Source organism: Thermobia domestica, chromosome 1, assembly GCF_964235325.1.
Source record: "Thermobia domestica chromosome 1, izTheDome1.hap1.1, whole genome shotgun sequence".
NCBI classification, from domain to species: Eukaryota; Metazoa; Arthropoda; class Insecta; order Zygentoma; family Lepismatidae; genus Thermobia; species Thermobia domestica.
The window spans coordinates 196,698,867-196,800,699 of NC_137454.1; the positions used below are offsets into that span (position 1 = coordinate 196,698,867).

The 101,833-nt window shown below is 35.6% G+C and overlaps 1 protein-coding gene across 8 annotated transcripts; it reads left to right on the top strand.

The window, feature by feature from the left end:
• Window positions 1–32,391: 32,391 nt before the first annotated feature.
• LOC145692608 (uncharacterized) lies at window positions 32,392–71,633 on the top strand. 8 transcript variants are annotated; one of them, XM_081767962.1, is made up of 3 exons: window positions 32,392–32,415; window positions 44,785–45,264; window positions 69,821–71,633. In XM_081767962.1, exons 2-3 carry the CDS (start codon window positions 44,927–44,929, stop codon window positions 71,223–71,225), a joined length of 1,743 nt encoding a protein of 580 aa, XP_081624088.1. In that variant the 5' UTR covers window positions 32,392–32,415; window positions 44,785–44,926; the 3' UTR covers window positions 71,226–71,633. The 8 variants fall into 8 exon arrangements, with proteins under 8 accessions (XP_081624088.1, XP_081624070.1, XP_081624062.1 ...); XM_081767944.1 differs by lacking the exon at window positions 32,392–32,415 and adding an exon at window positions 33,723–34,279; XM_081767936.1 differs by lacking the exon at window positions 32,392–32,415 and adding an exon at window positions 34,876–35,017.
• Window positions 71,634–101,833: the final 30,200 nt, after the last annotated feature.

Genomic DNA, 101,833 nt, shown 5'->3' on the forward strand with positions numbered 1-101,833 from the left:
CTTCAAGTCGGGGGAAGTTTCTTGAAATAATAGTAATATATTTTTAACTTGCTCCTTATTTTAGCTTACGTAGTAATTTAAGACACAAAGATGTATCGCAATTTGCAATACATTTTTCAATTTGCAGTGCAAACATGTAAATGCAATGTTGCATTTCCATGTTTGCACTGCATTGCATTCCCATTTGCACTGCAAACTGCGATGCGATACTCCATTTAAAAAATGCAAGGAGATTCCTGACCAGTTGTTCTTTCAGAAAAAAATGTTCAGGGTGGGGGAAGGGGCACTGCTGGTACTATTCTATTTATTATTGTATTATAGACGTAATATTTTGGTCTCCTCCCGGGGGCACTCTCAGACCTCCGGGAGGGGGGCAGGGACCCAAAAACATATCTGGAAGAAATACTGTTCCTGACACCAAGATAAGACAAAAGGTAATAACAAACCTGGGCGCACAAATGCTTAATTTCGGAGTTATAGGCTGCCAAAAATATGAAGAAATGAACTTTAAAGGTCCATAGCTCCAAAACTAGGCGACCTACCGTAGTAGGGTCAAGACCTTATTTAGGAACTAGTACGTGAGCTATCCAAATATCCATGTTTCAGAATTCTGCCATACTTCTGCAACAATTTTTATACAGGTATTTGGTGAGTACTTCAAATTATATGCACATAGCCAAAGTTCCTCTCTAAAAATTGTCGCATGTGTACTTTAGATTCTGAAACATTGTATATTTGGATAGCGCACATATTAGTTTCTAAGTGAAGTCTTAACCCGACTACGATAGGTAGGGATGCGCACGAGAGAAGATTTGAGGCTTTCTCGTCTCGAAAATGTGCTGTCTCGACTCGAAAAATGTATTCTTTTTTATTGCAAGAGCTGTGTCTCGACTCGAAATTTGTCAGGAAAATTCTGTCTCGACTCGTCTCGTGCGCATCCCTAACGATAGATCCCATAGTTTTACAGCTATGAACCCTTAAAGCCCCGGATCTAGGATATGATCAAGGGAGCGACTAAATCACAGTTTGCCGCTTTATTCAGTGCAAAGCAGGATTGAAGCTTATTTTATCCAGTGTATACCTGAGTGTCAAGAGGGCTGTAGCTCCCCTTGGATCCGCACCTGTATAATAATAATAATAATATACATATATATATATATATATATATATATATATATATATATATATATATATATATAACTGTTTCTGAGTAATTAGTTTCTTCAAAACTATTTTTAAAAATATGTGAACAGTTTTGAGACATTCGAGTCGAATCAAGATTTTTACGAGCAGTCTCGATTCGACTCGAATTTTACAAATTGTGTCTCGACTCGTGCGCATCCCTACTTCTCGGTTCGGTTCGATATTGAATAAGCTGTGAGCCAAGCCGCACAAGTCGTTGACAACCGTAGACCCAGGCAGAACAGTTTTAAACATATTTGCCTGGCATGCTATAACTTTTAACAAATTTTGGCCCAAGCACGAACACCTGCTCCTCTGGAACTCAAACCCAGAACCTCGTGAACGATGTCCTTGTTTCCTAGATTTCACGACTACCGAAATCCGCAGTCAACTAGTTTTTAGTATTCAGACGCAAACCGCCTATCTTTAAAGCTTAATTACATAATTTAATAATAATAATAATAATAATAATAATAATAATAATAATAATAATAATAATAATAATAATAATAATAATAATAATAAGTTGTAGTGGAAGTAGCAACATTGATAATAATTATATTGTTTAAGCAGAATAAGTGAAAAACGAACTTGAAACTACACACAAGATTTGGCTCGACTTGGCTCAACTCGACTCGAAACTCGATCCAAATTCGAGGCGAGTTGGAAGAAATTTTTCGAGTCGAGTTTTCGAGTCGAGCTAAAAGATGTCTGTTTCGAGTCGAATCAAGTTTAAAAAAAAACTCTCTCGAACTCGCTCGTGCCCATCCCTAACCAAGTGTGATTATAAACCAGCCGTTACCCGCGCTATCAAACGTCTTAAATCAGCCATTGTCGGGAGTTACCCCACTTACACTTGAAGTTTGAATTTTATTTACGGCCTTTAGCTATCTACGGCAACAGGCCCCATGTTTTCATTAAAAGCATTTGTTCTGTAGATTAAAACCAAGAATAACTTAATCTATACTCTTACTTACTGTTGTCAATATATATATATATATATATATATATATATATATATATATATATATATATATATATATATATATATACAGAGAGAGAGAGAGAGAGAGAGAGAATTGTAGGTATATAAAAATCGGATTAATGGGGGTTAAAAGAGTGATTTCGTAACTGCGAAATGGGTGATCGCATCACTACTGACATCTGGTAGCGGTGTTACGTAATACACCCATTAGAAATAACGCTTCGAAACGACAAATTGCATGTTGTGCCGTGGATAAGTCGGTAAGGGGTCTGCTTATTGAGTAGGCAACTCGAGTTCGAGTCTTGAGTACACCAATATTTTTTCCTTCAAAATACATTTCTATATTGTTTATATATGTTATTAATAATTGCTTTCCTGCATTTTTTGTAAATTATCTTAAATTAGTGAAGGTTCAGTAAAATCAAGAAGGTTAAAATACATATATATGATTGTTTTATCCGTATGTACAGTCCAGAGATGGAGCGAGTCGGGGGGCCGCGGGTCAACAGAACGTGACCCACTGCAGCCCCCCACTGTGACTTAACAATGTATTACGACCCACAGACTCATTCTGCTCAGTGCATTGTAGACAGCTTCTGAACACTGGTGAATTTATCTACTTTCAAGGCATCCTTTTTCTTTTCATTTGTTTCTATTGACAAAAGAACTTCAGGCAATTTTAGATATTGATATTTGCAACTGTAATAATAGCAATAGGACTTATTTGAGACGCAGCCTGTGATTTCTTAGAGGAGCTAACTACTGGGAAAAATGTTTCAATCATGTGTAATATATGAATTATTATATAAAAAATGGAATGTAACTATGTGTGCATGATCATCATATCCAAATTGCAAAGTCAAATGAAATTATTTTTGGTATATACTTAGGCCTCAATCTCAACTAGGAAGTTATCATAAATTCGATATCGATTTCATTATATTACATATTCTAAGAGGGTCCGAATTTTTGCGAAAAATTTAGTATCTCACAAGCCGTTCAAGTTGGAGAGCTGATATTCAGTATATTAATTCTTTATCTAATATAAATAAAATAAAGAGTTTGTTTGTGTGTTTGTCTGTCTGTCTGTCCGTGTGCGGCCTGGGAACCAGACGAGTGGACCGAGAGTTACCAAATTTTGGTCAGGGGTACCTAGCCCAGGCCCCAGATCAAGACGAAGTCGTTTTTTTAAATTTCGAACCAGGGGGTCTCAGGGGGCTTTTACCGGAACCGGCTTGGGAACCAGACAAATAGACCGAGAGTTACCAAATTTTAGTCACAAATACCTTGGTTCACGCTCCAGATCAGAGTTAAACGTTTTTCTCAAAATTCGAACCAGGGGGTCTCAGGGGGGCGTTTATCGGGACTGGTGTCTGGTGATTCACGTGTAGAGAATTCATTTATGTCTTTTAATACTAATTTAGATAAAGTAAGTGTAGACATTGCTTCAGACAGCTTTAGTAATTTATATAAACAAATCCCTATTTGTGATGGACTAGATGATTATGTATTATTTCAATTTCTATTGTCAGTTTATAAAATAGCTAGTTTAAAAACCTTCCCTGAAGAAAGCATTCTCACGGCACCTATAGGAAAAGTCATAGCCCATTCAGTCCTGACCCACACAATTGTGCACGTAGAATGAATGAACAATCTTTCCATCTTTCGTAATTATTAAAATAAAACAATACTGTTTTTGTGGAAAACTGAATTTGTGATTTGTAACGTAGCCTGAGTGGAAGATAAAATATTTCCACAAAAACTAACGCTATGGGACAAGTACTGGTAAAGTACATAAACAATTGGTTTTAAATAACTAAAGAAATATATATATATATATATATATATATATATATATATATATATATATATATATATATGTGTGTGTGTGTGTGTGTGTGTGTAATAAATAAGCTGAAACAGAAGCATTAATACTATCAACTGAGTAAATCGCTCAATAGGCTATTTCAATTATGCAATGAAATAATACATAAAGTTCGTCGGATATAATATGTAAATTTCATTAAGGAAACAGGACATAAAATTTGACTTAAATAATTTAATAAACAATTTGATCACTCCAAAATAGATCCTACAACAAATATAAAAAATTAATAATTGTGTATTCATTGATTATCAGCACAAATATATTCAATATTCTATTAAAGTTATTTTATTTGATAAACTTCAATAATCTTCAATCAACTTAATAGGATAACTTTGAGATAAAAGAGTATTCAATTAGGAAAGTTAACATTTACCAATATTTTTCGCATATCAATACAACATCTTTCATTGCGAATATTACACTTTATACAATAAATATATGGTTTTGTTCCAAAACAAGCTAATAAGGAACCTTCGAAACAACTTTAAACACAATTCATTTATACTCAATACTCACAAGAATTTGACTAATACATACACTATAGCCGTATTCACAAAATTCATGAAAAGCAGAATAGCATTTGCCACTAATAAACTTCAACATATTTTTGGATCAATCACAGAATATAGAATAAATCTTGAGATATTGGAAGAAATTGCTATATAACTCTACTATCCATATAGCAATAACTTGAGCGTTGTTATCACAAAATTTCATACAAAACTTAACTTCCCGTAATAACATACAGATTCTTGCCTTTCACGTTTCTCTTCCAGTTTCGGAATGAAATTTCTACAGAAAACATTTTGTCGATATTTGATAAATAATACTCATGTATACATTTCCATGTTTTCACTTCTGACTATGTATAACTTGTAGAAAACTAAAATGAAGACCCAGGGTCAGATACTGAACCTTGAGAATTTGACTGTCCACTTCTCTATCGTAGTCGTAATTATGAACATACGGATGGCTACGGACAAATCACAGCCTAACGCACGAGTTCCAATTCTATCCACTATCACATGAGTAGTGCTATTTATACTTTAAATTGACTGCCGATTTCCTCACCTTTTTAACTTCAATGAAATCGTTACACACATCCAGCAGTATATTTACAAACAAATGCAACGTATATTTTTTCCTAATTATGAATGTAAAAGTACAATAGTCATCTGTCAAAACAAAAATTAATAATTTAATTATCTATACCCAAGTAATGATAATATTCTAACTACAAAATAAAAATCCCGAAAACTAAAAATTCCCAAAATAAACTACCTAAATACAAACAAGAAGTCCCAAGTCTAAACGTCAAAATGTAATCTATAGTCTTAAAAGTCCAAGTACTAAATACATTCATAAACAAACATATAAATAACTAGAATCCTGAAATAACTATAGAAATCTAATTTTCCATAGATGTGTATAAATAAATGTACAAAAATTCACAAAAGTAAATCCCCACGTTAAGCGGGTTTTCATATCCAGGCTCCTAACTATGAAAACATTTACGATCACTCCAACCCCAATCATTTCACAGATTCAACCTGTTGTATATAAGTTATTAGGACGTAAAATTGAATGTTGTTTATACGAAAAAGATTTTTATGCATTGCAACACCTGTAACGCCCAAATATTCACCACAAACTTATAGTTGTATCGAAATAAACAAAAAAAAAATAAATAAATAAATAAAATAAATAAAAAATTAAAAAAATGTGGAGCAGGAAACTACTTTACACAAAAGTCTAAAGAAGCTCAGTGAAAACGTACGAACTGGTGGAGCGGTTTGGGTGAATAGTCTATCATTCATAAGTGTATGTGTTCAAACCCTGTAAGTATTATTCAATTTGTTTTTTTTCTTTCTTAAAAGTGTGTTCATATTTTCATCAGAGGACTGAGAACATCTCTTTGAATAAATCTTTGGCAACTACTTTTCTCTCAAATTCGATTAGAAAGGAACATTATATGAATTGCAGATCTAAAATCCAAAGCTGAAAACAAAATATTAAGTATGTTCAATATTTCATTATTATCCTTTGATTTGTAATAAAAAACTAATTATAAGCATTGATAATTTCAGAAGATTCTCCCCGAATAATGGTCAAGATATGAATGAGAGAAAACTGATAAAACATTAATAGTCCATTTTGAGCATGATCGAAAATATGGCCACGAAGGGGGAAATTTATGTCGACAAGGTCTCAAATTCTCGAACAGGTAATGCCCTGAAATCATCACTGTTTGAAAGGTTTCCTTAACAAATACCTAGGTAGAATCAGGGGCGGATCCAGGAGGGATCGGGGCGTTCGCCCCCCCCCCAGAAGAGAAAAATTTTTATATAAGGTTATATATAAAGGATAACTTTATAACTTTATATAAATACACAGGAAGCTACATAACTTTATAGTTACTTCTTGTTAGTTAGTACGAATAATTACGACTACGATTTTGTTAACATAGTCTGAGTGGGGGGAATAAAATATTCCAACAAAAACTAACGCTATGGGACATGTACTGGCAAAGTACATACATAATTGGTATTAAAGAACTAAAGAAGTATATATATATATATATACCAGCTGAATATACCCGTTCTTCGCATGGGGCCAGTACTTGGAAGTCAACGTTTGTGGAAGTATTACTATTCATTTCGGCGACCGCGAAAACTTTGGATGTGACACTAATATCGATCATTTTGGATTACTTTAAAATGTCTCGGTATCCCCCCTCCCCGCTGACTCCCGGCCGCATACAATTGTAGCTGAATTTGCAAGTCATCGCTAATGAAAGTCTCACCATTGATCTCACCGACTGCGAAAATTATGGAATTGACGCTAATATCGGTCATTCTGGATTATTTTTACATGCCTGAGTATTCCCCCTCTGACTTCCGGCCCGCATACATATATAGCTGAATTTGCAAATCATCGCTAATGGAAGTGTCACCATTGATCTCAGCAGCCGCGAAAACTATGGATTTGACTCTAATATCGGTCATTTTGGATTATTTTTACATGTCTCGGCATTTCGTGTCCCCTCCCTCCCCGCTGACTCCCGGCCCGCATACAATGGTAGTTGAATTTGCAAATCATCGCTAATGAAAGTGTCAGCATTGATCTCACCGACTGCGAAAATTATGAACCTGACGCTAAAATCGGTCATTTTGGATTATTTTTACATTTCTCAGTATTCCCTGCTGACTCCCGGCTTGCATACAATTGTAGCTGAATTTGCAAATCTTCGCTAATGGAAGTGTCACCATTGATCTCAATGACCGCGAAAACTATGGATAGGACACTAATATCGGTCATTTTAGATTACTTTTAAATTTTTCGGTATCCCCCCACCCCGCTGACTCCCGGCTCGAATAAGGTGAATTTGGAAGTTAATGTGATCAGAGTTTCACCATTGATTTCAGCGACCGCGAGAACTATTAATTCGACACTAATATCGGAAATTTTCTACTACTTTTACATGTCCCGATAAACGCCCCCCTGAGACCCCCTGGTTCGAATTTTGAGAAAAACGTTTAACTCTGATCTGGAGCGTGAACCAAGGTATTTGTGACTAAAATTTGGTAACTCTCGGTCTATTTGTCTGGTTCCCAAGCCGGTTCCGGTAAAAGCCCCCTGAGACCCCCTGGTTCGAAATTTAAAAAAACGACTTCGTCTTGATCTGGGGCCTGGGCTAGGTACCCCTGACCAAAATTTGGTAACTCTCGGTCCACTCGTCTGGTTCCCAGGCCGCACACGGACAGACAGACAGACAAACACACAAACAAACTCTTTATTTTATTTATATTAGATAAAGAATTAATATACTGAATATCAGCTCTCCAACTTGAACGGCTTGTGAGATACTAAATTTTTCGCAAAAATTCGGACCCTCTTAGAATATGTAATATAATGAAATCGATACCGAATTTATGATAACTTCCTAGTTGAGATTGAGGCCTAAGTATATACCAAAAATAATTTCATTTGACTTTGCAATTTGGATATGATGATCATGCACACATAGTTACATTCCATTTTTTATATAATAATTCATATATTACACATGATTGAAACATTTTTCCCAGTAGTTAGCTCCTCTAAGAAATCACAGGCTGCGTCTCAAATAAGTCCTATTGCTATTATTACAGTTGCAAATATCAATATCTAAAATTGCCTGAAGTTCTTTTGTCAATAGAAACAAATGAAAAGAAAAAGGATGCCTTGAAAGTAGATAAATTCACCAGTGTTCAGAAGCTGTCTACAATGCACTGAGCAGAATGAGTCTGTGGGTCGTAATACATTAAGTCACAGTGGGGGGCTGCAGTGGGTCACGTTCTGTTGACCCGCGGCCCCCCGACTCGCTCCATCTCTGGACTGTACATACGGATAAAACAATCATATATATGTATTTTAACCTTCTTGATTTTACTGAACCTTCACTAATTTAAGATAATTTACAAAAAATGCAGGAAAGCAATTATTAATAACATATATAAAAAATATAGAAATGTATTTTGAAGGAAAAAACATTGGTGTATTCAAGACTCGAACTCGAGTTGCCTACTCAATAAGCAGACCCCTTACCGACTTATCCACGGCACAACATGCAATTTGTCGTTTCGAAGCGTTATTTCTAATGGGTGTATTACGTAACACCGCTACCAGATGTCAGTAGTGATGCGATCACCCATTTCGCAGTTACGAAATCACTCTTTTAACCCCCATTAATCCGATTTTTATATACCTACAATTCTCTCTCTCTCTCTCTCTCTGTATATATATATATATATATATATATATATATACTGACAACAGTAAGTAAGAGTATAGATTAAGTTATTCTTGATTTTAATTTACAGAACAAATGCTTTTAATGAAAACATGGGGCCTGTTGCCGTAGATAGCTAAAGGCCGTAAATAAAATTCAAACTTCAAGTGTAAGTGGGGTAACTCCCGACAATGGCTGGTTTAAGACGTTTGATAGCGACGGTAATGGCTGGTTTATAAACACATTTGCTATAGCGTGTGTAGGTAAGTGGTTACAGGATCTGACTGTTATGCTAAGGGTCCGGGGTTCGAGTCTCGGCCTGGATGGATTTACTTTTTTTCAAAGATTTAAACACTATAAAATGTTCGCATTTGATGCTGAATGAGATTTATCCTATGAAGGGAGAAAAACCAGGACGGATACAGGGGGCAGGAGGAAAGACGGACACTGTTTATCCTTAAATGTTAAAATTTAATTTAGTCCCATGTCTTTTGCTCTTTCCTTTCCCTCTTTCCTTCTTTTCTCATTTTGTTTAGCTTTCCATACTTTTTCGGTCTCTGCATGATGCGTATTTTTCTTTTCGTTTCCTTTGCATTAATTCCTATCTCTTTGATCTTAAAGTGAATGGATTTTCTGCAGATTTATCTCGTGGTTGTTTCTCTAATTGATGCTCTGAGATAGTAATACTTTTTCCTCCAAATGGAGGAATATCCTGGCATGTTATGTTTTCGGGCACGTGTTTGCTGTCATGTTGGTTGTCCAACTATCAGACATCGAGTGAAACTATTCTGCTACTGGAAAAAGCTATCATTTCTTATGTATCCAACCTCCAGTTTCTACTGTCGCTGACTGTACCACGTGTTTGGTCTTTTGGCCCAATTTATCCTCTTGGATGAGGTGTTATTACCTTATATGGTTATATGGGCGTATACAGGGGTCCATTACCTTTCATAACATATGGGTATATTAATGCACTCCTTTAAAAATTAGGGAGGGGTACTTTGGCCCACCCCTTAAATTTTAGAAATTGCTCATTTTATATATTTGGTATTATAGTACTGGACCCTAACATGTATTATGATAAATTTGGGTGGTCCACCTCGTTCCCTTTTAGGGGTACAAAATTGCCAAAAATATAAATGTAAGCAATACGTTATACCACGTGTTTGGTCTTTTGGCCCAATTTATCCTCTTGGATGAGGTGTTATTACCTTATATGTTTACATGAGCGTATACAGGAGTCTATTACCTTTCATAGGACATGGGTATATTAATGCACCCCAGGAGGGGTACCTTGGCCCAACCCTTTAATTTTGGAAATTGCTTAATTTCAACATGTGGTGTCATAGTACTGGATCCTAATATGTATCATGATAAATTTGGGTGGTCCACCTCGTTCCCTTTTAGGGGTACAAAATTGCCAAAATATAAACGTAAGCAACACGTTATACCACGTGTTTGATTTTGACCTAATTTATCTCCTTGATCAGGTCCTATTACATCATATAGTTATATGGTCACGTATGGGGATTCATTTCCTATCATAAGACATAGGTACATTTCTGCACCCCTTTAATTTTGGAAATTGCTTAATTTCAACATGTGGTGTCATAGTGCTGGATCCTAATATGTATCATGATAAATTTTGGTGGTTCACCTCGTTTCCTTTCATGGGTACGAAATTGCCAAATTTTAGTACAACCACGTGTTTGGTTTTGGCTCAATTTATCCCCTTGGATGAGGTCCTATTACCTTATATGGTTATATGGTCATGTATATATTGGTCCATTTCTTATTATAAGACATGGGTACATTGATGCACCCTTTAAATTTTTGAAAGGGGTACCATGGCCAACCCCCTTAAATTTTGGAAATTCTCCAATTTGAGCATTTTGGTATCATAGTACATGCCTCAACATGTATCATGATAAATTTGGGTGGTCCATCTTGTTCCCTTTCATGGGTAAAAATTGCCAAAATATAAACATAAGCAATATGTTGTACCATGTGTTTGGTTTTTGGCCCAATTTCTTCCCTTTGATGAGGTTCTATTACCTTATGTGGTTATATGGTCATGTATAGGGGTTCATTTCCTATCATAAGACATGGGTACATTGACGCACCCTTTAAAAATTTGGGAGGGGTATCTTGGCTCATCCACTCGGTTTTAGAAATTGTTTAATATAAGCATTTGGTATTATAGTACAGGACTCCAATATGTACCACTATAAAATTGGATGGTCCACATCGTTACCTTTTCATAGGTAAAGAACTACCAAAAAATCAAATTTTGGAGGTTATTGACCCCTATTTAGCATATTATATGGGTATGTACAGAGGTTTATTACCTTTATATGTTTATGTTCCCTTTTAAATTTGGGAATTATCAAATAACAAAATTCGGTAAACGTTTTCTAGGACCCATTGGTGTTCCTCTTATGGCCAAATATTCAAAATTTAAAGGTTATTGACCGGCTTTATTATTGAATAACTACAGAATTTATTACTTTTTCATAAGACACATGCGTATTTGTGTACCAATCTTAAATTTGGGAGGGGTACATTTCTTATTGTCATATCAATAATTGGTAATTGGATAGTATCTCATTCATTGGGTAAATCATTATGATCACGTGATCAGTTATTAACCTATGATGGGATTAGGAGTCCAGGACATTGGTACATTGAAACTTTGTAGGATAATTTGAGAATGTGTCATTGGTTTTGATTATTCCCGCCAAATATAAACGTAAGCAAGACGTTGTACCACGTGATTGTCCTTGATGAGGTAGTGTACAGGGATTCATTTCCTTTGTTGTGGTACTTCTTAAGTTTGAGTACACACTTAAACAGTTGGTTCTACTCAGGTAAACAATTGACGGACATTATTGACCTTATTGAACATATAATGATATGATTAACTCTAAGACATAGGTATATCAAGAGAAGTATTCTTTAAATTTGGGAATGGTGATAAACAGAATTTTAACATAAGGTGCGAAATTTGAAACAATACATTGAACTTTAGTCACAGCTCATAGTCTAAGATCATTGGTGGTGATTGATTTGAAATCTGATAGCTAACCTTATGGAATCTTATGACTCATAGTCTTAAGGGAATACATGCTCCAACACTGGCAAAGTTATTGTTGATGCAATTTGATTGGATGATCACTATCTTTCCTGCAATCTGATTGGTTGATCTCTATTTTTCGTGCAATCTGATTGGTTGATGAGTTTTAAATCTTTGCTGTATTCAGTTTTTAAGTTTTGTTTTACATTTAAAAATCTTGTTTTCGTTCAACATTTTGCACTCACTGAAACCGTTTATTTGTTAATCGAATAGTTAAAAACCGGATAAAGTTTGACGGTTAACCGTGAAACGTAAATTTTTTTAGTTTGAAATTTTTTTTTGCTTGAAACATTTTGTTTGAAAATTCTTACTTCCAAATTTTTTGTTTGAATTTTTTGTTTGAGAATTTTGTTTGAAATTTTTTTTGACAACTTTTGTTTCAAAATTTTTTGTTTAAAATTTTTTTGTTTGAAATTTTTTCGTTTCAAAATTTTGTTTGATATTTTTTCGTTTGAAATTTTTGTTTGAAATTTTTTTCGTTTGAAATTTTTTGTTTGCAAATTTTTGTTCGAAAATTTTGTTTAAAATTTTTTGTTTAAAATTTTTCGTTTCCAAATTTTTTGTTTGAAATTTTTTGTTTCAAAATTTTGTTTGAAATTTTTTTCGCTTCAAAATTTTGTTTGAATTTTTTTTTGGTTTGAAATTTTTTTTGTTTGAATTTTTTTTTCGTTTCAAAATTTGTTTCAAAGATTTTTGTTTGAAATTTTTGTTTCAAAGTTTGAGTTGACATTTTTAAAAGTTTGTGCACTTATTAGTAAAGAACTGGAACTGTTTAGAACAAAAACCTTTGACAACATTGTGGTGCAATAGTACACGTCAGAACCTGGGGTTGTACTTGAAATGAAAAAACACAATTCATTGAAATGGATCATTTTATTACACTCCACATACATCCATACCAGATAGTGGTTCTGGATATTGTCGATACAATGTATTTTGAACTTCTTGCACTAGTTTGTCTTTAGCATATAATTTTAATTCCAATTGAAGTCTTTTAAGGTCTAATGCAATATCAATTGGTGGAAACTCAATGTCCATTTGATCACAAATAAACTGTTTATCAATACAGGTATGCACTAGCCGGAACTGTTTAGAACAAAAACCTCTGGCAACGTTGTGGTGCACGTCAGAACATGATAATGCAACGTCATCAGTTTTGCATCATCGTTGGAGTTAGTATTCATGATAACGTCATCATGGCTACTTGTCTGCAGTTTCTAAACACACGTGATGTGATGAAATCATTTACCAAGATTACTGATTTACAACAGAATGTACCTTATAGAATCTTAGCTAGCCAAATGATCCCTACAAAGTTTGGATTAAGAATCGTAGTGAAGCTTGAAAATGATAAGAATATAATTTTACCAGCAAGATATTTACCCATGGAAGCATCAAAACAAGAAGAACTGCTGCGTTTCTTAAATACTGGATCTGTATCTTTATGTTACAAAGGATTCTTGGGTCGAAGTCATCAATTTGAATTTAGTACACAGCCGGATTCGTCAGCAAAATCATGAATTCAAACGTCAGCACATCAGCCGTAGTTGTATGAATTTGGTTGGTCGGCAACTGTGATGAAATCATGAATTCAAATGTCAGCACATGACGTCAGCAATAACTATAAACCAGCAAATACCGTGAAACCATTTGAGCAAGTGCTTTTCAGGAGGAAAGATATGTACTTCTAACGATAAAGAATTCATCTTCGCAAGCTATTATCCAATAAACAAAACATGTGATGATTGGTATCAGTGCTAGAACATTTGAACCTGTGATTCGATTGGGCAAAGCAGAACAATTTGGTGTACAACTGACCTGTGAAGAATGGCACGAATCGACCAAATGAACGATGAGCTAAATGTGACCATAGTCAAATCATTAGGCTCAAATCATGAAGTGGTGCTGCGTACAGTCCTCGAAGAGAAGATGGTGCTGTTACGTAAAAAGAGTACATTTCATGTCCCTCGTAACATGGTGTATCTAACGGAAACAGAATGGAACAAATTCATCAGCGTATTCCAGTGTGTTAAACATGCAGTGGAAGTGTGTAACAAAACTAGTATATTCCTGAAAAAGTACTATTTTGAAAAATGTATTATGCATATTGTACAACATGTATCTAGATATTGTGATGGTTGTCAACATCGTTCGTGGGTGCATACCTGTATTGATAAACAGTTTATTTGTGATCAAATGGACATTGAGTTTCCACCAATTGATATCGCATTAGACCTTAAAAGACTTCAATTGGAATTAAAATTATATGCTAAAGACAAACTAGTACAAGAAGTTCAAAATACATTGTATCGACAATATCCAGAACCACTATCTGGTATGGATGTATGTGGAGTGTAATAAAATGATCCATTTCAATGAATTGTGTTTTTTCATTTCAAGTACAACCCCATGCTCTGACGTGTACTATTGCACCACAATGTTGCCAGAGGTTTTAGTTCTAAAAAGTTTCGGTTCTTTACCAATGAGTGCACAAACTTTTAAAAATGTCAAACCAAAATTTTGAAACAAACATTTCAAACAAAAATCTTTGAAACAAAATTTTGAAACGAAAAAAAATTCAAACAAAAAATTTCAAACGAAAAAAATTCAAACAAAATTTTGAAGCGAAAAAAATTTCAAACAAAATTTTGAAACGAAAAAAAATTTCAAACAAAAAAATTTGGAAACGAAAAATTTCAAACAAAAATTTTAAACAAAATTTTGAAACGAAAAATTTTTAAACAAAAAAAATTTTGAAACAAAAGTTGTCAAAAAAATTTCAAACAAAATTTCGAAACAAAAAGTTTCAAACAAAAAAATTTCAAACTAAAAAAATTTTACGTTTCACGGTTAACCGTCAAACTTTATCCGGTTTTTAACTATTCGATTAACAAATAAACGGTTTCAGTGAGTGCAAAATGTTGAACGAAACCAAGATTTTTAAATGTTAAACAAAACTTAAAACTGAATACAGCAAAGATTTGAAAATCATCAACCAATCAGATTGCACGAAAGATAGAGATCAACCAATCAGATTGCAGGAAAGATAGTGATCATCCAATCAAATTGCATTAACAATAACTTTGCTAGTGTCAGATTACATCACCTTATGATTAAATTTCAAACTGTTGTAGCATGTATTGCCTTTCGTCTATGAGTCATAAGATTCAATAAGGTTAGCTATCAGATTTCAAATCAATCACCACCAATGATCTTAGACTATGAGCTGTGACTAAAGTTCAATGTATTGTTTCAAATTTCGCACTTTATGTTAAAATTCTGTTTATCACCATTCCCAAATTTAAAGAATACTTCCCTTGATATACCTAAGTCTTAGAGTTAATCATATCATTATATGTTCAATAAGGTCAATAATGTCCGTCAATTGTTTACCTGAGTAGAACCAACTGTTTAAGTGTGTACTCAAACTTAAGAAGTACCACAACAAAGGAAATGAATCCCTGTACACTACCTCATCAAGGACAATCACGTGGTACAACGTCTTGCTTACGTTTATATTTGGCGGGAATAATCAAAACCAATGACACATTCTCAAATTATCCTACAAAGTTTCAATGTACCAATGTCCTGGACTCCTAATCCCATCATAGGTTAATAACTGATCACGTGATCATAATGATTTACCCAATGAATGAGACACTATCCAATTACCAATTATTGATATGACAATAAGAAATGTACCCCTCCCAAATTTAAGATTGGTACACAAATACGCATGTGTCTTATGAAAAAGTAATAAATTCTGTAGTTATTCAATAATAAAGCCGGTCAATAACCTTTAAATTTTGAATATTTGGCCATAAGAGGAACACCAATGGGTCCTAGAAAACGTTTACCGAATTTTGTTATTTGATAATTCCCAAATTTAAAAGGGAACATAAACATATAAAGGTAATAAACCTCTGTACATACCCATATAATATGCTAAATAGGGGTCAATAACCTCCAAAATTTGATTTTTTGGTAGTTCTTTACCTATGAAAAGGTAACGATGTGGACAATCCAATTTTATAGTGGTACATATTGGAGTCCTGTACTATAATACCAAATGCTTATATTAAACAATTTCTAAAACCGAGTGGATGAGCCAAGATACCCCTCCCAAATTTTTAAAGGGTGCGTCAATGTATCCATGTCTTATGATAGGAAATGAACCCCTATACATGACCATATAACCACATAAGGTAATAGAACCTCATCAAAGGGAAGAAATTGGGCCAAAAACCAAACACATGGTACAACATATTGCTTATGTTTATATTTTGGCAATTTTTACCATTAAAGGGAACAAGATGGACCACCCAAATTTATCATGATACATGTTGAGGCATGTACTATGATACCAAAATGCTCAAATTGGAGAATTTCCAAAATTTAAGGGGGTTGGCCATGGTACCCCTTTCAAAAATTTAAAGGGTGCATCAATGTACCCATGTCTTATAATAGGAAATGGACCAATATATACATGACCATATAACCATATAAGGTAATAGGACCTCATCCAAGGGGATAAATTGAGCCAAAACCAAACACGTGGTTGTACTAAAATTTGGCAATTTCGTACCCATGAAAGGAAACGAGGTGAACCACCAAAATTTATCATGATACATATTAGGATCCAGTACTATGACACCACATGTTGAAATTAAGCAATTTCCAAAATTAAAGGGGTGCACAAATGTACCTATGTCTTATGATAGGAAATGAATCCCCATACGTGACCATATAACTATATGATGTAATAGGACCTGATCAAGGAGATAAATTAGGTCAAAATCAAACACGTGGTATAACGTATTGCTTACGTTTATATTTTGGCAATTTTGTACCCCTAAAAGGGAACGAGGTGGACCACCCAAATTTATCATGATACATATTAGGATCCAGTACTATGACACCACATGTTGAAATTAAGCAATTTCCAAAATTAAAGGGTTGGGCCAAGGTACCCCTCCTGGGGTGCATCAATATACCCATGTCCTATGAAAGGTAATAGACTCCTGTATACGCTCATGTAAACATATAAGGTAATAACACCTCATCCAAGAGGATAAATTGGGCCAAAAGACCAAACACGTGGTATAACGTATTGCTTACATTTATATTTTTGGCAATTTTGTACCCCTAAAAGGGAACGAGGTGGACCACCCAAATTTATCATAATACATGTTAGGGTCCAGTACTATAATACCAAATATATAAAATGAGCAATTTCTAAAATTTAAGGGGTGGGCCAAAGTACCCCTCCCTAATTTTTAAAGGAGTGCATTAATATACCCATATGTTATGAAAGGTAATGGACCCCTGTATACGCCCATATAACCATATAAGGTAATAACACCTCATCCAAGAGGATAAATTGGGCCAAAGACCAAACACGTGGTACAACGTAATGCTTACGTTTATATTTTGGCAAATTTGTACCCCTAGAAGGGAACAAGGTGGACCACCCAAATTTATCATAATACATGTTAGGGTCCAGTACTATAATACCAAATGTTTAAATTGGGCAATTTCCAAAATTTCAGGGGTGGGCCAAAGTACCCCTCCCTGGGGTGCACAAATATACCCACATCTTATGAAAGGTAATGGACCCCTATACATGACCATATAACCATATAAGGTAATAACACGTCATCAAAGGGGATAAAATCGACCAAAAACCAAGCACGTGGTATAACGTATTGCTTACGTTTATATTTTTGGCAATTTTGTACCCCTAGAAGGAAACAAGGTGGACCACCCAAATTTATCATAATACATATTAGGGTCCTGTACTATAATACCCAATGTTGAAATTGGTCAATTTCCAAAATTGAAGGGGTGGGCCAAGGTACCCCTCCCAAATTTTTCAAGGGGTGCATTAATATACCCATATGTTATGAAAGGTAATGGACCCCTGTATACGCCCATATAACTATATAGGGTAATAATACCTCATCAAAGGGGATAAATTAGGTCAAAAACCCCCGAAATTTGAATTTTTGGCAATTTTTTACCGATGAAAGGGAACGACATAGACACCCAATACTGATAGAGGTACATACTATGGTCCTAGGCTACCACACCCAATTTTTAGATTTGGCAATTTCCAAAATTTAAGGGGGGTGGTCCTAGGTACCCCTGTCAAAATTTAGGGGGTGGGCCAAGGTACCCCTGTCAAAATTTAGAGGGGGTGGTCCTAGGTACCCCTAGGTCATTGACCCCTGGCCAAGGTCATTGACCTTTGACCTATGACGTCACAAAAATTTTTGCTGACTCGGCGCAATATACGTCGACCACTACTACTGTATAAAGACCGTAAGCGATTGCGGTAAAATTTTCAAGACTGTTGAAGTGTCTTACATGCATTTCAATCAAACCTATGATACCAGCAGTGCCGTGGCGTTGGGGGAAGGGACGAGCGGGGCGACGGCCCCGGGCGTCAAAGTATGGGGGCGCAAAATTCAGGAGGAAAAAATAAAAGATACATAAAAAATGGAAGGAAAAAAGTATTAAATAGTGCTCAAAATCAACGAAAAGCAGGGTTTATTTTTGAAAATTTTCTTAGGCATGGCGCCAACCATCGTGACGCTTTGCGGCTAGTCTGTCAACCTCACTCATATTTACGGGGGCGCCGTCGTATACTCTCGCCCCGGGCGCTGATTTTCCACGGCACGGGCACTGGATACAGCACCTATTTTATATACTGTTAGATAGTGTGTTGTACGAAGTTCCCTACAAGGTGCGAGTAGTAGTGGTCCCCGTATATCTAGTCGAGTCAGCAAAAATTTTTGTGACGTCATAGGTCAAAGGTCAATGACCTTGGCCCGGGGTCAATGACCTAGGGGTACCTAGGACCACCCCCTCTAAATTTTGGCAGGAGTACCATGGCCCACCCCCTAAATTTTGGCAGGGGTACATAGGACCACCCCCCTTAAATTTTGGAAATTGCCAAATTTAAAAATTTGGTATGGTAGCCTAGGACCATAGTATGTACCTCTATCAGTATTGGGGGTCTATGTCGTTCCCTTTCATGGGTAAAAAATTGCCAAAAAGTCAAATTTCGGGGGTTTTTGACCTAATTTATCCCCTTGGATGAGGTGTTATTACCCTATATGGTTATATGGGCGTATACAGGGGTCTATTACCTATCATAAGACATGGGTATATTAATGCACCCCTTGAAAAATTTGGGAGGGGTACCTTGGCCCACCCCTTAAATTTTGGAAATTGACCAATTTAAACATTGGGTATTATAGTACAGGACCCTAATATGTATTATGATAAATTTCGGTGGTCCACCTCGTTCCCTTTTAGGGGTACAAAATTGCCAAAAATATAAACGTAAGCAATACGTAGTACCACGTGTTTGGTTTTTGGTCGATTTTATCCCCTTTGATGAGGTGTTATTATCCTATATAGTTATATGGTCATGTATAGGGGTCCATTACCTTTCATAAGATATGGGTATGTTTGTGCACTCCTTTAAAAATTTGGGAGGGGTACCTTGGCCCACCCCTTAAATTTTGGAAATTGACCAATTTAAACATTTGGTATTATAGTACCGGACCCTAACATGTATTATGATAAATTTGGGTGGTCCACCTCGTTCCCTTCTAGGGGTACAAAATTGCCAAAATATAAACGTAAGCAATACGTTGTACCACGTGTTTGGTCTTTTGGCCCAATTTATCCTCTTGGATGAGGTCCTATTACCTTATATGGTTATATGGTTATGTATAGGGGTCTATTCCCTATCATAAGACATAGGTACATTTGTGCACTCCTTTAAAAATTTGGGAGGGATACTTTGGCCCACCCCTTAAATTTTAGAAATTGCTCATTTTATATATTTGGTATTATAGTACTGGACCCTAATATGTATTATGATAAATTTGGGTGGTCCACCTCGTTCCCTTCTAGGGGTACAAAATTGCCAAAATATAAACGTAAGCAATACGTAGTACCATGTGTTTGGTTTTTTTGTCGATTTTATTTCCTTTGATGAGGTGCTATTATCCTATATAGTTATATGGTCATATACAGGAGTCCATTACCTTTCATAAGATATGGGTATGTTTGTACACTCCTTTAAAAATTTGGGAGGGGTACTTTGGCCCACCCCTTAAATTTTGGAAATTGCCCAATTTAAACATTTGGTATTATAGTACTGGACCCTAACATGTATTATGATAAATTTGGGTGGTCCACCTCGTTCCCTTTTAGGGGTACAAAATTGTCAAAATATAAACGTAAGCAATACGTTATACCACGTGTTTGGTTTTTGGTCGATTTTATCCCCTTTGATGAGGTGTTATTATCCTATACAGTTATATGGTCATGTATAGGGGTCCATTACCTTTCATAAGATATGGATATATTTGTGCACTCCTTTAAAAATTTGGGAGGGGTACTTTGGCCCACCCCTTAAATTTTGGAAATTGCCCAATTTAAACATTTGGTATTATAGTACCGGATCCTAACATGTATTATGATAAATTTGGGTGGTCCACCTCGTTCCCTTCTAGGGGTACAAAATTGTCAAAATATAAACGTAAGCAATACGTTGTACCACGTGTTTGGTCTTTTGGCCCAATTTATCCTCTTGGATGAGGTCCTATTACCTTATATGGTTATATGGTTATGTATAGGGGTCTATTCCCTATCATAAGACATAGGTACATTTGTGCACTCCTTTAAAAATTTGGGAGGGATACTTTGGCCCACCCCTTAAATTTTAGAAATTGCTCATTTTATATATTTGGTATTATAGTACTGGACCCTAATATGTATTATGATAAATTTGGGTGGTCCACCTCGTTCCCTTCTAGGGGTACAAAATTGCCAAAATATAAACGTAAGCAATACGTAGTACCATGTGTTTGGTTTTTTTGTCGATTTTATTTCCTTTGATGAGGTGCTATTATCCTATATAGTTATATGGTCATATATAGGAGTCCATTACCTTTCATAAGATATGGGTATGTTTGTACACTCCATAAAAATTTGGGAGGGGTACTTTGGCCCACCCCTTAAATTTTGGAAATTGCCCAATTTAAACATTTGGTATTATAGTACTGGACCCTAACATGTATTATGATAAATTTGGGTGGTCCACCTCGTTCCCTTTTAGGGGTACAAAATTGCCAAAATATAAACGTAAGCAATACGTTGTACCACGTGTTTGGTTTTTGACCTAATTTATTCCTTTGGATGAGGTCCTATTACCTTATATGGTAATGTATAGGTGTTCATTCCCTATCATAAGACATAGGTACATTGATGCACCCCGGGAGGGGATTCGGTATCATAGTACATGACTCAACATGTATTATGATAAATTTGGGTGGTCCACATCGTTCTCTTTTAGGGGTACAAAATTGCTAAAATATAAACATAAGCAATATGTTGTACCATGTGTTTGGTTTTTGGCCCAATTTCTCCCCTTTGAGGAGGTTCTATTACCTTATATGGTTATATGGTCATGTATATAGGTTCATTTCCTATCATAAGATATGGGTACATTGATGCATCCTTTAAAAATTTAGGAGGGGTATCTTGGCTCATCCACTCGGTTTTAGAAATTGTTTAATATAAGCATTTGGTATCATAGTACAGGTCTCCAATATGTACCACTATAAATTTGGATGGTCCACATCGTTCCCTTTTCATAGGTAAAGAACTACCAAAAATCAAATTTTCGGAGGTTATTGACCTCTATTTAGCATGTTATATGGATATGTACAGAGGTTTATTACCTTTATATGTTTATGTTCCCTTTTAAATTTGGGAATTATCAAATAACAAAATTCGGTAAACGTTTTCTAAGCCCCATTGTAGATGTTGATGTTCCTCTTATGGCCAAATATTCAAAATTGAAATGTTATTGACCGGCTTTATTATTGAATAAGTACAGGATTTATTACTTTTTTCATAAGACACAGGTGTATTTGTGTACCAATCTTAAATTTTGGAAGGGGTACATTTCTTATTGTCGTATCAATAATTGGTAATTGGATAGTATCTCATTCATTGGGTAAATCATTATGATCACGTGATCGGTTATTGACCTATGATGGGATTAGGAGTCCAGGACATTGGTACATTGAAACTTTGTAGGATAATTTGATAATGCGTCATTGGTTTTGATTATTCCCGCCAAATATAAACGTAAGCAAGACGTTGTACCACGTGATTGTCCTTGATGAGGTAGTGTACAGGGATTCATTTCCTTTGTTGTGGTACTTCTTAAGTTTGAGTACACACACACACTTCTAGAAAACAGTTGGTTCTACTCAGGTAAACAATTGACGGACATTATTGACCTTATTGAACATATAATGATATGATTAACTCTAAGACTTAGGTATATCAAGAGAAGTATTCTTTAAATTTGGGAATGGTGATAAACAGAATTTTAACATAAGGTGTGAAATTTCAAACAATACATTGAACTTTAGTCACAGCTCATAGTCTAAGATCATTGGTGGTGATTGATTTGAAATCTGATAGCTAACCTTATTGAATCTTATGACTCATAAACGAAAGGCAATACATGCTACAACACTGACAAAGTTATTGTTAATGCAATTTGATTGGTGGATCACTATCTTTCCTGCAATCTGATTGGTTGATCACTATCTTTCGTGCAATCTGATAGGTTGATGAGTTTTAAATCTTTTTCTGCATTCAGTTTTGTTTTAACATTTAAAAATTTGAAACTTTGGTTTGACATTTTTTCGTTTCCAAATTTTTTGTTTAAAATTTTTTGTTTCGAAATTTTTGTTTGAAAATTTTGTTTGAAAAATTTTTCTTCGAAAATTTTGTTTAAAATTTTTCGTTTCCAAATTTTTTGTTTGAAATTTTTTGTTTCAAAATTTTGTTTGAAATTTTTTTCGCTTCAAAATTTTGTTTGAATTTTTTTCGTTTGAAATTTTTTGTTTGAATTTTTTTTTCGTTTCAAAATTTTGTTTCAAAGATTTTTGTTTGAAATTTTTGTTTCAAAGTTTGGTTTGACATTTTTAAAAGTTTGTGCACTTATTAGTAAAGAACTGGAACTGTTTAGAACAAAAACCTTTGACAACATTGTGGTGCAATAGTACACGTCAGAACCTGGGGTTGTACTTGAAATGAAAAAACACAATTCATTGAAATGGATCATTTTATTACACTCCACATACATCCATACCAGATAGTGGTTCTGGATATTGTCGATACAATGTATTTTGAACTTCTTGCACTAGTTTGTCTTTAGCATATAATTTTAATTCCAGTTGAAGTATTTTAAGGTCTAATGCAATATCAATTGGTGGAAACTCAATGTCCATTTGATCACAAATAAACTGTTTATCAATACAGGTATGCACTAGCCGGAACTGTTTAGAACAAAAACATCTGGCAACATTGTGGTGCACGTCAGAACATGATAATGCAACGTCATCAGTTTTGCATCATATATAAGTATCGTTCGAGTTAGTATTCATGATAACGTCATCATGGCTACTTGTCTGCAGTTTCTAAACACACGTGATGTGATGAAATCATTTACCAAGATTACTGATTTACAACAGAATGTACCTTATAGAATCTTAGCTAGCCAAATGATCCCTACAAAGTTTGGAGTAAGAATCGTAGTGAAGCTTGAAAATGATAAGAATATAATTTTACCAGCAAGATATTTACCCATGGAGGCATCAAAACAAGAAGAACTGCTGCGTTTCTTAAATACTGGATCTGTATCTTTATGTTACAAAGGATTCTTGGGTCGAAGTCATCAACTTGAATTTAGTACATAGCCAGATTCGTCAGCAAAATCATGAATCAGCACATTTCTTTCCAATGACGTCAGCTGTAGTTGTATGAATGTGGTTGGTCGGCATGACGTCAGCAACTGTGATGAAATCATGAATCAGCACATTCCTTACCAATGACGTCAGCAATAACTATAAACCAGCAAATACAGTGTCATCCCACGAAATCATTTGAGCAAGTGCTTTTCAGGAGGAAAGATGTGTACTTCTAACGATAAAGAGTTCATCTTCGCAAGCTATTATCCAATCAATATATTTCAAACAAAACATGTGATGATTGGTATCAGTGCTAGAACATTTGAACCTGTGATTCGATTGGGCAAAGCAGAACAATTTGGTGTACAACTGACCTGTGAAGAATGGCAAATATTATGTTCACGAATCGACCAAATGAACGATTATTTTCATGATGAGCTAAATGTGACCATAGTCAAATCATTAGGCTCAAATCATGAAGTGGTGCTGCGTACAGTCCTCGAAGAGAAGATGGTGCTGTTACGTAAAAAGAGTACATTCCATGTCCCTCGTAACATGGTGTATCTAACACAACTGAATGGAACAAATTCATCAGCGTATTTCAGTGTGTGAAACATGCAGTGGAAGTGTGCAACAAAACAAGTATATTCCTGAAAAAGTACTATTTTGAAAAATGTGTTATGCATATTGTACAACATGTATCTAGATATTGTGATGGTTGTCAACATCGTTCGTGGGTGCATAACTGTATTGATAAACAGTTTATTTGTGATCAAATGGACATTGAGTTTCCACCAATTGATATTGCATTAGACCTTAAAAGACTTCAACTGGAATTAAAATTATATGCTAAAGACAAACTAGTGCAAGAAGTTCAAAATACATTGTATCGACAATATCCAGAACCACTATCTGGTATGGATGTATGTGGAGTGTAATAAAATGATCCATTTCAATGAATTGTGTTTTTTCATTTCAAGTACAACCCCAGGTTCTGACGTGTACTATTGCACCACAATGTTGTCAAAGGTTTTTGTTCTAAACAGTTCCAGTTCTTTACTAATAAGTGCACAAACTTTTAAAAATGTCAAACCAAACTTTGAAACAAAAATTTCAAACAAAAATCTTTGAAACAAAATTTTGAAACGAAAAAAAAATTCAAACAAAAAATTTCAAACGAAAAAAATTCAAACAAAATTTTGAAGCGAAAAAAATTTCAAACAAAATTTTGAAACAAAAAATTTCAAACAAAAAATTTGGAAACGAAAAATTTTAAACAAAATTTTCGAACAAAAATTTTTCAAACAAAATTTTCAAACAAAAATTTCGAAACAAAAAATTTTAAACAAAAAATTTGGAAACGAAAAAATGTCAAACCAAAGTTTCAAATTTTTTAAATGTTAAAACAAAACTGAATGCAGAAAAAGATTTAAAACTCATCAACCTATCAGATTGCACGAAAGATAGTGATCAACCAATCAGATTGCAGGAAAGATAGTGATCCACCAATCAAATTGCATTAACAATAACTTTGTCAGTGTTGTAGCATGTATTGCCTTTCGTTTATGAGTCATAAGATTCAATAAGGTTAGCTATCAGATTTCAAATCAATCAAAACCAATGATCTTAGACTATGAGCTGTGACTAAAGTTCAATGTATTGTTTCAAATTTCACACCTTATGTTAAAATTCTGTTTATCACCATTCCCAAATTTAAAGAATACTTCTCTTGATATACCTAAGTCTTAGAGTTAATCATATCATTATATGTTCAATTAGGTCAATAATGTCCGTCAATTGTTTACCTGAGTAGAACCAACTGTTTTCTAGAAGTGTGTGTGTGTACTCAAACTTAAGAAGTACCACAACAAAGGAAATGAATCCCTGTACACTACCTCATCAAGGACAATCACGTGGTACAACGTCTTGCTTACGTTTATATTTGGCGGGAATAATCAAAACCAATGACGCATTATCAAATTATCCTACAAAGTTTCAATGTACCAATGTCCTGGACTCCTAATCCCATCATAGGTCAATAACCGATCACGTGATCATAATGATTTACCCAATGAATGAGATACTATCCAATTACCAATTATTGATACGACAATAAGAAATGTACCCCTTCCAAAATTTAAGATTGGTACACAAATACACCTGTGTCTTATGAAAAAAGTAATAAATCCTGTACTTATTCAATAATAAAGCCGGTCAATAACATTTCAATTTTGAATATTTGGCCATAAGAGGAACATCAACATCTACAATGGGGCTTAGAAAACGTTTACCGAATTTTGTTATTTGATAATTCCCAAATTTAAAAGGGAACATAAACATATAAAGGTAATAAACCTCTGTACATATCCATATAACATGCTAAATAGAGGTCAATAACCTCCGAAAATTTGATTTTTGGTAGTTCTTTACCTATGAAAAGGTAACGATGTGGACCATCCAAATTTATAGTGGTACATATTGGAGACCTGTACTATGATACCAAATGCTTATATTAAACAATTTCTAAAACCGAGTGGATGAGCCAAGATACCCCTCCCAAATTTTTAAAGGATGCATCAATGTACCCATATCTTATGATAGGAAATGAACCTATATACATGACCATATAACCATATAAGGTAATAGAACCTCCTCAAAGGGGAGAAATTGGGCCAAAAACCAAACACATGGTACAACATATTGCTTATGTTTATATTTTAGCAATTTTGTACCCCTAAAAGAGAACGATGTGGACCACCCAAATTTATCATAATACATGTTGAGTCATGTACTATGATACCGAATCCCCTCCCGGGGTGCATCAATGTACCTATGTCTTATGATAGGGAATGAACACCTATACATTACCATATAAGGTAATAGGACCTCATCCAAAGGAATAAATTAGGTCAAAAACCAAACACGTGGTACAACGTATTGCTTACGTTTATATTTTGGCAATTTTGTACCCCTAAAAGGGAACGAGGTGGACCACCCAAATTTATCATAATACATGTTAGGGTCCAGTACTATAATACCAAATGTTTAAATTGGGCAATTTCCAAAATTTAAGGGGTGGGCCAAAGTACCCCTCCCAAATTTTTAAAGGAGTGTACAAACATACCCATATCTTATGAAAGGTAATGGACTCCTATATATGACCATATAACTATATAGGATAATAGCACCTCATCAAAGGAAATAAAATCGACAAAAAAACCAAACACATGGTACTACGTATTGCTTACGTTTATATTTTGGCAATTTTGTACCCCTAGAAGGGAACGAGGTGGACCACCCAAATTTATCATAATACATATTAGGGTCCAGTACTATAATACCAAATATATAAAATGAGCAATTTCTAAAATTTAAGGGGTGGGCCAAAGTATCCCTCCCAAATTTTTAAAGGAGTGCACAAATGTACCTATGTCTTATGATAGGGAATAGACCCCTATACATAACCATATAACCATATAAGGTAATAGGACCTCATCCAAGAGGATAAATTGGGCCAAAAGACCAAACACGTGGTACAACGTATTGCTTACGTTTATATTTTGACAATTTTGTACCCCTAGAAGGGAACGAGGTGGACCACCCAAATTTATCATAATACATGTTAGGATCCGGTACTATAATACCAAATGTTTAAATTGGGCAATTTCCAAAATTTAAGGGGTGGGCCAAAGTACCCCTCCCAAATTTTTAAAGGAGTGCACAAATATATCCATATCTTATGAAAGGTAATGGACCCCTATACATGACCATATAACTGTATAGGATAATAACACCTCATCAAAGGGGATAAAATCGACCAAAAACCAAACACGTGGTATAACGTATTGCTTACGTTTATATTTTGACAATTTTATACCCCTAAAAGGGAACGAGGTGGACCACCCAAATTTATCATAATACATGTTAGGGTCCAGTACTATAATACCAAATGTTTAAATTGGGCAATTTCCAAAATTTAAGGGGTGGGCCAAAGTACCCCTCCCAAATTTTTAAAGGAGTGTACAAACATACCCATATCTTATGAAAGGTAATGGACTCCTATATATGACCATATAACTATATAGGATAATAGCACCTCATCAAAGGAAATAAAATCGACAAAAAAACCAAACACATGGTACTACGTATTGCTTACGTTTATATTTTGGCAATTTTGTACCCCTAGAAGGGAACGAGGTGGACCACCCAAATTTATCATAATACATATTAGGGTCCAGTACTATAATACCAAATATATAAAATGAGCAATTTCTAAAATTTAAGGGGTGGGCCAAAATATCCCTCCCAAATTTTTAAAGGAGTGCACAAATGTACCTATGTCTTATGATAGGGAATAGACCCCTATACATAACCATATAACCATATAAGGTAATAGGACCTCATCCAAGAGGATAAATTGGGCTAAAAGACCAAACACGTGGTACAACGTATTGCTTACGTTTATATTTTGGCAATTTTGTACCCCTAGAAGGGAACGAGGTGGACCACCCAAATTTATTATAATACATGTTAGGGTCCGGTACTATAATACCAAATGTTTAAATTGGTCAATTTCCAAAATTTAAGGGGTGGGCCAAGGTACCCCTCCCAAATTTTTAAAGGAGTGCACAAACATACCCATATCTTATGAAAGGTAATGGACCCCTATACATGACCATATAACTATATAGGATAATAACACCTCATCAAAGGGGATAAAATCGACCAAAAACCAAACACGTGGTACTACGTATTGCTTACGTTTATATTTTTGGCAATTTTGTACCCCTAAAAGGGAACGAGGTGGACCACCGAAATTTATCATAATACATATTAGGGTCCTGTACTATAATACCCAATGTTGAAATTGGTCAATTTCCAAAATTTAAGGGGTGGGCCAAGGTACCCCTCCCAAATTTTTCAAGGGGTGCATTAATATACCCATGTCTTATGATAGGTAATAGACCTCTGTATACGCCCATATAACCATATAGGGTAATAACACCTCATCCAAGGGGATAAATTAGGTCAAAAACCCCCGAAATTTGACTTTTTGGCAATTTTTTACCCATGAAAGGGAACGACATAGACCCCCAATACTGATAGAGGTACATACTATGGTCCTAGGCTACCATACCAAATTTTTAAATTTGGCAATTTCCAAAATTTAAGGGGGGTGGTCCTATGTACCCCTGCCAAAATTTAGGGGGTGGGCCATGGTACCCCTGCCAAAATTTAGAGGGGGTGGTCCTAGGTACCCCTAGGTCATTGACCCGGGCCAAGGTCATTGACCTTTGACCTATGACGTCACAAAAATTTTTGCTGACTCGACTAGATATACGGGGACCACTACTACTGTGCGTGTAAATGGGCAAATAAAACCATTTCCTAAAGTGTAGGTGGTGAGAAATAAGTGTACTACATATTTTTATATTATGTGATAAAAGCGAATCCCAAGTAAAGTAAATAGAACTATTTGTGTACAATGATATAACAGAACAGCAGAAATTGACCAATTTTCGATTTTATTTCAGTTTTCAAATCATTCTTATTGAGATTTTGTGTGTTGATTCACAGGTGTCCTGCCCGTGACAACCATGTGTCCCGCCCGTGACACAGTAAAGTTGAGTTTTTTCATTAATATAAATATTTGGCAAATTTCTCTTAAGTAAAGTTTGGTAAAAAATTTCATCATTTATACTTTTCCGTTTAAATAAAAACATCTTGAGCTAAGAATTCACAGAGTTTTGTAACATTCACTTGGTGTATCGAAAGCCACTTCTCTTTTTTGTCCCCACCCGTGACAGACGTTTAGGAATTAATATTTTCTATTCTAAACAGAAAAAAAATACTGAAAACATCAGCTACATATACTCCTAAGTCTGTACTGCTCATGTATCATACAATTAGCAGGATTTGTGTTGTATTTTTAGAAATATACAACTTTAAAGCATCAAAAATGTAGTGTAAATGTCCTGCCCGTGACGATGGAATGGCCCTCTAGTGACTTTAATTTATTATGCACTCCTTTCGTTAAATTTACTTTTATTTATAAATAGGGCAATTCAAGTATCGGGGAGCAAACCTTTTATGTACCAAGAGACAATACTTTGCATCAGGAGCGTCATTTCAGATTTTGCTTCGGGGGGGGGCAAAACCCCTCGATATAAGTAAAATTTCGCGTTTTCAACTCATTTACTACTACTCTATTGATAAAATCTATATAAATCTCAATCTCAGGGGAACAAATGCCCCTCCCTGCCCCCCCTAAATGACGCCCCTGCTTTGCATATGATGATAACTATTTGATGTAGCCCGAATAAATTTATAAATTTGTATTAAGAAAACATATGACTGGTTAAATAATCATTGCATGCTATTTCAGCAATCAATGTGATAAAACTGCAATATTATTTGTTTTATATAACATTATATTCCTTGTATTTAGAAAGTTATTTGACAATGCAAATTGAGAATGTGGAAGCAAGCTATGACTTCAGTACGAGGGTTGCTATATATATTTCTGGCCTAGGCAACACTAAGTGTTGCCAGGTGCAATCTGACATTTCCATTGGAAAGTTTGACATTTTGTAGCATAAATGTACTCAGAACTTTTTGACTTACGACAATTTTTTTTTCTTTTACAGGTACTTGAAGAAATCAACTTGGCAAAAAAATGGAATTAACTCGTGAACATTTTCGTGCGATCATTTTTCACAACTTTCGACGTGGATTATCACGACAAGAGTGCATCGATGAACTTAAATCTTTGTATGGCGACGAAGCACCATCCTATAGCACTGTGAAAAACTGGTACAACGAATTCAATCGTGGCCGACGCTCGCTCAAAGACGAATTCCGTGAAGGTCGTCCAAAAACAGCCGTTGTGCCAGAAAACATCGATGCCGTACGTGAACTGATAATGCAAGACCGTCATGTGACTTACCGTGAGATAGAGGCATGCCTAGGCATTTCTTCCACCAGCATACATTCGATATTGCATGAACACCTGGCCGTAAAAAAGGTTTGTTCTCGTTGGATCCCGCACAATTTGACAATCGCTCAAAAGAAAGCTCGTGTGGATTGGTGTAAAGAAATGCTGAAAAAATACGATCGCGGTGCTTCAAAAGACGTTTATAAGATCGTCACAGGTGACGAATCATGGATCTATGCGTATGAGCCCGAAACAAAACAGCAATCGACCGTGTGGGTCTTCCAAGACGAGCCAAATCCAACGAAAGTTGTTCGTGGAAGAAGCACTTCGAAGCAAATGGTCGCCTGTTTCTTCGGCATAACTGGTCATGTGGCGACTGTTCCGCTTGAGCAACGTAGGACGGTCAATTCTGAGTGGTACACCACCATTTGTTTGCCTGAAGTCTTCGGAGAAATTCGAAAAATGAACAAGAGAAGACGAATCATTGTGCACCATGACAATGCGAGCTCTCACACATCGGCTCAAACCAGCGCATTTTTGACCGGCCAAAACGTCGAAGTGATGGGTCATCCGCCGTACAGCCCTGACTTGGCACCCAATGACTTCTTTTTATTCCCACACATCAAGAAAAAAATGCGTGGTCAACGATTTTCGTCGCCAGAAAATGCTGTTGAAGCATTCAAAAACCATGTTTTGGAGGTGTCTCAATCGGAGTGGAAAAAGTGCTTCGAAAATTGGTTTGAGCGCATGCAAAAGTGTATAAATCTTGATGGAGAATATTTTGAAAAACAATAAAACCATTTTCGTTGATAAATATTCGTATTTTCATTATTAGGCCAGAAATATATATAGCAGCCCTCGTATTGTACTTATAATTGTTTAATTTAAGAAACAAATTTGTTTGCAATAATCGATTATCATCAGATTTATGGTTATCCCAATGTACAATAATTTAATTCCCTTGGTAATGCCTTCTCCCCGTACCAAGAAATGAGATGACTTGCTCGGCTAAAATTGCTCTGCCTCTTATTATTGCTGCGATACCCTGTAACTTTCACAACATGAAGCTAAATTATCAGCATAACACAAACATACTCCCTTTTCAAAAGTAAAATATAAAAAGTGTTCCTAGGGTGGACAACTTCCGCTACTTGGAAATTTTTATCGTTTACTCGGGTGCAGAATAGTGTGTGTTTGTCTTGCAATATTGTCTCTCTTCCAACTTTCGACACCCTGCACAAAAATTTCTGGGTGCGCCTGGTTACAGTTTATACAAGGGCGCCGATCCGAGGGGGCCCCCAAAACCATGCGGGCCCTCATCTATTTTTATGAATGTATATTTTTATATGTATCTTTTATTGTTTTATGTATTGTTATATTTATTTTTTATGAATGCTCTTCCCCCAAAGCTACAAAGAAATCGGCGCCTTTGAGTTAATTCCTTCAGTTCATACTTACTTTGAATGCTGCGAAAATCTGCAAAGGTTCCATAAAGATTACAATAACACTTGTTCTTGTTAATACTTCTACGGTCCCCCTGTTATTCTTAATACGTTCTCTCTGTTAATGTAACAATCTATTGCACAAATATACGTAGATGTAACAGAAAGTAGAAAAAAAAAAAGGCAACCAATCACATTGACACCTATTAGGGTTGCATAAGAAGAAGAAGAAGAAGAAAAAGCAACAAACGTAGAGACTTTTGAATGGGCAACAATCGCTTGAGTTTAGCAGTTGAGAAATCGCCTTCTTCTTTCTTGCCTTTCTGTTTTTTTTTTTTTTTTTTTTTTTTTTTTAAAGTGTACCTTAATAATTTGCTCTGAGAATCTTAACTATTCAAACATTATTATGCTATATATATAACAATAAGACTGATTTATCATACATATACTGTATAAACAAGAAAAAATTACTACGTCGATAAGTTAATTACTTGAAACAATACAAAAATAATTTATATTAATGAAACTATCAAATAAAAAGTCGCATACAGAACAAGTGGAGAGGTCGCTATACTGCTAGTGACGGGCAGTGGGAATATTCCCGGTGGGAAGGAATTTAAAAATGGGAATATTCCCGGGGTTTTTCCCTGGCCTATAAATTCCCGGGAAGGAATTTATGTCCATTTCTTTACTTTATCTTCCAAATTATAAGAACAATATGACTAATTACTTTATTTTAATATATTATGATTTAATTCTAGGTTTTAAAGAATTTGGAGGCTTAAAAATTTAAAATTCTTTGACTGTACTTTATATAACTAATAATATAATTTTTTGTTCCATTTTCATTTGCACTAAAAAGTAAGGTAATTGTTTAGAATTGTGGGGCCAAAACTGGCAAAAATTAGGATGATTTACGGAGGAAATGAGTTGATAGTGATGTTCAAGTAGTCAAGAAAGTATCGAACACATGTTTTTTAGGGTAGTAAGGGATTTATACAAAACGGAAAGGTAAGTGGAAGTGATTTATGTGAGAAAAGGAAGTGAATTGTTGGTAACGAAGATAGAAAACAACGTGCCATGCGGGGCTCTAACCCACCTTCATTCGCTAACGCTCGCTCTGCAACGCTGTCTGAATTTAATGTTGGTTACGTAATTTATCGTATGAAACCACAAAACAAACGTGTCGGAATAGAATATCGCAAAAAAGTAGGTGGAAATCTGGCCCCCAATGCTAAAGCAGAGCCAAAATTAGAAAAGTACTAATTTACAAATGATGAAAAGGAACCATTCTGTAAAGTAATTTAGAATTATTTAGAAATAGAGATGGAGTACTATTAATAAAACCTGAATTACCATTAGTAATAGACGTCGGTGTGTCTCCTCTCTCTGACTCGAATTTCTGAAGAAGTAGGCCTACTCGGACTCCTTTTACATGTGAAATAACGTATGGAATTTCGAGAAATAGGTAGAATGAAATGTCGTGTATGGCAATGTTACGTGCAAAAAATATAAAGATAAGTAAGTATCTTGCAAATTTTCTGAACATAAATATGTATGCGCAAATGTTGATACATTGGTGAGACATGTATCTTCTAGCATTTACCCAATCTAATTGGTTTATAACGTTTATAAATTTAATGTGTTTATAATATAAATAATAGAGTCAAGTTGAGCAAATCCACTTACATATAAATTTAAACTGTTACTATATAATTTTTTCACATATATTTAATTGATAGAATATATTGTAAATAAATATACATTTATGCATACTCCCTAAATATAATAAGGTTACATAGTAGGCCTACCGTTCAGAATATAAAGATTTTAAAGAATCCTCTGTGGACAACAGTAATAATATGCTGTGATATAAAAATTAATTCAACGTTGAAATCATAATATAGTAATAGAATGCAATTTTATTTCGGATTGTATATAAATTCCCATTTTGGGAATCTTCCCGGGAATATTCCCGAAAAATATCTTCCCGGCTATTTACCCATCACTATATACTGCCCACTATCATATTGGTTCAGGGATTTTATTACATTGAGGCACCAGGCAATAATTAATAAAAATCGATTTGCGGACGTGTATATACACTTTTAAATATGTCGAATGCAACCATCACTGAAATTATGTGCAAATTGAGGTAAATTAATAATATTATTTTTGTCTACTAGAAAAATTCTGAAATTTGTTGATAATTCGCCGAGAAATTGAATGGAATAACACGACATACATAAGTTTCATCGCCAACCTCACACATAAAATCCCATTTCCAGAGTCAAAACCTCCTAAATTGTATCTTAATTTCCCACGTCGTGGTATTGCTACCATACGGGGATATAGTATACATGAAGCTGCATCAGTTCCCCAAGGAGCAGGACGCTCATACTTTTAGGGATTATTCATTGAGGTAATAGTATACATGAGAACCCCCTGATCTGCGTTTCTTCTGTGTTCTATTACCACTTCTACATGAAATACCGTAAATTTTCTACGTAGTGCAATAGTAAGAAGTATCCATGTGCACAAGACATGCGATATGCGTTAAATTCCCCCCTCACACACACGTAGTCACATATAAAGTACAAGGGCACTACACATGCAGATATAATGTAGAGATACGTTCTTTATCGTACGTATTATTTTCGTATCAGTCGATGAGTAAATAAAAGTCGCTTTGTTACCCCCTTTGTAAGTTCGTACATACTCAATGAATAATCCCTAAAAGTATGAGCGTCCTGCTCCTTGGGGAACTGATGCAGCTTCATGTATACTATATCCCCGTAGTAGTAGTAGTAGTGGTAGTAATACTACGACGTGGGAAATTAAGATACAAGTTAGGAGTTTTTAGCTCTGGAAATGGGATTTTATAATGTGTGAGGTTTGTATCACTGTTGATACTACTATTTTTAAACAAGAAGCTTAAACGTGGTGAATAACCTCAAGGGCAATTAGAAATTAATTTATCATTTAGGTAGCTATTACACTACTTTATATATCAATAAACAACTGTATACGCATCGTGTCATAGCGTGGAAGTTTGTAAGTTACTTCGTTTATTTTATATTTTTCACTATCTACTTTTAGTGATTTATTATGTAATACACCATTAAATTTAATTGTACAACTAATAATTATGCAGTGATGTTTAAGGGTGTACATTGAATTGCTGAAGAAGAAGATGACCTACTGTTTTTACAATGGTGTCATAGAATATTTATGATTAAGTAATATGTGGATTTGTTTATATGATAGGGTATGATAATGGGTGCTGGTGTAGGTTTGGCATACCACAATTTAGAAAACACAGTTAAAATTCGGTACTTTGCATGTAAAGACAGGAACAAATTTCTGCAGGCCACAGAATGAAATCCAGAGTAATACAGCTGTATTTTAGGTTTACAATTGCATTGTTAGGGGAGGCTCTAGAACACAGGTCCCACCATGCGGTTAGTAGCTAGGTTCTTTCCTTTCTGTAAAAAAGTTTAATATTAAAATCACATAATATTGCCGAGAGAGCGACAGCGAGTGAAAGTGGGTAAGAACCCCCTCAAGATTCGCTGTTTGATCTTTATTACTGCTAAGTGTTACGGGTGACCTTTGTTATAGAACCTTGCGGTATGGTTGCTAGTATAAAATCATTACAAATGCTTTACAACGGATAAGATAAAGGCCTTAGATGCGCGAATCGAGGCCAACTTTTTCACTTACTTTTTTGCGATATTCTACTCAGATTGGGTCGCCTTTTGGTTCCTGCTGTTTTACTACATAAATGTATAGTATAATTAGTAGTAGTAGTACGTGTAATTTAAAAGTAGGAGGAACTGGTTAGAAACCCCCACAGAGGTGGGGTGGGTGATGTTCATTCTGCACATATTGCAATCTTAGGATCCGTGTAGTGAAACTGTACCAAACTAGGTTAGGTTATCAATTTTAATGCACATAGTATTGCCGAGCGAGCGCTAGCAACCGAAGGCGGGCTAGAGCCCGTAGGGTGTGTTGTTCTTTTGTCTTCGTTACGAACAGTTCACTTTCTTTTCCCACTATAAAGTTCAGTTAGGGTAATCTAGCGAAGTTAGTTAAAAATTTTCATCCCACTTTACTCAGACATCAATTGCCAGTCTCCACTATCAACTCACTTTTGTAAATCGTGCTGTTTTATGCCGGTTATGGCTCCCCATCTCTAAACTGTTACGAAACTGAGTGAGTGCATATGAAAGGTAACTCTATTAGATGCTGTTTTCCGGCGGTGGGATGTTTGTGCACAATGTACAGAATCTGTATTTTGTTATTACAAGCGGAACGTTACTTCTATGAAATCATGTCAAGTGCTATTGAAAATCTTATCATTACCAAAACGTACTTCTTTTCCCCACCCTCGTTTAAGCGCTAACGCAACATCACTGATGCGCATGCTCCCTTCAGAAGCGCCGCAGGACCACCGCACGGGCCTATTACTTTCGCCCTGCCCTGACGAGATTAGAAAGCTTTTATGCTTTTTATGACCAACTAACACATATTCATTGTCTTTTCTTGCACTGTGGTATTTGTACATAAATCGTAAAAGAATTGTAAATTTTCAGCAGTTGCACCTGATTGCCCCCTTGAATTTTATCTATGCCAGTTGAGATATTTTCATATCGCCCAGTCGACAGTAAGGAGGAAGTTAGTGAAAGACGGGATGCTGGTGAAGGGTAAAGAGACCGAACACGCCTTTCTAACTCAGACTACAATGGGTCAATGATGTTCAGATCTCATGATTGTGGGATCCAGCGGAGGTGTGATAGCTTCTGGTCATGCTCCTCAAATCATGATTTCACCGTTGTTGCAGCGTGACAAGGTGCTAATTCATCTTGGTAGATGCCATTACCATCAGGGAACAATATTTGGGCCATGGGTAGAACCTCGTCCCCCAAAATGGCCTCATACGTCTTAGCATTCATCACTCCATGCAGGGCTATGATAGGACCTGTAGAAAACCATGATATCACTGCCCATACTGTAACAGAACCATCGCTATGCTTTACAGTTGGGAGCAGACAGTCTGTATCAAGGGCCTGCGACGGTGTTCTCCATACGTAAAGACGACCGGTTGGTGGAAACAAGGCGAAGGTCTATTCATCGGACCTCATTACGTGTTTCCACTGCTCATGAATTCACGCCTTGTGGTCCTTGCACCACTGGATGCGCCGGTTCACATTTACTTCTGTGACCAGGGATTTGGCGATAGCGGCCCTGCCATGAATTTTCATTTTATGAAGTCCCAGTCGCACTGTTTTCGACGAAACCGGGTTCTGTAGGCCGAAATTGAGTTCAGACGTAATTTTCATTGCAGTGGTCTTTTTACCTCCTACAATCCGTTTTAATGCCCTCCGGTCCCTATCTGACAGGATTGTCTTTCGACCACTGTTATGATTTGCAGACGTCGTTTGCCCATGAATTGTGTATGTCCTTGTGACATTGGACACAGAGCCTTTCGATACCCCCACAATGTTCGCCACTGAAACTCCAATCAGATGGGCACCAACAATCATGCCTCTTTGGAAGTCTGTCAAGGCGGACATTCTACCGCACCACTTTCACACCACGACACTCACAGGTGAACTGATCACTGCTGACCGAAGAGAAAGGTTCGCATGACACATTGAAAGCAAAAAGCGATCGGCAACTGCAACACGTGTTGTACAGTGGAGGACCAAACTTACGTGTTCTGTATGAAGTGTTTTTAGGTTTTTTGTCCAACCCATATATATATGTGTGTGTGTTTGTGTATGCAGTATGAATATTAAATGAGCTGAGTCCTGCTAAGAATTTTCATCGAGGAAAATCTGTCCGACAACAGAAAATGAACAAAATCAAAACGAGATAAATATGAAGCACAAGCCGTCTGGCAAGTCAATGTTCAATATCAATATTATGTGATTCAAAAAGTAAAAAACTGAGAGATTTGATATCGCGGATTTCAATAAACCTGTACCAAGATTCTCATTGCACAGTAACGGATACGATTGCCGAAACTAAGTTTATCATCAAATAACACTAAGAATTTTTTAAGGAGGTTATCAAGTGGTATCAATACGACTGTTACTAATATATATACATATATGTATCGGGTGTTCTAAAAAATGGCATCCATCTACTGTAGAAAACTATTTTACAAGTCAAAATAAAGGAAAATATATGTATATTTGTATACCTTCGCGATCCTCTAATACGAACGTAAATTGCAGTGTGCGTCAACGTCACAGACAAAAAGCCACAGAGTAGATACCGGTATACTAATCCATCAAACAGTTGCATTGATTTTTCCAGATGACGGTTAAAGTCGATAGAAGTCAACATTGGCGCCACGTATTAGTGTAACATTTGATGTAGTAGCTGCTTGATGTGGATTCGTATAGTAATATTACTGGTTCCAAATTAATCTGCGACGTTACCACATAGTGAAATTTTGATTCCGCAGAGCGGCTGAAGGAGGTCGTTGAGTTCGATTTCGAGTTTATCGTCCTTTTCAACAGCGAAGCTGTATGAGACTGATCAACCTGGAATCCGAACCACATGAGCTCCCGCCGGGCTTTGAACCCGGGTCTCCCACGCCAAAGGCGCGTACGCTATCCGCTTAGCCATGAATTAGCTCCTGGCAGGGTTTGAAAAAAACGGGTATTTTTGAAGAGACCCAATCCACCTGGGCCCATATTGGTTTTTTCGGGTTTAATTGGGCTTTTTCGAAATATTTCAATGTCTTTGGGGTAAAAGTGTTAAAATGTGATTTATATTTCAAGATTGTTATTGTCGCAATTTGCAACAACTTTCTGTTCACTATTGTTTATAAAAAATGGTCGCCATTTTGAAATTTTGTATTGAATCGCAGAGAAAATCTATACAGCAAATTTAGAACGTCTCTTGCTTCTAGCCTCAAAATTTCAACTTAAAAGTCTGAAAATAGCACACTGTAGCGTGGCTACATGCTAGTTGAAATATGGCCACCATTTTGAAATTTTACGTTGGATGGCCGCCAAATTACATATACAGCTAATTTGAAGTGCTTCGTTCTTCAACTCAGATTTTTTTTTTTTTTTGAAAGTCCGAAAATCGCGCTTTGTAGCGTGGATACCCACTATTTTGAGAAAAGAATGCCGCCATTTTGAAATTTTACGTTGGTATGCCGCCAAAATCTATGCAGGAAATTAAGTGTGTTTCGCCCTTGTACCCTGAAAATTTAAACTTAAAAGACCGAAAGTTGCACCCTGTAATATATGTGTGGTACAGGCAGATAAACGAACAAATGTAGATCGACTCATTCCACGAGCGTCAGTAACGTTCGCGAAATACAGTATGAATGCCAAATATATTAGTTTAAAGCAGGGGTGGCAAAAACCATGGTTTTTATTGAAGAAAACAGTTTTTTTTTTTTTTTTGTTTAAGTAGTTTACTCTATGTATTTATATTAGATATGGACAGAAATTATTTTTTTTCGCCTTGGTGTTATTATGGAAGGGGTCACATAAGCTTAAAGCAGAATCCAAACCGTTTCTCGGCTTACATCCAAGAGAAATTGTCCATTTCGACACGAAACCGGGACTAATTGGTTACAAATGCGATTGCCGACTCACTTACGAAGGACTTCTGATAAAAACACGTTGTATTGATCTTTACATAGGCCTAGATTTTGATATAATTGTCAAGAGTCATTTCAGAAGGACAAAATGTTAAACAGTTACACAAGTAATAACATGATACTGAATTATATTTAAATCGGGAAACTCCCGCTTTAGCCATTGGGAAAATTGTGTTATTACTTTAAATGTATTTGTATGTAAAATTTTAAGGACAACTTATCATAATCACTACGCTAAAACTGAAATATCAAATTACAAATTTGGTATGTAGATATCATTCAATGAAATTAAAACAAGGTCGAATCCAAGCTGATCTTGGAAGCTACGTAGGCATTTGATACATTTTACCAATTTCTATCAATATATTTAAGCAACCTTGGCTTCTTTATAAAACAACAGGCATTCAGGGAAGCAGAAATATATAATTTGGTTTCGTTTCCCATGTTTAGGCTTAACATCCTTATGAAATAACAAGGTTATCGTGGAGAAGACTTCCGCTTAAAGGGATACCTTGAATCGCTACTTGGTTTACACTTGAAAGATGAGTTGTGGTTCGACCGAGAATTGAACACGGGACCCCTTGATTAAAAGGTAAAAAGTAGATAAACGGAATGAAGATGGTGTGATATGTGGAGACGTCACCATGAAGTTCACACGATTTAAAGCATTTTTTGTGTTTTTTTTAAACCATTTTTTTTAAGCAGCTGGTTTAAAGGAAAGGTATAATTCATGTATTATAAAATAAATGTTTCAAAATATCTTATGTGGCAAATATTTTCCAGCGTAAAATAAATGATTTTATTATTGGAGTTCACTTCCGATACTTTGCGCGTTCAATTAACGGGAATTTCCCTAGCAATAGCAAGACTGTTCGTTCTCGAAAATGAATTTAAAACAATTAACAAAGAGATAATTCTTATTTTGTGAGGTAACTGTCTTAAATGAAATTAAATATCTTCCAGCTTAAAATAAATAGTTTTATTATTGAAGTATTTACTTCCAATGCTTTGTGTGTTCAATTGCGGAAATTTCCCGAGCACTTTTTTCATGACGGGTTTTCCCCGAAAATGCAACTCTCTTTACTGTACATCGGCACTTCCACTAGTATGGAAGTTTAAACTCAGCACCTGAAATAGTAGGGTTACATACTCTTCGGAACACCAAGCGTTAAGCTTCTTAAATTCGACAAGAATTTTTACGCTATTGCTGGTGTTGATTCTCCAGAATGCTTATTTGAAGAGTAGCAGCTAATGACTGAACTAAACTGTTGTTGAAAAACCATATTTTACTGAAGAATACTTACGTTACCATCTAATGTATGTAATAATACTGTTAGTTTTACTAATGTATTTACATATTTACTGGTGGTACAGGTACCTATGGCCTTAAACTTGTTAAATGTATGAGGGATAACGTCCCACGTCGCCGAGCACACTATTCACCGAAAGAATTTTCTAAAATATGAAATTGCATATTTTACTTTAAATAGACTATAAGCACAATCCATACATTAATTTGTTCTATAATTATCTCAAGCTCAGGTAAGCTTTTATATTCATTCAGGGCATTCAGAACTTTATATAGGTCTAACATTCAATGTTATTGTATACTCTAACATGAAAGCATCTAATTCACCCAAGGTAAGTCTAAAAACTGGTAAAAGTCACTTTCAATATGATCACCTTAGTTGTACCGATAATATACTAACATAAAGCTCAAAAACGCAGGTGTTTTTTTTTTTTTCAGGTGGGTCCAACCTGAAAAAGCCCGGTTATTTTTTTTAATTTTTTTTTTTTTTTTTTTTTTTTTACTTTTTTCGGGCGAGCTCACTTGGACAAACCCTGGGTCCTGGAGGATATTTCATCGTAAAACCTTTTCGCTTTATTTTGACCTGTGGAATAATGCTTTGTGGTCCGTCGGCGCCATTTGTAGAAAGACATTCCACTGGGACATTTTTGAGGGTTTAGTTTTAATTCCAACTCTCACAACCGTTGGGTAGTTTAAAATTCATTGGAGGCGTAATGATAATATAATGTCATGTTTCTCTGAATATGGACACGGGATTGTCCAAATACAGCTGCTTGGTTGTGGTACTAGTTATGCGGTCTAAAGTAGTGAGCACGGATTACAAGAGTGAGAGAGTGTCTGGGTGTTCTGGAAAGCGACTGGGTAGCGTAGTGCATAGCGCATCTGTACGGTACACCGAAGATCCTGAGTTCGAGTCCCGGTCCAGTTCGCATATACTAACTACAGCGTTTTAACTAACCATGCCAACACCTTCGTACATTTACGATTTGAAGAATTTGTATATATTGTAATATAATTTACTTGATCTAAATCTTTTGGCATTTCTGAGATCGCGTAAACGCTAATGACATTCATTACAGTAGCTTAAGATTTTGTTCTTGCACACAGATAATGGGGTTCGAAGCATATCAAGTGAAGCTCAGAACCAGAGTCTGTTCAATAAAATGACTGCTTATGCATCACTGGGAGAAACGCAAAACATGCTTCTGCTCGCGCGAGTATTTGTTCATTCCGTCCAAAATCCTTGTTTCGAATAAATATAGTAACCATTACACTGAAAGCAGCTGCATTGACTTCCGTTTTTTTTTCCGCTTTTGGATGACGTTCTATTTCTATTTTCTATTGTCGGCAATGAAAAACTGAGCTGAACATTTTTCACAGTGTACACTCATGTACAAAATTATTGTCGCATGTCTATAAGTATGTTGTTCTATGAATATGATTTGGTAACGAATTCGTCCGGTATTTCTTATAATGTTAATATCTGTATAATCGGTAAAGACACGCATGTGGCAAATTTCGTGTCAAAAGAGCAATAAATAAGAACAATATGAGGGAAAAAGCCTTTCTTGTCCATTTAGCAACATTTTGTTTTACTCATTCTAATTTTCTTATTTATAATTCTTTTCCTATGAAATTTACCAAATATTTAGTTTCCGATTATACACATAGTATCAGTGTTAAAAGTATCCTGCAAAATCATTATCAAATTATATTCTTAGAAGAAGATGGTATTAGATACGCGACAATCAGTTTGAACATGAGTGTACATCATTATCTGTCTTCTCTTAATAAATGAGTAGAAAAATTGTAGTTCTGAATTGCCGTCTTGGAAGATCTCGAAAAATAATAGTCACATTAAACTATAAAGTAATTTCGCAGGCTGTACCTTGCTCTCTGTGTCTTCGCACCAGTATACTTAGACAGATAACACTACTGAAGAAAGCGAAATTACTCCGCACCATAAGTTGATAATCGGCGAATTAATTTGTATTATAATAGAGTACGTAATCAAATAATAATAATAATACAGTCAAATAATTTCAATTATTATAATTAATAGACAGATAATTAATATTTGCGCTTGCGGATTATTTTTCGGAACATACAGTGAAATTTCGTGTAGGGCTAAATGCTTTTTTTTAAAAAATCGATTTTCAAAGCACGATATGTTTTAAGAATGGGGGTAAATTAGAACGCCTACATAGCTTAGTTGGAATCACTATCGTATCTTGAAATAACAAACCTTTCCTTCCTTACCGACATCTCAACAAGGACAACTTATTGCATCAATGTATTCCAAACCAATAGTTTGTTGATTGTTCTCCCTTTGAAGAATGTAAATTAAGAATGAAATATTATAGCATTGTAAATAAATTAAATCAGGACATTTCTCTATTGTCTAGATGTCTTTGCAACACGCAGCTCTTTGAAACTGTATTGCGAAAAGCAGATGTCTGGTCACTCTAGTTTAGAAGTTATCAGTGTGAAACCATTGCAAGTGTACTATTTCCAATTTTTTTTTTTTTTTTTTTTTTTTTTTTTTTTTTTTTTTTTTTTTTTTTTTACAGTCCTGTGTTGTGGCCGTATTCTTTGGCTGTCATGCCCCTCATCCCTACGTACGCACCCTCGTGCTAACACGCGAGCTCCTCCGCTGCTGAACTCGAGCCTTCATGTACTAGGGTAGCATCCCTGTCTTTTAGCGGTCACCTAGCCTAGGTTGTTATTGATTTCTCCTCTGGTTGGTGTACCTTTTCCATAAGTGATTTTATGGCATTCGATACCCATGAGAAGTCACATAAGTGCACGCATATTGTCAATCTGCACGCTTTTCTTTCTTTTTTTTTTACTTCCCTAATCTTGAATTAATCTATAAGAGATTTTACACACACACACACGTGTATATATTTCCCATTTGCAATTAATTACGTACAGATTGATAATAGTTTCTAACAGATTAGACATAACGATTTAAAAAATACAAACCAGCGATACAATAGGGTAAAGTAGGATATGTTCGGAGAGTAGAGCAGAGTAGGATAGATTAGGTTGTGAATATAGGTTACCAAAATAGTTAAGGTTAGTGCGTGCAGAAAAGGAATGTGGATTCCACATTATAAAGTTAGTTTACTTTTAATTCTACCCTAGTACCGTAAGTTGTATAACTTTATTTTCTTGGCACGTTTGCATTAAAAATTTTAAAAATAAGGGGAATTTTCTCGTTTATCTGTTGAAAACCAAGGAAATACTTTTCTGTTGAAGAGTTTCTTTATGAATTCAAAAATATGCTAAATAAGATTTGAAAGAAGTTATGTCTATCCCAATATAACAGAAAATAAAAATGTATATAAAGCCTGTAATAATAATAATAAAAAAGCATAATTTAAAAATATACAAGAAAAATGATAAGAATTTACAATATAGAATTGTAGAAATAAAGAAAAGTAATAAACTTGGAAAAGGGCAGAGTAGACAACGTGGACTGTGTAAACACTTGATAGAATCAAACTTTTGTTTACTCTTCCTATTCTGACCGGCGAATATTGAGACTGTTACATATATTGATTTATCAAATTCTTTTGATATCAGCAATTTCATTCTCCTAGGTTTGTTTTGGCTTTGTGCTAGCTTCATTTTCTGTTTTAATGAACTATGTAGTTAGAAACTTATGTTATTATTATTGAGAAGTTTACATGTAGTTTCGTATTTTCTTATTTTTCAGGTTTAGTTATTACTTATGCTTCATTCGATCGCCGAGGACTTAAAACTAATAAAAAATCGAAATGAACGTTCCAACCATCATTGTTTTAGATATTCCAATATAGTGAAGTCTGAGGTGATCCTTTAAGTACAAGAACTTAAAGATGGATTTGAATAATATTTATGCAGCTGTTCCTACAGTACCTTTAAATGACCCAGTGAAAAATGAAGGTGTGGAAACTCAAGAGAAAAATGATCTCAAAAGTGCCTTAAAGTCTAGAATTAAATTTGCAAATGATGTGTCTTATGATTGGAAATTGTATTCAAGAGCAGTTTGTATGATTGAGCGTTTATCAATATCGAAGGTAGATCATATTGTCAGTCTAAGGGAAGCAAAATTCAGTATTAAAGAAGAATCAGGATTTCAGAAAGGTAGTTGTAAATCTGCGTACGAAGGCGTAAAAGGAACTGAAAAAGTTGTTTTGGGCAATTCACAGATCAGGTTGGTTTTTCTAAGTTGTAAATATTGTATTTTTAATTATAGAGATATATTAAGAGTTTGGATTTTAATTGCATGAATTGTGTACTTCTACGGCGCTTTTTATATTAACGAAACAACAGATTCAGCCCATATGGTAGTGTATTTATTGATGAATGCTATAGGATGCCTATTTAGTATTATGCTATGGTTCAGTACAGCCTCATTATTATTTTGAGTCAGCATGCTTTTGATGAGTTTGATGTAGCTTTCCATATTTGCTTCCCTGACGCAGATTTAATTTATTTCTAGGTTTGCTTTCGTACATCTTTCATTATTTGTAGCTATATCTCAGTCTCGGCCCTTCTCTGAGTATTTTTCTTTTCGTCATTTTCTCTGTACCCAATAGCCCGATTCTTTAATGTTTCGTAAATGTACAATCATCCTATCTTCGTCTCGATGTCATCTTTAATACACTCCTTTTTTTCAACTAGCACTTCAATTTCGTTTGTTTTCATTTCTTATACACCGACCTAATTCTCAACGTCTTTTATAACACATGTTGATAGCTTCCATTCTCCGTGCTTTTTAAGTTTCGATATTTTATATCCGTACAACGCCATACGGCATTTTATATCCGTACATATGTTTTTGTCTCCTTTCCCGCCAATCTTTTGTTGGTATTTGCGGATAGACCATTTTTTTTATTCAAATGCTTTTATTTCCTGTACTATTCTGGGTTTTACTTCTTATTCACATCTAGTATCAATTGTTATTTTACTTAAGTAACAATTCCTGCATGTTTTCCAGGTGATCTCCTGTTTTGACTTTAGTTGCTTTTTCTTTCTTTTCTTAAAGGTCTGATAATTTTATTTTATTCTTGTTTATCTTCATGTTAAGTCATATACTCTGAACACTTGCATTCTATTTTTTTTTCTGACTTCCAACAGCACGACATTGCAGCAAATCCAGAGATGAGTATTTTCTCCCCTAGGCTGTGTCGTAGAGTTCTTTTTTGTGTCGTCAATGTAAAAACATAAAAGAGATTGGTCATAATGATCATCCTTGCCTTAACACCATCTGAAATTTTGCTTCTCTTATCTCTTCTTCTTCTTCAGTTCTCCCTTTTTTGTTCTTTTTAGAACTTACACAATTCTACACTCCTTAGTTTAATCTTTATTCCTTCAGAATTTTGAAACTTTTGCTCCATTCTAGCCAATGGATTCAAATGAAATCTCAGTACAACCATTTTGAATTTATCTATGAAATGTGCGTTTGAATAACATTTCAAGGTAACTACAATTTCCAAACGGAAGTGAGTGATACTTTAATATTAATTTTTTATTTGTGCTCACGTACATAAGGAAGATATATATTAAAAAGTACAAATTACAAAATCTTAATGGCTGAATTAGTTCCATTTCGCAAACACTTTTCAGAACTTTATGACTTTTTTGAGTTGATATGTGATGCTTATAAATTGATGATTATACTAAAGAGCTGGGATTTTCTTTGTAATGTCGTACAGTAACACACACAATCATTTTGATATTTATAGTTTTGGGTTAATTTGTTCCAAGTGTACAGCCCTTACACAAACATAGGGAATATATATATATATATATATATATGTATGTATATATATAAGTCCAAGTGTTCATGGTAGTTCGAATATAGATGCTATACTTAAACAATATATTTTGAAACACAACACGATATGATAACTAAGAAAACTGATTTGTCTGTTTGAGATGGTATCATCGTTTCGTTTTGGAACCACGCTAAAAATATGTAATGTAAAATTGGTGAAAAATTTAAAACATATGCAACAAACATTACGATTTGCGGTCTGATGAATAAAACAGTTCTTGCTAGAATAATCACCGATTTAATTTCAACATATAACTGTGGAAACATGAATTTCATTTATAGTCATATGCTTTTATTACTTCGTTTTGAAACGTGACACCTCGTTGTCAATTTAGTTGAATACTGATCAGTTAATCAGTCATTTGCTTAGAGGATGGCATCATTCATTCGATCACCCATCATGTTCTTTGGCTTTCCTGTTAGTTACACTACAGTACTCGCAGACTTTTGGAGTTCAGATTTTGGTGGGCGTCTTCCAAAGGGATGGTAAGTGAATGTCTTCCTCTGTCTGAAGTGCACGTGCACTATTTCGGACACGCCTTTGTTTTTGTCCAGTGTTTTGCTTATATTTTTGTTTACCGACAAAGAACTTTAAGAAAGAAAATATTATAATATTTTTAAAAAATCACCATGTTTCTAAGTTCTCAATTAAGTATTTTATTTTATGTTATTTTTGCTTTCAATTTTTTTTTCTTTGTTTCTGTGACCATGCGTTTCTGTCGTTTGGAATGAAAGTTAATCCTATACTCATTCTCTTTGGTCACATCAGTTTCACGCTTATCCGTAGATAAAGTCGTGCCTGTGGCATTGTAAGGGGAGTAGGGTTGGTTTTCCTTGTGAACGCTCTATTGTAGTGCTGTAGCATTTTTTCAATTTATTATGTACTAGCGTATATTACCCGCTTCGCTGGGTTGAACTAAATAATTTAAATGCACACTGATATTGCTCATTTTCGATCATTTAATGTATGTCACCCCTCCTCATCCCCAAGTGTCGGGGCTGAAAATGGATTTAAACAGCATCAGAAGTGTCACTGTTCATTTCGGAGACCACAAGAACTATAGATTCAACACTAATATCGGTCACTTTTGACCATTTATGTTTCCTCCTGTCTATGTTGCAGGCCATGACATCGGAACTGTCACCGTTCATCTCAGCGATCCCAAAAAATGTGGATTCAGCACTAATATCGGTCATTTTGGATGATTTTTAAATATCTCTTCCTCCACCTCCCCAAGTTGCGGGTTTGAATTTGGATTTAAACGGGATCGAAAGTACAACTATTCACCTAAGAGACCCAGAAAACTATAAATTCGACACTGATAGTGGCCATTTTCGATCATTTTTATATCTCTCTCCTCCCCCTCCCGCAAGTGGCGGGGCTGATTTTGGATTTAATCCGGATCGCAAATGTCACTTTCATCTGAATGATCCCGAAAACTATGGATTAGACACTAATATTGGTCATTTTCGATCATTATTATATATAGCTCCCCCTACTCCGTGCTGTGGCACCTGGCATCAGAATTGTCACTGTTAATTTCAGCTACTCCTAAAACTCTGGATTCGACACTAATATTAGTCGTTTTCGATCATTTTTAAATGTTTGTCCCCCTCCCCTACGTTGTGCTCTCCCCCTCCCCAACCATCAGGGCTGCACGTGGATTGAAACAGCATCAGAAGTGTCACTGTTTCTCTCATCGACCACGAAATATATGAATTCAACACTAATATCTGTCATTTTTGATCATTTCAAAATTTATCTCCCCCTCCCCTGCGTTGCATCGTCAAAATGAATAGCCTAAAGTAATCCCTGCTCCTAAACTCATGTATGTTGAAAATTTGATTGAGATCGGTCGGGTATTTCAAGAGTGATGAAGTCACAAAGACAGCCTTTTTTTTCTTTACATATATCTCCCCACTCCCCCCAGTTAGATTAAACTGTATTTGATCATTTCACCACAAAACCACAGCATTTACAGAAATTTAGCCGCGTAGTAATTTCTCGTTAGGATCTCGTGAACGACAATAATGAGTATTTACTTGAATTGACAGACAAATATTTCTTAGAGATAACTCGGATTAAAAAAAAGTAATTAGGTTAACTGGTTCCAAATGGCTGATGGTTTGACATTACCGCCTGAAAGTTCTACCTGCATTCCTAGTCCCCTTTGTTGTTTTAAATGTCGGCATTTCGGGCATTCCAGCACGTCATGTAATACGATGCATTTTTTTCCCCCCGATCACAATTTGCCCCTATAGATTCCTCAATCTGAACGGTTTACGGTAGCCAATCTAATCCAACTTGACCATTGACTAGATCCATTTGTATTGCTTGTCAGAGATTTAAACGCGTACTGTTACTTTTAGGGCTGTATCCGCGTAAAGTATTTCGTCATATTACTTAATTTACAAAAGTGGAATGATTTATTTAACGGCAGATCTACTTGCCTATTGACTCCTACACATACTAATATTGACTTTTCTCGGTGCGGTGTTGCCTTTACTGGGTTTTCTGTTTAGAATGTACACCGAGATCTCCGTGACAGTATCATTTCCCGGTTATCACTAAAGGTCTGCCTGTTGCCAATCTGAATCATGTTAAACACTTGAATTCTAAGTCTTGCTGATTGATTGATATTTCAGAAATGAGTGAGTTTCATTCTCTGGATGATTTCTCTGTAGCTGATTATGTAGATCTATTTAAGAGAGCGTAATAGATTCTGCGCGTTCTTGCGCCATTAGTCAACATCCCAAAGCTCAGAATCTCCAAGTTTCGCAGTTTGTGCTCGTTTCTGCTCTTTTATTAACTTGTCGACTAACCAAAACTGAAAAGATTACGTATTGTCGCTCAGTAGACGTACACCTATATCTGCTATCTGGCGATGGATTCACTTATCAGTGAAACCAGTGCTACTCTCAGTGTACGTACCTGCTCTATAATAAATGGGATTCTGTAGACTAAACACATAAGAGATAGCTAACACATCGGGCAGACATTTTTATCTATCTCTGACCGTGCATAATATTCTTACGACTTTAATCCCTTTCGTACTCGTATCCAACGGAACTCGTTAGATTTTCTTAGCGCTAATACTAAGAATGATAATGTTTCATTTACAGCGCTCGAGTTTGCCTTACTAGAGTCATCGAATACTGCAACAGGGATTGATCGTAAATATGTTGCGCATTGTTTCTCGCGACACAACATTCACTTTATTATAACTCGTCAATCGTATGTGAACAGAGGAGACTTGTCAATTTCGATGGCTGAAGATGTGGTGATTCAAATTTAAAACCAGGGAAATCCGCATTACTACAACAATCTAGAGACAATTGCTGTCAATAGTTGAATATATAAGCTTTCAATCGGTGGCGACCAAGTGACTGGTCTTGTATTTGGAGTCAAACACACACTCTTCCTCTTTCGAGCAAATTTCAGTGTGTATCGCTCATTCTGATCCACTACTAATAATCATGCTGAACTCATACATCAGCTTTAAGAATGTTACTTCCATCGTCAGCATCTTGTTGCAGTTTCATTGGATTTGGAAAGGACTTATGACAACTTAGCGCTACGTAGTTTTAAAAGAAATGTATGACCAGAATCTTCGTGGCAGCATGCCTCAATCTTTAACTGTTTTACTAATGTTAATGACTAATTTACTAATGTTGATAAATGTTACTTTAAAGTGCTTGTGTGTTCTTGTCTTGCATAGGGATTCCAGCAAGAAAATGATGTCCTCCTACAAGGTAGTGAATGTCCTTAAGGCCGTGTCTAACGTTTTCAGCTGAGATCATCAATCCCTATATAATAACATGGTGAACTTCTTTCGAAAGTATTATGAAAACTGTTTGTCTTATGCAGTTCAAAATTTCTCCACATGTTAACCCACCGCAATACTACATGTTCACCTTAATTTTTAATCTAGCTCTTATAGTTCATTAATGTTACATTTTACAAAGAAATGTGACGACGCTGGAAATAATACAAAAATAAACACAAATTCAGGTATTGGAGAATCAACAGTGTTTCTTTTCCTGCTCGTGAAATTGCAGATACAATCTCTCCTGATCCATTCACACTACTATTCTTTACTGATCTTCAAAAAGTTGGTAGGGGAGGAAAACAAGTTATGAAATGAGAAAAGAGTGTTCATCTAATAATGTCGAGATTGTATATCTTCGAAGTTATTTTAGTTGTCAATCTGATCATATGGTTCGGAAGAAGAAAGGGTTGCGGAAGTTAAGACTGGCTGCTGTCAGAAATGGGACAATCTTATCTGCCTACGCATCCGTTTTACTTGTATTTTATAAGAAACCTTGGCAAACAAGGTACACTTTCTGTTTTCATTTTTCGACCATTTTGTTTTGATTCTTGCGTAGTGAAAAAAATGAGACACAACAGAGGGAACGCAAAATTAAAGCATTATCATCAATATTTTGCTCTCCAAAACAAGGAATGTAACTAGGTACCGTTATCACGAGTCACCTAGTGGCTTTCCGTTTGCAGCCATTTAGAAACGCGAAAATATATGCCGATTTTCTACATGGGTGGAAAACGAAAGCAGATAAGTGAGTCATGATAACGGTATCTCAAGTAAGATAATATTATGTAGGGAGCTATTGTTCCACTTTTCGATTATCTTTTATCTATGAAGATATCACATAATTACTGTAAGATATACGGTATTTTAATTTCGCAGTGATAAGGCCTCTTAAGGATAGTGTAAAGCCACAAAAATTTGTTTCAGTGATAAGAGATGGCGTTGCTATCGCCCTATCTTTTCAATGTAAATTAATATTCACAAAAATGACTAATAACTTTTACAAATACTGAACTATGTTCTTCACTGTCAGTCTGTTTGAAGATAATGACTATACGCAGCAATTGTTCCGTGCAGATTTTCGAATTGTCGACTCGTTCATTGTTGAGTTCAACTAATTGTTGCAGAGGAATTGAATGCCCCTCCCCATACCATTTGTTCTAGGGCTCTGGAATTTTCGTATTTAGTACATCATGATGTAATCTATAGTTCCAAGGTGACAATTTTTCGACATTTTGTTCTTTCCATTGTTGCAAGCTTTTAATTGTTGCAGAGAAATACTATGCCTCTCCCGTTATCATTTGTTCTAGGACACTGAAATTCTGGCATTTAGTATAGCGTGATGTAACGTATGAATCACAAGTTGACTTTTTTGAAATTATGTTGTTTCCATTGTTGTAACCTTTTAATTGTTGTGGAGAAATCTGATAACTTTCCCGTTATCGTTTGCACAAGCACAATGAAATTCTGTCACTGAGTACAGAATGAAGTAATATATGAACCTCAAGGCGAAAATTTTACAACATTTTGTTCGTTCCATTGTTGTAAGCTTTTGATTGTTGCAGTGGAAGCCAATGCTTTTCCCGTTATCGTTAATTTTATGATTCTGAAATTTCCCCATTTAGTATACCGTGATGTAATGTATGATTCATAAGGTAATTATTTTTCGATATTTTGTTCTTACCATTGTAAACTTCTAATTGTTGTAGAGGAATTAATGCCTCTCCCATTATCGCTTGTTCTAGGTCTAAAATTCTGTCAGTACAGGACCAAGTGATCTATGAATTTTAGATGAAAATTTTACTACAATTTATTCTTTCCATTGTTGTAAGTGTAAACCAACCATTGTTGTGAACCAACTTGATTTGTGCAAAATGTTTTTGTTTTTCTGGGTATCATAATACATGGACATCTTCAGCTTGCCGAACCCATTTTCCCCGCTTTCTTTAACATGTTTTCTTTCCAAGTCTCCAATTTCGTTTCTCCGTCCAATTCGTTTCACTGTCCTTGAGAGGAGGGATAACATTCTTCTGAAGAACCTTAGACACTGGACACGGCCGTTCTGTGAGTTTCTCTCTGAACACCAAACACAGACACAAATACCAAACGTAACTATACATTCACACGCACCTTTCTGTTACACATTATATGCGGAAACAAATACCAACCACTAAAAGGTTTCTCAGGAACATTTACGAACAATTTAGAAAAGTTATGTAACTCTGAAACTGAAATATTAAAAACAATTCGGTTGCAAATTTGATAAATACAGTCAATATGTTTTTCGAAAGAGCAAATGAAGCTACATACTATGACAACAAGTCGCTGCGTGTTGTTGATGGGAAACAATATTGTTTCAATGTCTTATTACTGCATCCATAAAACTCATGTAGATGATCTGGATTGGGTTGGATAAACCGCTTACCGCTGACAGCATAAACCTTCGAGTTATTTTGTCTTTACACCGCTATACTAATCTTATGAAATTATTTAAAAATATTTAAATAAATAAATAAAACTAAACCAAGGATTGTTTACACTTACTTGTTATCTTTAAGGAAGCAGTTATTATATTTCTGAAATTTCCTCAAACTCGATTATTTGAATTCAAAAGCATTATCAGTTAGTTTATTAATCTTCCCAAGATTACTCGCAATTGACAATGAATGAAATGCATTCGTTTCTCGAAGTATGCTTAGTCTCATCAACTTTTTTTTAATCGGCTCTTTTTGCGTGGTTCCTTTGTGTGCTGTACGTGCTTCTTTGAGGACACATGTTAAATTTGTGCACATACTATCAAAAGAGAAACTGAAATAAATGTTTTACCCTTCTCCACTTTTGAATTTTCAACCCCTTTCTTTGTTCGGGTATTGTTCGTATAAGAATCTGTACACTTTTCCAGCTGTATACACGCTTAGAGTGAGATCATAAGATTTTAGTAAAATAAATAATCACTTCCAATTTCAATTCAATCTTTGTCGCTTGGAGGACATGATGGGTCACTGTTAGAGCGCTCACCTCTAGTGTGAGGTGTCCCTATTTTGATCCCGCCAACGCAAATTTGTCGTAAACACTGTAGCTATAGTTTTCTCGGGGCTTTTCCATTTCCAGAAACATTCTCCTTCCGCCATCATAATCATTCACGTCCATTACAGTCACCATCTTTTCTTCTCTCTTATCGTTATTGGAAAGTAAAAATTATCCAGAAAGCAACCAAAAGTGTTGTTGATTTAAATCGGACTATCGCATTACTGAGAAATCGGACTATCGTATTACTGAGAAATCGGACTATTTGATCATGCATATAGCAGTGATGAAGTGGGACATTGGTCACTTGGGTCTCGACTTTTGTCTGAGTCATCCGAGTCTGGGTCTCCCGGTCTGATTCGATGACTGAACGAACCCGGAGACCCAGTCATACCCTAAAACTCAGATACACCTGGTGACTGAGAAGCAACCGAAATACCTCTGCAGAATTACTGAAAAATTTTACTCTATACTTGATTAATGATGTTCACTGCTTGAGCTAGAACATTCATTTGTCCAATTCCTGATGTGACATTTCTTAACCAAGATAGGATGTTTTGAATATTTCAAATATAATTTCATGTTTATTCATCTTCAAACATGCTGTTTTTGATTATGGCCTATACAAAAAATAATTAACAAAAACTGATTAACCTCAGCGGTACTTTTTATATCCTAAACAAGAAGCTTTACAGGTCGATTAAACATTAACGATCTCTCGTAAGAGAAACGTGTGACTTATATTTTCTTTGCGATTTTGAATGTTGGTACACACCTGTTCACAAGAAGCTGAAAACTCGTTCAGAAACAAAGTCCGAAAAAGTGAGCCTAGATCTGTCACAATTCCCGCAGATCTATACACAGGGAATTGCATGTTCCCGCCTTTCTTTATATAGACACTAGCTGCAAACCGTACTATCATTCGAGCGATGTGAAAATGTAAAAACAAAATCAAACTACTTATTTCTGAGATTAATATTGATAGCACACCTCATTCACAGTTCCAATATGCAAAATCTACCTTTATTTTAAGTAGAAATTGCTGAAAACGACAGAAAATAGATATTTAAACCTCCAAGTAGGAACCTGTACTTGAAGTGATTCTATTATCAATATTATAACGCAGTCTCTTGTAAGTTGCGTCTGTGGTCAAGCGGGTTTGGTACTGCTACTGACATTTCTGAAACGAAGGGCGACGGTTCGAGCCTCCGTGCGGAAAGAAAGAGAGAACACGATATGGGAAGCAACATCTCAGAAGGACCGCTCTGCTAAAGTGCCAGCTCATTTAGTGGCAAGGAAACTAATTCAAATTTAGGAAAGAGCATCAACAGCGGCGCAGCTATTTTGAGCGAGCAACGTGTTATAGCGTTGATTTTATTTTATCCCAAAAAGGTCCGTCAGCTGCAAAAGTTCAAGGACAAACCCGTTTCCTTTGATTTCAAAGTCGCAGAATTCCAGGCGTTCGCCAGCAAAATTTTGTTTGACATCGCTTCTTGTAAATGTATCGACCCGGTTGCTTGCACTTATGTGAGAGAAAAGAAAGTGCCTAAATTGGAGGTTTCATTTTTAATTGACCAGAGAACCACTCGACAGATGGGTATGGCAGGACTTGATAGAAAGGAGACATAGAAACGTTCAAACCTTTATTGGGGAAAAATCGAGGTCAGAAAAATCAACCGAAGCCCAATGAAATTAGTAGTTCCGGAAGATAAAACGATAGTGTCCCTTTACAAAATGAATCGGTACAAGAGTCAAATTCCACAGTCGAGTTTCTTCCTGCGCTTAAAAGAGAGAAGACTAACCCTTCTAAACAAATAAGAGTTAGATTGTAGACATTCTCCAGTGCAGTATATAAATGTATTATATCAGACCGCAAGGCCGCAATTATCGCTTCGTCGCTTTTTGCAGATATCGGACTGGTTACCCCGGTTCATAAGCAGAAGGTGATCGACAAGAACAAGATTCGGAGAGAGAAGAAATCCTTAGGAAACGCCATCGTTGGCGAGGCGAGTTCATCGCTTGAATCGACCGAAGTAAAAACGTTATACTTCGACGGAAGAAAGAATCAGACTCTCACCCTTGAGACTAAAGACGGCATCAACCACCGAATAATGAAAAAAGATCACTTCATACTGCTACAGGACCCAGGATCGAACTATCTTCGCCACGTCTCTCCTTCATCTGGAAGAGAAGAGAGCATACGGGCTGCCTTCACAAAGTTCTTTGTTGATCAAAATATCCCCCTTTGAGATATGGTTGTTTTGAGTTGCGACGGTACTGCTACCAACACTGGTCGGAAGAATGGTGCGATGACACATATTGAAGTCTTCCTGAACAAATCCTTTCAGAGAATCGTCTGTATGATACACACGAATGAGCTCCCATTTCGACATTTGATTGAATTTATAGACGACAAGTCTACTGGACCAAATACATTTAGAGGACCAATAGGATCAGCACTTCAACCTACGAAGAGTTGCCACTCCAGAGTTTTCAGCCCGTTCCAGTAGACTGGGACCTCAACTTCATGAGGATTAATTAAGCACAGGTCAAAAATATTTGCTAAATATCTGCCAAGCGGTTTCTTCAGGAGAATGCCCCGTTGGGTAAGGATAAAGCCTGTTAAAATTCATCAAGCCAGATGGCTAACTACAGCAAATAGTCTTACGTTTGTACTAGGAACTAAGGAACCCACGAATGAACTTAAAACCATCGTCCAGTACATCATGATGGTCTACGCGCCACTCTGGTTTGCTATGATTCGTAATCCATCGTGTGCAGAAGAAGCCCGTCTTTTGTGGCAACTCAACACGACTTCTCGCCACATGGAAGCGAAATACGGGAAAATAATTGATCCAGTGTTCCATAGAAATGCGTGGTGCGGCCATCCTGAGAACCTACTTCTATCACTGACTGACCAAGATGCTAAAGTACGAGAGCTTGGCTGGAGGCGAGTCCTAAAAGCAAGACAAACGACCTAATCTGGTGATCGCGTACCGATACGAGAATTCGTCGTCCTTAAAATCAACTTAGAAGCGAGAAACTTTGTTGATATGAATAATTGGTCAACATGCACGCTGACGGAGCCACCACTGACAAAACACTTGAGCCTGCAGAAGCTAAGAGAAAATGTAAAAATGGCTCCAATGGCTGATGAATCTGTTACATCCTTATCCTTACCCTGTCATACTTGCGCTGTAGAAAGAATGGTGAAGTTGGTGACAGAAGCGGCATCAGCAGTATATGGGCAAGAAGCACGACGTAGATTTGTCCTAGCAACACTACAATCAAGAAAAAGCATACTAGAATTTAATAAAAAAAAAACAACAACAATTTGAGGTAAACGAGTAACGATATAAACTTGCACTACCATATGACACATTAGTATATACGGGTGGGCGGAACTCGAACTGTGGCCACCTTCTCGTGGTGAGTTCCGGGTTATTTCCATCATTAATGTTTGGAAATAAACAAAGAGCTGCAGATGTAAGACAAAATCTTTCTTATCTAATTAACGATCCAGATGAATCACAAACAATGCAACTTAATTTTAAGAAATGAGAAAAGTAGGGACACATTTGTCCATAGTTTAAGCCACTGGTGGCACCTAAATGACTTGACTCGTCAAGCTGCATTTTTCTACACGCAATATATAGACTTTTTACAGAAACAAAATCACATAGGATAACCATATTTCATAAAATACATATTTTATATTTTTTAAATAACATTTATTTTTTAACAAAACTTAAACATTTTCGACGTTGGTGGCACCTAAACATATTGACCAATCGATTTGCAATTTTTTGCACGTTATATGGAGCCCATTTCGCAAAAAAAAAAAAAAAAAAAAAAAACCACTAAGGGTAAGCTGAATTAAAAAAAAAGTGGAAATTCGATGCACCCTACTGTGCATGAAGTGTGCAATCAATATTAATCTCAGAAATAAGTAGTTTTATTTTGTTTTTACATTTTCACATCGCTCGGATGACAGTACGGTTTGCAGCTAGTGTCTATATAAAGAACGGAGGGAAAATGCAATTCCCTGTATATAGATCTGCGGGAATTGTGACGGATCTAGTCTCACTTTTTCGGACTTAGTTTCTGAACGAGTTTTCAGCTTTTTCTGAACGGGTGTGTACAATTATAAACGTTGTACTCTTTCAGTGCAACACTTGACGCACAGCCGCAAACAAGCGAAAAATAAAATTATATTTAGTTTAAAAGCGATGAGAGAGGAGAGAATCCGGTTTGTTAGAACTGCATTAGTAGCCTCACACACACTTTTCATGTATATGATGACGTTCCGTCTCTGGGTCTTATCGAATCATCGAGTCACTCCAGATCATGGGTCGTGGGTTCTCAGTCATGGGTCTTTCTGGGGCTGATTGCAATGTGTCTTCCGAGTCATGTTTCACGAAGTTCGTGACCCATTCCATCAGCAGTTGACTATCTATATGGCAACATCAAACATGTTATAATAAAAAGGAAAAACAAATATCGAAAAATATTGAAATATCAAAAAAACGAAAATATCAAATACTGAAAACATTGATACGTAAATGTTTCGGTAGTGATGTTTAGATATTCGAAAATATGGATGGATCGATATATCGAAATATCGCACAACCTAGTTAAAATGTAGGTAAGCATGTAGCCACACGTCTCATATATACTCGTTCTCGCATTCTCCAAACAAACGATGCTCAGATACACTGTTTAGTATCAAACTCGTGATTTGACTTGGTCTTCAAAGTAGAATTTCTACCACAGAATTATTGCGGTTTCTGAACCCGCGATAATCGAATTTGTGTACTATTAGTAATTTACTTTGTTATTAAATATGGAAAACAAGTGAGTTCTCTACCTGATCTTTGCTTTTTCATTAAATACAACTCAAGCTCGCATTATGATAAACCAGATACCGTATTGGCCGTAATATAAGCCGAACATTTTATCACCATTTCAATTATGAAAAATTAGGATGTGTCCCCTTCCGAATTGCAATCATTATTATCTCCACATAATGTGTGATCACCCAACTCGTGCAATGCTATTGCTTGAATCGACTGTTTAAATTTGCTAATTTCCTCGTCAGTAAACTCATTTGTTTTGGACCCGACATACATTATGTGGGGACGAATACCGGTTGAAATACTATTTATTCTTGACTTCAGAAGTTTCCGTGCTAGTAAACCACTTTTGCGTGGGAATGCTTTGCTGCTCTCACTAATCACAATGAGTTTCTTTTTTTAAATTTTTAAATGCATGATTTGCACATTCGACTTTTTCACTAACTTTGTTACTAGGGAAAACAACTTCTTCTCTTACCTTTCTTATCGTCGAAGAGTCGCCGTCAGCAATAATATTAGTGCATAACACTCCATGTTCTTCAGCGAGTCACCTTACACCCTCTGTTATAATATCTGATTCCATTGACGACGATGAAGAATTCCAATTTCTGTGGTAGTTGTGCTTTGACTTGTTTTTCCTCCTGTTTAGAGAGTTTGCAAATAACACAATATTTGTTTCTGACGCCCGCATATATTACTGCCTTAGTTTGTTCACCAATAATTACGGCAACGCCGCTCTTGGAATCTAAACCATGTCCATAAGATCTTTTACACCAACCACCATCAACAACAACCGTAATCATGGTATTTCCATTTTCATCAACACTTCCCTTAGTGATGGCCGCAGCCTTTTCTTCTGCAATGGCTTTTTGTATTGCATCTACTTTCAAACTGTACATTACTTCTGCACACCTTGCCTCATATTTCTGGTAGATCGGGTAAGACTTGTCAGGAGCTTGCATAACTCAAAAAGAAAAAAAAAACTTCATTTTGCGCAAACTCAACACCAATCCTGTGCTCCCCAAATTGCATCAGTGAACAGCTTCTTTGTTGGCTGTAGAAACAGATACGTTTTTTTGGACACAATTCTTTACAGCACCTGAACTTTAACACACTGACAGTACTTTATATATAGACGTTTCATGCACCGTATATTCCCCAAATGAACACTGAACAGAATGCTTTTCGACCTAACGAATGTTTTCAACAAATATACTTAGATCAACTAATCTTCGGCTGTTTGAAATTGGCACTTCATTAAACAATTTTTCATGTTCAATTGACAATTCAGGTAGCTTATCTTCAACAGTAGTTCGAGATACTGACACATGAGCTGCTTCAATCTCATTCATTTGAACATTAATCGCTGGACACTCTTGGCGACTTCTTGCAGTTTCTGTTTCAAGTTGCTGTTCCCTCGACCCAGATGGTGCGTTATGTGAAAGTTGTGGAACAACTTCATTTCTTACAGAAGACTGTGATCTGAAAAAAACTATATATGAAATTAGACTTGAGTTGCTGTACTGTAAATTTATCACATACTATTAATGAAATGGAATTCTGAAATCGTTTCGCAAAACATGAAATAGAGAAAATGACAGCTCAGCTGGATCTTAGGACATCTTACACTGTTTTTGTACAGTTGCAGCGTCAATGTCAACACTACCTTCCTTGCAAATATAGAGGTATCTATTTGTAGGAAGTCTAAAGGAAATAATAAATGTATTTTAGTGTTATTTGCATGTTAGAAAGCAGGGTTTCAGGAAGTTGTGCTTAAAGTAAAATAAATGACAATGAAATATAATTACTAGTTTTACATCTGACCACAATTGTACATTTTAGGCTAAAGGAGACGGAGACAGTGAATTAAGACATAATTGATGGAATGAGACCTTGGAGGGAAACGGGAAAGCCACTAGAAAACACACGATGTATTTTACCACAAACTTATGTAAACTGGGATCGAACCAGGAACCCCTGCTCCAAAGGTGAGCGTCCTACCTCTAAGCCACTGTGCCCCCTGATCTATTCACATCAGTTTTAAGTCCCACGGTTATGCTTATGTTTCAAGCAAATCAGCATTGTGCGTTGCTACTTGTGGCCTTCCTATAAGGTTTTGTATTGCTCTATGTTCGCATGTTAGGGGTGTTTGCCCTCTTCATCCCTCACGTTGACCGATACAAAAAGCACGTATGTCTTATTTTGATTCCTTTCTTCACTTCAGGAGTTTCGCAAATCCGCATTGTGTGTTGCTAAGAAAGTGTCGTAGTGCACTATATTCTCATTATAGGGGAGTGTTTGCCCCTTCGAACACCGTGTCTTACTTTTGATTCCTTTCTTCACTGCAGGAGCTTCAGTGCAAATCGGGGTGTGACATTTGGAAAACTTCAAGGGAACAAATGTTGATCGGTAAGAAAAAAAGTGGGGATTTCAATTATTATAAGATATCCATATCTCGAGATCCCTTGGTTTGGCACGTTCGTAGCCTCCCGCAACTAACTCACAGAAATTTGCCGGAAATGAGTATTTTTATTTCTTAGTGTGTCGAAGGGAAAGAAGTAAATAGCTCCATATTATTCAGATAGGCTTTCTTTTTTAAAATAAAATCTCAAGTTTTAGGTAATTGAAATTGGAATAAAAAGTTAAAATGCGGTATATTTGTAGCTTTATGAGGTGCAAGGCCGTAGGCCGAAAAAATGCGGGGATGTCTCGTATAAAACCCTTAGCTAGCCTAAAACTAGTTAGAAATATATCGAAGCGAGAACACTTTTACCATTTCGATAAACAGAAGATCAAAACATTACAAATTTTCTCAAGATCCTACGGATGCATATGTTTTTAGAAAATATTTCCATTGAATTCAGCGTCCTCAAATTAGTATAAAAAGCGCAGTTATTAAATTTATCCAAGCGTGGGCATATTTTACTAGGGGCATGACCTTTAATTCATTATACTCAGTGGTAGAGCATTCACCTCTTGTGCTTGGGATCCTTGGTTCGATTCCAGCTCGTGCCAGGTGAGTTGGTGGATCAGCACTGTGTGCGTGGGATTCCTCGAGTTTTCCTGGTTCCTCCAACTTTCTACATTTCACCATTTCATTCATTTCTCATCATTACAGTCTCCCTTAGCCTGCGTGGCATAACTGTGAGACGTAAAACTAAAAGATTTCATTTTATTTTCATTGTTCAATTATTCAGTAACATAACTTGTAATACACTATCAGAAAAAAATGTTTTGTTGTTTCAAAATACTCTTTTTCTGTCATTTACGGTACAAGAAGTCCCTTCTATCGCAGGAAATGCTATTTTGGGAGTAACAAAATCTTGTCCATGTGTTTTCCCAGTCTTATCTCAAATTTTTAGTCCTCAAATTAAACCCGGATGATTCACTTAATCCATCATCCATATCCTCTACAGTATCATTTCTAAGTCACTGTATATAGTTCCTTTGTCGACAGGCAAGGCCGGGCGGTCCAAATGAATTATATTATGCCGGCAATCGCGAGATATTGCCTGTTGCGGGTTCCGAGCCAAGTTAGGACATAGTTGCGTATGTCCTTTCATCACTTATTTTATTATCACCATTTATTTTCAATAATCATTACCTACATGCACAATCGTGGAACGTCAATCACCATTGCCTACATACACAATCATGGAACGTAGAATTCAACAATAATTTTTCGTACATTCGGGTCCACTATCATTTTCGTACAAGTAATACGTTTTAATTAGTACGTAAATTGTATATAAGATGATCCGCCATGCCATTCTCCCTCTCCAGTCAACTGCATTTGTTGCTGCACAGTCTTTGTGGATGATGGTATTTATCAAAATCGTGTTATTATTGACCTAAGTAAAATGTCATTGTGACGTCTGTAAAGGATTTCAAACATATACCTCCCTTTCAGTGGGACAGAAAAAACATCAAAACACAAATATGTTTTAAACTTTCTACTCACTGAATTATTGCATTCAGATAAGGAATTCTTTGCTAACATCCATAGGAGCCGTTCCAGAATTGCTTCTAGTACAATGCTTATTATTATTATTATTATTATTATTATTATTATTATTATTATTATTAAGGAATATATTTGTCCAGAAGTACCTAGCTAAAACTGCAACTTTGCTTACCAGAGGCAAATGGTTATCGAACTAAATATCTCTTCTAGGTTACCTTTTTTGGTAGTGTATAGAGCAGGGGAAGGAAATTTCACAACTGTTACAGAACACTCAAAACATGGTTACGCTATTGCATTTTTCCATATATATATATATATATATATATATATATATATATATATATATATATATATATATATATATATATGTGTGTGTGTGTGTGTGTGTGTGTACAATAAGCTATCACGTGAAGAATATATTATGCAAATTATAACTTTAACCCCAGAACGCATATGTGGGGTCCGACAACCCATAGAAATAATTCAAGTGCCTTATGATGAAATAATTCTGCATCAAATCTTCATCTTTCATGATCTAATGTCTAAATGTGTTTTTTCTTCTTATGTAATTTGAGCTTTATGCAAACAACAATTACCTAGATTTCTGTTATTTTGTATCAGTATTCCAAGTTTCCATATCTGGGGTCTCTCGGACCCCAAAGGGAAATAATTCTTTGTTTGTAATGCTATACATGAACGTTGTTAGATAAATGCATTTTATTGTCATATAAATCTAGACTTAAATTTTTACAGGTGTTTCATAATTTGTATTGTTGAATTAACTTTATTTTAAATCATAATATTCATCGATCAAACGAAAACTCATCTATATACTTGACTGTAAAGAGAATTCATTGCATTCGTTTTGTCATTTTTTCTTTGTAGCCGTTTCGCTATAAGTTTCCTAGATTATGAACGTATTTATGAACCTTCTTGCTAATAGTAAATCTCTATTATTCATAATTTTAATTGCGTAGGGGAAGTACTCTACTTTGTGACCAGTTAGTGTTACTCTTATACGAGTAAGTGTAATTTAGTGTTAGTTTCAAGATAACGCCGACCAGCCAGTGAAAATGAGTTCAAAAATAAGGAACATCGAAGGTTCAGTGAGTCCAAAATATAGTAACCTTCATGGACGTTGTGTCTAAGTGGCTTGCCGAAGAAGGAATTTTATCTTCTGTGGAAGTCCTCTAAATAGCCATGAGGAAAGTGATGCAAAAGGATACTTCGAAAACGCAGAGGATACGTGATCCGTAACAAATAGTTTAACTGAAACCGAATTTTCTAGTGGCAACGAAACTTGTATGTGGATTCAGAAGCCGATGCATCAAGTATTTTAAGCGGAAGAGTTGGTAGAGTATGATTTTCTACTTCGAAACCTGTTACTCAGACTTGTCAACACACCATGCTTCATACACACCCATACCAGTATGGGGCCTCAAAACGACTACTCCACACCGCAGATGGGAGTATTTTATTACATAAGTTGTGTTTGATCAAATTTTATTGCACAAACCTTAAAGCGAGAAGCATAGCTTCAGAAAAAAGGAAAACAAGGTAAAATGTTACTGCTATGAAGATAAATGCAAATATTTAGGTGAGTTCTATACTTCTTACAATAAAAATACCGAATATTTTTGTTGTTAAAATGAGTGTGGATATGTCAAAATAACATAAGTACTACTAGCACATAATGCTTTTGTGTTGTAGTGATCGAAACAAGCAATTATAATTAATTCAACTGAAATAGCCGGCTGGGATCTGCTAGATCCCACCTATGCAAAAGTGAAAAGCTTTTTGGGTGTGAGTTCTAGGGTTAAAAACTAACACCTACCTCTCTTCAAGCTTTCTTCTTTTGTCCTTCCAATATCTTTGAAGAACAGGTCCTTGGCGAAATTTTTTCTTTGGCAGTTTTGAATAATGAATTCTCGACCGTTTTCTTCTTACACATGTATTACTATTTTGCAGTTCGCTATCCATCACAATAGGTAAATCCTCTTTGATTTCTATGTAAACTTTTCTCAGTTGATACGAGAAATAAGCGAGTTTGCTCTACACTATTCAATTCAAAACTATTTTTATAAGATGAACATTTCTTTCACTTGAAAGGAGCACAGACAGATTTTCTGAACATTCGTACGTCGTTAGCTCTAATACGCCTCTGCAGGTAACGATTCGCCGAGATGTTTATGTACAATCAATGAAATCTTTATGATCTACGAAGAGAGAGAAAAGAGACTTTGCTCTTATCTGCTGTCAGTCTGCAATCCATCGGTTTCTTTGTCCGCGGGGACAACCCAAAGTTCACGCACGTGATCTAGCGGGGCAGAAAACGAAAGAAATCTACCTGCTTAGCCTCGTATCTGCTGTTCTGCGTTGTTGCAACATGAAGACCATAAATTAAACGTCTTTTAAATGGAAGAAAATTTTTAATTAGCGCGCTCTTATATTAGCTTAACAAGAAAAAGTAAAAGTGAACATGCAATATTAATACTAACAACCATTTGGACGAATTTCGAAATGTAGAAAATAAATAGTTTTCGTAATATTTTTGGAAGGAGATATGCCATGTTATTATATAGGGAAATCCCATCCCATTCTGAGTGTTGGACACAGCTTTAATGTCGCACTGTTGTGGCTGTGAATAGTGCTCGATGTCAGATCCTTGCCGCTCTATGCACTCCTCTTAATAATGTTCATTATGTGAGCATTCAGCTTTTTGCTTGCGCGTTCCGCATTAGTGCTGTAGTTTGCCTTTATGCAGAAAACAAATCATCTTTATACCATCGGCGTGCGAGACTCCTCAAAAACTATACACTTCACGTTGTATTCCTGACATTTTCTGTAATTTTCCATTACACGGTGTCGGGTTTATGACCAATACGCAACACATTGTCGGGCTACATGCCAGTGGTGTATTCGTGTGTATGTGACCTTCAGTCTAGACGTATTTGTATGCCGTCTCTCTGCTACATGTTTTTGCTCTTGCATCATCAGTGCTAACTCCACCACGGCTTGATCTTCTGCTGTTATCATAGCCAACAGCAAAGAAGTACCCAGGAACACCAGCAAGAGTTCAGAACATTACTGGAATAATACACCAATTCAATATATTTTACAAAAATGGATCAAAAAAGTGAGAAGTCCTTTGGCTGTACTTTCGGTACAGATGAGGACAGTTTGAAATATTATCACTATATCCCGTGTTCAGTGTTTGCTGCTGAAATAATAGCAGTTAGGTTCATTCTCGATCATGGGCTTTAGTTTTAGGTGGTCGTGTGCTTATCTACGTTCACTAATAGAACTTGATAATAAGCGTACAAATAATCTTTATTAAACATCCAACAATAGGGCAAGGCATTCTTGAAAGTCGCCAACCGGATCTTCTTCAAAATTTTATCGTCTTTGTGTGCTGGCTGTCGGCATTCTTGGAAACTAAAATCGACATAGGATTCAAGAACGCTGCATTGACAGGATATACAGTAGCACTCTCTCGAGTGTTGTGATCTCTGTACCTATTCCATCCAACGAATGCACTCTCCGTGACAAGCGGATTTAAACCAAGGCGAAAGAAAATAATCTTCGCACACTAAGATCATCCCACTGAGTATTCGTAACAATCTAATAGAATGTCAATAACTTAGATCTCAGAGAACGTTTATGTTCACCTAATCTTAATTAGGTTTTAGTGGATAGTGTGGTCTTTAGTGCCATATTTACACTTTATTCGTAAGGTTAAAATAGCCCACCCTGAATTGTTTCTTTTTTCATTAATTAAATAATAAGTAATTTTATTAAATAACAAATAATCAGTTAAAAGCTGCTAATTTTGTAATCAACCACTCCATCCAGTTTTAACAGTTCTACTAAGTAGTAAAATACTTGGTTACTTTGCCTTTCATTTCAATATAAAAGAGGCATTAGAAATTTGAATTATGTGGTTCAAGTGAGTAATGAAATGATAGTTTAATAAACAATAATGCCATGACCGGGACTCGAACCTGTGACTGGCACATCTTTGCTTTGTACTCAAGATCCATAAACCACGTGGCTGTTTCCCCCACTGTTATATACAGATTGCTGTTTCTCTGTTCAATGTAAAGGGCATGATATAGAAGACATAAGAAATAAACGTAATGATTTAAATAACAAATAAAGGTTTCTAAGTTGGGTACTAAATTATCACTAGGGCCCGGATTTATATGTATTAAGAAACCTGAAAATATCAGCACAAATGTTCTATAACAGCCGACTTACTGATTTCAGACTTTTGTTTTCCCTACAGTGTATAATATGCCAAACTAAACACTAGATACTAAACAAGGCTGTGGTAAAAGTATATAAAAAACAATGACATAACAGCTTCAACACATTATCTGTGTCTTCTTCAGAGTTCCACTCCTGGCCACTTTGGAGTTGATCACCTCTTATATACAGGTACTTTCAGGAGATATACTTTTAATTAGGCTCCGTTCCTTCATTAAATAGTAACACTTGGGTCTTTCCACTTTCACTTGTTCAGCTACACACTACCCAATTGAAAGTGTACACTTTTGCTAAATGTATTCTTGTCACATAATTATCCTTGTTATTTTCCCTTATTAATTTGTTCTCTTTCTGTCTTCTTCCTTTCTTTTTCTTTAAGTAAAATATTCTGCCATTCTTTATTTATCGTAAATCTTTCATTCTAATTCATCACTTTGTCTCCTGCCTTCTTTCCGCTTTCCCCCAATGCCCTGTTCTCTACTTCTATAATCTCTACTCATTCTCACCGTATCCTGTACTTTGTGTCATTCAAATGCTTATATATTGAGTTGTCCGTTTACAATCATGCATCATCCTTGTGCTGCTTTATCCTTTCTTCCACCTTTTTTTTTGTTTCTTCTATGTAAATTTTGCTATACTCTGCGCATCCCACTACATCACCTCCTTTGATTTTTGTTCATTATTGCTATTCTCTTGGTTTTTGTGACTACTTCATTATTTAGCTTCCTCCTTTCCTGTATGTTCTAATTCCAATCTTCCGAGGTATCCTTTTATTTTTTGTTCCTTTGCCTAGGCTCTCTATACAAAACCATTTTTTGTTCTTGTCCTCTTCCTCCTCCCTCTCTTGCTACATTTCTTCTTACTGTATGTTATTCATTGCGTTCATGTCGGCTTAGATGTACCAAGGACTTCTTTAAATCTCTTTTCCTCTCATCTTCATCTGTATCTAGGTCTCTTATTCTTTCCTCCATGCTTTTTATTTCTGCACCACATAAGCCATAATTTGCGTCGTAGCAAGGTACAAGCATTTTTCTGGTTTCCCAGGCTGAAACGGTCGCGTTGGTTGGAAAGGATAAATTTGTTTCCGCATATCAAAGTTCTACATCAACTGACTTGATGGAGGCAAACTCTAGCTTGGATACAGTTCTGTGGGTATTTCGCATTTGTGTTCACTTTACTTTCTAACCAGAATATCGGTTACTGCACCAAGTCTTAAGTCCTAACTTTCTTTTCCAACACAAAGGGAAACAATGATCAGTAGTGGAGCACTTACCTCTAGTGTGTAGGGTCCCTGGTTCGATCCCCGGGCAAGTAAGTTTGTGGTGGACAACATCGTGTCTCTATTTTCTCGGAGTACTCCCGTTTCCTACCATGTTTCCATTCCACAATTTTTAATATTACTCACTTGGTTTAATCATTCGTCTCCCTTAGTCTAAAGGGCATAATCATGGAACGTTAAACTGACACATTTCACTCTTTTTCAACACAATTTCAGATTTTACATTCACTTTTCAACATCACGGGCCACTTCCATTTTTTTCCTCTCTCTCTCTGAACAAGGTCAGTATTGTTACAAACTACAATTCCCGAGCGCGAAATAGGCACAAATAGAAGCTAACGTTGAGTTAAGCATTTTCGAGCTCAGTTGAACCTAGTGCTAGTGAATAATTTATCACAAAACCTACTTATAAAACTTTACTTCTCATTCTAAGCTAAGGGAAAACATATATTTCCGTCTAAAAAAGAAATGTAATTAAGATTGATCCTAAGCCTTAAAAGACATTTAGTTATTTGTTCGTAATTACAACTTACGTGATTTCCCTGTCTGTAAGTTCAAATTTTGATAATGTACAGAAAGTGTGTGTTGAAAATTTAAGATAAAAGAATAAATTTCGAAAAGCTAATATTAATAGAGATCCTGGTTTAATTTAATAACATTTGAAATGTACTTGTTCGTAATTACATTAGAAACTTATTTGTTCGTATTAAGAAGTAATACTGTAATCTCCTTGTCCGTAATTTCAGATGTTGATAATGTAGAGAAATTATACGTTGAGCATTCAAAACAAACAAATTTTAAAAAGCTATTAGTGCTAGAGATCCGGATTCGAGTCCTCGCGGAAGCTCATGTGGTTCAGATCCCATAGCCTCGCTGTTGATCATTATCGATTATAAAGTAATGTTAATTGAAATACCAACTTGGGTGTATTTATTTCACATTCTTTACTAATTAAATAATGTATATTGCTAGTAATTATGGAATTCAGGGCGGCGCGGTGGCTCAGTGGTAGAGCGTTCACCTGCGGTACTTGGGATCCCTGGTTCAATCCCAGCTCGCGCCGTGTGGACTTTGTGGTGGACAAACACCGAGCTCGTGGGTTTCCTCGGGGTTCTCCCGTTTCCTCCCACTTTCTTCATTCCACCATTTTCACTCATTTTTCATTATCACCGTCTCCTATAGCCTCACCTGCATAACTGTGGGACGTTAAACTTAAAAGATTTCATTTTGTGGAATTCAGTTAGTATTTCTGTAGGTAAGATATTACTAAACAGCAATATAAAATTACATTTCTGTATTCCACAAATAACAGTATTTCCTTAAAGACGAGAAATCAGGTATAGTTTACATACTGTATGCTTGAAATACGTTAACTTTTTTTTTAAGTTAAAATATATTTTCCGTGGGGTTGTTGATACCAATCCAGGGCACATTTTAACTACACTTAACATCGATGGTGAAAAGTGCAACGTATCTAAAGATCTAAATTCTTGATTCCCTGTGACTTTCTGTCAGCAAAAACTAACTTACTGGTTGACAAGATAGAAATAGCGCTGATTTATTAGTAGTGATTTATATTTTCGTAATTATAAGATCGTTAAACATGTATATAAACAGAATTGTTATAGTAGTTAAATTAACTTTTAACGATATTTTATGTTTATTGACGTTGATTAATTTATCTTGTAATCAGTTGCTTTTGCTTATATTTTAGGACCGAAATTAAAGATAAGGAGCTTAAGGCTCAAATTAAAATTGAAAATTTGTCTGATCTAGTGTACCAGTCTCCAACAATTGGTAGCTATAAAAGTGAGACTGCTAATGTATTAAAAGATGCTGAGAAAATGTTTTGTCAGAAAACTGGTCTTCCTTCACGAAGTAGAGAGGTGAACTTTGCATGCTACCATTGTGGTAAGATGTTTAAACGGAGAGACGATTGTGTCCTTCATATAAAATCACATTCTTCTTTTGAAAAGATAATTGAATGTGGAGAATGTGGACGTCAGTTTCAAAGAAATTACGGCTTCAGTTTTCATTTACTTTCACATTGTGCTGCAAGGATATTTCCTTGTCCTCATTGTGAAAAGTTGTTTAGAAGCAGATTCCAACTTACTGTTCACATTAGAAGCCACACAGGAGAAGTTCCATATTCGTGTGGTCTTTGTAATAATTCATTTTCTCATAGAAGCAATCTTTTAAGACACATTAAAACTGTTCATTCCACTATGGAGAAACGTTTTTCGTGTTCCGTATGTCAGAGGAAGTATCATGGTAGGTGTGATCTTCGGAAACATATGTTGTTACATTCAAACGAAATGCCTTTCTCTTGCTCAGAGTGTGGGAAAAAGTTTAAGTTAAGGGACATTCTTTTGCAACATATGAAATCTCATTCAATGTCGAAAGTGAAACCTTTTGAATGTCATGAATGTTCGAAACGATTTGATACTAAGTCTTCTCTTGTACAACATATGAGAAGTCATTCTGGTGAAAAACCATATCACTGCGTAAATTGTAATATAAGTTTTACGTTACAAACTAATCTAAGACATCACACTTATCGTGTACATTCAGGTAAAAGACCTTTCCATTGCGCTGAATGTGGAGAAAAATTTCTATACAAGCATGAGCTTACTCAACACGTAAGAATAGCACATCTTCAAGAGAGAAGAAGAAGAGATTTTCCGTGTTGTAAATGTGGAAAGAGATTCTATTCTAAGTCAGGTCTTGTCTGTCACATGCAGCGACATGAAGGAAAGATGTTTACTTGCGACAAATGTGGAAAACGAAGTTCTACGAAATATGACCTTTTGAAACATATGAAACTTCATTTACCGTTAAGTAGTAGTTCTACATTCAATTGTGAGGTTTGCAAAAGTAAATTTCGGGGTAAAAAGGAACTACTTTTTCATATAAAGAATCATTTTGGATTAAAAACTTTTACTTGCATTATTTGTAACAAAGAGTTGTGTTATAAAAGGACTTACTGGGCACACATGAAACTAGTTCATGAGGGGATTAAGCCATTTCAGTGCTTAATTTGTAAACATAAGTTTTCACTGAAGTCAAATCTCAGAACTCATATGCGGAGACATATGCGATTATCACCTGGTAGTAAGTAAAATCACAATATAATATCTTCTAAACTGGAAGAAATATTTCTTCTTAAATGTTTTATTGAGTGCTACATTGTACAAAATTCGAAACGATAATGTTAGTTATATATGTATGTTTTGCATATTATGAGAGGTTTTCTTTTGAATTTGTAATTATAATAACGAGTTGTATAATATAGGTACCAGGTTACTGAAAGTTAAATTTCTGAGCTCAAGGTTAATTATTGGGAAGGTTGTAATCTATATTTGAAATAATTGAATTTTAAATCAAAATGACCCAAGTATTCGTATGCAACAGAAAGATTTTTGTAGAATAGTTATACTGGAGAAATGTTACAATAAATTGTACTCCATACATTTAAGATACAGAGTTGTAATAATGACAAATAAATAGGAAGTCTTTTTTTTTCACTATTTTACTTTTTATTTGTTGTACCATCTTTATCCAAATAATACATTATTGATCTAACTACGTCATAAAAAAATACCTATTTGGAAAAAAAATAATAATTCGTTAACCTCTTTTAATTGTTGATTTCACTATATAGACAATAATATCTATAAACATACTGCTCGTATAAATATGTTAACTATATTCCGAAGTGTAACATCAATATATTGAGAAATAACAAAATGCGTTATTTTTTAATTAAAATACTTCAATAATATGTACCATCATTTCATATAAATAATTTCATTTAGATGATTAATTCTATTCGAGTGTGGCAAAACATATATCAAATTTTTACAGGAGAGTAAATTACTACCTTCTAAATTAAATTTAAAAGACTTTCAGTTTACTCATGAAAATCATACATATATATGCTGTCAATTAGGAAATTTTAAATTAAGCCAATATCTACTTTTTCCAGTGACATACTATATTTTGGCATCGTATAGATTTTATTCATCAGGTTGCAATTTGCTTTCCTTAAAAATATACATGCGATGTTTTGTCGTCCTCATAAGTATAATTCAATCTATTAATTAACTGTTCGTTTATCATAGTGTAATACACATTTCCACATTTAGCATTGTTCACATGAACATAATAGTGTTTAGATTGTAGTTTAGATCATCGAAATTTCGTCTGTAATATCATTATAATCCGGAATTCAAATTTTTCATAACTCAAAAGATAGTGTACATATCTTCCCAAAACAGTAAATTTTCGCAACTTAAGGAATAGTAAGAACGACACAAGTAAATAAGAGAACTTCTTGAGGACAAAGAGAAATTAACATCAAAACTATTGAATCTGTGTTTGCAGAGGACCTTAAGTCCATCTTGTGTACCTTTGAAATGTTGAAGAAACACTATTACAGGGCTGCAGACCTTTCTTCTGCCCATGCCATAGTTCAATGTTGCATCTACAACTTTGTAACACCATCTATACTTTCTATACCCCGAGAACCGCATTTGAACATAGCCAGTTGCGTAAATTCGCCGGGGCAATGCCCCACGGCCCCAGAGGTTTCGGGGCACTCGATTCCATCGAAGTAAATTAAAAATGCAATTTCAAAATTCAGTCTGTCACAAAATGTATTTTGGGAAAACGAGAAAAATATACTGACAAAATGTGATAATGATGCTACATTTCTCGACCTTTCTGCTTAGTACGTGGTGACGGCCTTTTTTTCAACGAAGACTACCCGCGATGTGTGTCATGTTAAAGATTACTTGGAATAAGCTCCTTGAAATAACAGCAGCAGGGGTTAGGATTTAAACGAGAAAGACCCTATTTTACGGTTTGTTGCCTTCCGGATTGATTGTTACCAAGGATTTCCTCGTTCCACCCTCCGCCAGGACGGGGAGGTGTTGTGAGTAGACACCTGTAATGTCAGCATCTAAAAGGAGTTTTATCATTTCGAGGTCAATGCCTCCTGCAGTCTGCACACCCTGACCGCGAGACCTCTGAGTCAGCTAAGTTCATTTCTATCCTTTTTCTAAAACTTGTAGATATTAAAGCCTGCCCCAAAATGTCCTGGAGTTTGTAATTCTGCGATTAGTTTGTCTTTATGTGGTTTACACAAGAGGCCACGCATCGCTAAACCCTAGGTGGGTAGTAAATGTTAACGACGCATTTCGTGGTTCAATTTTGATACGTTTAGATGGTACGAAATTATTGCTAAACGATGGGTAAACTAAGTGGCGCAGCAAAGCGTAGAAGAAAGACAAAAGAGGAGGTGAAGAGAAAATATATGGAGATTCATTCCTTTTTTACGACTGTTCCAGTAAATACGAGGAGTGATTTTTCATTAGCTTCTGGTAAGTAAAGAATTATACAGGGGAGCTCGTTACTATATAGAAAAAAAGGTAAATACTTGATGTCGATGATGCACAGTTCTGGCCGAAGAAGGGCATCAAATCAAGACATCCTCTTGAACTTCGGTTAAATGCAACTGATTTCGGAGTTTCGGAGGTGTCCAAAGCGTGGAACAATGAATTTCAGAGCAATATATTTGAATATATATCTTCAAAGGAACTGTCAAATCGACAGTGAATTGATTGTCGGTTCTTCAGTCACTTTTTGGATATCCCTTGCCCATGCATTGCAGAGCCTTGAAGCGCATTTACAAGTAGACCAGGTACTAATTTCAATCTGACGTTTTAAGCCGCAGTCTCTACACTGGATAGTGTTTGAAATATAGGCTCTGAAATTCATTTTACCACGCTTTCGGTACCGTCTATCTCCGAAACTAGTGGTATCAATCTGACCAGCATCGTTTCCACTCTGACTTTTTCTAATATGGTCACACGTTCACCCTATCCTTTTAATTGAGATAATCGATAGTTTTTTTAAGAAGAATTTTAAGTGAAAGTCAAAAGAACAAAAAGCATCCGTAAAATGAAGTTCTAATTGTTATTGTAAGATGAAATCGTTGTTTAATCATGCATATTAAGCTCTGACTTACGTACGTCAAAAGTGTATGTACAAAAGCCATGTTGAAATATTGTGACTTACACTGTTTCTGAAAGGTATGGCGGAGTACGAGAAACGTATTTGCCAAGTCCATATTGTGAAAAAGAACGTAGATTGTATTAAAACACACTAATGTATCTATAGCGAACTAGCTCAGTGGGTAAAGCGTTGGTTTCGCATTCGGGAGGTTGAGGGTTCGAGCCCCGTTGCCGAATATTCTAATCAGGGATTCGAAAGTTCTTAGTAGGTTTAATGAAATTTATTTATTTATATAAATTTCCCAGGATTAAGGTTATCTTTTCTTCTGTCTGGTTAAAAAATATTTTACAAACAATATGCAATTTAAAAACTATAAATGCTATTAAAATATGTACCTCAAAGAGGTACTGCTAGATGATATACTTGTATGTCAAAAATAAAAAGGTGATTATATGACCAACATATTACCTTTTCTGAAGAGGCTCCCTGGCCAATGTCTGCCCCGTGGCCCCGCCTCGCCTTGTTACACTACTGAACATAGCCTTAGAGAATCGGAAACGTTAATGAACCAAATTTCAGAAAAATGTGACTTACGTGCTTTCTGGAATTATTGATTGTATTAACTTTCGATACAATTTCAGTTTTGATAAGTTACAAAAGGAAACACAAAACCTAATCATTAATAGTTTTATATATGAAACAAATAAGAGATAAAATTGAATATTTCGAATTAAGTTCTTAATACGTTTTTAACTTCGGTTTTCAGCAAATATTAGTAAATTCCGGATTATTTTAATTACGTTGCACATAGTTTGCATAGATTCATCAAATTCGGGATTCTAAATGTGAATAGCAGGAAATCTGTGAATAGTTTTTTCTGTTATAACAAATGCTATGGTACTCCAAAATATGATTATCATTCATATTTACATCAATTCGTTCAAGAATATTGACAGCGAAGAGGGTTACGTCGTGTGCCGTACACATGTGGATTTATGAAACCAAGGAAAACTTTTGGTGATTATTCTCCAGCAATGATGATGTCATTTCTCTCTCTTCGTTCTTATTTTCAAAGCTGTATTCAAAAACGGAATTTACTAGGAATGCGACACTCCTACTGTTGCACAATAGGGAGCAAATTATACATTTCTTATACAGAGAATCAACATTCTTATTTTTCTCTAGTTTGCTGAGAGCGGAAAGAGAATATATGTACTATGATCTTTCGCAGGTCAAAATATAGTTCCGGAGGCAAAATATCCTGCCTACTCGGATCTTCGGAACCTCAATGCCTTAGAAAGGACTATTGAACGAAAGTAACAATGTAAGGAAAGCCGTTAGATAAAGGAAGACAAGAAAAAGCAGACGGTTTAGGATAGGAATTTGGAACGTATATACCATGTTACCGGAAGAAAATCAGTAAAATATAAAGAAATAAAGCAAAATAATCTAGGTATTTTAGGAGTTTATGAAGTTAGATGAGAAAATAATAGGGAATTGAGGAGCGAAAGATATAGAACGTCTTACCGAGATAATGAAAAGGATGTGGGTATAACTCTTGGTAAAAATTTAAAGAAATGATATTGAAGTAAAGTTTATTGATGATAGAGTTGTGATGTTAAGAGTTACAGGAAAAAGGAAGGCCCTAGTTATGAACAGACATACGAAATATGCATGCAAAGCTCAGGAAAACCTCATTCAGGGTGGCTGGCCTGAATAGGCATTTTACACTTTTTCGACCGAGTGCCCCTACCGGAAATCGAACCCGGGACCGTCAATTTAGAAACATAATAACCAAGTGACCTCAATGTGTGCTTTGGCAAAAATAAAAGATAAGAATACAGGGTGTGTCCAAGAAGTAACGAGAGTATGTCTATAAACAGGAATTTATTCATCCAATTTTAACAACTCAAAATTCTTCAAAATAGCCCCTTTAGGCGTAGATGCACCACTGCCAGCGCGATTTCCATGACTCTTTCGTTCCCTGGAAGTCAGGTTCCGAAATGCCTTCTAAAGATTTGGTTACGGCCTTCTGGATGGCGGCAACGTTATCAAAATAACGACTTTTTAGGACGATTTTCACTTTGGGGAACAGGAAAAAGTCTACTTTACCTTCCACAACCTCCACCACTTCACCGCATACGTCAACTCGTCGTTCTTTTTGTTTATCACTCAACACTTTTGGTACCAATGTTGCATAAACTTTTCTCATGTTCAAATTCTCGGTTATAATGTTGTGTACTGTTGACTTGTACATGTTAAGTTCTTCTGCTATTAATCGCAGACTCAACCGACGGCCAGAGTCCAAGAGTTTTTTCCCCTTTGACACGTTTTCATCCGAAGAACTCGTCGAAAGGCGTCCAGATCAATCTTTGTCCTCAACTGTCTCCCGCCCGTCTTTGACGTCCTTATGCCAGGGGAAAACCTGGGCTTTCGACATAGCATTGTCTCCGTAGGCCTGCTCAATCAAGGCAAGAGTTTCTGAAGCAGTTTTGCCCAAGCGAACGCAGAATTGATGGCATATCGCTGCTCTATCATCCGCTTTATTTTTCACTTTTTATCCCGTGATCAAAATAAAAAAAAACGCTTTGCGCAACTATCGATCCTCACTGCTCAGAAGCGACTGGCGTGCACTGCAAAGCTTAGGTAACACCTCCACCACCGATACCACGCATTGACAATAGTCTGGTGGTGACTGGAGCGCTGCGCAGCAGTGAGTCTGATTACTTCTTGGACAAACCCTGTTTAAAAATATCTGGTGGCATTGTAGGTGAAAAATAATACGTGGATCATTTTTAAAACTGGAGAAAGAAGAAATAGTAGCATCAATATTTAAGATGCCTAGTATCAAAAGCCGCCAAATCCATTTTTTTTTTTACCGAAATTGAGTTATATATCGCTTGTTATGTGTTTGATCTAAAGGAATTCCATGGAAACAGAATTTTATTCAAAAGCTTAATATTTCATACTATAAACCTAGGTCAAATATCGGACTATGTACGTGTGTATGTGGGTCTTCATTGCACGTTTTGCGACACCACTAGAAACTAAGCGAAATGGATATGGCGGATTTTGATACTAGGCTTCTCATTTTATCTTTCAGTTTAGTCACAGTATTTTCAGAAATCATTATTTTAAAAATTCAAAGATACAGTATCAAAAATTTCCGGAAAGTAAAACTAATTGGACAAAACAAACAAGGACATTCACGAATATAAGACGACAGATTTTTTTCAACCAAAGCCTCATTGAAGTTCCATCATTCGAACTCATTCGATCAATCGACAACCAAAGCTTCGAGGGGAAGCGATAATCAGAACATTAATTACAAATTCGGAAAAAAGGAATAAATAGAATTAGTTGCAATGTATGGGTAAAGTATGACAACTTGAATATCGAATTAGCATCCCACGTTGTTGTAGTATTCAAAGGTTTCTTCTTTTGTGTTCTATTTGAGTATTGACTTATATGTAGAAAATAATCATTTCTTTTATTCAGAATATTAATTAATTTCATTATGCATTTCTATTGTTATTTTTATTCAGTTTCTTTCTTTAGTTTCCTTTATATTTGATAATAAATTCAATTAATTTGAGTGAAGAAAAACTACTGGATCAAGAGGAGAGAAGAATAATCAGGAAATGAAAAGAAGCAAGATTTATTTAAATAGTGGGCTATAGATTCATGAACTTAAATTTGATGAACACTGGAATAAGTTATTAAGGAATTTTAAAGACTAATTAAGGGGGCAGACTACTAAATATTTTTGGAAAACTAATAATTTTTCTTTTGCTCGTTTTTCGTAAGTGGAAAGAGGTAATAAGATGTAACTTACCATAATAATAGATAATGTTATTCTACACGTGAGAATACGAATCGGAAGAATTTTCAGTGTTGCCATCCATAGAAATTACAGTGTGATCAGAATTTGAATTATTCAAAAATCTAGGTAAAGGCAGCGACTAGAAAAATGGAGTCAACGGTAATTGATGACTTATCATACTGTCTAGGTTTCTGGTTTACTACTTTTTAAATAATGTTTTTATTTATTTTGTAATAACTTATTTATTTTGTAATAATTTATGTAAGTTTTATAAAATAAATAGAAATATTATTTAAAAAGTACTAAACAAGATACCTAGACAGTATGATAAGTCATCAATTACAGTTGACTCCATTTTTCTAGTCGCTGCCTTTACCTAGATTTTTGAGTAATTCAAATTCTGATCACACTGTAATTTCTATGGATGGCAACACTGAAAATTCTTCCGATTCGTATTCTCATGTGTAGAATAACATTATCTATTATTGTGGTAAGTTACATCTTATTACCTCTTTCCACTTACGAAAAACGAGCAAAAGAAAAATTATTAGTTTTTCGAAAATATTTAGTAGTCATCCGCCTTAAGTTAATTGTACAACGTTTATTTTGAAAATTTAGTATTATTCCGCCTTATGCAGAGTCGTTTTGACGTTTTTAGCGTCATACTAAAAGCATGACTACTGCAGGAAACATATGTTAGTATAACACTTTAGTATGATACTAATCACTTGTCAGAACGACTCGGCATAAGGCCCATTAATTTTTTATTTATATTGTTTATTTAATATTCATGTTTAAGAAGTTATTTGTAAATGTTATTTTGCAGTTTAGATTAAGCATAGTTAGTGATGGATAAATTCCCGAAAAATATTTTCGGGGACATCCCCAAAAATGGGAGTACTCCGGGAATTTATGTACAAACAAAGAAAATTGCATTCTATTACTATTACTATATTATACATTACTCATATAATGTTTTCAAAATAAAATTCGTTTTCATCACAATATGCTTATTACAATTGTCTCCGGAGGATTCTTTAAAATGTATATTCTGAACGGTATTATGACATTTTATTATTATTTTATGCTATTTAGAAACTACGCATACGTTTATGTTTATTTACAATGTGTTTTGTGCGAGTAAATATGTATTAAAAACACTAGGTATAGAAAATCCACATACCTTTGCACCGCTATAAACAATTTAAATTCAATATATAAGTGGATTTTCTAAACTTCATCCCGTGCAGTTTTACTATACGGATTTATAGTATAAGCAGTAATAGGAGTAGAAGTAGTGTTAGGGGTGGCAGTACGGGTAGGAACGGGTTAGAAGCCCCGCAGGAGTTCGTTGGGTTCTGTTCTCGACATAAAATGGCCAAGTTAAAGACTTCCGAAAATTTTTCCGTACATTTTACCATCTGTGGATCCGTACAGTAAAACTGTACCCTTCATTTTACCACTAACATCATAATCATATTAAAATTTTAAATGTTATAAACAATTCAGATTGGTAACTGCTAGAAAACATACTTAGTCTCTCGAAAAATTCATGAGGTTGACAGAGGAAGCATATATACAGAATGTTGATTTGAGATACACAGTGCTTTGTTTCTGTGTTCTTATAGTGTACTATTAAATCTGAAATTTAATAAGATAGGCCATTTCCAAAAAATATACACGGTGTTATAAAAATTCGCCAACAAAGTTTGGTAGATGAATACACACGTAAAAGGAAGCATACACATCCTAATTAACACAGGTTCGGAAACAGCGGTACTAATGAAACATTTTGAGAAGCAACCTTAAGTTTGATATGTAAACATTACATTTTAAATGTATATGTATTTACGACTACAAGAGATTTCTTTATTCAATATCTGATTCTTTATCAGAGAGCGAAATTCGAATCAGAGACAGCAGGCAGACCGGCACGCATTTTCGCCAATCCAAAGAGGTTCATCCAATCCATAGTAGAAGTAGCACTCTTATTGGCCACGTACCGATGACGTCACTAAGTTTCAAGTTCAACCTGCTATTATGCTTGTTGCTTTCGTTTCTCTGTTTTGTGCCTATGCGTGTTTAAAAGAGAGAGAAAAGGCTATCAATATTAATGATTGTGAAATACTTTGTATTATAAATCTTCATTTATATTCACTTTTTACGCAGTACAAATATGTTATCCTAAGACTTTGTCCAAATAAAAGTTTTAGAAAACTTACTACACATAAATGTTATTACTGTCCACAATGTTCACATATTTATTAGATCACATATTAGATGACAGTACTCACAATGAATAAACTAGATTTTCCAGAAATCGTCCACTTTGTAATACACTTTGTTCTTTCGATTTAAAATTTACATACAGAAGTTGGGTGATGCAACACTTGATGATGCAAAAACTAAAAACGTCTTGGCCTGTTACCATGCAGGCTTACAAAATTTTTTTCTCTAATTAACTATACATTACACGATTCAGTTTGCCTTCATTTGCATTCGTAAGTCTAGTTTACAAGTACAAATATTTTGCGGCAAGAACATTGTAGTGTCGTTATTGATAAGCTATGCTCAGTTCAATTGCACGAGAAATACACACCCAGGCGCGGATCCACTAAATTCCAATCTAACGAACATGAGCTTCCGTAGGGTATCGACCCTAAAATCATGAGTTTGGCGCCGGTGGGGTGCCACTCAGTCGAAAATGTATATTTCAAATCAACTTGAAGATGAAAAAAATTTTTAGCAATAACCAGAAACTTTTTTTTTCTTGATGTGGAATCCACTAATACAAATAGAAGAGAATAGAATTAGATTTTTTTTTGTAATAGCAAATCTGAACACACTACAACTGAGAAAATGAAACCAGACGAGACTTATAAAACTATTAAACGAAATGAGAAACTTTTCTTTTCTTTTTTTTTTTTTGAATTGATTGAGATAATTTTAGTTTAGCGTCTATTTCAGCAGCAAGACTATATGAGACGTGGACCTACTGATTAACGTGGAATCCGAACCACATGAGCTTCTTTCAATTCATAGTTTTATCTTTTAATAAACAGAAAAATCGAACAGAAAAACTTCCGGTGCTACAAGGAACCAGAGTACGAAGAGTTAAACCTGTTCCCAAAAATTGTAACCTCCGTTACGCAACAAATAATGTTTTTTCTCCACAACGATGTGATATTTCCACATGGGTCTTTATTGTATAAATGGTGCCATGGGTATGTATTGTTTGATCAATAACAACACGGACAGCATAAGTTTTATTTGCATAATATATCACTTTGCAGTAATAAAAGTGTAACCTCCGTTACAAATGGAATAGCGGTAATATAAAAACTCGGTTCTTGAGCATTTTGCTGTATAATTGTCTCTAATGCAACATAGGTAGATTTTTCCAGAAAGTTGTTGGCAGGGGTTCAGTCTCTCCATGTCCCCGCTCTAACTACAGAGACGCTCTCTGGGTTTTCAGCCATATAAACAAAAATGCAATCCTTTAGGCAACATACCCTCACTGTATTTCAATATTTTGATAGCCGATATGCAAGGGGGCCGATTTCTCTGTAAATTGGGGGGAACCATTCAGATACAGAACGTATATATATATATATATATATATATATATATATATATATATATATATATATATATATATATATATATATATATGAAGTTTTTAAGACAAATTGCGCTCAAATTACGCCAAATATTATATACTCATAAATACAATAGGGGTCCCACATCAGCTTTGGAAGGAGACCGGGCCCCTCGACCCCCAGGATCGGCGCCCTTGACGATATGTCGAATCAAAATTGTATTAAAACATACCACTTTTGCCTTTTTTCCACTTTGAACACTGCCTATAATGCAACATAAAGGGATTTTTTTAAAATTTTCTTCAGAGAGTTGGCGGAGGATCAAAGTCTCTCCCCGCCTTATGCAGAGTCGTTTTGACATATGATTAGCCGCATACTAAAAGCCAGACTACTGCAGGAAACATATGTTAGTCCAACTCTTTAGTTTGGCACTAATCACGCATCAAACCGACTCTGCATAAGGCCCTCCGTGTCCTTCCCTCCCGTAACTACAGAGAAACTTTCCAATGGCTTTTAGCCATTATGTAAATTGAAATGCAATCTTTTAGACAATATACCCTCACTGTATTTCAACATTTAGATAACTGAAATGTCGAGTCAAAATCGAAATAAAAAATACCATCTTTCCTTTTTTTCCACTTCGATCACTGCGCTACTGGCTTTAACATACTTGAGTTTTCTTTATCATTAAACGGAAGCATTTATCGTAGCAGATGTGTTGCCAAAAATCTCTATAATATTCTATGGCAACAAAAGTACATGGCCGTTTTACACGGTAGCATTTTGATAAGCATCTTGTCGTGACGTAGCAAACAAATCACTGGAGAAGAACGCTATTGTGGCTCCGAAACTAAAGCGTGAGGTAGCTAAAGCTATAGTGGTTGTAACAGGGGCGGATCCAAGGGGGGAGGCGATCGGGGAGATCGCCCCCCCCCAGAAGAAGAAACTTTCTTATTTTATATATATAAATAAAATACATCCCACAGTTTGGAGGCCTTAAAAGTAGCAGTATAACAACCCACCGACCCCCCCCAGAATTCGGTCCTGGATCCGCCCCTGGGTTGTAACAAAAGTTATCGCCGGTTATACTAAAAAACGAAAACCACAAAGAAGTATAAGTGGGCAAAGAGCATCATTACTCCAACTCATTTTTCTTTACTACAATTCAGTTTCCCACACAAAACAAAGAGCACGGATATTTGACACAAAATCTTTCGCTTCCTTTTAACACACCACGGCGCTGCAATCGGACCAGAAATGCTGGGGAAAATGCTTCGAAATAGAGCAGTTTCTATCAACAAAAAATGCCGTAGGATATGCCATGGCATGAGAAATGCTATAGCATTTGCAACTTTACACGGTAGGGTGTCGATGATACGATTTTTGCTACAAGAAATGCTACCATAAATGCTTCCGTCTAAAACTAGCCTTACACCTTTAGTTACTCCATCAAATTGTTTTAAATTGCTTCATCACTCTTGGATTTGCAACTCACGAAAGTACTTGTAGTTGTGATGAATTCCTTTAATATTTTTTATGAATACCATTTTTGTTTAATATTTTAACGGAAATGAATGATTAATGTAAGATTAACGTTAAATGAAATAAGGACATGCGTATTACCGACGCAGTATGCTACCATGTACTATTATACTTGTGTCCTACTTTTGCTTGTCAGAATCTGGTCACCTTATTCTAAACATAAAATAGGCCTGCATATTTCCTACATTGTGCAGAAACACATCCGCTGGATATTAATATCTTTAGGCAGTTCTCTTCCAAACACACTTAGTCATTTTAACCCATTAACGCCGAAATTATTTTTTTGTTTTTATTTTCGGTGAAATTTGTAATTTTGAGTTATTTAGGTGTAAGGATCATTTACGAGAAATTTTGAGTTCGTGACGTAAGCGGTTTTGTTGGGGTGCCCCGTGATCATATGAACACGCTAGGCGTTTAAGTACTTTCGTATATCATGATAAAGTGGATGCCCTGTTAAATTATTAACACATATGGGAAAGAAAAGAGACATTTATTGTCTTAGAAATTGTTACACTTTAGAAGACAAAAATAAACACAGTATTTGGACTATGGAAATGTCAGGTTATGGAGCCCAATATTTATGGGACTTTATGGAAATCGAAAAAAAAGTTGGTAGGCGCACAAACCCATGGTACATTTGAAACATTTCGTAGGTACTGTGTTTGAACACAGTGTACTTGCACAACGTTTATGCTTAAACCGAACCACTAAGTGGTTTCTTCCATAAAGACAAACTTCATCCCTTACATGGTGTTGTTGACTGCTGGACTCAGAAATGGCTGGAAGCCCTGCATATAATAGATTGGCTTTATAATTTTGCAAATAAGTTTGTACAATATATCTTGCAAATTCTAAGTGTGAGATGCCTATTTTGGCTTTTCTCAACATTAGCCATGCGATTCGTGCGATACATCAATCATCCAAGAGAGAGGCGTCCACCACCACATTTTGGACTTGATTCTAATTCTATAATATGAGATATCCTGGTCCATTTGATAAGTAAGTTTCATGTGCTTGCTAATACTCTCCGAATTCATACGAACGAGTACTTTCTGTTTTCATTTTGGAAATTTTGCTCGACATTAAAAAGAGGCTGAACCCTGTTACACGTAACGCAGTAGTAACGACAGAGTTGTCACATCATCTTCACCAAGTCGAGTATTATCTGTAAAAGCTACTTCAGCATGACTGGTAAGTTGGCGCCCTGTAAGGTTGTCCATTTCCATCTCCTTTCCCCGAATCTTCATACGAAAAGATGTTATGTCTCGGAGGTTCAGCATGTCTTGCATGTCATGCACGTCATCCGATTCTAAAATATCAAGAATTTGTTGAAGTGAAAGACCTCTGTATCTAAAGGGAAAACCATACAATTACCAGTAACAGGAGTTGCAAAAGTGATTTCAAATATTAATAATAATAATAAAGTGAAAAGAAGAGAGTAAGTCAACTCAAAGCATGTACAAACTGTTCTAAATTGATATACCTGCAAAATTTTACTGTATTATTGACACGTATACGTACGTACGTAAGAGAGAAGAAGCTACTTAAACGCCTTGCGTGTTCATATGATCACACTGATGGAAAACGTCAATAACCATGACCCAAATATTTTCAGATGAGTGAAATGTAATCTGTAACAACTTTTGACATCTCTAATACATAATCCAGCAGAAAATAATTTGGAAGTATAATATATAAGATTGTTTTTTAATACTTACTGCGAGGACGATATCATTTTTCTTGTGTTTCAGGCGCGTTGCGGATATCTGTACCTCTAGGTTACATTCATGCCGCAATGTGGAATTTGTTTTGTCTGAATATCGTTAACAGAACCTTCTCCTAGTAGTCAACACACAAAGCGTAAAGAAACTACTGAAAGTATGTTATACAAGGCTTATTTTTATAAATACTAACTGCTGTGATCATATGATCACGCACGGCGCTAATGGGTTAATGGAAAACTTACCATAAATTGACTGTTGTTTCTTTAAATTTTACCCTCTCTCAAAATGTGCGCTCATGGATGAACCAGTGAATAAATTCTAAATAAACAGGAAAATAATCTTTAAATTTAATTGATTGGGTTGCTTAATCTTTCATCACATAACATTGTACGTCGAAATATATACCGGTACAACTGTAAGCAAAATAAAAGGCGCGTCTCTTTATTTTGAAGTTTTTTGAAAATATCTCGTTTTCTCTATATGTTGGAAATTTCGGAAGGTTTCCCCAGCAGGAAACGTTAATAACATACCCGTTTTTAATATTTGTGTTAGATATTAGCTTAAAATAAATAAATTAGAAGCAAAAAACATTAAATCGACTGAAATCACGAGAATTACCAACTCTGCTAAAATGGGATATTTTCAAGAACGCGAGGGAATTCTGCAGTTCAACACGAAGCAGCCACATCTATGTCATTGAGAGAAATCTGGACGAAATCCGCACACCGAAAATTTTAACGAAATATTTCTAATATGTCTTATTACATGCATTATCTGCGAACTCCAAATATATGAATTTATACTAAGAATTAACGTATAGATAGAGCAAAAAGTGGAAATTGTCTATGGAAAAGGACGAATTGGTACCACGATCGTAATGAAATATCGACTTTACCGTAGAACAGGTTCAATTCACGTAATAGAACAAATAGTTCAGTTAGTTAAATCAACGAGCCTGTATGCCGGAGTTGGTTAGTTCGAACCACATAGAAGTGCAACTGTCACTTTTATTGCTGTGGTTATTTTATTTATTTTTTATGTGGGAAAGAATCAAATTGTAACATACGTGTAAAAGTCATGGCGATACCAAAAAAAAAAGAAAGAAAGAAAGAAAGAAAAAATGTTGTTGTCGCACTTCCATTAGTGTCGCTAATTTTTGTTTGCAAATAGCTTCGTAATTATTTCTCCTATGCTCACTGCCCACTACATGCTCACTGGTGCATAACGAATGTTTTCCAGTAAATGTTAATTCTAATTTGGAGAATTTTATATTGTTTCACAATGTTTATTATTAGATAGTCTTTTAATTTTCCTTATATATATTTAATTACGGAAAAGTTTTACAATATATTTATTTTAAATTGAAATTGTTTTGAATTTACCACATGAGGAAAGTAGTCCGAAGAAGAACTCAAGTAACTGATATTCTACGTAAAAGCAACAAATTGTAGATTGATGATGCTTCTTACCTTCAACATATAATCTTTACATTAGAGAGTCAGACACAAAAATTGTTTTTAACTCCACTATGACCACTCATCTTAAAGCTCTACATGTAATGATTCGTGTCACATAATTTCGGCTCTTAAAGACATTCATATTTAATAATAATAATAATAATAATTATTATTATTATTATTATTATTCCTGAATATGCCACCCTTACATAATGTAGTAACAGACATATTAGTTTAAAGTGCTTTCTTTAATAATAATTTGAGCAACCACGTAACAAAATTTAAAATGTCGGAGGGGCACGACGTTTTATTTTGCCTCTCTCTTTTCAGCACCCTACCAAAAGAAAGTATTTAATTTCTGACAAGCAGGGCAGACAAAATGAATAAGAAATATATTTAGAGCATCCTTTCCTCCGTGAATGGAATATCACGTAGCATTTTTTATTCTACCGAAGATGACCCTATGGTTAGGTTAGAAAAGAAATACGTAATATATTTATAGCGCCTGTTGACTGTAATATTACCGCTTCTTTATTTCTTCGAGGGCGTCCTACACAACCAAAGGTGACAAAAAGAATAGGAAAAGTGTCTAAAGATTCCAAAATACTATATATTTTGTTAGACGCATGGCAGTGTATACACAGCATTGCTTTCGTGAACAAGTGTTTCACAAGTCGCTTATAAAATTAGGCAGAATAAACTTTTGCCGATCTTTGCTCTAGAGGGATTTGTCTAGGATGGTTTGGTGTTGGGGTAATAACGATGAGTATGTTTATTTACATCACCGTTAAAGAAATAGCAAACTTTCTGAAAGGAACTTAATTAGGAAACATCAGATCCTACTTCTACTTAACCAAACCCATTCTGAAAAATTGCATCTGGTGTTCTGGGTGAAAGTTCTATGGGACTATTAGAAAAATATATATTCCCCTTTCCACGCTGATGGTAGAATTTCTGAAACAGTTATTGAATTACGTTCGAAGCATAGGCGTAAATAGCGACCCTTTGGCGTGAGGACCGCACAAGCTGCAAAGCCAATATATATATATATATATATATATATATATATATATATATATATATATATATATATATATATATAAAGTACGCAGAGGAGGACAAGGCCAAATTTTCACGCGGGCAAATTGACTTTTTGGCGCCCTCCTCCTAGTACTAGCCTATATTTTACATTTTATCATAGTGTTTTTAATAGTTTAAACCCATTTTTTAAAAAGACATTCATTACCTAGGAAAACTTCACAAAGAATATGGCTTCCTGTTACCAATAACAACTCCACCATCCCCGCTTGGTCTAGTTGCTAGCACGCCTGCCTTCTGAGGTTTCAGGTCCAATTCCCGGTGGGTTACTGTTGAACGATTAAAGTTGTTCGGGTCCACTATAATCAGTATCCACATCTCCTTTCGCAATTAAGGCATAACCGTGGAACGATAAACTCAAGCAAGCAAACCAACAATACTTACTTCCCCTCCACTCTTTATTCTACATGCCATCTCTCCATTTGTCGATACAGTCCCCTTAGTACTATGAAACTCTCTTTTTCCACGTGAAATGGAAAAAGATTATGTATTTGCCGCTACTTTACAAGAATATAAACCAAAAAAGTCAGTAGAAAACGCATTATAAAATTTACTTTTTGAGCGTCTTTTTGGCACTCGTCTAACTGGCGCCCGGTCAGCCCCTGAAAGTACGGATGCATAACTAAGGGCTGCGGAGGAGAGGTTGATTTCACAATTTGAAAAACGAGAGAAAAGGTTTCGCCGAAGAATGTCATCGAGATTGTGGAAGTGTTCATTAAAGTGGAATTAATCCATGTGAAAAAAATGTATATGCTTTGAAGATTACTTATTCAGTGTTGTTGTAACAATAATAACAAACTTTACAATTGCACATTGGTGCGATATAGTAAAACAAATCACAAGAACTGACAATTTAATATATTAAATAGGTTTGTTCGATCTGAGAAATCTGGAAAAGCGGGTGAGACGATTCCATATATAATTTTCATTCTTTTTCCATTTTATTTTTGCGTATTACAAGAATTTCAATTTGTTCGTTGTCTGTTTTATGTTTTAGTGTTAATAATATTTATGTTAGTGTATAAGTTTCTTTGCAAGGTTCACAATGAAAATATATATATACGGTATTAATCTATACATGTAAAGAACATGGATGAACCAAATAAAGACATTAAAGAGGGGACTCAATCCTCAGAAATCATGGAAATTGAAAATAATAATTCATCAAGTACGGAAGTCAACATATATAACAATGTGGTAATTCCAATTTCAAACAATACAAACATAGCATCGACTTCAGCTAATAATAGTCGTAAAAGTACTTACATTATCAACAATAATTCTTACCAATTAGAAAAAGTGAAATATAAATCTCATCATTTAGCACCGTATTATGTCTTTTTAAAATCAACCAAAGAAGACATCGGGAAAAAACACATCATGAGTATTAGTAGGAAATTGTTTCTAGCAGAGATACCAGGAATTGAGAAATTACACAATATAAGTAGAAAACTTCTTAAAATACAGTTCAGATCAGGGGAAGAAGCCAATAATTTTTTAGAACATGAAATACTCAAACAAAACGATTGGGATGCTTATATACCATACCACGTTAGGGAGTAGATCCAGAAATAGAAATCGGTGACCTTCTCAACGACATCGAATGTGATGTATCAGTAACTTCTGCACGCAGAATTTATAGGAGAACGGACCAATCCGAATTACAACCGACCTCAACCATAATCCTTACATTTGATTCACAAACACTCCCTGCTGAAATTAAATTATACTACATCAAGAGAACAGTTTATACATACATACTTACAATACGTCAATGTGTAAATGGATGTAATAAATTTGGGCCAGCTTCCGTCTCAAAATATCTACCTGTATTAAATGTGGAGGTAGTCATTCACCAGAAATATGTAATAATCCCTTGCACTGCGTCAATTCTGGTAATGAACATGCAGCAATAATCCTCAATGTCCAGAACGCATTCGTCAACAAAAAATAATGGAACTGATGGCCAGAGATGAATTATCTTTTAATGAGGCCAACTTAATTTTAGGCAAGAAAAACATACATGAACCTAACATATCACAACTAATAGGCAGAAATTCAACAAGAGGTAGCCAAATACAATCTAATACTAATTTCACATCACCTATTAAAACCTATGCCTCAGCGGTATTATTTGAGAATATGCCCTTTCTAGTTACTCCTCATTTAGAGACTGGAAATTCCTCCGGAAAAAAGAAGACGTAGTCAGAATGACAACACATTCAATAAATCAGACGCAAATCCATTTCCAAGATTATTCCTTGCATACTCAAGCTCTCGTAAAAACTCTCAGAAAAGTTCGGCATTCCAATCAAGTAATAGCAAAAATATACATTCATACCCAAAGCTTGACATGGCAGAATCATTTCAGAACTCAAACACTACAAAAGAAGACAGTCATTTCAAACGAAAATCTATAGGGTATCATAATACTCAAAAGCAAAAGCAAATATCAACGGAGAAAGACTCCTTCCAACCAGAATCAAATGAGAGGTTACTTCCTAGGTCAAATTATTCAATAAATCAGATACAATTGAATCAAAGTAAACAGTTTACATCATCACAAAATAAAATGTTGGATCAGCGATCACAGGAACGATTCAATCCTAAGAACAACAAGATCATGGAGGCAATAAAAATGCTTAGTGCCATTTTTCACAAATACTCTGGATAATAATACAAATCCTCAACTAGAAAAAATTTTATCAAATATTCAATCATGCCTACAATAGACTCTTCTACGGATAATAGCGCATATAAATGTTACATCATCCTTCAGTGGAATATTCAGAGTATATACGGAAAATTATACTATTTACAATTTTTAATTAATGCTTTTTTCCCTGATATAATATTCCTTCAGGAAACATGGTTAAATTTTAGGATACCTTTAAAATTGAAAGAATATACTTGCATCAATCAAATAAGACATGACGGATATGGAGGCATTTCTATTTGTATTAAAATAAATATTAAGTACCAATCTTTCTCGATAGATTTCAGTCATTTTCATCCTCACATTCAAACCTTAGGAATAAAAGTTCAGAATATTAAAGTGCTTAATTTATATATACCTCCAAAAATTCAAACAAATCAAAAATTTAGGATGAATTATTAAACTCAAATCATAATATAGATTATATCATAGGAGTTTATAATGCCAACTCAAAATTATGGGGAGCTAATAAAAATAACAAATCTGGAAATGAACTGCTAAAATCTTTAACTAATTCGAACTACATTTATCTCAATGACGGATCTCCTACTAGAATCAGCATAAATTCACACAGTGCACCGAATTTAACACTAACTAAATATACCTATTATATTGAAACAGATTGGTTTACTTACCATCATCCTTGCAACAGTGATCATTTACCGATCATATTTAAAACACATTATACAAAAAATTTGGATTTATCTCCACAACAAAATACTAAAAACTTTAATTCTAAATTCAACATGTACAATCCAATTTTAATTCGAGCGAGTATCAAGAATTAATAGAAAGAAAAATATTAAATTCATCATCTCCTCAGGACGTCTTCAAAATTATAAAGAATTCAGCAACGGAATTAAATAAACAAATAAAGAAAAATAAAGATAATCCAGATAAAAATAGATATATAAAGCACATAATTAAAAAAACCTATATGATGGAACCAAATATGTCAGAAATATGCCAATGCTTGTCATCTAGCTTATAAGAACTTCCTAAATAATAGGAATAAAACAACATTCATTGATTATCAACAACAAAAGGCTCAACTAAGGAAAATTATTAATCAAAATAAAAGATATTGTTGGCAATCTTTTTGTGATTCTCTATCTGAATGTACATCAACACAAAATCTGGACATTCTGGAGAAAATTTCAAAACTCATTCAAAACAAGAATCACCATTACATTTACAAGATTTAGACGGGCTAGAATTATTTTACCAAACACTCACTCCATGTTCAACAAATAACAATCGTCTTGGGTTAACAAAATTTCTATTTAGTAATAACTCTTCGGATTTAAACTCAGAATTTAATATGAAAAGATTACAACTAGTACTTAACAACATCCATCGGAATACTACACCTGGTATTGATGGAATTGGGTATAAACACTAAAATTTTGCCACTAAAAGGACAACAGTTATTACTAAAATTCTATAACCAAATATGGAATACAGGGAATATTCTACCTGAATGGAAAAAAGTATTAATTATACCTATTCCTAAATCACCAGCTTCCACATATACTTCAGAAAACCTTCGACTAATATCGCCACTTCTTCGAATATTTAATTCTAAATAGATTGAATTGGTTTCTAGAATATAATCAAATTTTCCCGTATAATATAACTGGCTTTAGAAAGAACCAATCAACATATGATGCATTAGCTTTGATTACATCAGATATTTATAAAGCTTTCATTACCAGGAGGTCATTGCTAACAATTTCGTTTGATATAAAAGGAGCATATGACAATGTCATATTGGATATTCTTATACAAAAAATGGCAAACCTCAAAATTTCAGGAAAAATAATTCGTATTATTCACAATTCTCTCATTAATAGAAAAGTCTTCATCAAACTTAATAATACATACTCGGAACCGAGAGAAACTTCCCTAGGTTTATTACAAGGCAGCAAACTAAGTCCAGTGTTATTTAACATATATGTACTTGTTTTAATAAAACATAATTGGAAGAATAGTAAAATACTATCATTTGCTGATGATGTAATTTTGTATAATCTTAATTCCTCAATAGACAATGGAATAAATACACTAGAATTCTACATTAAATACTTGGTCTCATGGATGGAAAACTATGGTTTTGATCTTAACTGGAGTAAACCCCAATTTATCATATTTACTAGAAGACATAATTTACAAAAGGAATTATCATATAATAATATAAAATTAGTCAGAATCTTATATCAAATATTTAGGCATATATTTAGACAGAAAGCTAAATTGGAATCAACATATTTCTCCCTTAACAAGAAACATAGATAAACAATCGCAATTATTTAGATGTCTTTCAGCGAAAAAATGGGGGATTAACCCAATAACATTAATAAGAATACTGAAGCAAACTAGCCAAGCAAAACTTCTATATGGGAGTATTTTCCTTCATACCAACAATAAAATAAATAACAAAATGGACCAAATTGTATATAATATAGCAAAAATCATCTTCTCTCAACTGTCATACTGCCCAAAATTGGCGATAATAAATGAATCCAAATGTACTGCTTTTTCAATAGAAACTTCCAAGATATCAGATAAATTTATTATAAAAAGCTTCAGCGAACCAACATCATCTCTCATCGCAAACTTACAAAAAATAAATATGATACTAAGAAAAACTAACACGCCCTACAAGAATAACAAACCTTGGATTTTAATTTCATATATTAAATTACAAAAATATGATCAGATAATTCATAAAATACCATCAATTCCATGTTATGCATGGAAATACTCAATAAATTTGGTACAAATAAAATCGATAATTCCGCCATACATTAATTTTAAAAATGTGGGCATACAAAATAATATTTACCAAAATATTTGGCAATACTATATGGAAAAATATAGTAACGAACATTCACTAATATATACAGATGCTTCAAAATTTGACAATACGAATGTAGGAGCGCTATTTACGTCGAAGAAAGAAAAATTACTCAAAAATTTCAACTTCCAAAATACCTGACCATTTTTGATGGAGAAGCATTCGCCATAAGACAAGTACTATTATACATTAAAAAAATCAAATACGCAAACCAGTCATATGCACAGATTCTTTAAGTGTACTCTACGCTCTAGGTAATACTCGCTGGAATAATAAAGTTTCATGGATTATTCTCAATATTAAATTTCTCCATTCATCAATGACTAAAGAGAATTACTCAATACGTTTTTTATTCATGAGGTCACATGTAAACATAAATAGTAGTAACATAATAGACCAAGCTGCAAAGAAATCATGCACAGAAGGAATTAGGATATCACTAAAAATCAGTCCAAAAAATCTAAATTTAGAACTAAAAAACAAGAAAATGAAATTCTAAGTTATAAAAATCAACATACAAATCTTCCAGGAAAACTTTATTGGAGTATATATTATAACAGAAATAAGAATTTCTATCAAATTCTACAATCATGAACTAGAAGAGAAGTTATCATATGCTATAGATTAGTATTTGGTACTGCTTTAACTCCATACAAATTATACCAAATCAAAAAAAAAGAAAGAAAACCTACCACTGTTGGTGCGATAAAGGCATTGGAACTATGAACCATCTATTATTTGAATGTGAATTGTATCAAAATCTAAGGAAAAACTTATATGAACTATTGATCAAAGCTCATGAAAATACTCCTATTTCATATAAATTTATATTGGCATCCCACAATTGGAATTCAATAAAACTGATTATAAAATTCTTGATAGAAACTGGTATCAACTTATTAAAAAAATTAATTGTTTCATATTATCAACTTTACAGGTTTAAGAATCCAGGAATCAATAATAATTAATTAAAATTAACATAACAACTCAAGAAGAAGAACTACGATAAAGGATCAGTTATTTACCGAAAAAAGGGAAAGACAATACATAACTATATAAAATAGAAAATTAAATACTATTAAGCTATATTATGATCAAGAAAAATGTAATCAGCATATCTGGAATAAGAAATCAAGTTAAAGTTGGACAAGGGAAATTTGGAAAAAATAAATAAATAAAATAAAAACTTCTACTATCAACATAAGCAATATAGCTTTAAAAAATAACCATTCAAATATGATAAAGAAGACACGGAATTGATAGACAATCACATAAGAAACATTAATAGCATACTGGTTAATAATAGCTGATGCTTTTTATAAGTAACACCGATGATGGTGAAGAAGACAAGACAAGAGGAGAGGTTAACCTTCATGTTGAAACATTTGTAGATGTTGCGTTGGATAGGACGTGGCTGTTGTACAAGATACGGAAATCTTTCTTCATCCACGGTGTCTCAATTACAGTGACGTGTTATTAGTGTGACATTATCTCTCATTTAAAGTGTGTTTCTCGGGAGTGATTTTGACGTATATTTAACTAGCGACAGTTGTGATTAACTACCCCGCCTAATGGCGGAAGTATCCGGAGGGAACTCTCCCCCTCCAAATATAGTGTCCGTGCCACTTATTAACAACTCAAATGAAGTACATATGGAAGAATCGATTCCAATAGCTAAAGAAGTCACAGTAAACTCTTCCCCACTACCCAATTTATATTTAACTCATCATGCTCCGCCATACGTGGTACATGTGGTACCGAATTCAACCTCGGAACACAACAATATAACTGTGAGAAAACATCCCCAAGTCTTGGGCAAAATTCTGTTTCAATCTAACGTTGCTGCCATAAAATCATTCCATCCCGTAGGGAAGAACCTCATTAAAATTGAATTTCATACCGGTCCACAGGCAAATGACTTTCTCTCTCACGAATTACTCAAATCTCACGGCTGGTCAGCTTTCGTTCCTTATTATACAACAAGATCAGTGGGAATCATACACGGAGTATACACGGACTTCACTGAAGCAGAAATTCAAGAACACCCAGAGTGTCGAGCTCCAGTGTTACATGTAAGAAGAATTACCAAACGAATAGATTCTGAACGCCGACCTACCCAATCTGTAGTGATAACCTTTAATACACAGCGTCTCCCGGACTTTTGCTCCCTATGGGCCAATCCTACCATCTTCTGATATCTGTCTGATATAAATATCCTCCTGACATCTTTCCGATAAGTGTTCTACAATGTCCTGATAACAATCAGGTGGCTGATAAACCCTATCAGCTGGTTGGTACTTTGACAGGAAGTTCAATTGCCTGTTAATAGCTATCAGCTACTTGTTAGTTGTCGCGTAATGAATCATGGACGAAATCGAAGAATTGTTGATGCTGTCAGAGGACGATGAAGAGATTGTTCAATATATATCGAGGCCTAGAAGACCATTTTAGCTCGAATATATGCCAATTTATAACGATAAGTAGTACCCGTTGGCTACAAGTGCCCGCACATAAGCGCCATGTAATTTGTGTAGTTAGAAGATGAAGAACAATTTACATATTTTTAGAGGTGAAATATCAAATAAATGAATTAATTAAAAGCTCAGATTGTGTTATTACGCGTAGTATTATAAAATGGAGTGTAATATATAACGAAATTAACGTTATAAATTTTACTAATGCTTCTTAGGTTGTAAGGACGAACAGCAATATTTCTTTGTATATAGTACTAATGCATATGTAAGTGTAGCCTAAAAAGTGTTTATTACTTAAGTTTATGTTTGCCTTTACGATAGTGTACCCCTAGACAATAACGTGCATAACAAAAAATACCGGTACTCATTTCTGTTTCCCATGTTTTCAATAGGATAATTTAAACAAGCATACTGAAAACGCACTTGACGTTTCAATTGTTTTCAGTATCAGCAACAAAAAACCAACCAATCAAATGGTCCGTTATAACTTTGCTTCGGGTTAACTATCTGACAGAATATATATCAGGCACAGTATATTGTAGAACGAACCACGGGTTAAAGTAACTGACAAGTTCCTGATATCTAATTCTGACTGATAGTAATCAGAAAGAATATCAGGATATTGTAGGACTGGCCCTATATCACTCAGGTCATACTATCCATACTTATATACCTGCTGTCAAACAGTGTACTAACGGATGTTGCCGCCTAGGCCATCTTCAGAGGTCGTGTCGTTCTAAACAACAACTATGTTACCGATGTGGAACTCCCCATGATGCTAGTTCCTGCACGAACGACCCTAAATGCATTAATTGTGGACGAGGGCATATGGCCACCGATAAGCAATGTCCGGAACGACAACGACACAATAGAATTAATCAACTCATGGCTATCGATAAACTTACCTACAATGAAGCGCAAAAAAGAATTCCCACGACGAAAGAATCAGTTAACCACAGTTCCTCTTCTCCCCTACCCTCGACATCCCAACGCAACCCCACACCAGAAATACCTTTCTTATTCCAAGGCCCATCCTCGTCACGTTCATCCCTAAAGCTCTGATCGCCCCGTCCCAATTTACCTAACCCTGTCAGGTCAACCATCTCTCCTCCTCGGCAGGTGGGACGGATGCAGGAACACTCCAAAAAACGTAGAGTACCACGACAAGACGACGAGAGGGAAACATCTCCTCATCCTCCACACCTGAGCAACCCAGGAACTTCTAGCATTAAACAACGTCGAACTTTTGAAGACACAGGGGATCACCTGAATGATGCTTCGCTAACATATAGACGCAGGATGATGATCCAATCGACGACGTCTGACAATACAGATCAACGTGAAGATTCCTTACAAAGCTTTCTCCAGAATTTACTTCATAGTATTGAGAAATACGCCGCCATTAACTATGGTTATAAGCCCGCTACGCAAACCACAGAAGACTCTCCGTTATATACACTCTTACATGACTATTTTCGATCTTTAGATAATGGCCAATAGATCAGCTCTCACTATACTTCAATGGAACTGCCGTCAACTTAAGGGTAAAGAATCGTTTTTATGGCATTTATGCCGTATTTTTACTCCAACCATCTTACTACTACAGGAAACATGGAGTACAGTAGACTACTCACCACGGGCCCCGGACTATCGACTATACACTCAGCATAGAATTGATGGTTACGGAGGCGTGGCAGTAGGTTTTCATAAACAGATATCATTCGATGAAATTCAACTCTTAGATCTTCAGCATCCTTTATTGAAACCTCCCACTCAAGTGCAAGGCTTTCGATATCAACAGCTAGCACTCATAAACATTTACTCTCCTCCAGACCAGAAGATTTCAAAGCATCTCTGGACCTACCTCTTCACGCAATGCCGCTCACCTTGCATCATAGCAAGCGACCCAAATACCAAGAGTAAACTATGGAGATCTTCGAGTACCAACCGGGCCGCGGATCACCTCATTGAGGCTCTGGAGGGCAAATCACTGCTGATAGCAAATGATGGTACGGCTACACGTCTTCCGAATTTAAATTCACCTCCTTCTGCACCAGATCTAACGTTACTTACTGTGGACAATTTTCTACAGCACACCTGGCAGGTCTATGGATTCACAGGAGGGAGTGATCATTTTCCCATTATCACCACCTTGGACCACTTGCAAGGACCTAGATCATCTCACCGACCCGGTTACGCTTCAACACCGTTGCCATATGTCACCATGACTTACGACAGAGACCTTTTCCAGGCTTACCTCGAACACGCTGGCACTTCTCTACATACTACAGATGGAATACATTCATTACAACTCCTGACGGAACACATCGCAACTGGCGCAAACCAGGCTAACAGAGGACAGGCACTTCGACGGGAAAGATCTCGACGTTACAAATATCCCTGGTGGGATAAGTATTGTCAAAAACTGCTTAATAACATCAAATCGGCCCAGAAACAATACTTCCAAGATCGAACTCCTGAAACCTATTTTCGCTCCAGATTGGCGCAGTCACAACTAAAACAACACATGCAAAGATGCCGTAGAACTCATTGGCAACAATATTGCAAAACAAGAAGGAACTAGCGCTACATCTATCTGGAAATTCATACGGACTCAATTGTTAACGCGTTCTCCTCACCATGCGCCACATCCTAACCCTTCCTGGCTGGAAGAATTTCATTGTAATTTAACGGCTCCGACTGTCTTGTCTTCCCGCAAAACTTTACTGTCGAACCTTACTACAGCACCTCTATCTCCTGCCATCGCAACCATCTTCCCTGAAGAATTAGCAGAAGCCCTATCAACAGGACGTCAAACCAGCCCAGGCGTGGATCAAATCACATATCAGCACCTTAAGGACCTGCCAGCTTCAGGTATTCAACTATTACTACAGTGTTTTCAAGCTATTTGGTCTACGGGACATGTACCGCCAAGTTGGAAACATCATTTAGTACTTCCAATCTTGAAACCGAAAAAAAACAGTAGGTCAAGCTACCAGCTATCACTTTGCTTTCCTGCCTTAGCAAAACACTGGAAAAAATTGTATGGTACACAGAATACCATAATATCCTTCCTAACACAATCATCGGAGTTCGTAAAGGAAAGGCTACTCATGATGCGCTCTCCACTTTCCTACTCGACATTTGGCAAGCATTCCAACATCGCCAATATGTTGTTGCGCTTAAACTGGATTTCGACAGAGCTTACGACCGGATAGCTTGAGACAGATTGGTATATCATCTCACTGCTGCTCATCTGCCTTCACAGTTCATCAGGTACGTACACAACTGGCTAGTCAATAGAAGAATCATAAAATACCAAGAGAAAATATCTGCTCCACGACTTACATCTCAAGGTTTGCCTCAAGGTTCATGCCTCAGTCCACTGTTATTCAACATCTACATGCTTGACTTTCACCTTGCACTTAAAAAACATGTTAGAATTCTTAGTTACTTTGATGACCATCTCGTATATGTCCGTAGTTCCTCTCTACAGGAAGCCAAGAGCAAACTTCAAACAGCACTAACATTTATCTCACACTGGGAATTGTCCAATGGAATGCAGGTCAACTGGAATAAAACGACATATACCGGTTTTACACGCAAAAGACAAGTGGGAAATATTCGATTGCTTATAGACAATCATACACTGAACCGTCAATCACAGCTCTGTTACCTGGGAATTGTTTTTGATGCACGTCTTTCCTGGAAGCCCCAACTCGAAACTCTTCAGGTAAAGATACAACCTTATATCAATATAATAAGAAGTGTCAGCAATAAAAAATGGGGGACGGATATTGACACCCTACTCCGAGTTTCTCAACTATGTATAGAAGCCATATTGAATTATGGAGGATTCCTTCTGTCACCGATTCCAGCCAGACTCAGTTCTCTTCCTGTACGCCTTCAAGCATATACTCTCCGCACAATTTTCTTGCTACCTCAATCAATCCAGTCCAATCAACGCTCTCTTAGAAGCTGCAGGCATAATACCGTTTCCAATACAAACAGATCATTCTGCTGCTCGTTACATACTGAGAAGACTAGGCATGACTTCCTCTACAGTCATCCCCAAACTGGAACTACTATACACACAAAACAGAACCGGTTCTCTACCGTACCGACAGAGGCTACCCTGGATATACCAGGCATATGTCAGTCTACGCCGTTGGATACAAGTTATATATCGCAACCCTCGTTTACCGTGTTACACCATTCAATACCTTACCACTCTTCAAGCCGTGGAATTGGAATTTCCGATCACCACTACCAAACGAACGAATCTCGGCTTGTGTATAGCCCGCTCCCTCCAGTTCTTTGTCACCGGAACTGGAAGAGTCACTACTGCTACTGCTACTACTACTACTACTACTATACTATTACTGCTACTACTACTATTACTACTACTCCTACTACTCCTACTACTACTACTTATATCGAGAACAGAACCCAACCAACCCCTGCGGGGCTTCTAACCCGTTCCTACTACTACTACTAGTAGTATTGCTACTAATTGCCACTACTACTACTACTACTACTACTTATACTAAAACCTCCTTACCACAAGATTTATATCTTAAATCTTTATAACATGCGATTCCGATTCATTAGGAACTAATATGAATCGTTAGAATCACTATGATTCGTTAAAAATCACTGGGGGGAGCGGGCTATACTTAATCCCGAATCTCTTAAGTCCGAATAGTGTAGCGCCGAGATGGGAATATTATATGACTCAGTATCACTCACGCCGCATCCTAATCTATACAGATGCTTCCAAAGGAACTCATGGTGACTTGGAATATACCGGAGTGGCAATATACATTCCACAAACAACGCAGTTTGTAATTCAAAGAGTACCGAATCAGATGTCTATATTTCATGCAGAACTATGAGCTATTCGTATAGGCTTAAAACATGCCATAGAGCATAATATCGTTATTTTGGCATCTGTAGTGATAGCCTTAGTGCATTACAACGTATACACACAGCTGCTCTTTCGAACCGCATATCATGGATTCACAGCAATATTAAACAACAACTCTCGATTCTTAGGGAACGAAATCAATGCGCTTCCTTTTTCTATTGTCCTGCCCATTTCGGCATACCTGGCAACACTGTAGTTGATGAGTATGCGAAGGCCGGTACGCTTCAGGATCGGATAATCAACATTCCTCTTCCAGCGGAAAGTTTACATGGTTTCTTACATCAACAAAGACAAATAAAATGAAGACGCTACCAAGAACAAACAAGACACTGCGAAGGTAAACACTACTGGAATATCTTCCCAAATCGCACGATCAAAAAGTGGACATCACCCGAAGGATGGACGAGGAGACACGTATGTTTACGGGAGATCTTAAGTTGACAAAACCAGAGCACCACACAATATGACGTCACTAAATGTGAAAGTAAGTTGAACAGTGTTTGCAACTGATTTGGTGTCAACTTATTAATTTTATACTAAAGTAACAGACCGGTAAAGAAAACATGTTTAAAAATGATTATCTGTTAATGAAGTAATATATTTAAAGAGATATTTGTTTATTTGTGTGAAAACATAGCATCTCCACACGCGAAATTTGATGATGTGCTCCGCGAAAGATTTGTTGTCACAAAAAATTTGGAGATCCACAATATATAATTGACATAAAAATTAAGGATAGGTCTACATCATATTAGTATGTGACAGGCCCGTATCCATGGGGTCTAGGGGGCGGGCCTCCTCTAAATTTTTACTGGTCCTCTAAAATTTTCACAGTACGCTTGCAAATGAACTATAACAGGGTGCAAAATTCAGACGCACTCGCCAATCCAAAAATAATGGTCGCCAGTATCTCTCACGTACAAATTGAGATGCCTCCTTTCACCAAACGGCCTTTGGTTTGACAAAGAAAGACTTCACATCCCATGTTTTCTCTCGCTCGGTGACAATTATTTTCTTACGAAACAGAAAATGCGCTGCCCTGTGAGTTCAGGCAGAAACCATTCCTACTGAACACTGGTTGCAAGCTCTAAATTTCTAGTCGCCAATGGCAACTTGGCGACCGGAAAATTTGTGCGCTGAGCTATAATATGATGATTAACTATAATACGTTTGGATCGGGGCCCCCTCCCAAACTTCTACCGGGCTTCCCCTAGATTTTTGGGCTGGCTACCAGCCTAGTATGTGATAAGTGACAGGGCCGTAACTTAAGGAGTGAGGGGTCAAATGCTTCACCAAGGAAGATCCCCGCCGTTCGAGGGGACCCATTTTAAGACAAAATTTTCTTACTCCGTATACGATACGAACATGAAATTATAAATGAAGCATCGAATATGTCCACTATATTACATAAACAAAACAACACATAAAAGGTAAATAAAACAAAAATGAGTCGTGGGCCCATTTCAATAAAAAAGTTTACTATTAGGGACCCTTG

What these genes read in the sequence shown, in the direction of transcription:
- LOC145692608 (XM_081767962.1), top strand. Translation starts at nt 44,927, where the DNA reads ATGGATTTGAATAATATTTATGCAGCTGTTCCTACAGTACCTTTAAAT. An exon ending in TTGGGCAATTCACAGATCAG is followed by an intron (nt 45,265 to 69,820) that starts GTTGGTTTTTCT and finishes CTTATATTTTAG; the next exon opens with GACCGAAATTAAAGATAAGG.